The 144,179-nt window shown below is 37.2% G+C and overlaps 4 protein-coding genes, 1 long non-coding RNA gene, 4 other non-coding genes and 1 pseudogene across 9 annotated transcripts; 8 read left to right on the top strand and 2 right to left on the bottom strand.

Moving 5' to 3' along the window:
- Positions 1 to 4,465: 4,465 nt before the first annotated feature.
- On the top strand, positions 4,466 to 4,993 carry LOC107792184 (uncharacterized). Its single transcript, XM_016614378.2, has one exon. The coding sequence runs from the start codon at positions 4,466 to 4,468 to the stop codon at positions 4,991 to 4,993; it is 528 nt and encodes a 175-aa protein (XP_016469864.1).
- A 35,654-nt stretch (positions 4,994 to 40,647) lies between these two features.
- Positions 40,648 to 41,322, top strand: LOC142167804 (protein FAR1-RELATED SEQUENCE 5-like). Its single transcript, XM_075227777.1, has 2 exons — positions 40,648 to 40,720; positions 40,799 to 41,322. The coding sequence occupies exons 1-2, from the start codon at positions 40,648 to 40,650 to the stop codon at positions 41,320 to 41,322; spliced, it is 597 nt and encodes a 198-aa protein (XP_075083878.1).
- A 700-nt stretch (positions 41,323 to 42,022) lies between these two features.
- LOC107792178 (uncharacterized) lies at positions 42,023 to 43,682 on the bottom strand. The gene is made up of 3 exons (XR_001649471.2): positions 43,497 to 43,682; positions 42,918 to 42,988; positions 42,023 to 42,286 (listed from the first exon to the last, which is right to left on the bottom strand). It is a non-coding gene; the product is annotated as an uncharacterized LOC107792178 (long non-coding RNA).
- Positions 43,683 to 50,596: 6,914 nt separating this feature from the next.
- Positions 50,597 to 55,489, top strand: LOC107792185 (mannan endo-1,4-beta-mannosidase 2). The gene is made up of 5 exons (XM_016614379.2): positions 50,597 to 51,618; positions 52,512 to 52,709; positions 53,506 to 53,628; positions 54,570 to 54,781; positions 54,910 to 55,489. The coding sequence occupies exons 1-5, from the start codon at positions 51,238 to 51,240 to the stop codon at positions 55,316 to 55,318; spliced, it is 1,323 nt and encodes a 440-aa protein (XP_016469865.1). The 5' UTR covers positions 50,597 to 51,237; the 3' UTR covers positions 55,319 to 55,489.
- Positions 55,490 to 65,209: 9,720 nt separating this feature from the next.
- Positions 65,210 to 65,356, top strand: LOC142174196 (small nucleolar RNA snoR135). Its single transcript, XR_012703545.1, has one exon. It is a non-coding gene; the product is annotated as a small nucleolar RNA snoR135 (small nucleolar RNA).
- Positions 65,357 to 74,561: 9,205 nt separating this feature from the next.
- Positions 74,562 to 83,677, top strand: LOC107792186 (putative serine/threonine-protein kinase At1g54610; annotated as a pseudogene).
- Positions 79,404 to 79,484, bottom strand: TRNAL-AAG (transfer RNA leucine (anticodon AAG)). Its single transcript has one exon. It is a non-coding gene; the product is annotated as a tRNA-Leu (tRNA).
- A 198-nt stretch (positions 83,678 to 83,875) lies between the features above and the next one.
- TRNAG-GCC (transfer RNA glycine (anticodon GCC)) lies at positions 83,876 to 83,946 on the top strand. Its single transcript has one exon. It is a non-coding gene; the product is annotated as a tRNA-Gly (tRNA).
- A 12-nt stretch (positions 83,947 to 83,958) lies between these two features.
- Positions 83,959 to 84,031, top strand: TRNAF-GAA (transfer RNA phenylalanine (anticodon GAA)). Its single transcript has one exon. It is a non-coding gene; the product is annotated as a tRNA-Phe (tRNA).
- Positions 84,032 to 101,874: 17,843 nt separating this feature from the next.
- On the top strand, positions 101,875 to 103,920 carry LOC142167803 (uncharacterized). The gene is made up of 3 exons (XM_075227770.1): positions 101,875 to 102,538; positions 103,211 to 103,534; positions 103,787 to 103,920. Exons 1-3 carry the CDS (start codon positions 101,875 to 101,877, stop codon positions 103,918 to 103,920), a joined length of 1,122 nt encoding a protein of 373 aa, XP_075083871.1.
- Positions 103,921 to 144,179: the final 40,259 nt, after the last annotated feature.

The following is a 144,179-nucleotide window of genomic DNA, read 5'->3' as shown; positions in this document are numbered from 1 at the left end:
AAATTATTATTCATTAGTCTCTCATCTTTGTCGGAGCAAAGTTACTTTAACTTGATAATAAATGAGACCTAAATATTTGCAAATGAAATTGCACGTAATATAATTCAACTGGGCATAATTGACGTAAGACGGAGAAGGGTGGCCACTAGCGGTATTGGATTTGGCTTCTAGAATCAAAGCGTACTATCACACCATTCCTTGTCATGTCAAAGACTTCCGCTGCGTTTAATGCAAAATTGAGAACAACGTAATCACTATCTTCGTGTAGATCAAATATTTTTTTTTTTGGGTTAAATTTTATAATATGTATACTACTTTTTTACTTTCTAGATTCTTAGAATGGTGAAAGGCAAGAAGGAACAAAATGGGTAATGACAATGACCCATCTCGTGTGGAAGGGGTGGGGAAGGTACATAAAACAAGTAGGGGCAGGTAAAAAAAATTAAGGTGGGTGGTTTAGGAGGACAGTGTGGTGCTGCAGATTTTTCGAGAAAAAAAAAAAAGGCCCAAATCGGAGCTTTTAGTACAAAAGGATACTAGTGAACTACTTGTTTAACGGCAAGGTTAAACATGACCTCACTTTCAAACGGAGGATACAGATAAACCATTTCGAAGCTCACAAGGGCAATTTTGAGCCTTTTTCCGTTAAAAAATGATGTGTTTGAAAGTTGGCTTGCGAAATGCAGCACGAGGAATCTTGGACCACAAACAGACGTGAGAGTTCTCCAAAAGCAAAGGTTTCCAAAAGAGTGACAATGCCACCACTTATCTTTTAATTTTGGACCCCATCTCCAAAACCATGTCTTTTTGCCCATTCCTGCCCTGCCATTTTTTACTCCATTTTACTTCCTCTCTGTGCTGTCCCAGCCCCATCGCCACATCGCCCCATGCACATACCAGTCCCCCACCGTTAAAAACATCAAATATTGGAAACTTTAATTTCAAAATTTTATGTCAGTGTATGTAGTGATGAAGGTAATTAAAGATTTTAAGTTACTAGAGTAAAGCTCACTACACCTGCTATTCTATAAATGAATATTTTACTCCTAATATATACAAAGAGAGAGAACTGAAAGCGTATACAATGACACTAGTTGTGCAAAAATTTTCGTATACAATGGTTATAGATTATTGAGAGCTTAATGGCAGGATTTCTTTTAGTGGAAATTATCAGGTATCCAATAAATTTTTCCTTTGTATCTCTACTTTTTAGACGAACTGGCGTCTACCAAAGCTTTGAGAACATACATTGTTTGCCGCTAAAACAGAATCTTTTAGATGATACTCGTCTAAATATTTTTGAAAATTTAAGTTATATGCATTTGACGATATGAAAAATATTTACGCTATCGTATTATATTAAAAATAATTATAAGTAAATTTTTATGATAAATATTTAATAAAGTGCTAATCTATTATCAACAGTTAAAGATAATATAAATAATATTTACACTATTTAGTGTACTAACGCATTCAATTTTTCGGGGGAAGGTCGTTGCCATGTTTATCTAGGGCACAATAAGCGAGGTTTAGGCATACTCTTGTTAACTATATAATCTACTATTTGACTGTGAATTCTTCTTCTTGAACACGTTGCTTTATTTAGTGCTTAAACTGATAACTTAAGCAAACTATGTCAATCCTTTATTTTGCTCGTTTTAGTTAAGGAGATTTGAATTCCTTGATATCTATTCCAAAGGAGCTGAAAATTATTACAATTAATGGTAAGAAATTTTAACTCCTATAACAAACTATTATACTCTATTTATTATAAATCAAAACTATTTTAAAATATTATTATTTATAACTATCTTTTATATTTTATAGAAAAATAGATATTTATTGTATACCCTACCACATAGGCGTGAAATACGTTATTTATTTTTTTTCTCTCTTTCTTTCAGTTAACATACGTTCTCTCTCAAATCACACCAAGATATTTCTTTTTTCTCTCTCACACACCAAGATTGTAGGAACAAATTTCTTAGAATTGATTCTCAACGTTTTTGCTCCAAAAGTTCGTGGTAATTGGTAAAGCTTTTGGCCGGTTCACGCCAAATTACTCTGCCATTCTTCTTTTTCTCTTCACTTTTTTTTTTTAAAAAAAATTCGCTATTGTTAGGTCACTGTAATTGGCGTGATGCCAAATCAAGAGGTAAATACAGTGTTGCCATTACACGAGGTATACCCACTAAAGCACTCAATTTTGATCGTCGGCGTCATAATCCATTATTGGATCATCCTCTTAAGCGAACAGATCTGGCCATGGCTACGCCGAAGAAGATTTGAAGGCCGGATTTTGTTCGTCTCCACTTTTAATTTTAATACAATGTATACAGTATTTTGCTTGGCCGGAAAAAGTCATCTCCGACGAACTTTCTTCTCTTCTTTGCTTTTTTAGTCACATACAATAGTACAAATACATTGTATTATGTACAAATACACTCAAATACATTGTATTTTTGTATAAATATATTATTTTTTTGCCTATATTTATGTATTTCGAAGGTCTGCATTTTTTTTTTTTTAATATAACCGAATATTATCGTGTTTTGTGATATTTTGTTATTTGAATACAGTCGAATTGAATACGGTGAATTGAATATAATGTATAATAGTGAATAATGAATATATGTGAATTGAATACAATGCATACAGTTGAATAGAATAAAACGGTATACACGTTATTTCTTGATTACGTCATTATATTTGTAAATACAATCACACCAGTACATGGAATACATCACATTAGTAGCGAAATTTATGTAGAATTGATTTTGTTGAGTTAAATTAGGAGTGATACACGCTAATTAATCATCTTTACGTTATTAAACAACTGGATTCACATATTTTTTAGGCGAATTCTGCTACTGTATTCATGAATACAGTAGCACGGATACAACGAATACAGTCGCACGACTGGACTCCCCTAAATTTTAGGCAAATTTTACTACTGTATTCATGAATACAGTAGCATGAATACAACAAATACAGTCGCGTAACAACTAAATAATAGCTACAGAAAATAATTATGTATATGATAACTATAGAAAGTTAATAACCTCTAAACAATAGCGATTTTTGAAAATTTCTCTCTTAATTGTATTAATCTTGGCAAAGTAGTCACTGGGTTAGCCCCATCCTATGATAATAATGTGGGACATAAACTAATAAATTATGATGCCAACTCTAGGAGTCCGTTTGGACATAGGAGTTTTTTCATTTTTTCGATTTCTTTTTAATTTTTTTTCGAAATCAATGTTTGGCCATAAAATTTCTAATTTTTTCTTAAAGATGAAACTTAGAATTTTTCAAAAATTTAAAAAACGCAGATCACTCACAAAACTTAAAAAACAATCCAAAATTATGTGGGCGTTTGGACATAAGAATTGTAAAATTCCAAAAAAAGTGAAATTATTTTTCAAGTGAAAATGGTATTTGAAAATTAGAGTTGTGTTTGGACATGAATATAATTTTGGGTTGTTTTTGAATTTTTGTGAGTAATATGAGTGAAAAGTTTGAAAAACAGTTTTTTGGAGTTTTTCAAATTTTTGAAAAATTCCAAAATTCATTTTCAAGTGAAAATTAAAAATTTTATGGCCAAACACTGATTTCTAAAAAAAAGTAAAATTTTTTCGAAAAAAAGTAAAATTTTTTTTAGGTCCAAACGGACTCTATATATTCATATTCAAACATAACTATAATTTTCATGTACCATTTTTACTTGAAAGAAAAATTCAGTTTCTTTTGGGAATTTTACAATTCCTATGTCCAAACGCACTAGGTTTTGATTGAATTGTAGGTTAGGTTTAAGATTCGATGCCTATATCCACAGGCTAAGTTTGTTTTTATGCATGAAAGATGAGTATATGTATTGAGTAATGTAGTTTCACCGTTTGTGAATTGTTTTTTAGACTTTAGATGTCCGTTGACTGAGAGAGATATCAAACTCTTGTTAACTTTTAATACTATTTTAAACTATCTTCTTTTAGGATTAATTTCATAGCTGAAAAGGTTTTTGTGACCTTATTTTCGTCGGACATTTCTTTTTGATAGCTGGATAACTTAGAAGGTAAAATAGATAATTTTCTTTTCCAATCACCTTTAAACTGACCGGATTTTGAAGTTCAAGAAAAAAACATTTTTATGCTATAGTTAATAAAAATATTTGATTTTGGACACAAAGTTAAAAGGCAAAAATAATTTTGTCACATTTTTCATTTTAGTAAAGAGGGGGTTGCACAATGTAAAAGCAAAAAAAGCTTCCACTGACACCACGCACTATCAAGCGCGTTATGCGTCGTTTGGGTAAAAAAGCATTCTAGTATTATCCCCTTGTTTACCAAACTGTCCACAAAACCAAAACAACACAGAATAGGTAGAAAGTGAAGAAAATAGAAAGCTATAGAGGGAAAAATCAAAGTCAAAAAAAGCCATCAAATCATATACCCAAAATCACCAATCTATGGCAGAAACCAAACAAGAAGAACCTTTACAACAACAAGAAAATCAATCAATAATCTCCTCTATGTTTCTCATAAAAATCATGAGCAAAAGGAGAACATGGGTATTTCTCTTTGTTTCCGTTTACACAATTTTATTATCAATTTCTTGGAATTTTCTTAAAACAGTGCTTTCTTGGTATGAATCCACTATGTCAAATTCCTCAACTTCAGCTTCAGCTGGTTGGCCTGCTTTATATGCATCTGTATTATTAGGTGTAGCTTTTGGGGTTTTGTCTATGGTAGCAGCTTTAGCTGTTGCAGTTCCAGCTACTTTAGTTACTTGGATTACAATTTTGGTTTTGTTGACTTTTGCTGGAAAACCGAGAAGGGATTTGGTTTTAGAAGGCAAGAAATTGACTGCTGATATTACTGGATTTGTTGTTAAGGTTTTGATTAAGGAAGGGAATGTTGTAGCTGCTTTTTGTGCTGTTCTTGGTTATTTTGCTCTTGTTAGAAGGAGTAAAGAAGATCGTGTTGTTGATTATTGACTTGAACTTGAAATTGGGCAATCAGGAACAAAACAGTTTGTAGAATTTTTATTTTTATTTTTGCTTTCTTATTTTTTAAGTTTATTTGGTTAGTTAGGATGTAATGTTCAAGTTATTTGGTTTTGAAGGGTAGCCTCTCCGTGAGACTTATAGATCACGGTTCGAATCGTGAAATCAACTATTGATGTTTGTATGCTTACGTCACATTATTTTAGGGTGCTATCTTTTTTCGAATCCTGTTTTAACACGGAATGATTTATGCACCGAAATGCCTTTTTGGTTAGTTAGGATCTCTTTGAGAAGCTGTATCTTAACAGTAGATTATCATAAATGTCTATGTATCATATAGTCCGTGAACTGGATTCAATTATGCTGCTCGAGTAATTTCTTTTTGTTTTTGGTTATTATTTGTAATGTACTAAAAGAAGAAAGTCTTGTGACCTTCTTTATGGAAGTTGTGGACCAGAGGTCATTGATATTGATTTGTGATTGGCCATTTAAATTTTCAATCTTTTCTTTCTTGGATTCTGGAGTATATCTTTGAGTAAGGATTGGTTGAATGAACAAGCAAGGCATGTGTTAAAAAAGTGCAATATCTGAAGGTATGCCATGTCTTAAATCTTACAACAACCATGTGACCTCAAAATGAGGTACGAGGATAGTAGTCTGTATGCAAATCTTATTCTTATCTTGAAAGGGTAGATAGTATGTTTTCGATAAACCGTCTGCTCAAGAAGGAAAAAAAGAAATAGTATAAACAAGTATTACCAACATGAAGTGCCAAAAAGATAATCACAGTAAACTAAGAGCTAGAAAATAAATGGAAGGAAGTAGTAGCAACAAGCATTAACCACAACAAGAAACTAAGAAACCAACGCAAATGGTAATAGGAAAACATGTAAAATTAGCAATCTAAGAACAAGAAAACACTACCAAACTAACCCTAATTCCCCTGTACGGATCAAGAAGTGCTCGACTCTCTACTAACCTCATATCCTAATTCTCGACTTCCACACTATTCTATCAAGGATCATGTCCTCGGTAAGCTGAAGTCGCGTCATGTCCTGCTTGATTATCTCTCCCCAATATTTCTTTGGCCCCTCTCTACCTCTTCTCATACCTGCCAAAGTCAATCACTCACACCTCCTTACTGGGGGCGTCAGGGCTTCTTCTGTTCACATGCCCGAACAATCTAAGCCTCGCTTCCATCGTCTTGTCTTCCACTGGGGCCACACCCACCTTTACCTAGATATCTTCATTCCTAATCCTATCCAAATTGGTATGTCCGCACATCCATCTCAGTATCCTTATCTCCGCTACTTTCATCTTCTAGGTATAAGAATTCTTGACTGTCCAACATTTTGTCTCATACAACATAGTATGTCTAACCACCACTCTGTAGAGCTTGCCTTTACGTTTTGGTGGCACATTCTTATCACGCAAAACACCAGACGCTAGCCTTCATTTCATCTACCCTGCTCCGATATGGTGTGTGACATCCTCGTCAATATCCCCATTCTTTTGAATAACTAACCCGAGATACTTGTAACTTTCTCTCTTGGGGATGACTTGTTAATCGAGCATCACATTCGTGTCCGCTTCCTCCGCACGTGCTGAACTTGTATTCTAATTATTCAGTCTTAGTTCTGCTCAACTTGAAATCTCTAGACTCTAGGGTTTGTCTTCACACCTACAGCTTGTCGTTAACACCGCTCCACGTCTCGTCGATCAGTACTATGTCATCTGAATAACATACACTATGACACCTCCCCTTGAATGTGGCGCGTCTGTGCATCTATCGCCAAGGCAAATAAAAATGCGCTACGCGCGGATCCCTGGTGTAACCCCATCGCAACCTGAAAATGATCCGAGTCTTCTCCCACTATCCTTACTCACATCTTAGCTTCATCATGCATGTCCTTAATCACTCTAGTGTACGCCACAGGAACACCCTTGGCCTCAAAACATCTCCATAGTACCTCACTTGGGACTTTGTCGTACGCTTTCTTTAAGTCGATAAACACCATATGCAAATCCTTTCTCCTTTCCTTGTACTGTTCCACCAACCTCCTAACAAGGTGAATAACTTCCGAAGTTGAACGTATCGACATGAATTCGAACTGGTTCTCAGAAATAGACACCATTCTCCTAACTTTTACACCACCCTCTCCCAATCTTTCATAGTGCGGCTAAGCAACTTAATACCCATATGGTTGTTGCAATTTTGAACGCCACTTTTATTCTTGTACAATAGAATCATCGTACTCTACCTCCATTCTTCACGCATCTTCTTCATCCTAAAAATAATGTTAAACAACTTAGTGAGCCATTCCAAGTCTGCGCTACCCACGTTCTTCCAAAAATCCACTAGAATTTTATTTGGCCGGGTCGCCCTGCCTCTTCTTATCTTATGCATAGCCGTCTCGACTTCCTAAATTGTAATACGCCTACATTACCCAAAATCATGAATACTCCCCGAATATGCCAAATCACCCAACTCAATGTTCCCGTCCCCCTATTCATTCAAGAGTTTATGAAAATAAGTCTGTCATTTTCGTTTAATTTATGCCTTTTCTATCAGGATTGTGCCCTTCTCGTATTTAATCCACCTCACTTAGTCCAGATCACGTGCCTTCCTTTCTCTCACCTTGGCCAGTCTAAAAAGCTTCGTGTCCCCACCTTTATCCCAAGTTGCTCATACAAACGACTAAAACTGGAGCCTTAGCCTCTATGATCGCTAACTTCACCTCCTTCTCAGCATTCTTATTCCCTTCTTTGTTCTTCCTCTTCTCCTTCTCGTCTAATCTCTCCGCCACCTTCAAATATGTCACTTTCTTGGCTTTCACTTTTCTTTTGACCTCTTCATTCCAACTCCAGTCCCCATAGTGACCACCAGGGTAACACTTCGAGAGCCCTAGAACCTCTCTCGCTGCTTCCCTAATGCATTTTGCTATCGTGTCCCACATACCACTCGCGTCACTACTACTCATCCAGGCTCCCAAAGACATCAACTTCTCCCCCAATTACTGAGCTTTGGCCTTAGTCAAGACTCCCCACCTAATCTTTGTCGACCCCACACCACCCTCTTCCTCATTTTCCTTATGATCCTTAAGTCAATCACTAAGAGCCTATGATGTGTCACGAGATTCTCACTCGAGATAACCTTGCAATCCATGTAGAGGCCTCCGTCACTCTTTCTAAGGAGTAGATAGTCAATTTGGGTCTTAGCCACCACACTTTGGTAGGTGACCAGATGCTCTTCCCTCTTCTGAAAGCTAGAGTTCGTAATCACCAAATCAAAAGCTCTGGCGAAATTCAAAAGTAAAGTCCCTCCACCGTTCCTCTCCCCAAAATCGAAGTCGCCATGCACTTCATCATAACCTCCATCAGTCCTCCCAATGCGGCCATTGAAATCCCCTTCTATGAATATTTTCTCGGTGGGCATAATACCACGCGTAACCTCGTCTAGACCCTCCCAAAAATTCCTTTAACCACCTCGTCCAAGCCCATTTGAGGTGTGTAAGAACTAATAATGTTTAAAGTAAACCCTCAAACAACTATCTTAATAGTCATCCGCCTATCGTTCACCCGCCTAACATCTAGTATTGACTCCCTAAGTTCCCTCTCCATCAGAATACATACTTTGTTCCTACCCCTCACGCCTCTTGAATACCACAATTTATACCCATCTGCATCCCCAACCGTAGTCCCCACCCACTTAGTCTTCTGGACACAAGCTATTTTGACCTTTCTCTTCTGGTGAATTTTTAACAACTCTATAGATTTTCTGTCAAAGTCCCTATGTTCCAAGACCTAATTCTTAGCCTAGCAACACCATTGATCCCCTTACTGCCCTTGCCTCCCGTCCCTTCCTCCCACCCCACCCGAGGACATTGGCCTCACTCTACCACCATAGACCACAACCATAATAATTTACGATAAACTAGGAATCGCTAGCAACAACAACAACAACCTAGTGAAATCCCACAAGTAGGATTTGGGAACGGTAGTGTGTACGCAGACCTTATCTAAACCCCGAGGGAGTAGAGAGGTGGTTTCCGATAGAATCTCGGCTTAAGAAGATGAATACTAGGAATCGCTAGAAAGTGGTAATATGCAAGATAATAAGCTACAACTATAAGAACCTAATCAAGACACCAAATAAGCACACTAGTAATATGCCTAAACTAACACGAAATTTTCTTAACTAAAAAGAGTGAGAGGGAATGGGTCGACAAGTGGGCAGGTGGTACGAACTCCCGCGAAAAAAAAACCTGGAATAAATTGTAGAGTATGTGACTTTGATACGACACTTGATGCGTTAGCTTCCCACTTGCCACTGCCTTGTGACACTAACCTATTCGCCTCACGCTCGTCTCCAAAAGCCATTGCTATGTACCTAAAAAACAAAAAACAACAGCGCGGCCAAATCATAGGGAAATGGGGCAATGTCACCATTACCACTGTTGACAACAGTGTTCTGGGAGTGTGGGATGCAATGAAAAAGAACATTGTAGAAGGGGGGGGACTTCGCTGGACCGGTTCGCCAGCGAGGGCAGCAGAGGGATCGAGTAGGAAAAATATAAGGGAGACGAAAGATGAGGGGAATGAACCGGAAAAAAACATAAGGGGGAAAGAGAAAGGGGGAGGAGGAGAAAGAGCCGAGGGTTCCGTCCGCAGTGCAGTCGCCGCCGGTGATTGCTAGTGCTAGGGTTCCTAGAGGCGAGGGAAGAAGAATAGCATGCGCGGGGGGGGGGGGGGGGAGAGAAGAAAGCGAAACAAGAGAGGAGAGAAGGGAATTAAGAGATGAGAGAAACCCCACCTGGTCGCTGACGGTGGTGGGGGATGATCAGATCTGACTATTAGAGGAGGATAAGAAGAACGAAAAAAGAGAGACTGGCAGGGAGACTGCGCTGGTATTTAATTAATGCAAGTTTATACAATATTTCTATTTCAGAATTGAATATATTATAATTGAAAAAAATATATATTTAAAGAACATGTTCAAGCGTTTAAGATAGAATGTCCAAGTTTTTTCAACATAGTTATTCGATACTTACACTAGTAGAAGGTAAAAGTATTCAGTGAAATAATTGAGTTGCGTCCAAAGTACATTCTTAATTTTACTATTAACGTCTATATTAACACTCTGGAGTCATGAAAATTAATAATTAAGGATCAATCACCATTCTCCACTTGCTTGTTTGACAAACAAGAAAAGAAAAAGAAATTAGAATCCTATTCATCCAATCTTCTCCACTCTCAGCGTTTCCTTGCTTCTCATGCTCTTCATTCTTTGTGTCCAGTGGTGGATCTAGAGCATTATATACAGGTTTTTGGAAATCCAGTGACTTTTGCATAGATTCTGTATTTATATTCAGAAATTCACTAAATATTTATAAATATCTAACGGTGAACCAAGTTATTATTGCATATTAATTTGGGATTAAGGTAGAAGCCTCTAAATATCAAATCCTTGATCCGCTTCTATTCCTGCCCCTTTATGTAACGACTCGACCGGTCGTTTTGCTTTCTAAAACCACGTTTCCCTAAATAAGACTTCCCGTACTTGCTTTTACTGATTTATGACATGCGGGGATGGTTGGTTCGAGATTTAGAAGAGTTTGGTTGAAATCGGAACACTTAGTTCCTTAAGGTTGGCTTGAAATGCCAAGTTTGACTTTGGTCAATATTTTTAGTAAATGACATCGGAATAGGGATTTGACGGTTCCAATAGGTTCGTATGCTGATTTCAGACTTGGGCGTATGTTCGGATCGGGTTTTGGGTGAGCCGAAAGCGTTTCAGCGCATAATAGTGAAAGTTGGTTCTTGAAGTTCTTTCAATTTGGTTTGGAGCGGGTTTTGGTGTTATCGAGGTCCAAATGGGAATCTGAGGCCGAGAATAGTTCCGTAATATCATTTAATACTTGCACGCAAAGTTTGGTGTCATTCCGAGTAGTGTAAGCACGTTTCGGCGCATTGGAAGTAAATTGAAGAACTTGAAGTTCTTAAGTTTGATTCAATTGGTTTTAGAGTGTGATTCTTAGTTTTAATTTTGTTTTTGGCGTTTCGAGAGTTCGAGTGAGTCCGTTTTCTGATTTCAAACTTGTTGGTATGTTCGGACGGGTGCCCGGTGGCCCCGAGTGTCAATCGGACGAGGCTCAGACCAAGTTGGAATTTGAAAGCCAAAGCTGAAGCTTCAGCTGCGGTCATAATCACACCTGCGCTTGGTCAGCCGTAGGTGCGAGCCCATGATCGCAGATGCGTCCCAGCATAGGCTGCCCAGCCATCGCAGAAGCGGAAGAAGGACCGCACCTGCGAAAGCGCATGCGCGAAGGCAGGCATCGCAGGAGCGGGACTGTGTCGCAGATGCGCGTCATTTGTCGCTGATGCGTGGCCGCAAGTGCGATCACTTGGGGGCAAAAGTGAGATGAGGTAGCCCGGCTTTGGTCCGCACCTGCGCGAGTTGTCCACAGAAGCGGAGCCGCAAGTGCGCCAATTTAACGGCAGGTGCGGAAGTCGCTGAAGGGCAGTGTGTTTTAAATCGGACTTTGAGCACTTTTGCTCACTTCTTACTCTTCTTGGGGGCGATTTTGGAGCTGGTTAGAGAGGGGATTTTCATCAACTAGTTGAGGTAAGTAATTCCTATCAAATGTGAGTTACATACATGGTTTATAGGTAGATTATAACATATAAATTAGTAAAAATTTTGGGTTTAGATGAAAAACCTAGGGTTTTTATAAAAATGGGATTTAACCACGAAATTCGTTATGGAATTTAGTAAAAATCATATATTTATATTCCTAAGGTTATGGGTAACAACTTTCTTCAAAGAATTCCGGAATCCGGGCACGTGGTCCCGAGGGTGAATTTTTAGAATCTTGCAATTTAGGTTGGGTAATCACTTAAATGGCGGAATTATGAACTTTTGGGCATAGATTGATTAGTTTATGTAATGCTTGACTAGCTTCGAGTCATTTGTCATCAAATTTGGAGGTTTGAGCGCGTTCTTGAATTGGGAAGTAGGCTTTGAGATGAGGTGAGTCTCCTTTCTAACCTTGCAAGAGGGAATCAACCCCATAGGTAAATTAAATAAATGTTTGTACCTACTTGTGGGGGTCTACGTACGTACGAGATGACGAGAGTCCGTACATAGCTACTATTATGCTATTGTCCGGGTAGTTTAGCACCCGTATTATGCTATACTTGGAATGTTTGTACCCTTACTTGCTAATATAATCACTTAGTCATGATGAAAATTGATAAAAGAACTTTATAAGGTTGAATTCACTTAGTTGAAGGTTTGTATGAAATACTTGATTGTAAATGAGAAACTTGTATTTTCTTACAAATAATTGTTATTTGTGGATCGGGCCGAGTGCCTTGGTAGTAAATAGATGCATCTATGGTTCGCGCCGTTCGACCCTCCAGCAGTGCACAGTTTAAATATTTTGTTGGATCGGGCCATACGACCACGGCATAATTGCGCATGCTAATTATTTGGAAATTTTCTATGATTTATTCTACTTAAATGCCTTGAAATGTAAGTTGCTAAATAGTATTACTGAAATTTATGTTATAATTATGAAAGAAGGACTTATCTCTTCCTGTTGTTGAACTGACAGTATCATTCATGATATCCATGCTTAGCATAGTACTTTAATTATATTATTATTGGCCTAGTAAGTGTCAAGTCGACCCCTCGTCACTACTTCTTCGAGGTTAGGCGGGATGCTTACTGGGTACATATTGTTTATGTACTCATACTACACTTCTGTACTTAATTGTACAGGATCTGAGGCTGGTGCATCTAGTTACCCGCCCGACGCGCATACCTGATCTTGGACCGAGACTTCACGGTGAGCTGCACTCTTCTGAGCCGTTCAGCAGCATGCCGGAGTTTCTCTTTTGTTTTTATTTGTCTATTCTATTTTAGACAGTAGGATATTCATCTTTTGTTTATTCTACTAGTTGCCCACACACTTGTGACATCAGATCTTGGTACGTATTAGTAGATTTTTAGTTTTGGGTTGTAATTCAATAGTTATGACTGCTTTTAAATGTTTTCGTTTGTTTGCCTTAAACATCCTTTATTTATCAAATGTTTTAAATATAAATAAATCTAAATGCTGGAATTTCTTAATAAACAAAAAAAAATAAAAATAAAAATGGGAAATCACTAAGTTGTTCACTGTTAGCTTGTCTAGCCATGGTGCTGGGCGCCATCACCGTCCGACATGGAGTTGGGTCGTGACAACATGGTATCAGAGCTCTAGGTTCACGTAGGTCTCACAAGTTATGGGCAGGTCTAATAGAGTCTTGCGGATCGGTGCGGAGACGTCCGTACTTATCTTCGAGAGTCTATATGATGTTAGAAAACTACTCTTTATTCATCTCCTATCATGAAATTGATGGTACACTAAGTTTCTTTCTTAGATTCTCTCACAGACGATGAGGACGTGTACGGAGGACGTTCCAGACCCGGGAGGAGCTGCTCCCCCCATTGCTAGAGGCTGAGGCAGAGGCCCGGGTAGGGCACCGGCCCGAGGTAGGGGACGAGGGTGTCCCAGAGCTGCCCCAGTAGCACCACCAGCGGATCCAGTAGAGGATCCCATTTTTGAGGAGCAGGGCGAGGTGCTTACCGCAGAGCCAACCACGGTAGATTTCATGACAGCACCGGGCTTTCAGGAGGTCATGGGAAGTATGATGCGGTTCATGGACACCATGACTCAGGTAGGTTTATTTCCACAGACCTAGTCGCATCTCAGGCAGGAAGGGGAGCACAGACCCCTACTTCTCAGGCTTCCGGACACGCAGCTGCGGTATATCAGACTCCGGGTACACTACCCGTGGGCGGAGCCTAGCCAGTTACGGCGGCTACACCTGAGCATAAACGAACTGCGGACGGTGATCCGCAGAAATTAGTGGACATATGGACTAGGTTACACCCTCATGTCTTTGGAGGCGAGCGTCATGAGGATGCCTAGGATTTCATTAATAGGTGCAGGGATAGACTACACAACATGAGGATACTGGAGTCTCATGGGGTTGACTTCACTACTTTCCAGCTGGAGGGCAGGGCCCATAGGTGGTGGAAGTCTTATCTTCTTGGAAGACCAACGGGTTCTCCTCCCATGACTTGGAGCCAGTTCATACAGCTTTTCCTGTATAGGTATATCCCTCCCTCCTAGAGGGAAGAGTTGCGGTATAAGTTTGAGCATCTTGAGCAGGGTCAGATGTCAGTGACCGACTACGAGACGAGGTTTTCTGAGTTGTCTTGCCATGCACTTATGATACTTCCTACGGATGCAGAGAGAGTGCGGAGGTTTGTTGCGGGGCTTCACTCCGATATTAGAGCCAATATGGCCCGAGAGGTTGAGATAGGGACTTCTTATCAGCTGGTAGTGGAGATTGCTTGGAGGATTAAGGGTTACCGTCAGAGAGGGAGAGAGCAGACGCAACATGACAAGAGGGCCCATTTCTCTGGAGAGTTTAGAGGTGGCCCGACTAGGGGTAGAGGACAGTTTGGGAGGGTTCAGCCTAGCAAGCCCCCATATTCATCACCACCACCTCTTCGAGGTGCTCCAGCACGCCCCTATTTCCGTGCCACACCAGAGAGTTCATACCGCCCACCAGCCATCCAGGGTTCTTCTAGTGGGTACTCAGGTCACCAGGGTTCTTCCAGCTCCTATCTCAGTGCCATGCCGGAGAGTTCATTCCACCCACCGGCTATCCAGGCTTCTTCCAGTGGGTCTACAGGCCATCAGGATAAGACATTAGGGTAGCAGATCGCCGCACCAAGGGGCTTTTTCGAGTGCAGAGATCTCGGTCACATGAGGAGATTCTGCCCCAGGCTTTGGGGCAAGGCAGTGCAGTAGGGTCAGCAGCCCATGATTACAACACCGACTGTCCGGCCGCCCAGAGGCGAAGGATAGGCAGGTAGGGGTCGTCCTAGAGGTGGAGGCCAGGCAGGGGGAGGTCAGCCAGCTATTGTTCAGCCAGGTGGAGGTCAGCCGGCCGGCGCTCCAGCTAGATTCTATGCTTTTTTGGCCAGACCAGATGAAGTGGCCTTAGATGCCGTGATCACAAGTATTATTTTTGTATGCAGTAGGGATGCTTTGATATTATTTGATCCAGGGTCTACCTATTATTTCATCTTTATTTTCTCATTTCCTGGTTATTCCTCGTGAGACCTTGGGTACTCCTGTTTATGTGTCCAATCGTGTGGGCGATTCTATGGTTGTGGATCAGATCTACCCTTCCTGTGTGGTTACATTTTGTGGTTACGAGACTAGAGAGGACCTTCTGTTACGTGATATAATCAAATTTAAGGTCATCCTGGGCATAGATTGGCTATCCTCATATCACGCCATCCTTGATTGTTATGCTAAGACTGTTACTTTAGCGATGCCATAGTTGCCGAGATTGGAGTGGAAGGGTTCCTCCGTTAGTACAGTTAGTCAGGTCATCTCTTTTCTGAAGGCTCGACATATGGTCGAGAAGGGTTGTTTTGGCTTATCTAGCTTATGTTCGGGACACCACCGCAGAGTCTCCGACAATTAATTCAGTGCCAGTAGTCCGGGAGTTCGCCGATGTGTTTCCTTCTGACTTTCCAGGCATGCCGCCAGATTGTGATATTGATTTCTGTATTGATTTGTCTCCAGGCACCCAGCCCATATCTATCACACCGTACTGTATGGCTCCGAAATAATTGAAGAAGTTGAAGGAGCAGCTTGAGGAGTTGTTAGCAAAGGGGTTTGTGAGATCAAGTGTATCACCTTGGGGTGCACCAGTGTTATTTGTGAAGAAGAAAGATGAGACTATGCGGATGTGCATTGATTACCGCCAGTTGAACAAGGTTACCATCAAGAACAAGTACCCGTTGCCGCGTATCGATGATTTGTTTGACCAGTTGCAAGGTGCTAGGGTGTTTTCTAAGATCGAGTTGAGATCAGGGTACCATCAGTTGAATATTTGGGACTCAGATGTTTCGAAGACTGCCTTTCGTACCAGATATGGTCATTATGAGTTTCTAGTGATGTCCTTCGGCTTGACTAATGCCCCAAGCGACATTTATGGATTTGATGAACCGGGTGTTCAGGCCTTATATTGATTCCTTCGTTATTGTCTTCATTGATGACATCTTGATTTACTCATGTAGCCTGGGGGAGCACGAGCACCACTTGAGAGTGGTACTTCAGACATTGCGAGAATAGGAGCTATATGCTAAGTTCTCCAAATGTGAGTTTTGGCTAGAGTCTGTGGCATTCTTGGGGCATGTTGTATCAGGAGAGGGTATTAAAGTGGATCCCAAGAAGATTGAAGCGGTTCAGAGTTGGTCTCGTCCCACTTCGGCGACTGAGATTAGGAGTTTCTTGGGGTTAGCATGCTATTATCGCCGGTTTGTGGAGGGCTTTTCATCCATTGCAGCACCTTTGACTAGATTGACCCAGAAGAGTGCTCCGTTCCGTTAGTCCAAGGATTTTGAGGCAAGCTTCCAGAACACCAGTTCTAGTATTGCCTTCCGGCTAGGGGATATATACGGTATATTGCGACGCTTCATGCATTGGCTTGGGTTGTGTATTGATACAGGAGGGGCGAGTTATTGCATATGCTTCGCGTCAGCTGAAGATTCATGAGAAGAATTATCCTCTGCACGATTTGGAGTTAGCCGCGATTGTTCATGCTCTTAAGATATGGAGGCATTATCTGTATGGGGTGTCATATGAGGTTTATACTGATCATCACAGCTTACAAGATTTGTTCAAGCAAAGGGATCTCAATTTGAGGCATTGTAGATGGCTCGAGTTATTGAAGGAATATGACATCACCATTCTTTATCATCCGGGCAAGGCAAATGTGGTCGCGGATACCTTAAGCAGGAAGGCGGAGAGTATGGGTAGCTTGGCATTTATTTCAGCGGAGGAGAGGCCACTAGCTTTGGACATTCAGTCCTTGGCTAACCATCTTGTGAGGTTGGATATTTCAGAGCCCAACCGAGTTCTTGCATGTGTTGTTGCTCAGTCTTCATTATTGGGGCAGATCAAGGCCTGACAGTTTGATGATCCGCATTTGGCAGTTCTCATAGAGACAGTACTACAGAGTGGTGCCAAGGAGGTTTCTATTGGCGAGGATAGTGTTCTGCGACTCCAGGGTCGCCTATGTGTTCCTAGTGTCGATGCTTGAGGGAGAGGATTCTAGAGAAGGCACACAGTTCTCGGTATTCCATTCATCCAGGTGCTACGAAGATGTATCGTGACTTGAGACAGCATTATTGATGGCGGTGGATGAAGAAAGACATAGTTGATTATGTGGCTTGGTGCTTAAATTGCCATCAGGTTAAGTATGAACACCAGAGGCCAGGTGGCCTACTTCAGCAGATGACTATACCTGAGTGGAAATGGGAGCGCATTACTATAGACTTTGTAATCGGATTGCCGCAGACCTTGCGGAAGTTTGATGCAGTTTGGGTCATTGTCGATAGGTTGACCAAGTCGGAACACTTCATTCCGGTTGCGACTACCTATACTTCAGAGAGGTTGGCCCAGATTTATATTCGGGAGATAGTTCGGTGGCACGGTGTGCCTGTTTCCATCATATCCAATAGAGACCCTCGGTTTACTTCGCATTTCTGGAGAGCCGTACAGAGCGAGTTGGGGACCCGTGTAGAGCTCAGCACAACGTTTCATCCACAGTCCGACGGGCAGTCAGAGCGGACAGTTCAGATATTGGAGGACATGCTCAGAGCATGTGTGATTGACTTTGGAGGATAGTGGGACGAGTTCTTGCCATTGGCCGAGTTTGCTAACAACAACAGTTATTAGTCCAGCATCGAGATGGCTCCATTTGAGGCTTTATATGGTTGGCGATGTCGTTCTCCCATCGGGTGGTTTGAGCCCGGCGAAGCTAAGTTATATGGTACTCATTTGGTAAAGGATGCCTTGGAAAAGGTAAAGTTGATCCAGGAGCGACTTCGCACAGCACAGTCCAGATAGAAGAGCTACGCGGATCAGAAGGCGCGTGATGTATCATTTATGGTCGGCGAGAAGGTTCTCTTGAAAGTCTCGCCGATGAAGGGGATTATGAGATTCGGAAAGAAGGGCAAGTTGAGCCCAAGATTTATAGGCCCATTTGAGGTGTTGAGGCGTGTTGGGGAGGTTGTTTATGAGCTTGCTTTACCTCCCAGCCTATAAGGGGTTCATCCAGTTTTACACGTGTCTATGCTCTGGAGGTATCATGTCAATCTGTCATATGTTTTAGACTTCAGAACTATTCGACTTGATGAGAGCTTGGGCTATGAGGAGGAGCCAGTTGCCATTGTCGCTAGAAAGGATCGCTAGTTGAGATCCAAGAGGATTTCCGTGGTAAAGGTTCAGTGGAGGGGCCAACCAGTCCAGGAGGCGAACTGGGAGTCAGAGGAGGACAAGCGGAGCAGATATCCACACTTATTCAGCACATCAGGTATGAATCTAAACCCGTTCAAGGACAAACGTTTGTTTAAGAGGTGGAGAATGTAATGACCCGACCAATAATTTTGCTTTATAGAACCCCGTTTCCCTATATAAGACTTCCCGTACTTGCTTTTACTAATTTATGACTTGCAAGGATGGTTGGTTCGGGATTTAGAAGAGTATGGGTTGAAATCGGAATACTTAGTTCCTTAAGGTTGCCTTGGAAGGCCAAGTTTGACTTTGGTCAACATTTTTAGTAAACGACCTCAAAATCGGGATTTGACGGTTCCAATAGGTTCGTATGATGATTTCGGAGTTGTGCGTATATTCGGATCGGGTTTTGGGTGACCCGGGAGCTTTTCAGCGCATTATAGTGAAAGTTGGTTTTTGAAGGTTTTTGACGTTCTTTAAATTTGGTTTGGAGCGGGTTTTGGTGTTATTGAGGTCCAAACGGGAATCCGAGAATGAGAATAGTTCCGTAATGTCATTTAAGACTTGCACGCAAAGTTTGGTGTCATTCCGAGTAGTGTAAGCACGTTCCGGCGCATTGGAAGTAAATTGAAGAACTTGAAGTTCTTAAGTTTGATTCAATTGGTTTAGAGTGTGATTCTTAGTTTTAATGCTATTTTGGGCGTTCCGAGAGTTCGAGCGAGTCCGTTTTCTGATTTCAAACTTGTTGGTATGTTCAGACGGGACCCCGGGGGTCCAGAGTGTCAATCGGACGAGGCTCAGACCAAGTTGGAATTTGGAAGCCAAAGCTGAAGCTCCAGCTACAGTCATAATCGCACATATTCTTGGTCAGCCGCAGATGCGAGCTTGCAGGTGTGAGCCCACGATCGCAGATGCGTCCCAGCATAGGATGCCTAGCCATCGCAGAAGCGGAAGAAGGACCGCACCTGCGAAAGCGCAAGTGCGAAGGCAGGCATCGCATGCGCAGGTTGTGTTGCAGATGCGCGTCGTTTGTCGCTGATGCGTGGCCGCATGTACGATCACCTAGGCGCAGAAGTGAGACGAGGCAGCCTGGCTTTGGTTCGCACCTGCGCGAGTTGTCCGCAGAAGCGGAGCCGCAGGTGCACCAATTTAACTGTAGGTGCGGAAGTCGCTGAAGGGCAGTGTGTTTTAAATCGATCTTTGAGCACTTTTGCTCACTTCTTACTCTTCTTGGGGGCGATTTTGGAGCTGGTTAGAGATGGGATTTCTATCAACTAGTTGAGGTAATTAATTCCTATCAAATGTGAGTTAAATACATGGTTTATGGGTAGATTATAAGATGTAAATTAGTGAAAATTTTGGGTTTAGATGAAAATCCTAGGTTTTTGATAAAAATGAGATTTAACCACGAAATTCATTATGAAATTTAGTAAAAATCATATATTTATGTTATTAAGGTTATGGGTAACAACTTTCCATAAATTTTTTCGGAATCCAGGCACGTGGGCCCGGGGGTAATTTTTTGGAATCTTGCAATTTAGGTTGGGTAATCACTTAAATGGTGGAATTATAAACTTTTGAGCATAGATTGATTTATTTATATAATGTTCGACTAGCTTCGAGTCGTTTGGCGTCAAAATTGGAGGTTTGAATGCGTTCTTGAATTGGGAAGTAGGCTTTGAGACGAGGTAAGTCTCCTTTCTAACCTTGTAAGAGGGAATCAACCCCATAGGTGAATTAAATAAATGTTTGTACCTACTTGTGGGGGGCTACGTACGTACGAGACGACGAGAGTATGTATGTAGCTACTATTATGCTATTGTCCGGGTAGTTTAGGACCCGTATCATGCTATACTTGGAATGTTTGTGCCCTTACTTGCTAATATAATCACTTAGTCATGATGGAAATTGATAAAAGAACTTTATAGAGTTGAATTCACTTACTTGAAGGTTTGTATGAAATACTTGACTGTAAATGAGAAACTTATTTTTTCTTGAAAATAAATGTTATTTGTGGATCGGGCCGAGCGCATCGGTAGTAAATAGATGCATCTATGGTTATCGCCGTTCGACCCTCCGGCAATGCACAATTTATATATTTTATTGGATCGGGCCGTACGACCTCGGCATAATTGCGCATGCTAATTATTTGGAAATTCTCCATGATTTATTCTGCTTAAACGCCTTGAAATGAAAGCTGTTAAATAGTATTACTGAAATTTATGTTATAATTATGAAAAAAGGAATTATCTCTTCCTGTTGTTGAACTGACAGTATCATTCATGATATCCACGCTTAGCATAGTACTTTAATTATATTATTATTGGCCTAGTAAGTGTCAAGTCGACCCTTCGTCACTACTTATTGGGTACATATTGTTTATGTACTCATACTATACTTTTGTACTTAATTGGGTACATAGGATCTGAGGCTGGTACATCTAGTTACCCGTCCGATGCGCATACCTGATCTTGGACCGAGACTTCACGGTGAGCTGCCCCATTCTGAGCCGTTCAGCAGCATGCCGGAGTTTTACTTTTGTTTTTAGCTGTCTATTCTGTTTCAGACAGTATGATAGTTATCTTTTGTATATTCTACTAGTTGCCCACACATTTGTGACACCAAATCTTGGCACTTATTAGTAGATTTTGATTTTTGGGTTGTAATTCAATAGTTATGACTGCTTTTAAATGTTTTCGTTTGTTTGCCTTAAAAATCCTTTATTTATTAAATATTTTTAATGTAAGTAAAACTAAATATTGAAATTTCTTAATAAACAAAAAAAAGTGAGAAATCACTAAGTTGTTCGTTGTTGACTTGTCCAGCAACAGTGCTGGCCGCCATCACGGCCTGACATAGATTTGGGTCGTGGCACTTTATCACCCTGGCTGAAGTTGTATTGCTGGGAAGTGTGATTGGTCTTTCGGTTAGTACTGTAAAAGCAAAAACTTTATGTGTATTTCGTATTTATATTAAAATAATGAATGCAAGTCACGCCCTATTTTCACTTTAGTATGTCACTAGCTCTTAAGGTTAAAATTTTGGTGTGTAAACATCAAACTCTACCAATTAGTGTTCCTACAAGCTATATATAATTGAGTTAGACCACTATCAAATTGGACATTCTGGGCTTAAGTTTGAAATGTTCACTGTAGAAACGTGTAGACAGTGAACTACCAGACTTGTAACTACTCAAGTTGCTTCAACTTCCCCATATGATACGAGGTAAACATTTGTCCAAAGAGGAGTAGGGGTGAAATCTTGGGCGTGTCCATGTTTTGATGGGCTTTATTGACATGCTTGGCCCACAGGAAATTGCACAAAATGACCTTAAAAATGGAATGTCTTGATTTTTTAACACTCCCCATGAGTATACTTTTAAAATTTAAATTCAAAAGTTAAAAGTGAAGTTTTACCTGTGATGCAAGCAAGGTCAAGAAATCTAGTGGCACAAAGGTGTCATATTGGTGCAAATTACCCCTGGCGTAGCTAGTCCACAAAATCACTGATTATACTGCCAACAATAAATTTCTCTTTCATATAGTAGTAATTGTTAGTATATTAGCATTTTATTATTAAAATAAAATATGTCATAACTCCCACTACTCCATGATGTAGAAAATTGCCATAACTCCTATAACTCTCACTACTCCATGATATAGAAAATGACCATAACTCTTTTATAATTCTTCTCCCATGTTCTACCACTAATTACATACTAATTTAACCATTATCCCATGTTCTCCATGATTTCATAACTTATTACCCCACTTTCTTCCAATTTAATTCGAGGAAGAATTCCTACACCTATAAATAGGAGTCTTTCTTCCATAATGTGGTGTAAAAAATAATTGTAGAGTTTCGATAAAGTGAGGTTAAAGTTGTGGAAAAAAGAAGAAGAGAGATTTTTACTTTTGTTGAAGGAAGGTCTTCATCTTGGTGGAGTTTTGGACTCAACAACTTGTCCAGAGTTTGTTCGAGTCATACAATGTGATCGGGCTGTTGTATCCTGGGGGAGACAAATCAAGAGGATTATTGTTGAACCAATGAAGACTTTTGTAATGACCCAACTGTTTGTTTTGAGTTCTAGCGCATTGTTCGGCAGTTTGAGGCCTTGGGTAGCTTCACTTCATGTATTATGACTTGTACACGTAGTCAGAATTGAATTTCGGGAAGTTCGAAGTTGATTCGGATGGAAAGTTCTCATTTCAGAAGCTTTAAGTATGAAGCATTGACTAAGGTTTAACTTTAGAGTAAACGATCTCGGAATCGGGAATTGAAGGTTCCAATAGGTTCGTATGATGATTTCGGACTTGGGCGTATATTCGGGTTGAGTATCGGGTCGACCGGGAGTATTTCAACGCTTAATGTGGGAAGTTGGCATTTTGAAGGTTTTAGAATTTTCTAAGCTTGGTTTGAAGTGAATTTTGATGTTGTCGATATCCGTTTGGAGTTCCGAGCCTTGGAATAAGTTCGTATCATGATCTGTGACTTGTGCGTAAAGTTTGGCATCATTTTGGAATGTTTAAGTATAATTCGCATGCATTCGGCGAAGTTTGAATGTTTGAAAATTTTAAAAAAGGTTTCGACCGCCGATTCATAATTTTGATGTTGTATGACATGATTTGAGGCTTCGACTAAGTCCGTATCGCGTTTTGGGATGTGTTGGTACATTTGGATGGGGTCCCGGGGGCCTCGAGTTTGAAATGGATTGAAAATGGATTGGAATTCAGATTTGAGGAGATGTTGTTGCTGCTGAAGACTGGTGTAATCGCACCTGAGGAAGGAGTGGCCGCAGGTGCGGTCAGTCGTCGCAGGTGCGATTTTTGTGACGAAGGTCTGGGGGCGCAAGTGCGAGGAAACTTCCGTACCTGTGAAGTTGCAGATGCGGAGAAGGGGTCGCAGAAGCGGTGCTGGGTGAGAGGCTGAGGTTGCGCACGTGCGAGGGAATTTTCGCACCTGCGAGCTCGGAGGTGCGAACTATTGGTCGCAGAAGCGGGAAGAGGCCTTGGGCTGTAGGAGCGTAGAAGCGCAATGGTGGCTCGCACCTGCGTTTGCACAGAAGAGGACATTCTCAGCATATGCGATGGAGCAGTTGGGCAGTGCACTTCGCATAAGTGAGCTTTGCCTCACAAAAGCGAGATCGCAGGTGCGACAAATTCGTCCGCAGGTGCAAAAATCGCTGGGCAGTGGGGTATTTTTAATCCGAGACTTAGCCCATTTCTTTCACATTTTTATTTTGGTTGGGCGACTTTTGGAGGGGAGAATTTCATCATCTATTGTGAGGTAAATTATTCCTACCTATTGTAAGTTAAATACATGGATTCTATAAGAATTTAAACATGGAAATTAGTAGAAATTTGAGATTTTGATAGAAAAACTAGAAATTTATATTTTTGAATTTTGACCACCAAATTGGACATTGAATTTGAAATAAATCATATATTTGAGTTCATGGCGTCATGGGTAAAGTTTATCCTCGAAAATTTTCGAAATCCGGACACGTGGGCTTGAGGGTTGACTTTATTAACTTTTCGAGCAGAGTTGAGAATTGCTATAAATTAATTTATTATAAGCATTGGAGTATATTTTGATTGATTTTCACATCGTTTGACTAGTTTCGGGTTGTTTGGCTATGAGTTGAAGAATTTGAGAGGCATTGGAGCCGGTTATGGAACTTCGGAGCGAAGTAAGTCTCTTGTCTAACTTTGTGAGGGGGAGACTACCCCCTAGGTGATGTAATTGTTATGTGCTATTTGTTGTGGGTGCTACGTACGTACAAGATGACGAGAGTCCGTACTTAGATAAAGCATGATTATGTCCGGGTAGACTTAGGATTTTACCATATAATATTTGAAATATTTGAATTCATTATGCTGGCTTAATTAATTGAAATTTTAATTGAACTTGATTTAGATATATATATATATATATATATATATATATATATATATATATATATATATATATATATATATATATATATATATATAGAGAGAGCTTGAGTTGTTGGCAAGTTATTTGAGAAAAGGTAAAGGCTATACTCACCTTGTGTTCATATACTGTATCGTAAGCTCGTGTCTCGTAATTCGAGAATTCCTTTCCTTTCTTGTGGAGCGGGCCGAATACCTCGGCAGTATTATGTACCACACTGTTATGGGAGCGGGCCGTTCACCTCGGTAATATAATGGGAGTGGGCAGTGTACACTTTATGATGGGATCGGGCTGATCGCCTCGACAGTATCATATTCCTTCTGAGATTTGGTCGTACGACCTCGGCATAATCGTGCGTTATATCGCTAGTAGTCCGAATATTCATGAGATTTTTCTTCCACTAATGCCTTGCATTTTATATGGAAATTTTTATCCGTTTGTTATTGGCACTTGATATATCTGAGCTGTCGAGATAGAATACGAGATTGAGAAATTGATATTGTTAATTTTTTTTTTGATAGATTGTGTTAATTACAGATTTACCTTACTAATATTGTTGTACTCTTATATGTTTATGATTTGCCATATTGATTTATCGGACCACTAGTAAGTATCGATGTCGACCCCTCGTCACTACTTCTCTGGGGTTAGGTTAGATACTTACTTGGTACTCGTTAATTTACGTACTCATGTTGTATTTCTGCACTAAATATGCAGGATCTGACAGGTTTATTTGATGATCATCTTGCGCGTAGGCACAACTGTGAGGAGACTTCATGTGAATTGCATTTTCGGCTACGCATCGCAGTCCACAAAGTCTCCATCGTACTATTTATTTTATCCTATCTTATTTACATTCTGGATAGATGTTGTATTATTATTGTACTCCTTAGTAAATGCTCATGCACTTGTGACACCGAGTTTTGGGGGTACCTACTAGGTGTTCATTATTGTAGTTCGCGTAATTATTATCATTCACCTTATAATATATACCTTATACGAAAAGGAAAAATAAAATCACGGGTTTTCTACGAGTACTAGATTTTACACAACTTATTCAATGAGATTCATGATTTCGAAAATAATAAAATAAGTATCTAAGTTGATTAATCACCGTTGGCTTGACTGATGGCGGCGTTAGGCATCATCACGACTTATAGTGGATTTTGGGTCGTGATAGCTTGGTATCAGAGCTCTAGGTTCACTTGGGTCTCACGAGTCATGAGCAAGTCTAGTAGAGTCTTGCAGATCGGTACAGAGACATATGTACTTATCTTCGAGGGGCTATAGCCGCCTACAGGGCTGTAAGGAGCACTTCCCTTCTTGATTCCTGATCGTTCGATTTGATTCCTTTGAGGCATATGCCTTTATTTCCTTTCTACTCAATCTTATGCGACGTGGGGCGCTTGTTATCAATTGGGCATCGAGGAGTTGTGGTGGTACTACAGACGTGATGCAGGGTATTTTTCCTTGCATATTCGAGTGGGCTATTATCATCACCTTGCGGAAGGGTATTCTGTCATTTCAGCCCAGTATTTGTATTTTCTATGGTTTCGGGGCTATGCACGGATTATTATGAGGTTCATGCATTGTTATTTCACAATGTTGTTGTAATGGTAGGGTATTTGTTTATGTGTCGAGGCGTTGAATGACTTGAAAGGAGGATTTCTCAGTGCACGATTTAGAGGTTCGGCATTTAAATCAAATGGAGGAAAGGCAATCACAGTATGGATGTTCAGGCTTTGGGTAATGGAGTAACGAGACTTGATGTTTTCAAGCGAGGTGAAATTCTCATTTGTGAGGTGGTATCGTCGTCCTTGTTTGAACGTATTAAGGTTTGCCGGTGTTATAGTCTTTTTTAAGTTACCTTCGGGACAAGGTGTTGTGAAATGGTGACTGAGAATCGGTTGTCAGAGATAGCGGTGTGTATCAGTTTCAAAAACGAATTGGTATTTCTAATGTTGATGGCTCGAGAAAGATGATCTTTTAGGAGGTTTAGAGTTGGTAGCAATTTATTATTTCAGGTGCTACAGGTATGGATTTGATTTGAGGCAACATTTGGGCAGCAAAGTACGAGGAAGGACATGACGGGAGGTGTCTCGTGGTGGTTGAATTACTAGCAGGTCAAGTATGAAGAGTAGAGGTCGAGAAGTTGCTTATAGGAGATGGTTTAATCGAAGTGAGAGTGGCAGAGCAACATATGGATTATGTGGTAGGATAGCCACATGCCTTGAGAAAAGTTTAGAGTGATTCAGGAATCGTGGTGGGAAGCGACTAGGTCTACGAATTTTATTTGAGATGGAAGCTATTGCACTGAGGAAGATTGAGTATGGCAAAGAGGAGTTTGCTTGAAATGAATAGGGGTGTGAAAACTTGATTACCATTTTTGGATGCAACGTGACTTCGAGTTTGGAACGTATTGTCGGACTTTCAGTTGATGTCAATGGGGATAGAACATACTTGTACAACTGGTGGACGAGCATGGGCTCAGGAGGGTTTACTGAATGCGTGGTAGCTGTACCTAGTGCATCATCGTTGGAAGATGTCGGCATGGAATTTCACAAGTGGGTTATCTCATGTGAGCAGGTTAGCAGTTGCGTGATATTGGTGAAGCTTATACGAAGAATTCTACTTGCTACCCGGTAAGAGGTCGAATAAGTGATGGTGGCTGATGATTCAGAATGTTCATGAAACGTTTAACAAAATATTTCGAGAAATTTGGCAGGTTAAAGGTGAAAGATCATGTTAATTGAGAAGGAGGAATCCTTATGGGTTCTAGGTTTATGTAATTGTAGCTTAAAGCTAATTGGGGGAGCCCTACCGTCTACGATTGGATCGCGTTGCTGTCTGCTTGTGCGATTTTTGGTTATCGGTGTATTGGTGGGTTATTATGACTAAGGAAAGAAAACATCAGGAATAATTCGAGCGAAGAACTTGATGAATGTGTGCTATACTTCACCTTACCGATTCATGTATAGTTTTGGGAAGACTCGGAATTTATGTTTCTTGTGGATGTGATATACAAAGAAAGGAATTCAGCAATTGCTTCTTTGAAAGGGTGTTCATGTGCTAGAAGAGCATTGAGGTTTGGTTATATCCGGGACCAGGATAGAGTGAGTGACTCTCAATAGTGGTTCTAATGGGTTCAAGGATGTAAGCACGGTGTCTAAGGATTTTGGGTCCGTTTTGTGGTTAAAGATCGAGTTTTTGCAGTGGGTATTGAGACAATGTGATCACGTGATTTGGGTCACTTGGGATGAGTGTTTATCGAGTTTCGTTATGTTTTTGAATGGAGCTATTATTAATTCTAAGACAGGTCAAGAGTAAATCGGAGGAAGTTGGGTCGGTTGGTAATGGTTTGAATCAACGTGATTGAGGCAATGATCAGTTCCTTCAGCGTGTTAATGTTATACAAATGATTTGTGGCGGTATGTGCGGGCTTGACAACCACCATAACTTGATGGATTTGAGAGGTATTTCATTCAAATGGCCTTGTTGTGAAAATGGATTCTGGAGGAGTTATGGCGGTTTAGATCACGACTTGAGGTTTGTATTTTCTGCGATTTGGGAATTCGGTTGCGTGTTGCAATGGTTCTTCTGAAATGAGTTAAGTGCAAGGTTTCTAGCCAATGAAGTGTTTATTCTACTAGTAGTTCATGGGTTATGATGAATTCTTGTACTCTCGTGTAGCGGCTTGATAGGTGCAGTGAGCAGCATGTGAATTGAAAGTTGAGGATCATGGTTGCGATTCGATGTTGACAAGAATATCACGAGCTCGGATGAGCAAAAAATAATTCAGATGTTCAGAGTAAGCTGGTATTTTCTTTAATGTCACATGAGAAGGGTGTCCTGTGTTAGAGACTTTGTGTTTTGATTTGCGGACTCTAGGTTGGCTTTACAGAATTTGTACGGTTGGTGGTGTGGAGATGCAGACTTTGCTACTTGGTGCGGAAGGTCGTGGGAGCATATCCCACGGGAAATTTTGTATAAGTGTGACATGTTAGTCACTTGATTGTTAAGGATTGAAACCAAGTATGAAGATTTTTGGTACTATCATTAATATGAGAGTTTATGCCTGGAAGGCGCTCTATTCCTTGGGTTATGAACTGTGGGAGTTTGTTCTGAATTGGGACGACTGCTTGTGTGTGTCATGAATAGGGCCATTGTGGATCCTCGAAAGGCTATTGGCCCAGTATGGTATAATAAGAATCGGCTTGAGGTCCGTTGATGGGTCAAATTTAAATGTGTGCTCTACGTCAGGTTGGATGCGTTCATTCGGCATAACATTGCTTACGAAGGAGTCTTCGGGCGTTGAATGTTATTCCCGTCATCATGTATTCCATGTAATACTCTATTGTGCCAGGTGGGTTGTGAGACAACTTGATTATTCGCACATGTGTTGTGATCCCGTGTAGATTGTGGTGTTATATGAGCAAGATGTCTCTCGAGATGTAGGTCATTTATTTCACCTTAGTTGTGCTTGGGTTTTGTAGCATGTGGCGCTACCCGTCTCCCTAGGGATTATATTATGCACGTGGCGTGCTTGTGGTCGATATTCGGGCATTTCGTGGGTATGAGCATTCTGGCTTGGTAGGTATTTCCTTATATATTGTTATGTGTGGATGGAGTGGCACGTCGCCACGGGTATATTGTTTGGATCGGGTTGCACGTCGCAATGGTATCATGTGTGGATCGGGTTGCATGCCACAACAATGACATGCTGAGTACGGTTCCCTATATCTATTCTTGTGTATTTTGTTTCTCGTTCTCTAAGAAGGGTTCATAGTATCTGTTCTACCATTTTATTCGCTACGCGGGCTGGGTAGTTCTTTTCCAGAGTTCATTTTTCCTGATGTATCACATTTGAGTTTGTAGCTTGTTGGCGCATTGATGGCGTCATATGAGATTTTGGTAGTGTTTGAGATGGCTTATTGCATGAGCAGCTTGTACTGGGTGAGATGAGATTATTGGACCTGGATCAGTGTGATCAGCTTTATGTAGGGTATATTCAAGAGCAAATATCGTTATTTAGTTTAGAATGAGGTAATGGTTCTTGTCAGGAGGAGAGACTCCATGATTTATATATTTGGCAGGTGGCTATGAGCTTTTACTCGTTGTTTTCATCGTTGCTGTATCGCGAGGGTTGGATCAGGGCTTATGCGCATATGAGGTATACTACGTGCATCAAGTTAGAGAATTTGCAGCTTCTACGGTTGGAGGATGTTATATAGGCAAACGACTTATGTGGTGCATGGTGTGATTTCAGCATAGGTGCATGATCATGTTTGGGTACAATGTGTAATGATTGATGCGGTGTTCGTATGTTAGAATCAGGTCTCGTGGAGAATTTCGGGTGTTGGAATTTGGTTCTAAGGCTTGCTAGCTAAAGTTATAGGGAGGATCTTCAGTTTGGCTCGAGCCAATGTACTCACATGGTTGTGGTGGCACGGGTAGATGCACGAGGTGCTAAACAGTGATTTTAGACAACTCCGGAATAGTTCTTGGGATGTTCGAGGACGAACATATGTTTAAGTTGGGGAGAATATAACGACCTGACTGGTCGTTTTGAGCTCTAGCACGTCATTCGGCGGTTTGAGGCCTTGGGTAGCTTCACTTCATGTATTATGACTTGTACGAGTAGTCGGAATTGAATTTCGGGAAATTCGGAGTTGATTCAGATGGAAAGTTCTCATTTCGGAAGCTTTAAGTTAGAAGAGTTGACTAAGGTTTGAATTTAGAGTAAATGATCTCGGAATCGGGAATTGAAGGTTCCAATAGGTTCGTATGATGATTCCGGACTTGGGCGTATATTCGGGTTGAGTATCGAGCCGACCGAGAGTATTTCAGCGCTTATTGTGGGAAGTTGGCATTTTGAAGGTTTTAGAATTTCCTAAGCTTGGTTTGAAGTGGATTTTGATGTTATCGATATCCGTTTGGAGTTCCTAGCCTTGGAATAGGTTCGTATCATGATCTGTGACTTGTGCGTAAAGTTTGGTTGGCATCAGTACGGAATGTTTAAGTATAATTCGCACGCGTTCGGCGAAGTTTGAATGTTTGAAAATTTTAAAAAAGGTTTTGATCGTCGAATCGTAGTTTTGATATTATTTTGTGTGATTTGAGGCTTCGACTAGGTTTGTATCGTGTTTTGGGATGTGTTGGTATGTTTGGATGGGGTCCCAGGGGCCTCGGGTTTGAAACATATTGAAAACGGATTGGAATTCGGATTTGAGGATGTGTTGTTGATGTTGAAGACTGGTGTAATAGCACCTGCGGAAGGAGTGACCGCAAGTGCGGTCACACAGGTGCGTAGGGGGTCGTCGCAGGTGTGATTTTCGTGAAGAAGGTATGGGGGCACATGTGCGAGGGAAATTCCTCACCTGCAAAGTCGCAGATGCGGAGAAGGGGTCGCAGAAGCGGTGCTGGGTGAGAGGCTGTGGTTGCGCAGATGCAAGAGAATTTTCGCACCTGCGAGCTGTTGGTCGCAGAAGCGGGAAGAGGCCTTGGGCTAAAGGAGCACAGAAGTGAAATGGTGGCGCGTACCTGCGTTTGCGTAGATGCATACATTCTGTCGCAGGTGCGATGGAGCAGCTGGGCAGTGCACTTCGCAGAAGCGAGCTTTGCCTCGCAAAAGCGAGATCGCAGGTTCAACAAATTCGTCTGCATGTGCGAAAGTCGTTGGGCAATGGGGTGTTTTTAGTTCGAGACTTAGCCCATTTCTCTCACATTTTCATTTGGTTGGGCGATTTTTGGAGCTAATGGAGGGGAGAATTTCATCATCTATTGTGAGGTAAGTTATTCCCACCTATTGTAAGTTAAATATATGGATTCTATAAGGATTTAAACATGAAAATTAGTAGAAATTTGGGATTTTGGTAGAAAACCTAGAAATTGATATTTTTGGATTTTGACCACGAAATTGGACATGAAATTTGAAATAAATCATATATTTGAGTTCGTGGCGTCATGGGTAAAGTTTATCTTCAAAATTTTTCGAAATCCGAGCACGTGGGCTTGAGGGTTGACTTATTTGACTTTTCGAGCGGAGTTGAGAATTGCTATAAATTAATTAATTATAAGCATTGGAGTATATTTTGATTGATTTTCACATTGTTTGACTAGTTTCGGGTCGTTTGGCCTTTGAGTTGAAGAATTTGAGAGGCATTGGAGCCAGTTATGGAACTTCGGAGCGAAGTAAGTCTCTTGTCTAACTTTGTGAGAGGGAAACTACCCCCTAGGTGATGTAATTGTTATGTACTATTAGTTGTGGGTTTTACGTACGGACGAGGTGACGAGAGTCCGTACGTAGCTAAAATATGTTTATGTCCGGTTAGACTTAGGACTTTATCATGTAATATTTGAATTCATTATGGTTGCTTAATTAATTGAAATTTTAATTGAACTTGATTTAGATATATATATATATATATATATATATATATATATATATATATATATATTAGGCCGAGCCTTATTACAGTGAGTTGGTGGCAAGTTATTTGAGTAACGGTAAAGGCTATACTCACCTTGTGTTCATATACTGTATCGTAAGCCCGTGTCTCGTAATTCGATAATTTATTTCCTTTCTTGTGGAGCGGGCCGAACTCCTCGATAGGATTATGTACCACACTCTCACGGGAGTGGGCCGTTCGCCTCGGCAATATAATAGATGCATCTATGATTCATGCCGTTTGACCCTCGGCAGTGTACACGTTATGATGGGATCGGGCCGATCGCCTCGACAATATCATATTCCTTCTGAGATCTGGTCGTACGACCTCGGCATAATCGCGCGTTATATCGCTAGCAGTCCGAATATTCGCGAGATTTTTCTTCCAGTGATGCCTTGCATTTTATATGGAAATTTTTATCCATTTGTTATTGGCACTTGATATTTTCGAGCTGTCGAGATAGAATACGAGATTGAAAAATTGATTTTGTTAAAAGAAATTTTGGAAGATTGTGTTAATTACAGATTTACCTCACTACTATTGTTGTACTCTTATCTCTTTATGATTTGCCATATTGATTTATTGGACCACTAGTAAGTGTCGATATCGACCCCTCATCACTACTTCTCCGGGGTTAGCCTAGATACTTATTGGGTACGCGTTGATTTACGTACTCATGCTGCACTAAATATGAGGGATCTGGCAGGTTTATTTGATGATCATCTTGGCGCGTATGCACAACTTTTGAGGAGACTTCATGTGAGCTGCATTCCAAGCTACGCATCGCAGTCCACAGAGTCTCCATCGTACTATTTATTTTATCCTGTTTTACATTCTGGTCGAATGTTGTATTGTTATTTTACTCCTTAGTAAATGCAAATGTACTTGCGACACCAGGTTTTGAGGGCACCTACTGGGTGTTCATTATTTTAGTTCGCGTAATTATAATTATTTCACCTTGTAATTTATACTTTATACGAAAATTGAAAAAATAAAATCACGGGTTTTCTACGAGTACTAGATTTTACACTACTTATTCAATAGGATTTATGATTTCGAAAATAATAAAATGAGTAACTAAGTTGATTAATCAATGTCAGCTTGCCTGACGGCGGAGTTAGGCACCATCACGACCTATAGTGGATTTTGGGTCGTGACAACTTTACTGCAGCGGGGTTGAATCTCCTTAAAGAGAGCGAGATATCTGCGCCTCAGCCTGAAGATATTTTAATTTCTTCATTTTATTTTTCAACTGTAATTGTATTTTCACCAACAATTTTAAGGAGACATTCATTTTTTTATGCAGTTGAAAAAATAGCGAATATCAAAGTAGAAGTTCACTCTCTTTAAGAGATGGAAGGGTAAAATATTTTTCTACTTGCTTAACTCAAGCAGAGGAAAGGTATAAACTTTTTACCTTAGATTTTTCATGAACATGTGATATGTTTTTCATGAAAAAAAAATTTTTATAATTCTAGAAATAATTGGGGTAAAATAAATAAAAACATTTCATTCATGAAAAATTTGAATATTCACGCACGAGAGAAAGTTGATTAAATTAAAAAATGTGATAAATGCATCTATCATGAGTCTTGGAATAATTCACATGTTATTAATTGCCTCTATATTAACAATTTATTAATATTTGGTTAACATGAATGTTATTGAGAAACTAAAAGCATGCTTAGTAGCCATTTTGATATGAAAGATTTGGGTGAGGTAAATTTTATTCTTGGAATAAAAATTACTAGAACATTTGATGGAATTTTTCTTGACCAGTTACATTATGTTGAGAAAATTTTGAAAAAATATAATATTATTGATTGCAAGCATGTTGTAAATCCCTTTGATTCAACCGTTCACTTATTTCCTGTACAAAGTGACAATAATGTGATAAATCAAAAGGAATATGCTAGCTTAATTAGAAGCTTGAGATATGTGACAGATTGCACTCGGCCTAATATTGCATACACAGTAGGAGTATTTAGCAGGTTTACAAGCAATCCAGATAATGAACATTGACATGACGTAACAAGAGTTATGAGGTATTTACTTAGAAAAAAAATCTGTGGCTTGTTTTATAAAAAATATCCTGCTGTACTCGAAGGCTTTTCTGATGCAGATTGAAACACTTTATCTTTAAGAGGTGGTGCTATTGGATTTGGCTCAACTCCTGTACAGTATCTCTCCATTTCCATAAGTGCATGTCTAATTTAGTGACATCTGTCATCTTTCAAATCCAAGGGTCAAAATTTATTTAGACTAAACCATGATTAAACTACATTTTCTTGCAGGATTAGTATTAAAATTGGAAAGAAAAATCAACTATCCAAAAATCTTGCTGGGAATTTCATTTTGACTGGGAAAATATTTTTGGATCAATGAAAACGATTATTTGGCGCGAGAATGAAGAAAAATAAAAGATTAAGCCATTTACAAACTACTACAACAACAACAACACAAATTTTCAAGGAGAAAAACTGTAACGACTCGACCAGCTGTTTTGAGTATTACAACCATGTCCCTCAATTTACTGCTCAATTTATATTTTACAGTTGTTATGTGACTTGTTGGGGTGATTATTTCGGGTTCGGTGAGGTTTTGGAATGAATTGGAATACTTAGTTCCAAGGCTTAAAGTTTAAGTTGAAATAGTGATCAGATGTCGACTTATATGTAAACGACCCCGAAATAGAGTTTTGATGATTCCAATATCTCCGTATGATGATTGTGAATTTTGGAGCGTGTCCGAAAAATTATTTGGAAGTCCGTAGTTAAATTAGGCTTGAAATGGCTAAAATAGAAATTTAAGTTTGGAAGTTTGACCGGGGAGTTGACTTTTTGATATCGGGATTGGAATTCGATTTTGGAAATTGGATTAGCCCTGTTATGTCATTTATGACTTGTGTGCCAAATTTGAAGTCATTCCAGATTCATTTAATATGTTTCGGCACGAGTTTTGTAAATTGAAAAATTTGAAACTCATAAATCCGAATCGAGGTGTGAATGTAATTTCGATATTGCTTGACGTGATTTGAAACCCCGATGTCACGACCCTAAAATCAAACCTGTCGTAATGGCGCCTATCGATGGTACTAGGCCAGCCGACTCCCACAATACTACAACAAGGGTTGAACTCAAAAAATAGAAATGCGGAATGAAAAGCCCCAAACATTGGGGTGTCTCTAAGTCATGAGCAACTACTAAAAACTGATCCGACAACAACAAGACTAACATAGTCTAGGAAAAATCCAAAATACAACTAATGGGAAGATAAAGAAGAAGAAAACAAGGCTGCGACCGCCGGGCAGCTACCTTGCTAACTCCAATGATCAACTACAGGAATATTAACAGCCGCTACCATGACAAAAAATGCCTGGATCTACATAAGGTGCAGGAAGTAACGTGAGTACACCAACTCAGTAAGCAACATAAGTAAATAAAGGCTGAGAAGTAGTGACGAGCTAAATGGAAGTACCGTTCATATCATAAGAATTTAATAAAGTGTGGCATGCTATGCAACCAGAGTTTAAGTCAAATCAGTTTGTTTAAATCAAGTTCAAGTAAGACAATCAGAAATATCTTTCAACAGTTCTCAAACAAGGACTCAAAGCAACTATGAGCATGGATGATGAAATCATGTACTGCCCCTCGGGCTAACATCACTCAGTCCTCCCAATCACTCCGACCTCACAATCACTCAAGCCTCACAATCACTCATGCCTCACAATCACTCATGCCTCACAATCACTCAACACTCGACACTCGCACTCAATAGGTACCTGCACTCACTGGGGGTGTTCAGACTCCGGAGGGGATCCTACAGCCCAAGCGCTATAATTTGCATGGACAACTCACGTGCTATAATATCATATCAGTATCCGCACAGACAAGTCACGTGCTAAGGTACAATACCTCACAAACAGGCCCTCGGCCTCACTCAGTCATAAACCTCTCCAGTCTCTCGGGCTCTCAGAAATCAAAAAAATCAGCCCAAACAACATTAACATGATGCAACAAATAGAATAACAGAGGCTGAGCTATGATGTAAGAATGCATGAACATGACTAAGTACAGGATATCAACTAAAGCAGTGAGAGGACGACAAGAAACGACCTCTAAGGATCCAAACAATACTGGAATAAGGCCTAGACATGGTATCAAGCATGATTTACAGTAAATCTTTCTAAAGCACATAAAGAGCATATAGCTACAACAGGTTGTTCAACTTTACAGTTGCTAAGGGACGGACCAAGTCACAAATCCCCAATGGTGCACGCCCACAAGCCCGTCAACTAGCATGTGCGTCACCTCCAAATAGTCACATGACACAAAAATCCAGATTTTCATACCCTCAGGACTAGATTTACAATTATTACTTACCTCAATCCGAGCAAATCTCTACTTCGCAATGCCCTTGCCTCTCGAATCGGCCTCCGAGCGTCCCGAATCTAGCCACAAGCAGTACAATACCATTAATATATGCTAAAGGAATCAATTCCATAAGAAAACTACTAAATTAGACTCAAAATCTGAAATCGACTCAAATCCGACCCCCGAGACCACGTCTCAAAATCTGACAAAAGTCACAAAACCCAAAAGTTCATTCACTCACGAGTCTAACCATATGAAATTCATCAAAATCCAACATCATTTGGTCCCTCAAATCCTCAAATTACACTTTCCAAAATCCCAAGCCCTAGCCCCCAATATTTACTTCAAAATTCCACTAATTAGATGAGAAATCAACGGGAAAGCACCATAGCTAGGAGTATTAGAGCTCAAGCAACTTACCTCTGTGAAAACCCTTGAATCCCCTTCAAAAATCACCCCAAAAGCTCCAAAGTCCGAGTTAAAAATGGTGGAAATGAGCAAAAATCACGAAGTTCTCAATTTATACATTCTGCCCAGCTCCTCCAATCTCACATTTGCGATCTCCCGCTCACTTCTGCGGGCTCGCACCTGCGATGAGACATCCGCAGGTGCGATTATGACAGCTGAGTTCAACTTCAGCAATTCCTCCAATTTCTAAACTTGTTCCGTTAATCACCCGGAATCACTCTTAAGCCCTCTGGACCTCAACCAAACATACCAACATATCCCACAACATCATAAGAACTTAGACAAATCATCAAATCACTCAAAACACTAAATTACACTCGGATTCAAGCCTAAGGACTTCTAAACTTCTGAATTCCACCAACGATGCCAAAACCCGCTAAACCACGTCCGAATAAAGATGTGCGGACCAAAATCTCCACGAACTATTCCAACTTCCGGAATTCCATTCCGACCCCGATATCAAAATTTCCACTACCGACCAAAATCGCCAAAATTCTAACTTTCGCCAATTCAAGCCCAATTCTACCACGGGCCTCCAAATCTCATTCCGAACGCGCTCCCAAGTCCAAAATCACCTAACGGAGCTAACGAAACCATCAAAATTTAAATCCGAAGTCATTTACATATAAGTCAATGTCCAGTTGACTTTTCCAACTTAAGCTTCTACTTTAGAGACTAAGTGTCTCAATTCACTCTGAAACTACTCCGGACCCGAACTGACTAATCCGGTATAACACAATCTAGATGAGTAATACAAAAAGAAGTAGAAATGGGAGAAATGGGGTTATAATTCTCGAAGCGACCGGCCGAGTCGTTACACCCGAGTAAGTCAGTATTATGTTATAGGGCTTATTGGTATATTTGAATGGGATCCCGAGTGGCTCGAATGAGTTCCGATGTGAGTTTTGAGCGAGTCCGGGCATTTCGGCACTCTGATGATGTTATGGAACAATTGAAGTACGGAGGGCACATTTTAGAGTGCAAAAGAGGTATAGCATTAAATATTTGGACATTTGTATAGAACGTTTTGGGCATTTTACTGAAGCCTGGTAATGCAGTCACTCTGAAGTACGGCCGCACAATTTGGATTGCCGCCGCAGAACTTGGAAATATGCGGACAGCACTTGAAAATGTGCGGACTGCACATTGGGAGATCAGACGTGGTACTATATAACCGAGGGTTAGGGTATTATTTCACATTTGAACGTTGGAAGCTCGGTTTGTGACGATGTTTTGTGGATTTTACAAGAAATTCATCGGGGTAAGTGATTCTAACATAGATTTAGTTAATATACATGAATATATCATTGTTTTCATCATTCAATTAGTATTTTAAGATGAAAATTTGGGGAAAATTGTAGAAAATTCATAAAATTAATTTTGGGGATTTGAATGTCGATTCGAAGTCGGATTTGAGTAAAACTAGTATGGTTGGACTCATAATTGAATGGGTTGTGGGATTTTGTGAGTTTCTTCGGATTTCGAGACATGGGCCCCACGAGCGATTTTTGAGTTAAATTTCGAATTTTTGTGGAAAAATTTATATTTTCATATGGAATTGATTCCTATAATTTGTATTGACTGAAACGAATTAATTGTGGCTCGATACGAGGCTTTCGGAGACCAATTCTCGAGGCAAGGGGATAGCGGAGTAAGAAATTACACAGTTTGAGGTAAGTAACACTTCTAAACTTAGTTCTGAGGGTATAAATCCCCGAATGAGCGTGTGGACGTGAACCATTGAAATTGTGACTTGAATAAATTATGTGAAGCTGTAAAAAATAAAGAATCATGTTATTGTCTAAACATTTCCCACGTGTTAGAGAAATTGAGCTGAGGCTCTTATTGAAGATCACGTTTAGGCTACGTGCTGATATTTTGGGACCCATGGAGTCGTGTTGCTATTAAATTAATTATTTTAAAAATGTACATTTCATACTCAGTCATATTCATCAATTGTGAGGATATTTATGGGATCGAGTTGTGCGTCGCAGCATGCCATATTAGCTTTATATAAATTATTATTATATTGATCGGGGTTGCCCGCCTGCAGCAGGCCTTATAGGCTTTACTATTATATGGATCAGAGTTGTCCGCCTGCAGCATGCCTTATATTCTTTATTATTATTATTATGGGATCGTACTGCATGCCGGAGTAGGCCATATCGGCTTTATATAGCGCTTGGGCGGAAGGAGCCCCTCCGGAGTCTGTACACACCCCCAGTGAGCGTAGATGATTATATATTCGGGATGGACTTCCTAGGGCATGGACTTCCCTTACTTATTTGTATTGTGATAAAGTTTTCCCTGGACATGGATCTTGTCCGTATTATTTGGGGGATGGATTATCCCAGGGCTGGATTGGCCTTATACGGTACTAAGTGACTGACTGTCAGTCGATGTGTATATATATACGGGATAGAATATCCCTGGGCTGATTGACCATAAATAGTACCGAGTGACCAAATAATTTGTGACCAGTATTACATGAGGTCTTTCCACTGAGATGACATATTCCTCATATCATGCAGTATTGATCTATTTCACTTGTATTGAGTTTAAATGTTGAACTTGAAAGCATGCCTACATTTTTGTACTATTATTTATACTAGAATGTACCTGCGAAACTCGTCACTATTTTCAGCCCAGAGGTTAGTCTTGTTACTTATTGAGTTGGTTGTACTGATACTACACTCTGCACCTCGTGTGCAGATCCAGGTGCTTACAGACACGGCGACTGTTAGATATCAGAGTGGTATCAGTTGGAGACTATCAAGGTAGCTGCCTGGAGTCCGCTGACCTTGACTTTCTTTCTTCAGTTATTGTAGTGTTCTTTACTTTCAGACGGTGTTTTATCAGTCAGACTTTGTATTCATATTGGATGTTCATCTACTCGTTGACATTGGATTTTGGGAGTGATTATATCTGTATTTATGAGATTTTTTCCGTTAAATTTAAATATTATGTTATAAAACTTAAAAGATATGGTGAGTTATTTAGATTGTCGGCTTGCCTAGTATTGAGATAGGCATCATCACGACATGTGATACTTTGGGTCGTAACAAACACGAAAGAAGTTGTTGAGCAAAATATTATTGTGGGCAAAGAGCGACGGCAACAAAATAGATTCTTCTTCAATCTTACATCTCTTGTGATTTCTGTAGTGTTAAATTAAACCTCTTGTGATTTTGGTAGTGTCAAATTGCCCGTGTTAAAAAATGTCTACGATGTGCTTGATAATATGTCTCAACTAAACTTTTGAGAATAAAGTAGGAAATCAATATTTAACAATATGAGAAAATGCATTCATTAAACACACATAACAAGTTGAATAATTAAGATTACAAACTGTTTCACAAAATGTTGATCGAGAAGAACATGTTTCTTCCTAGTGGCTATGCCTACTTTCAAACACAAAAGGCAACATGATAGCAGTTTGCTCTATATTTATCACTTGAAAATTAGACTCTATTCAACCTTGTATAGACTTCCAATCTTAGTTTCGAAGTGAAAAAGATTCAAAAAAGTTAAAAGTTATGAATAAGATTGCAGATGACCCCATGTCTTGTAATTCATTATTTGATTTTTTCAAGTTTTTCCAAAATTTAAGAATACAAATTATTTGTCATATTCATATTTTTTATAATGTAGATTTATGGAGATATCTAATGACTCTCAAAGTGGATATAACGTGCCAATAAAACTTGTCATGGAATTTGATTAAGATGAGCATTCATATGATTGTTATAATGAATACGCAGCTGCAATTGATTTTAATGTTAGAAAAGAATATGCAAAGAAAAATAGAGTACTCGGGTATGTGACTTCAAGAAAATTAATATGTTATAAAGAAGGTTACAGAGGTAAAGACAAACGAGATCCTACTGTTCAAACACATATAAAGAAAACTAGAACCGGTTGCTTGGCTCATGTTATTGTTAGCCGTCAATCAAATGGGAGGTTTCGCATAACTTCATTCGAAGAGAAACATAACCATCCTCTTGTTCCTCCATCTTTAGTTCATCTGTTGCAATCACAAATAGATAAAAATGGCTCAAGCATATGAAATTGACTTATTAGACGATTCAGGGATACGTCCTAAAGCTTCATTTGATTATGCTGGTTGTCAAGCCGGAGGATAATATTTTCTAGGCTACAGTAAGAGAAATCATAAGAATTATCTTCGTTACAAAAAAACAGATAGTTTGAAACATGACGTAGCTCGTAGCTTGGTGAATTATTTTGAGAAACGAACTCTAGAGGATCTTGCTTTTCGATTTTCTTTACAATTAGATGATGGAGGTTTGATAACTAATATTTTCTGGGCAGATGGAAAGATGATAAGAGATTTTAAGATTTATGGAGATGTTGTGTCCTTTGATACAACATATAGAACAAATAAAGAATACCGATCATTGGCATTATTTGTTGGTTTGAACAATCATAGGGAAATGGTCATATTTGGTGCAACCCTTCTATATGAAGAATCTGCTGAATCTTTTGAGTGGCTTTTTAATGCATTCTTTAAGAATATGTCTGCAGAGAAACCACAAACATTTATCACAGATCAAGATTTCGTTATATCTTTTGTTGTCTCATTAATAATGCCACAGACATATCATCGCTTGTGTATATGGCACTTGGAAAAGAATGCATTCAAGCATTTAAATCATGTCTTTAGAGCCCATGCATCATTTTCAGGAGATTTTAGCAAATTGCTTTAGGATTATGAGTATGAAGAGGATTTTTTAAGTGCATGGCAGGAAATGCTAGAGAAATATGACCTTGGGATAATAGTTGGTTGAAAAATACATTTGCTATAAGGGAGGAATGGGTCATGACATATGGAAGAAATACATTCTCAGCAGGTATGCGCATCACACAATTGAGTGAGAGTTTCAATGGATCTTTAAGGGGATATTCGAAATCTAATCTAGATATTGTATAATTATTTAAGCATTTTCAAAGATCAGTTGATGATAAGCGTGCCAATGAGAATAAACCAAATTTTGTATGACTTAAAGAATATCTATTTTAAAGGTTAAATTTCCTTTATTGGTTCATGCTAGGGAAGTATATACCCCAACTATATTTGATACGTTTTAAAATGAGTGGGAAAGATCCTTGTTTATATAAAAGCTCCAATGATGAAGGGGAATTGTGTACATATAATATTAGCACTCATGGAAGTGTTAAGGAGCACATAATAACTGTTAAGCGATCATTAACTGGAGTTTCTTGCAGCTGCAAACTGTTTGAGTTTATGAGTATACTATGTAGACATGCCTTAAAGATCTTGGACATACTAAATGTAAAGGATATGATTCTTGAACTGTTACGTTCCAAACTACCTCTTAGACGTGACTGGCACCCAACTAATACCACCCGCTAGGCGAATCATACTTTCATACCTTAGCCATTGATTTACAATATTTGATTAATTAAATAAGTATCCACATAATCTGATAACCATTACGAACAATTAATATCTCGAAATATAATACTGAAACTCTAACCCAAATCCTACACTAGACCATGGAGCATCTAAGAGAATTGCGAAAGACATCATGTGAATAAATAATAAAGACTCTTTTGGCAGCCTCCACGAACAATGCGACGGCTCACCTCAATTACTGAATCAACTCTAGCGAACTTGTCAGTTACTAGCTCCGTCTTCACCAATAGTATCTGCATAGACATGCAGGTAAGGAGTGAGTTATACGTAAATATAACCCAGTAAGATCCTTGTCCCGCCACTTTAAATACCCCTGGAACAAGTGTTAGAAAATACAAACACACAACGAGCACTGAAATTCTTTCACCATATAATTACTCTATAAGGCCCAAATAATTATTCAACAACAACATTATATATATCTCAACTCAATCTACACTAAGGACTTGTCATTAATGGCAGTGTAGGAAATTAACCAAACACTCTAACGAGTCCACGACATCATACACAATGCCCCAAATCTATCACAGCGGCATACACAATGCCCCAATATATTACGGCGGCATACACAATGCCCCAAATTTATCACGGCGGCATACACAATGCTCCAAATATATTACGGTAGAGAAGAAATAAATTCTAACGCCCCAATGCCATAGCACGAGGCTACGCCACATCACACCATATCATAAATCACTTATTAAATAGTTTTAGCTTTTTACAAAATAATATATATATGCGGCCGGTCAAAAACCACCGATTCTGCCAAGCGCAAGCTCGTCCTAACACATGGACCAGACAGACAAAATATTTTTCAAAACAGGTTTTGAAAAAGCAAGCATCAAAGTTTAAAGTCTCACTTACCTCGCTAACGGGAAGTTCCCCAACCTTGCAACGCCTAGAACACCAACCAAACGGCCTCCAATGGCCTCAATCTATTTAAAATATTGAATAACACGTCCTAATTAGTCTAGGTGAAATATTTTCATAATTTTAGAACAAATCAAAATCAAAGTCTAACCCCCGATCAAATTACTAAAAATCTGTACAAATTAGCAAACGCAGAACATGAATGCCGCAGCAGTGCAGTTGTAGAATGCATGACAATGCCTTAATCCACCCAATCTCATTATAAACCATTCTAATTATTGAATCATCATTACTTTATTTATAAATTATGGGCTAATCATTACTTAATCACTGAAAGTCCAATCTAGTACCGTAAAAATCGGGACTTTGTAGCTGTAGAAGTCAGTAATTCTTTTCCTCAAAAACTATACAATGAAACATATCCTTAATCCCTTAATTATTATAATAATTACAATATAATCATTACCTAATAATTACTTTCAATTATGGCATCTTAATTAACTTCTACACTATATTTCTCCATAATTACTTGCCAACATTTAATTAAAAGTACATACAACATAGCATCTGTACCTGAACCATATAAAGCTATGAAGAATCTTCACAAATAGCAGCTCTCTGATGTGCTTCAACCACCCAATGTGTTTGTTTATGTGTTTGTGAACCAAGAACGTGTTTGTGAACCAAGAACGTGAGCAGCAATTTGGAACAATGCTCTCTTACTCCACTGCCCTAATACTCTCTAAAACGAGAGCAACAATTTGGGGTGGCTGGGCCCAGAATTATCCAACTATCCCTCTATAATATTAATTGGCCCACTAATAAATTAACTAATACACTATTTTATATATTAATAATAAATTTCTCCCACTAAGTTAATAGTTGACCCAATAGCTATGAATAAACATTAATTCTCTAATCTCATAATTAATAAGTATATAAAAAAAATTCGGGTTATTACATGAACAATATATACTAAAGATGTGGACAAAAGAGGCTACAAACTTGAATAAGATGGATGTCATTTTGGTAGCAAAGGAAACTGTATAAGGTCGAAATCGGGCATGTCAGATTTCATAGGCACGAGGAGCTGCCTCGAGAGAAAGCTCGTAATAGACCAGGCTCGAGCTCAATGGCAGAGTATGGAGCATGAAGATCGAAATGCTCGCTGAAGATCGAGACCGAGCATGACCGACTTCGAGTAAAGCATAATAACGGAATGGCGAAATATTAGCAACCGACTGAAGATCTCGGCGGAAATCCCGGAACAGATCGAATCAAGCGGTTATTAACGCCAATCATAGGATTTGTTTCCGTTATTAGAATTGTACCTTATTTAGGATTCATCTACTATATAAATAGGGATCCCACTCATTTGTAAGGGGGATTGATTCACTGAAAAACATATACAAAAATATTGCTCTCTATTTCTCTCTATCTATTACTGTTCATCATTGTTTATTTTTTGTTCTTTACTGTTCTTCTTACTCAACCTCAAGACCATCCCGAATCGAGGTCGAAAGCACTGCTAAAACACTGGTTTGATTTATTTTACTATTCAGATTATCTACTCAGTTCCTTATTTATCAATTGGTATTGGATTAAATCATGTATCCTTAAAATCACTAAATAAGTTTAATTGTTACTCGAATTTTAGGGTAAACAGAAACTGATCCAAAAGTTGAAGTTACTGCGAGGTATAAACATATATGCCAAACTTTTGTTCAGATTTCAAATGAAGCTTCAGAATCTATCGAAGGATATTGGTTGCAAATTATGCGAATGAGATAATTGCAAAGTTAAAGGATGTAAAAAAGAGAAAAGAATCTCAAAAGTCAATTCCAAGCAATGTTATTCAAAATGAGCCAAATGAGATAGTATTTGTTGATAATACAAATATCACGAAGGTGACTGGGTTAAAAAGAAAGCAACCAACTCGTCGTTCTAATATTAGACTAAAGAGTTTTATGGAAAAAGCCAAGAGGAAAAATCAGACTTCATTTCCAAATTCTCCTCAATGCCAAATTGATCAGCAAGTAGACTATGATATCAAAATTCAAATGTGGGCTTCATTATAATTGTTATTTTCTGATATTATAACTTGATTTGTTTGATAGGTTGTACGCAATAAAAAAGCGGAACCAAGCGCCAGAAGTATTGTTTAAGGCAGTTTGGTAGCACATGATATTAAGGCTCAAAGGAGCTTAGAAAAGTTTGGCATTCTCCGCTGTGAATTGAGCTTTTATTTTTGCATCAAGGCTGTAAGCCTGTAACACACATATGTTGGAATTTGTATGTCCAGTACTATGGAGTTTAGAGTCGCTCCATAGTCATTTTTATTAGTGTCATGAATATTTTTTTATTGATATAAACTTGCGATTCGTATTAGACTTTTTTATCGTATTTTTGGAGTTAGAGTTAGTATTATTGTGTTGGAAATACTTCGTTGATGAGAATTATAATTCGTTTTGGTGATATTGGTTGATCGTGTTGTTGATTCTAAGACAGGTTTATTTTGGATGGTCCTAAAATAGGGAAAACTCTGTCCGATTTTCCCGTAAAATATTGATGAGGCTTACTTAGGGGTACTTGCTCCTAAGTGCCGGTCATAATCCTAAATTAGATCGTGACATTACAATAATTTAGTACCAGCTTGCTATTATAAATTATTATGTTGACCATTTCTAATTGGTACGATGTTGTTAGTTCCTTTAAGCAATAATAGAGAAACTATCTTTTTCATCCAGATATGTAATATGATTCAATATTAACCTTATTGAAATATTTTTGTATTCAAGTTTCCTCTTCTGAATTAACAATTTGCCTTTTTCGTTATTTCTTCTTCACATTAACTTCAATCAAAAAAATTTATCAATGCAACCAATTGCCTGCTACAAAAAAAAAATCTATTTATTTGGTTTCTAAGAAACAAAAAAGGTGGAAGAACACAAATGAAATTGTCCCTGTGAAAATAAAAAAGTTACGATGCCTAAGAAAATAATATCTCATTTGAAGGAATTTAGAATTTGGGGAGAAAAAAGTTTAACAATTTGGAGATTTGATTCATGAAAGAATAGTAAAAATAAAAAATCCATGAAAGGATTTGATTTGCTGATACCGTATCCCACTATCCCTGTAAATAGGGGTGTAAGAAGAAACCGATAAACTGCACCAAACCGATAATCCGAGTCAAACTGGAATAAAAAATCGATGTGGTTTGGTATTGGAAAATAAAACCCGACCATAATTGTTGTGGTTTGGTTTTAACTAAAAAAAAGTCAAACCGAAACAAAACCAACCCGATAGTATATTTATATAAATTTTAAAAATATTTTATACATATAAATATTTATTGTAATGTAATTTATAAATATTTCTTAAACTTTTTTACAGTTTTATCTTTTAATGTATTATTTCAAGTTTTGACTTAACATTCTTGAATGATAAATAAATTTTAAAGCCCATAATGTAGTAACTCAAACAAAGTTCAAATCAATACTAATGCTAACAAAAGAAATTCAATTCAATACTATGAATGACGATAGTGTCGGATAATTATTTTAGTTTTATATTGGTTTATAATAAAAATGCATAACTAAGTTTATCTTTTTCTTTAGTGCTTAGTTATGTAATTAATATTAGTACTTATTAGCTATATTTATTTTAGCATGACCTATATAGTATTTTTAGATTATGTTAATTTTTATTATGGCTTATTAATTAACAATATTTATTTTATGTAATTTTATTATTTTATCTTTGTTATTGAATATTTTAGTATAATGCTATGACTTATCTCATATTATTGTGTTAGTTTCTTGGAAAATACATTATATAGTTGTATTTTACTAGGACTTAAGAAATATTTGGAGCACAAGTTACATATTTTATGCTATGAAAACTTAACCGAAAAAAATTCGAAAAACCCGAGATTGAAAAACCCGACTTTGTTGGTTTGGTTTGGTTTATAAATTTAAAAATCCGACACATTGGTTTGGTTTGATAATTAAAAAATTCGAACCAATCCGACCTATGTATACCCCTACATGTAAGTAAAGGATTTTAGATTTAAGGAAAGGCTAAATTATAGGAATATTTAATTTTAACCCTAGTTTAGAGATTGATTTCTTGGCCTTTAGATTTGAAAAATGACATATGTCATTAAATTAGGCTGAAATTAGAGAGATTCTATACAGGAGCGGAGCCGGAGCCGGATCCGGTGCTATTTGTTGGAAATTAAAAAAAAAATTCCTAACTCTATCACGGAGTCGAACTGAGCCATTTTGATCACTCGATTGACCTCCTAAGGAAAGAACAAAATGGAAAAGAATGTGCAAGAGGGGGAATAATGCAAAGGAGAAAAGAGCCAAATGATAGAGCCAGGGTTGCTTGTTTGGATTATGCGGCTCGTTTCTACTCTCTAATTATTTAGATAAAGTAGATTAAAAATATCTTTAGACCTTTATTTTTTGTACGTAATTAAATCAGACTGAGCAATTGAGCAGTTGCTTGATAATTACTGCTTTACTGTCGGTGCCTTTTTCTTTTCTTGTCACAAAAAATACTAGCATGCTACAAGAAAGTTGCCATCCCTTATTTCGGCGTCAAATTTTATGTTAATGAATTTCGTGCACGACTTTTTGCCCCATTATATGTTTTCCAAGCCATATTTCATAACTGAATTAGATCCTCTTATTTTCTGATCGTCTCAAATATTTCGATTTTTTTTGTCAATTGTGAAAATTTTCTTTTTCAATAATCAAACAGCACTTTGTGTATGTTGTTCAAATTATATTTGACTTCTTTCCAAATAGTATTCACTCTATTCTTAAAATTATTCTTATTTTCACTACTAGCGAGTCAAAGTATAAAGTAGTATTGGCTAATATCTAGTTATTTAAATATGAAAAAAGTCACAAGCTTTAGCACTAACTACTTAAAACTTTTATTTTTTTAAAAAAAAAAAAATCGATATACAATTAACTTTTCATACAAATAAATCGATATGAAAAAATCACAATCTGAAATTAATAATTGAGCACAATTTTTCGTTTTTGAAGTTCATAAGAAATGAGGCTAATTAAAAAATGGTAAGGTGGTCTTTGTGGTCAAAATTGTCATATATTTCAAAGCATGATGAAGAAAAGAACAACGTGATTGACTCTTCATATCTAGATTCTAAACTTTATTTGCAATATAAAGAAATGTTCTACACTCACATTTGTTGACCACAACGAAAGAAAAGAAAAAGGGGAAAGAAAAGAGGAACAGTCAATTAGGCACATCATAATCAAAGAATTAAAATAAAGAGGTAAAGTCAGATTCTATTACCAACATTTATTGCCTAAGCTTTAATTTAACAATATCAGACGACATTTCTGCTGCCATGGAATTATTATAATGAAATTGTTGTCGGAGAGTGATGATACTTGAGGTAGCAAGTTGGAGAATAATTAAGCTTTTGTTTGGAAATTGTTTTGAGGTTTTTATATTATAAGTAGTATACTACTTTTAGAAAAGTATATCATTATGTGAAAATCTGGCCAAAAAGGCTAGTAATTTGTGCATTAATTAATGCTGCCCCACATAAAAAAGAGGGAAAAAATAATTAATATTTTTAGGGAATATTATTAACCTTGAGTTAAAAGAACCGATAATGATCAAGCTATGATTAATCCATTTGAACCATAGACAACGTTTGACTACTATGACTGAGGAACCTATTAATTAAGGAATAATCAATTACTTAATTGAGTGTGTTCAAAGTGGAATGAATAACCTTGTGCCAAACTGTTGTTCGAAATCGTTATTTTCCAATTTTTAGTTTAGAGTCTTAGAGACACATTATTTGATTGTTTAGAGTCCGACGGCATTTATATATAGTTGGTAAAATATCCACATTTTGTTCCTTATTGTTCATAATTTGGATTTAGGATAGTGTTTTGACATGTTTAGCTTGGGAAAAACTTCTCACACTCAGTATTTATATCAATTACGTTAATATTATTATTCTTTCAACATTAAGAACAAGTTTGAAGTGAGAATGTGTATTAAGTAATTGTGGTTAAGTAATACATAATATTTTATGTAAAGATACATATTTTGTATTTGTTGAATTGGTATACACACAGAATGTGAATACGCTTTTTCCAGTCCTAACTCATTTCTCATTTAAATTCATTCGTTCTTAAAATAAAAATGAAAGGTAAGAAAGAGGAAGAAGAAAAAGACTTTACACTTGTTGTTTTCTAATTATAACCTACAGATTTTGAAGGAATTAAAGAAGAGCTTTAAAGTTAGGATTCCAATAAAAAAAATTCTTAACTTCTTTTCTCCACTATTCATGGACCATTCCGTCCAACTTTTTTTAATTCAAAGTAATAAAAATATCATAAAAGGGTTACTTGAATTGATATCAAATTTCCATAAGACACGCCTAGAAGATGGGCTTGATTGGTGTTAAATGGACGGAACATTCAAATATTAATTTGCTTAATTCGTTGACTACCAACAGCGAAAATGTCTTTGTAAGTACTTTCCTCAATTAACGTAAACAAAATTTATTACGCATATTATAGATCTCGAATATTATACGCTAATAACTAATAAGTCATATTTATTAAAGTACGGAGGCAAAGCAAACTAACGCGGAGAGAAAGCAGTATGTGCTAGTATGGAGCATGTTATTTCACTTTGGCTCTTCTCAGTATTGTTTGTCAGTCTGTGACAATATATCAAAGAAGAAATATATATGTCTTAGATAATCATAAAATTATTATTAGCTGTATTATTATGTAACTTGTCGGTAAAAAACTCGTTACTATTTTGAATAATTTAATCTTTTACTAATTTAAAGTAGTAAATGAAATGTCCCCTAAATTTGGAGGAATTTCTGTTACAGTAAACATAAACATATAGAGTGGATCTACTCCGTACTTTAAATAACTCTACCACTTCTATTATTGCGTAAAATTGATCTAATATTGTCAGTTGCCCCCCAAAAGGTTGATCAATGCACTGAGTTGAATATTTAGTTATTTATCCAAAAGAACTTGGATATTTCCACTAAATATTTTTTTCTCGCTTTTTCAGTGGTGCACCCATATTTTAGAAATCTTACATCCTTCTCTGAGTCCGTCTACTGTAATAAGCCTCACTCTGTTTTATTTTTTTTGTTGTGGACAGAATTGTGTGATATTTGTGCCTGGTAAAAAATAATAAATAACTGTAAAATTAGTTAAAATGTACTCAAGCTATCTATAGCACCAGAATTATAGAAAAAAAACTAAATGAATTAGCTTCATATAATCTTGTGCAGGTCTAATGTAGATTGAAGCTTCGCTAGTTGGAATTTGGCAAGAGAAGGAGTGTAAAAAGAGGAAAGAAAGTACATGAATGATGGAATCAATCATGTGGATTAAAAATGACGAAACTACAAAAAGGATACCCAGTACTCACGTGGGCAATGACAATTTGGAAATCTTAGAAGCCATTTTTGTCAGTTAATTTATCAAAAGTCCAGCAAATAATATGCTAAAGAAAATCTTTAAAAAGTCATACTACTAATTACTGCACAGTATTTTGGTTCTAGTGAAGCTAACCAGTGGAGTAGGCACATGACCAAAGGGGACACCTTATTTTTTTTTATATATATATATATAAAAAAATGAAATTAACATAAAGATGAAAGGCTTAAATCAACAATGGCCCAAAGTTTGGAGTTTTGGTATGACTTGCTCCTTACAATTTTAATATTCAAGAAAAAATAAAAGCCATGAAATCAAGATTTCAGATCTAATTAAGCAAACCACTTTGCATTTTTTTTGAAACCAACATTCCACCTCACTGCCATCTTGTTCTTCTTCATATCATCATTTCCCTTAAGTTTTCTCAATTCTCATGATGTTTTTGACAGGTTTTTGATAGGTTACATTGTTAGGTATACTTTCTTACTTTTTTCTAAATCTATAAATGCCATCACGAGAAATCATTAGAACACATTCAGTTCAACTCCCCCATTCTTGGAACCAAAAAAGGTCCCATTTTTGCAATTCTTGGACTTTGGCTAATCTTGAAGTTATCTCTTTGGTATATTTCCAAAAGGGGATCTGATTATTGTTTGAAATCATTTTTCCCATGTGGGGTTCCTAAAGATTGGGGAGTTAAAGAGATCTAAGGTATAAAGATCACATTTTTACATTCTATTTTCATCAAATACCTAGATTTGGAGTTCAAAGTTAGCACCTTTGGGGTTTTGTTTTCACTATCACTAGTTACTGTCGGCAGTGTGGTAATTTTTTTCCTGTTAACTGTAATGGTTAAATCATCTATGAGCAGAATGTTAGCAGGAAATGGCTTGTTTTATCCAATAATTGGCTTTGCATCATTTATTGCTTTCCTATATTTGTCCTTTGGGGACTTGTGGGTAAATTACAGTAAAGAAATAAATCTCAGTTTTGTGGAGAGGAATGGGACTCAGTTCTATGTTGATGGTAAAGCTTTTTATGTAAATGGATGGAATTCTTACTGGTTAATGGATCATGCTGCTGATTATAGTACTAGACCAAGAATTAGAACTATGCTTCAAGCTAGTGCAAAGATGGGTCTTACTGTTTGTAGAACTTGGGCTTTCAATGATGGTGGTTACAATGCTCTCCAGATTTCCCCTGGAAAATTTGATGAAAAAGTGTTCAGGGTAAGTAAAATCTTGTTTTTTTGTCTCATTTGGATAGTTATGTACTTCTACTTTAGTGCTAAGCCTTTTTTAGAGCAATTATTACATAATTGTTAGTCAATAATGATCTCTTGTATATATATAGTATGGGCTCTAATTATGACTTATTATTAAATTAAATTCTACAATATGATGTCTTGTAAACTATTGTTCTATGTTGCTCGGACTCTCAAAAAAGTGCCGCTAGGTGCATGTCGGATATTAAAAAAATAGTGCATTTTTGGAGGATCCAACAGGGGTGCGGCAATATTTTGAAGAGTCCGTGCAACATAGCTATATTTAGTTACATATATCTGAAGTCACCTAATCAAAACAAAGATGCCTATACGAATTCAATTCATTATTCTACAATGTTATAGAAAAAAATGTAGAAAGGGCTCTTGCCTCTTCGATAAGAAACAAAACCGCATGTTTTCTTTTTTTTTGGACAAAATATTTCTTTTTTTCTTCGCCCTTTGCATTGAATGAGCGGAACAATTTAGCCTTAAAAGAAAAAAAGTGGGGTGGAATTTAAGTTTCTATTGAATTGAGTAAGATCCTTTTGAATAGAAGATGCCCATGAAAAAGAATTTTTTAGAGGAAGATATTACCAACACGGAAACTGCATCCAATCCGTCGTTTTCCAGTTTCCTTTTGGTTCATCCCCAAACCATTGCCTCCACAAGTCTTCTACTTAATCTAGTAGATTTCATGATTGTACATCTCTTCAGCAATTTTTTCTGGTCCATAGACTGTTGTTAATTTCTGGATCTACTACCTCTCAAGTAGCTTACTCCTAGCGCATGTTGTAAAAATTATCCATACATTTTATCCCTCTGGCTTCTTTTATTTAATATAGAAATCTGTTGCTGCAGGCATTGGATCATGTTATTGCAGAAGCCAGAAGAAATGGGATCAGGCTGATACTCAGCTTGGTTAACAATCTACAAGCTTACGGTGGGAAGACTCAGTATGTAAAGTGGGCATGGGAAGAAGGTGTTGCTTTAAGCTCTTCAAATGATTCGTTCTTCTATGATCCATCCATCCGCCGTTATTTCAAAAATTATGTCAAGGTAATTTTCCCTTGAAATGGGTTTTCCATCGATAACCTTGTGCTTTGCGCTGTGGGTATTTCCAAATGTGGCAATGTTTGTATTTCGTGTGAACACGACACATTACATCCATCTAAAACTTGATCTTTTTCTGTATTAGTCAGCAATAGCCTTTGCCTAAGTTGGAAAAATTATTTATTTCATGAGTTTGAACTGATGTTTCCTATTCGAGACAATATTACAAAGGCCTTAAAAAGCTATTTATTCCATGAGCTTGTACGTCTATTTTCTATTCAAGACATTATTATAGAGACTGTCTATTTATTTGCTTTTGTTTCAAGTAACTCCTGTACTAGGATTTCCAAATTTTGAGTATCTAACTTGAGATAGAGACCTTAAATGAAATAGCTCATATGTAAGATACAAACCTTTTCTTCCCCCCCTCCACTTATTCTGAAGTGGTGAGGTATGGGGATTGAGAAGGCCGTGGAGCTCCTCTGTTTTAGTTTCCTAGGCTGAATAAACATCCAGCACTTTGAAGAAATGTTTATCTTGTGAAAGAAATGAGTTATATCAGTTTTCTGAATTTTATCATCTGCTTTGTTCGTCCCCAGAATGACGCATTTGCTTTCTGATCTAGTATAACACTTGTAATATGTTTTAAGGATTACAAACTAGTTCAAATATTAGACCTTGCCATGAGCTGAGCTTTTTTAGCTCTTTTCTGCACTCACATGCAACATCCTGGCATTGATATCAAAGTTACTCTCTATGCTAAAGTACTGACCTAAATCATCATTCCATTTCATCTTCCCAGACAGTGCTAACAAGGAGGAACATATACACCGGTATAGAGTACAGGGATGATCCGACCATTTTCGCGTGGGAGCTAATTAATGAACCTCGCTGCATGACCGATCCTTCTGGTGATACGCTCCAGGTAACTTCTGCACTTGACCTCATATCAATATTTGAATGTCTGAACAAGAGAGCAGTCTATCACTTAGTGAGAATGTTGTCCGGTTTATCAAGCAACAATTGGTTTTTCGTTGGTCCAATGTCTGCAGTTCAGTAAGATTTTGGTTTAGAACAAGTCATTCAATTATGTCATGACTGAGCTCAAGTACTTCTTGTCCTGAGCTTTTGGGGCCTAATGTTGTTGTTCGTAAATTAGTTACCCCTTCCGTCCCAAGAAGATTGATACCTTTTTGTATTTGGAAATTATTTAATTTAACAAAATCCCCTTACTAATATGACTTATTATGACCCCACTTGATATAAAAACTGATGGTTTATTAGGTGAGAGAAATGTGAAGGGACATGTGGAACTCTTACCATCTCATTTAATTGTTTGTAGTTTTGGTACTCTAAATATAACTAGCATATGTGTCAAAAATGTTCAGTTGTTGCTTGAACTCCATGTCCATTCAAACACTTTATCCAAGATGGGATGAGGGAGTATTTATTACTGTTTATTGGTATACGAATCGTTATTAGTCCGTGGGTCCTCGATGTGTATGAAGGACGTAATTCATTTGGCATTTCTTGTACACTACCTGCATTTCTGATTGCCATCTTAAATATTAGCACACATTTGATTTAATAAAGGAAAAGATTAGTAGCATGACTGCATTATCTTAATCGGTTGTAACGCTTACTGGATTCATTCCCTTTTGGATTTGTTTTAATGGCATGTTGAATTCGGAACATCTGAACATTGCTTCTTCATATTTCATAATTGCATACCATGTAAATTTTCTTCTTTCCTTTTTTCTGTTAAGTAAAAAATGCAGCAAACCAATCTTTGAAAAGTAGACTCCTCTGCTTGCTTACACATTTACGCACGTTGGTATGAATTAATTGCATTATGCCAATTTACAGGACTGGATAGAAGAGATGTCAACATTTGTGAAATCAATTGACAGGAAACATCTGCTCACCGTGGGGCTCGAAGGATTCTATGGTCCTAAAAGTCCCAAAAAATCAATTGCCAATCCAGAAGTTTGGGCTGCTGATCTTGGATCTGATTTTATCCGAAACTCTATACTTTCAACAGTTGATTTTGCCTCCGTACACGTGTATCCAGACCATTGGTAAGCTTTACATTATGCTTAATTTTGTGAATTAGTGATAAATAAGAGAAGAAAAAGGGATAAGGCGTTCAAGTCGTTGAAAAAGGATATATATCATCAAACTTAAAGCCAAGAAAATTTTTCTGTAGGTTTCACCACAAAAATTTTGAAGAGATGTTGAAATTTGCTGCCAAATGGATGCTTTCTCACATAGAAGACGGTGACAGGGAACTGAAAAAGCCAGTCCTGTTTACTGAATTTGGTTTGTCAAATGATAACGAGGATTTTGAACCAGCTCAACGGGATAGATTCCTCAAAATGGTTCTTGATGTTATATACAAGTCTGCAAAGAGAAACAGGTCCGGGGCAGGATCATTCTTCTGGCAATTCCTTGTTGAAAGAATGGAACGGTTCAATGACGAATATGGAATTGTTCCATGGGAGAATCCATCAACATATCGATTAATTACAGATCAATCGTGTAGGCTGGCCAAAGTTCAGGGACTACTGTCAACACAAGTTGAGCATTTAAAGAATTTTTGTGCGGCGAGGAACTAATAAACTTTGTTTTTGTTTTGGAAAAAGAAAGTTTACATATTATTATGAAAATACTCCAGCATTTTTCTTCTGAAATTCGTTCTAAGGTAGGACATGGGTTTATTCATTGTATTTCTCACGTTATAGATATGTACAATTTTCATCAAATGAAACACATGCAGATTGTTCTCACACTGCTACATATATCTGTACTTGAAATGCTGCAAGTCCCCATCACTAAAATCTTTGATGGAAAAAAGAAAAAGGTGCAACAGTAAGAACTAATTCACACTCATGTTTATATCAAATCAATGTGTTAGCGCATAAACTTATGTCACTTAATTATGGTTAACTAATATGTATTCTTATCCCATTAAACCATTTATTTAATAATGAAAAGTTGATGTGATTTAGGGTGTGTTTGGTATGACGAAAAATATTTTTCAGAAAATGTTTTCCCATTTTTCATTGTTTGGTTGCACAAAATAGTTTGAAAAATGTTTTACTAGATATCACATTTTCTTTAAATTGGACGAAAATGACTTCCCTAGAAAAAGTTAGTAAAATATTTTTCAAAAACTCCACCTACTCTCACATCTAACCCCAACCCCTCCCCATTCTCTCGCCTACCCCGCCCCTCCTCTCCAAAAAGGTTTTTTTTTTTCAGATTTTTTTTTTTTTTCGTCACCGCCCACCCGCCCCCTACTCTCACATCTAACTCCAATAGTCCGATGGTGTCGCCAAAACTGGCTACTCAAGACTTCATTTAAGATAGGTAGAAAATTGTTTGAATGGGATATACTGGTCTAAAAGCATAAATATTATTGGAGTACCCACTATGAAAACCATTTCCTTGTACATCCACCAAAAGCTACAAACTTTGACTACTTCGACTTGATGATTATGAGATAGGCGAAGGTCCAAATATACCCTTATATTTTTGAAAATGGTCTAAAAATATCTCTCGTTATACTATTGGGTTATTTATACTTCTGTAGTCATACTTTGGGTTCAAATATACCCCTCATTTAAACAGAGGGACACGTGTCATCGTCATGTTGGCTAATTCTAAATATCTCCTAATTAATTAAAAAAATTTATTACCTATACCCAAAAAATAATTTTTTAAAGCAATTTTTTTTGGTAAAAACTGGAAAAAACTGATTTTTTTTTTTTACTAAAAACTGAAAAAAACGAAAATATTTTTTTTCCAGTGTTTACAAAAAATCTGCTTTAAAAAAACTGAATTTTGTAAAAACTGGAAGAAAAAAAACTGAAAAGCAATTTTCTAAAGCAATATTTTTGTAAAAACTTGAAAAAACTGAATGTTTTTTTACTAAAAACTGAGAAAATCAAAAATATTTTTTTCTAGTTTTTAGAAAAATATTGCTTTAAAAAAACTAAAAAATAATTTTTAAAGCAATTGTTTTTGTAAAAACTAAAAAATAAAACTGAAAAGTAATTTTCTAAAGCAATATTTTTGTAAAAACTGAAAAAACAAATATTTTCTTTTTTTTCAATTTTTAGTTAAAAAAATCAGTTTTTTCCGGTTTTTAATTGCTTTAGAAAATTATTTTTCAGTTTTTTTTCTGGTTTTTACAAAAACATTGTTTTAGAAAATATTTTTCAGTTTTTTTAAAGGAAAAAAAAATATTTTCGTTGTTTTCAGTTTTTAGTAAAAAAAAAAATTGCTTTAGAAAATTGCTTTTCGGGTATGGGTAATGGGTCATTTTAATTAATTAGGAGATATTTAGAATTGGCCAACAGGACGATGACACGTGTCCCTTCGTTTAAATGAGGGGTATATTTGAACCCAAAGTATGACTGCAGGGGTATAAATAATCCAATAGTATAACGAGGGGTATTTTTAAATCATTTTCGAAAGTACAGAGTATATTTGGACCTTCGCGGTTTTGAGATTTATTCAGTTTTAAAAAGGAAACAGAATAAAGTTTAGTTGTGAACTTCTTGATCACACTATAAGCACCATTAGTTGCGTGTAATTGTTTAATTCAATGGGCTTTTGCTTGCTGCACTTCTCTGGTAAAGCTCTAGAATTTGTGAGACTTTTGATGTGTTTGGTAGGGAGAAAAATATTTTGGGAAAATTATGCGACCATTCAAATATTTATACTGTATTTTCAGTAAATTTATCATTCGTAATTGTATTTGAATTTTATGAAAAATTCATGAAAGAAGAGAATAATTCTTTTGAATTGAAACAAGAGAACAACAAACTCTCATAGCTCAATTGGTTAGAGCCTTTGCTTAGCTAGAATTGTCTTGAGTTCAAATCTCAACAAGAACATATTATTTTCATATACTTTACTTTAGTTGTATTCATTGCACGAACAAATAATACTGATTGTATCCTTTATATATACCCTTATATAGTAGCTACAAATGTTAATTATGCAAATTGTAGTTATTAGACTCTAAACTATAGTGATTTTTCAATTTTTCCATATATAATTGGCTTAAATATTTTTAAAAATATTTTCTTCATACCAAACACCCCCTTTATTGTCCTAGTAGTCCATTCTTCTCATATTCATTCAATGTTGTTTTATACAATGAGGTGATAATCGGGCTTGTGAATTGCTTGCTCAATGAAGCCTCTAACAAAAGGAATTCTCTTCTCGAGAGCAAACAAATGTATACATAGGTCGAGTTGGTTCCAATTTTTCAATTACCAAATCAATTATGTTGGGTTTTTAAATCTTTAAACCAAATCAAACCAACAAAAATCGAGATTTTCAATCTCGGTTTTGCTCGAATTTTTTCGGTTTTCTCGAGGTTTTCAGATTTTTTTCCATTAAAATCTTCATAATATAAAATATATAACTTGTACTCCAATATTTCGTTGGTCCTAGTAGTATAAAACTATATAAGATGTTAATCAAGAAAATAACATAAAAATAATGTGAGATGAGTCATGACATTATACTAAAATAGTCAACAATTCGTAGCTATATTTGAATTTTATGGAAAATTAATGAAATAAGAGAACAATTCTTTTGAACTGAAATAAGAGAGCAACAAGCTCTCATAAGTCAATTGGTTAGAGCCTTTGCTTAGCTAGCAAAGGTCTTGAGTTCAAATCTCAACAAGAACATTTTATTTTCCTGTATTTTTATATTTCGCCTTAGTTGTATTCGTTGCGCGAACAAATACAAGTCGATACATGGGGGTGATTGAAGACTGAAGACAACTATTTCATTTGTCACCAGGAAGAATAATGCTCATAAAGATGTGATAAATGATCTTCTCCCGGTAGCATTCAATAGAGAATATTCATAGTATTAAGAGCAGTTACCCATTACAAGGAATTTGACATTTATGTTCACTGTTACATCTTCATCAATTCCCCTCATAATTAACACTAAAGAAGGGCACGACCCTAGGACCTTCTTCATTGCTATAAATAGTGAGCTTAGTTGTCATTGTAAGGGACAAGACTTTTTTTTGGCAAACTTACACTATATTTTATACAAAGCTCAATCCAATCTTAACTTATGATTTCTCGATTCTTTTGTTGTGCCCGGAAATCTTATTCCCGAAATTGTTGCTTCTGCTATTTTGTCTATATCTTAAGGCTAAGTATTGCGTAACTCTTCAATTATTTATTTATTTCAGAATCAAATTAATTAACTTATCTAGAAATTATGTATAAATTCAACTGTATCATTTTACATGTAAACAGTTTGGCACCCGTCGTGGGGACTAGATAGTCGTGTAATTAAATTGATTGCCTTTTTTACTAACGTGTTTTGATCGTTTTTGTCTTAGAAAAATCATAAGAAATGGCAGATAACACTGTTAACGACATGTTCAACCCCGAGATTCGATGGGATCATCCTCATTCTAAGGACTCAATCAGCGACAACCATAACGAAGGGAGTGACTGATCTCGTCCAAGTCACACCTCTACTTGAGGTTATGAAATGGTCGATACAATAGTAATACCCAATAGAGAGTCGGGGTCGAATTCCACAGGGAACTATATGAATGAGATTTAGAAGTATATATTATGGTGAATGAGCTTGAACTATCTTAAATTACACTTTCACAAGATTTGGTTGATTCTAGATCTAGTTTAAACTAAGATTGCAAGATAAATAATTAAAACTAAGAAATTATTTTTATTGTTGCTTTCAAATAGTGTAAAAGGTCTAGGACTATGACCTTCACCTAGGTGTTTGCCTAATGGGTTGTAAACTGTAAAGCTTGTTTCGTTGGTCGGGGTGTATTATAGCTATCAACACTCAAGTACCCACTTAATACCTCTCGGTAAGATAGTGATTTTTGACAATTTGACTTTCAAGTCCAAATGAGTATTGAACAAAATAATTGATAAAATGCTCAAATCGGATTTTACTATCTCTAGGTTCAACCCTTTAATTGGGACTATCAATCTCTTGATTTTATCTCAAACTCTTGTTAGTCAAGTTTTCCTAAACTAAGTCTTTCTTTCTCAAGAACAGACCAAGTCAAATAGGAATGAACTAATGTTTGCAACCATTAGTTCTACAATCAAAAGTAAGAACAAGGCTAAATAATAAACTCTCAACCATAAACAAGCCATAAATAAAATACCCATTAGGTTTACACACTAGGGTTGGGTCACAACCCTAGTTAGAAATCTAGCTACTCATAATGGGTATAGAAGAAAATAAAGAAGAAAAGATGATAAAACTTATATTGCAAGATTAAAAGATAAAAATCCAATGTTAAATCACTAAAGTAAGCTAAAGTTGCCTAAAGAGGCAAGTAAAAATGACTATAGGACTTTCAATATCCAAAACTTGCCCTAATTTCGTGAAAGTAGTCTATTCATATAAAGCTGGAATTTTCGGATAAAATTGCCCTTTCGGAGGTTCTGCGGCTGCACAATTATATGTGCGGTCCGCACTTCTCTTCAGATCTTGACAAGATTTGACTCTGCGACCGCACAATTCTAGATTGCGACCTCATCTCTCATATTCTGCGGTCCGTACAATTCTGAGTGCGGCCGCACTGGGCTCTTCTGCGGACCGCACATTTCCTGAGTGCGGTCACATAGCTGTTTCTGCGGTCGCACAATTATTGTGCGGTCCGCATTTCTTCTTGAGCTTGAAATGAAACTCTATGAACGTTGGCCCTTACGTAGCTTCTGTGGCTGCACAATAATTGTGTGGTCCGCACTTTGCACTAGGGCTCTGTTGATTTTCCTTCACATTCTGCGGCCGCATATAGAAATATGCGGTCCGCACTTCAGCTTTTGTGCCTGATTTTTGTCCTTGTTCAGATCACTCCTCCTTGAGTTGGATTTCATCGTAGTGGCTCATTTTTCAATACTCCTGCAGGTATGCATATTTCATCAGTTTTCGGGAATACAATTAGACACTTTTGGACTAAAACGAAATCTAAAATGCGCTAATAAGTAGTCAAAATTCGCACTTATCAGTGACGCTATACTAGTGCATGACAGACAGTATCCTCGATATGTTCGGGGGACCACTCTCGATGACGTTGATGAAGAGCATGTCGTCGACGCAATAAGGGTCTTGCAAGATCAAGAAGCAATCATTCTAGGCCACAAGTTATGACAGAGTTGAAGCAGGCGCTGTCAGGAGCTTCAAATAATGCAAACATACGAGATTCGATCCCTCCCAGGATTCCCACGAATCTAACAATGCGGAGGATCGACACTTCATCATTTTTATTCTTCAAGTCCAATGCACCAAAGGGTGTCACACTCACAACTTCAAACGGGCCACTCCATTTAGACTTCAACTTTTTCGGAAACATTCGTAACCGAGAATTAAACAATAACACAAGATCAACTTCTTTAAACTCCTTGTTCCGAATGTACTTGTCATGGAGGTGCTTCATCTTCTCCTTGTATAAGGATGAACTTGTATATGCATGGTACCGAAATTCATCTAGCTCATTCAATTGTGCCACCCTTAAGTTGGAGGCGACATCCCACTCAAGATTTAGCTTCTTCAAAGCCCACATGGCTTTGTGCTCAAGTTCCACCGGAAGGTGACAAGCTTTTCCAAACACTAACCGGTATAGAGACATCCCAATCGGTGTTTTGTAAGCCTTCCTATAAGCCCATAAAGCATCATCAAATTTCTTTGACCAATCCGTCCGGTTGGCATTCACTGTTTTTGACAAAATACTCTTGATCTCCCGGTTGGAGACTTCCACTTGTCCGCTTTCTTGAGGGTGATAGGGGGTCGTGACTTTGTGAGTGACACCATACTTTTCTAAGTAAGGTATCAAAAGCTTTGTTGCAAAATGCGACCCCCATCGCTTATAATGGCTCGCGGAGTACCAAACCTTGTGAAGATGTTCTTTTTCAAAAATGCCACCACACTTCTAGCTTCGTTGTTGGATAGAGCAACAACCTCAACCCATTTTGACACATAATTCACAGCTACCAAAATGTAGGTATTCCCACAAGAGCTTACAAATGGTCCCATGAAATCAATACCCCTCACATAAAAAATATCAATTTCCAAGATGGTGGTGAGGGGCATCTCATTTTTCTTTGAAATCCCACCGGCCATTTGACATTCATCACAACGCTTGACTAGATCACTTGCGTCCTTATCGAGAGTAGGCTAATAAAATCTACAACTCAACACTTTGGCTGCCGTTCTTTCTCCCCCATTGTGACCACTGTAGGATGAATAATAACAAGCCCCAAGGATTTCAACTTGTTCCTCCTCCGGCACATATCTTCTAATCACGCCATCGGTACAAATCCGAAAGAGGTACGGTTCATCCCAATAATAGTTTTGACAATCCCGTCTGAGCTTCTTCCTTTGATTTGAAGATAACTCATCAGGGATGATACCACTCACAAGAAAATTTGCTAGATCCGTGAACCATGGAACCTCTTTCATTGAAATGGCTAAGAGTTTCTCATCGGGGAAGGAGTCATTGATTTCAAGGCTATCATGCAACCTCCCCTCCTCCTCCAAGCGAGACAAGTGGTCCGCCACTTGGTTTTCACTGCCTTTGCGGTCTTGGATGTCTAGATCGAACTCTTGCAATAAAAGCACCCATCTCATTAACTGAGCCTTTGAATCTTTCTTGCTCATAAGGTATCGAAGTGCCGCATGATCCGTGTGGACAATCACCTTTGTACCCATCAAGTATGGGCAAAACTTCTCCATAGCAAAAATAATAGCAAGGAGCTCTTTTTCGGTCACAGTGTAATTGACTTGGGCATCATTCATGGTCTTACTAGCATAGTAGACCGGATGAAAGATCTTGTTGACACGTTTCCCCAAAACTACTCTGACTGCCACATCAGTAGCGTCACACATGAGTTCAAAAGGCAAGCTCCAATTCGGGGCGGTGATAATATAAGTAGTTGTCAGTTTGAACTTGAGCAATTCAAATGCCTTCATGCAATCCTCATTGAAATGGAATTTGGCATCTTTCTCCAAAATCTTACACAAGGGGTTCACCGCTTTGGAAAAATCCTTGATAAAACGTCGGTAGAACCCCGCATGACCCAAGAAACTCCTCACTCCCTTCACGGATGTTGGAGGTGGAAGTTTAGAAATCACCTTTATTTTTGCCTTGTCGACCTCAATGCCATTCTTTGAAATTTTGTGGCTAAGGACAATGCCTTCCTCAACCATGAAATGACAATTCTCCCAATTCAACACCAAGTTCGTCTCTTCATATCTTACCAAGACCTTATCCAAATTTTTCAAGCAATCATCAAAAGAATTCCCGACCACCGAAAAGTCATCCATGAATATTTCAAGGAAATTATCCACCATGTCCGTGAAGATAGCCATCATACATCTTTAAAAAGTCGTCGGTGCATTGCATAACCCAAATAACATTCACGAGAATGCGAAAGTACCATAAGGACATGTGAAAGTAGTCTTCTTTTGATCCTCCGGGGCAATAAGAATTTGATTATAGTCGGAATACCCATCAAGGAAACAATAGAAAACACGGCCGGCCAAATTATCAAGCATTTGATCTAGGAAGGGATGTGGGAAATGATACTTCCTTGTGACTTTGTTGAGCTTGCGATAGTCCATATACACTCTCCACCCGGTCACTATTCTTGTAGGAATCAACTCGTTCTTGTCATTGGTAACCACCGCCATGCCCCTTTTCTTTGGGACACATTGCACCAGAGAGGTCCACGAACTATCAAAAATGGGAGCCTTCAGAGGAAATTATAGTAATTCTCGCCAAAAGAGTGTTTCTACCAACTTTCCGGTAACACAAAGTTATGTCACCGAAAAGCAGGGGGACTATCTGTATTGGGTAAAATATGTTATGACACATAGTCGTCCGAGAAAGGGATACGTGAAACCCAAGACAAAGGGATGACTGAAAACAACTGTTTCGTTTGTCACCGAGAAGAATAATGCTCATAAAGATGTGGTAAATGCTCTTCTGCCGATAGCATCTAATAGAGAATATTCATAGCATTAAGGGCAGTTACCTGTTATAAGAAATCTGATATTTATGTTCACCGTTACATCTTCATTAGTGCCCCTCATAATTGACATTAACTAAGGGCACGACCCTAGGACCTTCTTCATAGCTATAAATAGTGAGCTCAGTTGTCATTGTAAGGGACACGAATTTTCTGGCAAACTTACACTATATTTTATACAAAACTCAATCCAACCTTATCTTCTGATTTCTCGATTCTTTTGTTGTTGTACCCGGAAACCTTGTTCCCGAAAATATTGTTCCCAAAATTGTTGCTTCTCCTGTTTCGTATATATGTTAAGGCTATGTATTGCGTAACTCTTCAATTATTTATTTATTTCAGATCAAATTAATTCACTTATCTATAAGCCACGTATAAATTCAACTGTACTGTTTTACAGGTAATATTCGTTGCGCGTTTGAATACAAGTTATGCAAATTATAAATTTTTCTCCCGTTAATCTTCATAATATAAAATATATAACTTGTATTCCAATATTTCGTTGGTCCTAGTAGGATAAAACTATATACGATGTTAACCAAGAAAATAACACAAAAATAATGTGAGATAAGTCATGACATTATATTAAAATATTCAACAATAAAGAAAATAAAATCGCATAAGATAAATATTGCAAATTAATAAATCATAATGAAAATAAACATTATCTAAAAGTACGAAATCATGCTAAAACAAATATGACTAATAAGTATTACTAATTATTAATTATATAACTAAACAAGAAAAAAATAAGTTATGCATTTTTACTGTCTAAACCAATGCAAAACTTTAGAATTAATTTTCAACACTTGTCATTCATAGTTTGAATTGAATTTTTTTTGTGATATAAAATATATTTGACCATTCAAAAATTATAAGTACAAGCTTGAAATAATACGTTAAAAAAGAGAACTATAAAAAGATTAAAAAATATTTATAAATTATACTACAATAAATATTTTTAAAATTTATATACATGTAATATCAGGTTGATTTGATTTTAATTTAATTTTTGTAAGTTAATATCAAATCAAATCAAATCAAACCAAACCAATTATGATCATATTTTTTACCAACACCAAATCAAATTATGAAATAACGATCAATATTTTAAAAGACATTTTCGGGGTGATGGTGTGGGGCGAAAGTCTCAGGCTTACGACCAACAATTCGGCTGTTTTTAATCACCACGGCTTTACATTATAATTGGAAGGGTAATTTGGTAATAGTACATTGTGGTTGAGCGCTAAAACCCTAATCCCTTTCCTTCCCTTCGCTATATAAACATGCTTTACCCCCTTTCTCTCAAGCCAGTACTTCATTTCTCCGAATATCGTCAATGCTCTTGAGATTTGAGGGATTTGTGAAAAAAGCCTCAGTTAATTGCATTATTGTTTTATTTTCTTAATTTTTTCTTCTTCTTTATAAATTTTTAGATTTAATTGGAAAAAAGCAGGGATTGTGTGTATCGACGTTGTGCTAAGAATAATGCACTTTGATCGAAAGTGTTCTCTGCAACATTTATTATGGGGAAGATGGGCAGTTGTGTTTCATCTATTTCACTGGAAATTTTCAACAATCATTTTCCCCACATTTTTGTTTTCAATTTTCTTCATTTCTGTATTTCATTTATTTTCTTTTCTATCAAAAATCTAGCATTAGCAATATTGAAATATCCTTTTGGAGAGTCCTGTCATGGTAAAACGAGGGCTAAAATGGTTACTCATCAGTAAAGGTAGATGTAGTGTGTATTAGGGGTTCAATTTTGAAATAAATTACATTTAAACCGATAATTATATAACAGGTTAAATGACAAAATCTAAAAAATTGAGTTGATCAAATTAAAATTCCGGATCTGTCTTTGTACCTTAGGCCTTGAGTATGAGGACGGATCACTCATAAGCCTTTATGTTTGTTAAATGAGGTTACTTTTGATATTAGAGTTTCCTTTTAGTCCAAACCGGAGCTAAAATTTAACGGAATGACCAACCCACTTGAAAAGAAAAGGAAAAAGGAATGACCATCCCACTTGCAGCTTGGTCAAGCACACACCCTTCGTATTTTATACCGTATATATAAGTTAAATATTAGTACTTTATATGATTTCTTTTTTAATCTAATTTTTTTAATAAAATAACTCTTTAAACTTAAAATTTATGTAGAAATAAACAATTAATCTAAAAGTAATTTTTTAACAATTAGTCAAGCTCTACAAAAATATCTTCAGCAAAAATTCTCTACAAACTACAAATCATTTATTAGTAAAATTTCTAATGTTGTTTTTTCGTTATTTTATTTTTGATTTATAAAATTATAGTTTTATTATAATTTTTTTAATTGTTTAGTTAAATATTGTGTAATTTTATTTAAAAATTTTGGTACACCACCATTCATCGACAACAAAAATTATTGATTTATTTAAAGTTTGAATAACCTTGACGGAATTCTTGGTCATGCCACTGACTTCCCACTGTATTGGGTCCGGAGAAGGGCCGGACCACAAAGATTATTTTTGCAAAAGATTATTTCTACTGCTTGAATGTGTGATCATGTGATAGCAATTTTATCAGTTATGCCAAAATTTCGTTTCTTTTAAATTCGAAAATGAAATACAACATATTTCTTAGATCTTATGCACCTTGTCATGGAACACCGGTTTATTAAAAGTTTTTACTAAATATATATAGAAAAAATAAAGATATTGAAGATAAATATAAAAAAATACTATTATTTGTTTATTTCTTTAAATTGTGATACCGCTTATAAAATATATAAGTTTATGCGTTCCTTTAGTTTTTCCTAAAACTTTAGAGATTTTTTCTACAACTATAGAGATCAGAGTCTATTAAAAACCTCCCTCAAGCTAATGACACCATGACAACCTCCCTCAAGCTAATGACACCATGACAGACATCAATTTTTTGGCACAAAATGGTCAAAAATACCCTTAAACTATTTAAAATAACTCAAAAATATACTTCGCTTATTTTTTGTACCAATATATCCCTCCGTCTATGATTTGGACCACAAATGTGCTTCTGAAACTAAGGAATGTCCATTGAATGTGACATAGCGGTCCAACTGAGTTACTTTTACTTAAATGGTCATCCACCTAAGCAATCCAGCATGACAAAAATATATTTTTAGTTTTTTTTTTATTAAAATACAAAATCAACACTTATTTCGCAAAAAGTAAAACAATTCCGAAACAATTATAATTTACACAAATGATCAATTTTGTTATGTTAGTTAGATAATTATATATTATAGTTTAAAAGTATTTAAAGTGATGGTATCTTAACGAATACTTCTTTGTAGACAGTATTTTTTTGTGTATATTTCCACCTAATGTGTTGGTTGCTTTGCCTTAACCAGAACTCTTGTTGTAGATCTTTATATCCTTTTTTGAAAGTGCAACATACAGTTGTTCGTGCAAAAAAAAAATATTGCGGTAATATAGTCCAATATTTAGAATGTTTGTCCTTATACTTTATTTATTATATTTGCAAAACATAAACATACAAAAAATTATTTTCACACAAATTTAAAAGGACAATCCTTAGTTTCGGAAGACGAAAGTTGAATTCAGGAATAAGAATATACTTAGAAGCACATTAACCAGTATCATAATTTTTGCATGTATGACGTTATTGTCAAAACTTCTATATACCATATGTGTGCTGTTAATAAGCTATTCGACGTATCTAAGTTTTTCAGTAGCATGAGAGGTATATTTTTCTTTAAAATTAACCTATATACAATGGAAGATTAATTTTAACTTAGTCTACTATATATACGGTGACACTAACATAAGTAAGAAATAAGAAACATCACAACAAACATGTATGGTAGAAGGCCATTTGGTATTTAAAGTATTTAAGTATTTTTCTTGGCAGTAATTATTAGTATCATTTTCCGCTGAGTCAAAAACTAAAAAATATTTTGTTTTTACTATAAAATTTTGCAATCAACCTTTTATTTAGTTGATCAACATATTCATTTTTGCTAGCTAAGATATCTTTTTAATTCTATCATGCGTTTTGCACAAATTGCGTTTTAATCTAATGATAGAAATATTTCTTTTATTAAATGCACTACTATTACCATTGAGATTGATAACTAAGTATTCGGGAAGAACCAAATCATCTTTTATTAAATGCTCTTCTTCGTTTCTGACACGAATCAAGAAGACAGTGAATATTGAATATGTTCTTACTTTATATTTCTTGTCAGTTGAATTTTTTTCGTTGAAGCGAGAAGTATAACTTTGGTAAGCTAGCTTTTACACTCTCTGTTTTTGTCGATTTTGGAACCACTGGTAGTATTTGACATAAATCACCTCCCAAACCATTAATTTTTTCATGAGACAGTTCATTAATATCCAATATATCTCTAGAATTCCGAGTAATTATTTCGATCATTTGACACTTAGTCATAAGTGCTTCATCCCATATTATCAATTTTGATTTTCTTATAAATTTAGCATCATTGCTATGCTTTAATATATTTGTGATGGTTATTTAAGTTGTTTGAAGAGGTATATCAAATCTAAAGTGGGTGGTCTCACAATAAAATCGTTATTTGTACACCACTTGCTATTATTGCTAACAGTGTCATGCCTCTTGATATGATATTTGCAAGTAATGCATGACATAGAAATATTATTTCGTTTCCGCCGGAGGCATCTAGAGTCGACTCTTTATAATATAGTCTTGAAAACTTGTTCTTGTTTAGGATTTAGCTTTGATTGTGCTTACTCATACACTTGTATAGCATTTTGATTCTTAATAATATACTATCTTTTTACTTTGTGTTCTAGCGCTCTTTTTATGGAAAACATTTATGTACCGTGAGATTTTTTTTTAACTTAAAAAAGAATTTTACTCATATGATGAATTTAAAAAATAATTGAATTGGATTCTCTTGCTAAATAATTAATTAAAAGATTTAATTATTTAGTTTTAACATAAAAAATAATTTATTCTATGTTGATTCAGATCTTAATATTAGTTTATCTCTTGTTTTGAATAATTAATCTTAATTATAATTTTATCTACCATAAATTTTATTTTCAAAGAGTAAAAGATTGATATGACATTTCACTTTTAGATTTTTATGTTTGTAGAATCATTAGTGGTATTGACTCTTAAGACTATTTTTTTTCCCTCTTTCTCACAAATTTATATTCTTAATTATTTTATTAGTTGTTGTTTAATAATTGGGTATTTTACACAAAAAATTGATAATTCTTTTTTATTTGAGTAGGAAAATAGTTCAAATATAATATAAAAATATATTATTGTGGTGGTATTTTTTTCCTCTCCATTTTAACTCTTTATGCATTCTATTTAATATTACTTTTATTTTTTCTTCGTATTGGACATTATGTAGTAGTAATGTATTGCCAATATGGAGGATTTTTATGAAAATGATTTTGTTAAACCTTCATACATATTTAAAATAAGAATTTAATAGACAAAATTTTATTAATTTTAAATTTTTATGTATTATAAATTAGCATAGAAGATATTGTAGTCCAAAAAATAGGTTATTGCAGTAATATCCTTTCCCTATGAGTTCTTCCGTTTAATATTTTAGGGCAATTTTGATATATTAATATTGTATTTATGCGTTTATAATAATATAGGCTCTCATTTTTCTAAATGGATTTGGACAATATAATACAATCTCAAATTAAATTAGTAATAGAACATTATAATACGTTTTCAAATTAAATTGATAATATGATTTTTAATAAGTATATCCTAAAAATAATATGATTACATGACTAAATATATTTACTTGTTCAATTTTATATGGATTAGACAACCCGAAAATAATTATACTAATAAGATTCTTAAAGGTAATAATGTAGGAATCCTTAACATGTAGTATTATGTCCTAAAACTAATAGGATTATAAAGTTAATATCTAGAATTCCGATTTTGTTCTTTTATTATGAGTTATTATACTTAAAATTATAAGGTTATTTTTGTAAACCCACATTGTATTCATGCTTTTATAATAATATAGATACGAGTTATTATATTTAAAATTATAAGGTTATTTTTGTAAACCGACATTGTATTCATGCTTTTATAATAATATAGATAGATAACTTGATTATGTTAAAAATATTTTTACACTTTTCTGTGCATAAATTTAAACTTTTTTAAAAAAAAATTCTCCTCAATCATGGAACATGGAAGAAAAAGAACACAACTTTCTAAATTATCTTCTATCCTAATCCAACTCTAACTCTAGGAGAAAAACATTCTTATCCTGAAACCTTATTAAACGATTTTGTGCCGATCCCCAACAGTTTCAAATTCTTTTGAAAAGGACTCCTAGCCAAAATTGATTATCCAAAGTAACAAAATGCCAATAAACACACCACTCTGAAAATGAAAAATATACAACATGTATTTTTATTGGACCGTCAAACATCTCTATAATAGTTGTGTTTGTTCTGATATTTTTCTGATGCTATACTGAAATATTGTTATAGAAGACATATATTATAACAACATAAAAATTAGTCCTGATTTTTTTTGACTTTAATATTTAGCGATTGTTATATATGAATGCTGTTATAGACATGTTTATTTGTCGCATGAAAAATTTAAAATTAACACTACATTGTAGTTTAATACAGGTTAGCTCTTGCATGAAAAATACGAAATTGACACTACCATGAAAAAACATGTATTACTTGTTTAGCAACTTCAAAAGTTATTTAATTACAAAAAACTTTGATACCCATCCGTTTGTATTATCTTTCTATAATACGTTACAACTTACAAAAAAGCCGTCACCTCATTCCACTAATTTGTCGATAAAAGAAAAATACAAAGTCAAAGATACATTTTGTATTGTTTTTAAAGCAGAGTAAGACCTAAGCATACTGATTCTGCAAGAAAGATTACTTTGATTGAATAAGCAATGCAAGTTTCTATCTATAGTTATTTATGTGCAATAAAAGTGAGATTTTCTATAAATATATAGCAAATATAGAAGACCAAGTCATCCACTCATCTGACATAACCTTTTGGTTTACTATTTGTTTCTTAGTTATGTCCGTACTCCATTATAAAAAAATGTCGTTTAATGAACCTAAAATAAGTGTCCATAAAGATTGTCTAAATTCTCGTGTCTAGTTTCAAAAATCCGCCGGCATTTTTCTTTTTTCGTACTTTCTCCTGTTCACATTAATTAATTTTTTTTTGCCTTTTTTTATAGTTAACAAATATCAAAGTATCTTGTCATATTTTTTATGAACAAACTAAAAATATAATAAAGATTAATATAGCTAATTTTATTATTAATTACTAGTGTTTAAAGATGAATTCTTTAATATATATAAAAATAAAATAAAATTCAATTAATATAAACCGGAGGGAATATTATATTTTTACCAAAATTAAATATCTATATTTGAGAGCCCTACGTATTGAGTTTCTCGTCAAAAGTAGGACAATGCTACCTGAAAATGGATTTTTTCAAAAGTTTTAATTTTCTAGATAGGCTATTTTAGCTTTCAGTCCACAAAGATCCACTTGATATTATGGCCATTATCTCCTAATATATTTAGTTCTTATCGATTCTTTTGTTGTATTAATTTAAAAATAAAAAGAGCTTTGTCTTGCTTTCACTAGTCAACAATTAGTTATGGTGTGAAAACTATTTTCCCTTCCAACTTTATTTTAAAAGTCAAACACCTCTCTCAACTTTGAATAATAGATATTCTTCCCCTCCTATTCTATGCAATCTAATCAAAATAGTAAAAATCAACATCCGGCCATCAATAAATGAAAACTCAAAGAAGCTTCTTTCTGTTTGTATAGCAGTAAAAAGTCTTTATTTTCTCACACACAAAAAATAAGAGAAAATAATATGCATTATATTATCGTAGAACGACAACAAAGAAAATTTAGAATAAGGGTTCTTGTTTTACTCCTAAATAATGAGGTATTTATCAACAGCAGATTTAATGAAAAGCTATTGTTATTCTAAATTAAGATTGTGTTCATAGGTTTAGGGTGTGTTTGGTATAACGGAAAATGTTTTCTTGGAAAATAAGTAGTAATCTTACTCATTTTTCGGTGTTTGGTACGCAAATTAAGGAAAATAACTTTTCAAGATTATTCATAAATAATTTAGATACAATAAAAATTAAGCCATAAACTTTCGAACCAACAACCTTCCGGACTCCAAAATTTCATAAACTTCTGAACCGCTAAACTTTCGAACAACTCTATAGCGAGGGGTTGGGGTGCGTGGATGGCGCAGAAAAACGAAAAAATAGAAAATGGAAAATTGAAAATACAAAAAAAAGAGTAAAATAATAATAATTTTTTTGCAGGGGTGGGTTCAGAAAAACAAAAAACACAGGAAATTGAAAATACAAAAAAAAAAATAATTTCCGGGGGTGGGGTTGACGGGGTTGGGATGGGTGGGTAGCGCAGAAAAACGAAAAAAACAGAAAATTAAAGTTGGAGGGGGTTGGGGTTAGATGTTAGGGTAAGTGGAGTTTTTTGGAAAATGTTTTCCTAACTTTTTCTAGGGAATTCATTTTCCTCCAATTTCAGGAAAATGTGATATATAGAAAAATATTTTCCAAACTATTTTGTGCAACCAAATAGTGAAAAATGGAAAAATATTTCCTATTTTCCAAACACACCCTTAGTATACTTCCGAATTCGATACATAGTGAGAGCTTGATGTACCGATTAAATTCAAACCGAAATTATCTTGAAAGTTGGCTTATAAGTATTATTAACTACAGTGTACAGTTATATGAAAAAGTCTCACTCTCTAACGACTTATTCATATACCTTATTTAATTTATCACTTTCGAAGTTTCGATGAAGATTAGTATCATAATTATTAGCTGAAAGATTTTAGTTCGCCACAATCACTGTATACTAGTATTTTTTAATGTAACAAGCTGTTGTTCATGCATAAGTATGATTAATGGATATTCTCCTCTTATATTAATCTATAAAATCCCATCCAAATAATTAAAACTCCCAATAAAACATAAAAGTCAAAGAAGCTTCTTATAAATAGGAATCCTTAAATTCAATATATAAGATCAGTACTTAATTATGTGCTTGAGAATTTGTTGTTAACTGATTTCCTGAGAAGTGCCAGATTTAAAACAACTTAAGTTGTCATAATAATTTAAATGATCAGTTGGACTATTATTATTAATTCCTATTGATTTTTGGCTAAGAGAGTGATTGTGATCAAATGACCAGATAGATTTTTTATTTATATATATATATATATATATATATATATATATATATATATATATATATATATATATATATATATATATATATATATATTGTTTACTTAAACAAGCTACTTTTCATGTATGAATATTAATCATTGGAGATTCTTTAATTGTATTATTTAAAATATTTCGTGTCAAAAGAAAAACTCCCAATGAATTTTCAAAGTTAAGATTTGATCGTGAAAATTGTGTGATAGAATTAATTAAAATTACTTTTTTTTACATTATTAATCATAAATAAGAGAAACCAACTGATCATTTTGAACTCGTGATACTACAACAGTACAATTTAAATTGTGACTTCTTGTTTAGTGTTCACTATAAGCTATTTTTGCATGGACCGCCTAGAATTACTTATTTTCCTTAAATTTGGTGTTAGAAAATGCACGTCTCAAACTTAAGCTATTATTCAATTATAAATATAATTTAATGATTCTCTACTTCTATAAGTTGCAAAAGTCAAAGAAACTTCTTTTTCCATTGCCACCTAAACTGTCTAAATAATAACATCAAGAAAACCGAACAAGAGTAGGACCAAGTCTTCATTACAAGAATTATATCAATAGAACCCACAAACAGAGACTAGTTTACGAGGTCTAAAAAATATCATAGCTGCAATCTCAATTTTTTAAATGAAAAGATATACTATTATTTTACTGCAACTTTTGCATAAAGGAAAAAACCACAAACGAGGTTAGAATTACTCCTAAAATTTAGTAGTTACAGTTTCTTCGTATTGGCAGAATCAGAAATTCATTAAAAAAAAACCAACATATCATACTTGGGATTGAACTATAACCTCAAGTAACTTGTGAATTGTCTTTATCACTATACTAAAATCTCAAGACGATTCAACAACTTTTATATATACACATATACAATTGTTTTTATTTTATTTGCCAAATATAATTTTTCATTGAAAATGATCAACTAGACACCTCAATGCAACCTAAGCTCATGCTCTACTTGTATAATTCAGTATATAAGTATATAATTTCATTCTCTTATAAAAGCCCTCACCTTTTCAAGCTTCTCTCCCCTTAATATTACAGGTCTACTCCACGTATAAATATATAATCTAGTTATAGCGATAAAATTTTTAGATACAATAAGTGTGAGCGCAATTCTATTTCCTATCTTCCTTCCTTTACTTCCATGTACTAGAAATTCTTTTTGAGAAAAAAGAAAGAAAGAAAAAACAGCCAATCTTCATTCCTTCTCTATATTAAAACTTAGATATACGACTATTTCTCTCTTTTGCTAAAATTAAATGCTTTTACTTTTCTCTCTCCAGCATACAACACAACATTATATAACTCGTGTTTGGCTCCAACTGCAACTATTTTTATAGTAACAGTAAAAAATAACATGTTCATATAACCCAAAAAAAGAAAGAAAAAAAAAGGTAGCGGTCGTAGCATTCCAAAGAGTACGCCAAAGACTGCTCTTCAGTCAGTCTCTTCCCTTTAAAGCCTTCAACTAGAAAAAAAAAGTGTCTTTTGACCACAACAAGTGTTAGTGTTACAGTTATAGAAAGAGAAAAGTTCTGTGCTTTTGCCGGCCCCTCTTTCTCTCTCCCTGTCTATCTGTTTCTTGATTTTTTTATATAATTTTAAAATTCTGTTGTTTTTATTCTTATCTTCAGCTTATTTTCACATAATAAGCGTGTTGAACAGTCAACTGCAGCCTAGCAGCTTTAAATTTCTTTTAAAAAGGCAAAGGCCATATTTTGATGGTTTTCTCAGAAGCTGCCTACAGAAATTGTAAAGATCAAGGCCGTCTGATCAGCTGTTGAGGGGTTTTGGGTTTTTCATTCTTTTTTGGTTCTGTACAAGGTATTATAGAATCTTGATTATCAAAATTGAATTGTTAGAAAAGTTGGGTTTATAATTATTGAATTGTGTAGAAAGTTGGAGTTTTTATGGTTCTTTAGTTATTATATGAAGTATTTATAAAGAGTGGATTCTTGGTATTTGATAGTTCTTTTATGGAGTTGTAATTTTTGCAAAAAGTTGGAGTCTTTTGGTGTTGTAGTTACTGATCAAGAATTTATAAGGATTGGGTTTATTGGGTATTTGATAGTAGCTTTTATGGAGTTGTAATTTGTGCAACAAGTTGGAGTCTTTTGGTGTTGTTGTTACTGAACAAGCATTTAAAAGAATTGGGTTTTATGGGAATTTGATAGTTTTATATGGAGTTGTAGCTTGTGCAAAAAGTTGGAGTCTTTTGGTGGTGTTGTTACTGATCAAGAATTTATAAGAATTGGGTTTATGGGTATTTGACAGTTTTTTTAGGGAGTTGTAGTTTTTACAAGTTTTAGATTGGAACTTTGGAATTATATTTGAGTAGCTGTTCTACTGATTGATATTTTCGAGCTTTGGTTCCATGGTTCTTGGGGAAAGATCGAATTTTGCAAAGCCTAGTCTCTGGGGTTGGTAATTTGCAACTGCAGAGGAAGGTTTTTGGTTGGGTTTTCATTGGTTGATTATGGGTTGTGTTTGTGGAAAATCTTCCCCAGCTGCCAAAGATAGGCGGGATGGACAAAAGAAGAGAGATTTTACCAAAGGGGCAAACGTGGCATCACACGTGCCACGAGTTGTCTCTTCAAAGAGAGAGGAGAGTTTCCGGATGAAAGACATGTTGGAAAATGGTGACGTGAAGCTTGGTTTAATAGATAGGAGGAATAATGGATCAAGAAAGGTGAGGGATGATCATTATGAGCAGATAAAGGAAAAGCTTGGACTCATTGTGAACGGTCATCCTGGATATGGAGTTGTCCCAAAAGCGTTGGAAGGGGAACTGGTTGCTGTCGGATGGCCTTCTTGGCTTGCTGCAGTTGCCGGTGAAGCTATTAATGGATGGCTTCCTCGTAAGGCCGATACATTCGAGAAATTAGACAAGGTACAATTCTGTAGACATTCTTTATGACTGTTTAATTGTCAATTAGATTGGATGGCAACCAAAATCGTGTTTAATTGGCATAAATTATTAGACAGTCGTAATATTTAATACTCTCTCCTTCCCATTTTATATGGTGGTGTTTGATTGGGGTCACAGTTTAAAATTTTAAATTGACTTATGTGTTATATTAGTGACAATAGGAAAATATATTCAAATAACATAGTTTGATTGAGAAAACATCCAATTGAAAGTTTAAAATTTGACCTGTTAAAGAAAGCTATACCGAATAAATATATAGTTCAGCATTCTTGTGCTAGCACTCTAGCTCAGAAGCACAAAAGTGCTATACACACTTTATAAGTTTTGAAAGTTGTAAAAGTTATATGGAATAATATTAATAGTGGAATCATGTCAACATTTTAGGATGTCCCAAAAAAGTGTCCAATAAATTAGGATGGATGAAAAAAAATTGCAATATAAGAAGTTGATTTTGTTTCGAGGAGGGGCTGCAAATCTATTTATGCCTCTGGGTGACTAATGATATAGAAGAATCAAGAATAGAAGCCTGGTTCGTTATAAAAACGAATAGAAGCCTGGCTACATTGAAATTACTAAAGATAAGAATGGGCCATTTCACATTTTAATGTTCCTTTTTTCTAGAAGAGATTTTATAGGATAAACTACAAGATGGGATAAGCTAGTATAAATGTCTGTAATCATCTATCTAATTGTTAAACAAATGACTTACTAAGTGTAAAACCAAACTTACTTTAGATATCCTCACTTCTGATTGCACCCCATTTTTTGTCCTTCATTTTCCCAATGTATAACCTCATGCTTTTGCCGCTTTGTTCCCCACTTTCATCAAGGGAGAATGGGATGGTTCTTTGTATTACCTCAACTAAAGAAGGCCATAGGAAAACTGAAACATAATAGCTCATCAGTAGTATGCCTACAGTGGAAATTAATGGATCACTTCCTACCAATAATAGAATAGACATGATAACTACAATGTATTGGTGTAGGGTCTCTTCTTTTTGGTATACGACTTGTATACGGGGTTCCCCCAATTATTAACAAAATTATTTACCTTATCAAAAAAAAAAAAAAACTACAATGCCTTGCTTTAGATGGTTTAAAATTCATTAATTTATTTGTAATGCCTTTTGAAATACCTCCCTCCCTTTTCTATTTCCTTTAAGATAGTTTCCTTTCCAAATGTGTTTAAAAGTTGTTGTTTGAGTTTTTTGGTTTATTGTGTGACAGCTTCTTGTTCTTGCAGATTGGCCAAGGGACATATAGTAGCGTATACAAGGCTCGTGACCTAGTTAATGATAAAGTAGTTGCACTGAAACGAGTGAGGTTTGATAATATGGATCCTGAAAGTGTCAAATTTATGGCAAGAGAGATAGTAATTTTGCGTAGGCTTGATCATCCGAATATTATCAAATTGGAAGGTTTGGTTACATCAAGATCATCTTGCAGTTTGTACCTTGTCTTTGAGTACATGGAACATGATCTCACTGGACTGGCATCTGTTCCTGATATCAAATTTACAGAACCACAGGTGCTTTTCCAGGGATCCTTGATTATGCTTTATTCCGTAATTTAACACGAATGAATTAGCTATCTCAACTTGAAAATCTAGAAAACTAGTTTCTGACTATATTTTTCTTTTATAGATGAAATGCTATATGCGGCAACTTCTTAGTGGACTTGATCATTGCCATAGTCGGGGTGTTTTGCATCGGGACATCAAAGGTTCAAATCTTCTAATTGACAATCACGGCATCTTGAAGATTGCAGATTTTGGCTTAGCAACCTTCTTTGATCATAAGCAAATTGTTCCATTGACAAGCCGCGTTGTGACTCTTTGGTATCGACCACCCGAGCTCTTACTTGGAGCAAGTCATTATGGAGTCGCTGTAGATTTATGGAGTAGTGGTTGCATACTTGGAGAATTATATGCCGGCAAGCCCATCATGCCTGGTAGAACAGAGGTATATGCTAAATTATTAATATATTTTCTTTTTCTTATATTTACTTGTGCATGATACTCGCTCTACCTTCTTGTTTATGCCTCCATTTTGGAAATGTTACTGCAATTTGTAAAGTAAATAAGCATTTAGGTATTTAAAATGAAGTAGGTGGGGGCCACAAGCGGGACGCAAGACTGATCTCAGTACTAAATTTTAGGTCATACCTGGTTTGTCTATCGTGCCTAGTGAACTTGTGATTTTCCTATTAAATTAAAAAGGTTTAAATTGACCTTTGCGGAGTTACTGATTTGTTATTTAGCTCTAATGACGTTTCTTTTTTCAAAAGCAAAAATGGATCCAAATTAAAGAGTTTGGGGGTGCTGAAAATGAAAAGGCTGTAATTCAGAATTGAGCACCACTTCCTAAAATAATACCTGTATAAAACAACTCATAACCTATTATTAGATTGGCCAGTATGATTGAGTCTTCTATTTCATTTTATATTTCTCTTCTCTGTTTTCATGTTGATTTTGCCGAAAAGGGGCTGTAAGAGTCACAGTATGTGTTAGCATCTTTAAGGTTGTTCCTCACTGTGTATTAAATTTTCTTGTGTTTTGGTGATTGACAGTGGGGCTTCGAGAGAGCTTTTGAAGCTGCAATTTTGACATTTCTCTATGCGTAATAACCTAAATTTCATGATGTATTTTGCAATTTAGGTTCTTAAATGCTCTTCTTAATCCACTGAGAATTTGTCTCATTTCCTTCTTAAGTGACTTATGCCTGATTAATTTACCCGTGTGTTTCTGTTGCGTTAGGACATTATGTTTTACATCTTAGATACATGAATTGCTTCCTTCTTGTAGGTAGAGCAGCTGCATAAGATTTTTAAGCTTTGTGGTTCACCATCTGAGGATTACTGGAAAAAAAGAAAAATTACATCATTCAACAGCATTTAAACCGATACATCCTTACAGACGGCGTATTGGGGAAACATTTAAGGATCTTCCTCCATCTGCCGTGAGGTTACTGGACATATTACTTTCTATAGATCCTGAACTTAGGGGAACAGCTGGAGGTGCTCTTGAGAGCGAGGTATTTTTATCCTTCCTCCCTGATGTTTCTTTGTCCCTCTGTTTATACCATCAATCGTAGTTTGGTGATCTGTAGTTTAGTCTATCTACAATATTCTATCAAAAGTGAAGACTGAATCCTGCATGCTTATTGTCCAATGGCATGCAGGTTTTTGTCCTAATTGTTAGAAACATCAAAGAGAAAGAATTGAGGCCAATTTGTTTCTAGGAGTATGAATGTGATTTTTCCGTGATATCTATTCTATAAAGCACAATATAATATTCGTGATGATGAGTTGCTTTCAAATTTTTTTGAGACTATTTACCAGCATTGAACCCTTGAACCTAGTAGTCTGGAGAGAACTCCCCAACCACTGTGAAAACACGATATTTGTTGAGAGTGGGATTTGAACCCACGCCCTTTCGGACCAGAACCTTAATCTGGCGCCTTAGACCAACTCGGCCATCTCAACTTGTGCAAGTTGCTTTCAAAATTGTAATCTGATGAGGATGCACTAGGTGATATCTCAAACATATCTGTGTATGTGTATAAACAATTACTCCATACGTCTCATTTTATGTGAAGTGTTAGACGGGACATGGAGTTTAAGAAATAAAGGAACACTTTTGACATACAAGCTAAATATATGCAAATTAATTATTGAGAGTTGGTAATAGTTCCAAGTGTTCATCTTTCTCTGTCATAGTAAAAGATCAGCTTTTATATCAAATGGAGTTTCCAACCAGTCTTGTTAGTAAGGGTAAAATAATAGGGATAGCATGATTAAATGTTTCCAAAATAGGGGGCAGCCCGGTGCACTAAGCTCCCGCTATGCGCGGGGTCCGGGGAAGAGCCGGACCACAAGGTTTCCAAAATAGAAAAATGTCAATTTTTGTGCGGACTAAACAAGGAGTGTCACGTAAAATGGGGCGCGTGGAGTAAATAATACATTTAGAAATAAAATAATAAATTTTGATTTAAGCAATGGTCGACCTTACTGAAGAGTATTAATGAGCATTGCTCAACTGATTACTAAGTCCCAGTTTTTGGACCTAGAGAAACACGTAAAAAAAGAACCTTTTTTTTCTCTTTCTGCAATAACTTGTTGCTCCGTGATCCATGTCAATTAGCTTATTGATTCCACTTCACTGACTATCTCTTTCTTCTCACCTTTGCTTCTTTTTTTTTTTTTTTGATAGTTGATTTCTAAGATATGTGTACTTGTATATTTTGGCATATTGGTTCATACTAGCAAGTTTGGTGGAGTGGCGGATATCATCAGTTAATAAAATGTTTCCATCTTTAGAAAGCTATCTTTATGTATTGGATAACCTTTAATATTTTTAAATCTACACAAGTATCCTTAGCCGTAAACTTTGTGAGGTCATGTCGTAAAACTGAAATTTACCTATAAAAAAAATGAAATTTGAAATAAGTAGTGATATAGCTCCTGGTAGCTGGAGGCATATTGTTTCATTTTAAGTGATGCTCAGCAATAATTGTTTCATTTTGTCCGTTGAAGTCGTTCAATGTGCATATCAATTCTTCAAGGTGCATCTCATTAATTGTGGCGTAATAAAGTTGCACAACTGTTTTTCCTGATTAACAAAGTTGTCCTCGTACAGTTCTTCACCACAAAGCCAATGCCTTGTGATCCTTCAAGTTTGCCGAAGTACCCTCCCAGTAAGGAAATTGATGCAAAACTGCGGGAAGAGGAAGCTCGAAGGTAAATAATTTTAAGATACCTTTCCTGTTGAGGAACTAGAACTGTCTTTGTTTTACATAACTTTGGCCTTCTTATTGTGCACGAAAAATGTATTTCAATTCCATCAGGAAGCTTCTTCGTTGTTTGAACGATCTTTATATGTCTAATACGGTCGTATTGTCTAGTGGCACTTCTGTAGTTGCTTACATAGCTTGCTTGCACTGAGAAACTTTAGTTTGTTTATCCAATTACGTTATCTCTCTCTCTCTCTCTCTCTCTCTCTCTCTCTCTCTCTCTCTCTCTCTCTCTCTCTCTCTCTCTCTCTTAAATGCGTATATCCAATTAAGTTATTCTTAGAGATTTACTCCCCCCGTCCCACTTTATGTGACGGTGTTTGGATTTTGGGAGTCACACAGATTTTTCTTTGGTCATGATTTTTTCATAGGCCTTTTAAAAAAATTGAATTGGTAATTATTGTTTCTTATAGTACTTTTTACATAATTTTTAAATATGTATTTTATTTTAAAAAATATAAAGATTTTATATCCGAATTCATGGTCAAAAGTAACTCGTTTGACTCTCGAAATCCGCAAACTACCATATAAATTGGGATGGAGGGAGTAACATTTGTATGACACAACATTTTCCTTTTTCAAGTATTATAGGATATGTTATAATAATTGTCTGAATTGTTTCTGCAGGCAAGGAGCTGCAGGAGTGAAGAGCCAAGTTGGCGATGGGCATACAAGAGGATCGAAAGAAGTTCGAGTTGTTCCAGCACCTGATGTTAATGCCGAGTTGGCTAGGTCAATGCAGGTATTTAAATATGGCTTAATTGTTTAATATTCAACTTGATAAATATTTATTACTTAATACAAGATGCTAAAGACCAAAGGAAACCAGATAATCACAATTCTTTAATATGTCATCTCGTAACTCCAAGAGTTTAGTTAAATGGTAATGTGTCTGCCGTGAATTAGGAAGTTTTGAGATAAAATCTCATTCCTCTCAACACCTGAAAGCCGAGCGTAAAAATCACCAAGGAAATTTGGCGCAGAATGAATATTGAGGATTCATACCGCGGACTCCAATTAGCGTAGATTTGAGCCATGGCAATTGTTGTTGTGGAAGATGAAATGCACAAAAATGAAACTTTATTTGTTCTACTAGTTTTATTTCAGCCAAAAGTTTCGAAATATCTAATTTGTGGCAGTTGTTTCAGAGCCTACTAAGTTTTCTTCTGGTGGAAACTTGATGTCATTAATGTGAAATTAATTTAGATATTAACTTCACCAATACATTTGCAATGCATTTTTTAAACTTCTTTTTAAACTTTATCCTACCTTTTTTAAATAAATAAAAAATTAAGCATCTTTATCTCACCTTTCTATCTTGTTTTCATTGCTTCAAAGAAATAGGTTATTTCCATTTGGATTCTTTTTAGTATTTTAGGTGTCGGTCGTGTAAACTTAAAAATGAATGAATATGATCCCCCTTCACTAATATTTTTAAGGCATTTGACATGTGATGACTCTTTTGCTTTAAAGCTTAACCTTCCCTTCAGAAAGAATGCACCGATGGCCATTCTTGTGTGCAAGTATGGTTTTACTCGAGTTGTCAATCTATATGATTCAGACACTATTTGGTTCATGTCAAGTAATACTCGTACCTTGAAACAGAGGAGGCAGAGCAGTTCAAATCCTAAGAGCCAATCTGAGCAGTTCAATCGCCATAAGGGAGCTGCTTCTGGTTTTCCAAGCAATCCATATAGACCATCACAACCAAGCGAAGAAAAAGGCAGAGATCACTTGGAGAATCTTTCGGAGAGATTTTCTCATTCCGGACCTCTAGCTCCAGGATTTGGGTGGGCGAAATCTGGGAAGAAATATGATCATGATATTTCTGTTGGTTCCAATAGACCCGACTTATCAAAGTTATCCAGTTTAGTAGCATCTCGGTCAGTTGTGGCCGCTGATGTTCGAGATCGATTTGCTGTTTCACATCTGGAATCTTCCCATCAAATAGAAAGGCCAGTACGCTTGCTCGATGAACATCCAAGGAAGCAGGATCAGAAGCGTCACATGCAAAACCCTGCTGGTTCTCGTCAATTTGACAATGGAAGGGCCAGCGTCAAAGAATCAAATCTGGTAAGTCTTATAAGCATCATAACTTGTTAAAAAAGGAGGTCGTAAAACTTTAATGACCTTAAAGGACTTGAATTCTGAGTGCGTAGACAGGAATTGAGATAATCTTTTATCGCCATATTCTGTTACAAAGTGATTTAAAACGTGCTGAAACGTCAACATTCTCAAGTATAGTTAAACTTATATATTCTACGATGAAATTAAAAATGCTTGCATACATAAATCCCTTTACATTGTGATAGTTAACAATTATAAAGTCGTTTCTTCACTTGGATCCGTATTCTTGAGCCGTGGGTCTATCGGAAACAACCTCTCTACCCCGGGGTAGGGGTAAGGTCTGCGTACACACTACCCTCCCCAGACCGGGATTGTTGTTGTTGTTCACTTGGATCTGTCATCTAATGCAACAGCCCTGCAGTCAGTAAATAGCTTTTTGGTTTCTTTCTTGTAGTATGAATTTACTCTAGTATGATGGGATTCTTATCTAATTCTTTTTGTTTTATGAAGCATGGACATGGTCACAAGGCAAACCAAATCCATTTTTCTGGTCCACTACTTGTTCAACCTAATAAAGTGGATCAGATGCTGAAAGAGCACGATCGTCGTATCCAGGAAGCTGCACGACGAGCAAGGCTCGAGAAGGCAAGAGCAGGTAAAGGTCAAGCTCAAGGAATGCAGAGAACAAACAATTCTATTTATGTCACTAGTGTGGGATCGCGGTAGACTGGGAAAAATTATATATAGTTCTTTGTACAGTTCTTCTGGAAATAATTGTTATTAATAGGAAAATCAATCAAGAAGAATATAGACGATAAATTTATGTGGTCTGCTAGAGTAGGTAAAATTGTTTATGTGCACAATTTTTTTTACGGTCATTGCCTCAATTAAATCAACCCAAAGTTATTCTTCAGTGGTAGGAAATTTAATAAATCATATCATTAAAGAACATTAATTGACGAAACCAACATTGTGGAAACGTAAAGGTATTATACAGGGTACATTATATAACAAGAAGCACCAGTGGTCTAGTGGTAGAATAGTACCCTGCCACGGTACAGACCCGGGTTCGATTCCCGGCTGGTGCAAATCATTCCTTTGCGGGGATAGCTCAGTTGGGAGAGCGTCAGACTGAAGATCTGAAGGTCGCGTGTTCGATCCACGCTCACCGCAGTTCTTTTTCCTTTCTTTTATATAGTTCCTAGTTTGTTTACTTATAATGGAACTTTTACGTTTTTTCACCATTATTATTAATGATACTAGTTTTAGACCCCGCGCGGGATGTGCGGATAATTTGAAAAGAATATTAATATTATAAAATTATGATCTGATATATCATATTATTTTAATAAATTTTAGTTGCTATTTTATTTTTTTTAATGCAGTGTACAAAAATATAACAAAATCTATATAAAATTAATGGATACACGTCATAGGTAAACAAATAAATTATCTGTTCCTTTTATTCTTTATTAAGTTATCATGTATACATTTGAAAGAAAAGCAACTTGGACAAAAAAAGAAGTGACTTGGACAAAAAGAAACGAAGTGGCTTAGACAAATCTTTTTTGTCGATAACCTCAAACCAATCAATCGAATATTGATTAATACGTAATCGATCGAACACTACTTGAAAACGGCTCTTCTGCTCCGAAACGGACTGTTCCAAATGTTCCTGGAAATTCTTGCTCCCATTGGACCATTTGTGTCGTTGTATTAAGTTATCAAGCACTTAATACTATACATTTACTATTGTGACTTTTTATTAACTTATCAATTGGCTTATAAAATATTAATTAAATTAAATTGTGATCGAGCTTGTTTGAACATTAGATCGTATTGCTTTAATAAGTTTCAATTATCATCTTATTTGTCAATACAATATACCCAATAATAAAATCTCTATTAAATTAAAGGGACTTATATAGTCATCGAATAACTTTTTTGTTATGTATTTTTTATTATATTATCCAATATTTAGTATTATTACATTGTTAATAGAAATTTTTATTAGCGTATTACTTTGTATTATATTTGGTCGTATATTTTATTACTCTTGAAATATATTTTTTATTTTGAAGTTTATTTTATTGTTCTCAATAATATTGTCTGAATTTTAATGAATAAAATCTCTATTAAATTGAAGGGACTTATATAGTCATTGAATAACGTTTTTGTTATGTATATTTCTCTATTATATTATCTAATTTTTAGTATTAATACATTGTTAATAAAAATATTTATTAGCATATTACTTTGTTTAAAATTTTTGTCTGCTACTTTCTTTTTGTAATATAATAGAAGATACATATTTTATTACTCTTAAAATATATTCTTTTATTTTAAATTTTATTATATTGTTCTCAATAATATTGTATGAATTTTAATGAATAAATAAACTTTTTATGTATAAAGAAAAAACGAAAATGATTTAAACAAAAGAAACAAAAAAATTAACTAACCTAAACCAACACTCACCCATGCTTGAGTGGTTAATTTTAGGTAGTTAATTTCTTTTTAAGTCTTTTTTTTTTTTAATTTTGTTTTCTTTTTTTAAAATAATTTTTGAATAACCAGATTTGTAGGGGGTTTGTCCTAAAATGTGACATTTATTAAATTTTTGTTGTTACACTTGGCATCATCACATTGATTTGCTTCTCCTATTTTATATAGGTATTTTTTTATTTTAAAATTTATTCTATTGTTCTCAATAATATTGCCTGAAATTTAATGAATAAATACACTTTGTATTTAAAAGAAAGAAAGAAACTGATTTAATCAAAAGAAACAAAGAAATTAACTAACCTAAACCAACACTCACCCATGTTTGAGTAGTTAATTTTAGGTAGTTAATTTCTTTATGTATTTTGTTTTATAAATAATTTTTAAATCTTCAAATTTGTGGGAGGGTTGTCCTAAAATATGACAATTATTAAATTTTTATTGTTACACTTGGCATCGTCACATTGATTTGCTTCTCCTATTCTATATAGATATTATTTTTATTTTAAATTTTATTCTATTGTTCTCAATAATATTGTCTGAATTTTAATGAATAAATACACTTTTATTTTGAAAAAAAAAGAGAACATGATTTAAACAAAAGAAACAAAGAAGTTAACTAACCTAAACCAACACTCACCCATGTTTGAGTAGCTAATTTTAGGTAGTTAATTTCTTTATGTATTTTATTTTATAAATAAATTTTGAATCTCCAAATTTGTAGGAGGGTTGTCCTAAAATGTGACAATTATTAAATTTTTATTATTACACATGGCATCATCACATTGATTTGCTTCTCATATTCTATATAGATATTTTTTTATTTTAAATTTTATTCTATTATTTTCAATAATATTGTCTGAATTTTAATGAATAAATACACTTTTTATTTTTTAAAAAACGAAAATGATTTAAACAAAAAAAAACAAAGAAATTAACTAACCCAAGCCAACATTCACCCATGTTTGAGTAGTTAATTTTAGGTAGTTAATTTATTTATGTCTTTTTTTTGTTTTAAATAATTTTTGAATCTCCAAAATTATACGAGGTTTGTCCTAAAATGTGACAATTATTAAATGTATATTGTTAAACTTGGCATCATCATATTGATTTGCTTCTCATATTCTATATAGAAGATAGATATATAGATAGATATTGATATGGATATAGACTATCATATTAGGAAGAAAATACTCCCAAATTTGAATTGAAAGTTTTTTATTTTTTTATTTTAAAATAATTTTAAAACTCCAACTTTGTTGGAGCTTTGTCCTAAAAAATCTATACTTGTCATCGTATGGTTATGCCACTTGATATCATATAATTATTTTACTTCTCTAATATATATATATATATATATATATATATATATATATATATATATATATATATATATATATATATAGAGAGAGAGAGAGAGAGAGAGAGAGAGAGAGAGAGAGAGAGAGAGAGAGAGAGAGGAAGAAGCTACCCAATTTGAATTGGTAGTTTTTTAATTTTTCTTATTTTTGAATTTTAGAGATATTTAAATTCAAAAATAATAACCAATAACAAATTTTTAACTACATAACTAATTATGCCATGTGGTTTTTTTCTAGGCTGCCACATGATTTAATGTGGTGCCTTTTTCTTTGAATTTTAATACTACTATATAGAAGATTCAACCAATCATCTACAAGTTTTCGAAGTTTTGAAGGGGTTCTAATCTTTGGTTAGCCTCTTAGATCGAAAATGTGAATTTTAATAATTTCAAGGGCAACAAATTAAATGGAGTAAGATTTCATAAACTGGATGAATCTCAAGGAATCTCTATAAAGGCGAAAAAAGTTATATTCTTAAACTTCATTATACTTTTTATACGTAATAAAGATAAGATCTAAGTGTTTTCCACTCAGTATTAGTTACCTAATCCTAATTAACAAGCCTTTGATAATCCAAACTGGTACTTAGACCACTTAGCAAACGATTGATTAGTATGTCATAATGGCAATGCTATTAGCCTTTCTGGTGTAAAGAGTTCAAAAAGGAGTAGATAATTCAAGAGAAAAAGTACATTTACCCAACAAAATATTTTATCATATGGTAAAGGTCTAACACATAATGTAAATAATTTTTATAGTATAAGCGTTTTAATCAGTTATAACATGCTATTTACTACATTTCGTTTTACCAAATTAAGATAACTTAAATAATTACTTATTGTTTTTTGTTATCTTAACTTGATAGTGTAGAAAAAAGTACATTGCACATAAGCTAAACTCATTTCCTAATGTTATTGAGGTAATATGACTGGCGTTCATCATAGGGAAACCTTATCTGGCTTCAATAATGTCGACATAATGAGGCTACACATAGACTTAGAGCGACAAATATAATTAAATTTGTTCCATTGCATCTTATCCCACATGTACGGAGCTAGGGTGACGGAAGAGGATTCCAATGAACTCCTTCGCCCGAAAAGTTATACCGTATATACAAGGACAGCATTATTAGTTATGCATAAATAGTAAATATTGAATTCTCTTGACTTGTTTGTGTGTAACTTTTTAATATTACTAATTCCCTTAGTAAAAATTCTGGCTCGCCACTGTTATCCCGCCTACTTTGCCTCTATGATGGTTGATGATCTAAAGCCATTAATGGGTCCTTATTTGTTTTAAATCTTGCAACTTGTTTCCACCTTTTGTTTTTTTCACGTAATCCATAAAGGTTCCTGATCCCTTAGGCCTGACATCAGATCAGAAAAAAAGAAACATAAAAAGAAAGTGTCATATTAATTAAGAAAGTGCCATTTGTGTAATAACATTAGGTGGAAAGTTCACAGTTAATTATCTCATACTAATTGGAACACTTTTTGACTAACATCCACATATGTAACTTATTCTTCTTCTCCAAATTCTAAGTTCACAATTAAGACATTCTTTGAAACTTAAGACTCATGAGTCGAAAATTAATTCTAAAGCAGTTAAATTTATAAAAGTTTAAAAATTTCGCTTATGTTTTAAATAGCGCCCCTCAAAGTGACTATTGATACAGTTCCCCCGAAATTGTTCCTGGTTATAGATTTTTGCATTTCGTGTGGCCGGAAGACTTGTGGCCTATCCAATTTTAGGTTATTGGTTGAAATATTCGTGTTTGTTTACTCATATATACATGTGATAACTTGTCCCAGTTGAAAACTGTTCACTTGAAAAAGAGAGACAGAGGAAGATCAAGCCGTTCTTATTATGATGAACTTCACCTTTGAAGTCTATTAAACAGTATCGAGAAAGGAGTCAATTGAGGTCGACCAGGAGATGACAAAGCCCGTGGTCGAGGTGCAGAAAATGGTCGATGTCAAGCGCAGTAATCAGAACTGTAACGGCTAGTTTATTGGGGCAGGATATTAAAGAGAATATTCTGTTGGATATTCTTTGTACCTGTACTGTTAGGATTTATTGGAGGTATGACCCATATAAACAGGGAAAAAAGGTAATGAATACGGGCATGTGATATTCATTGTGAGAAGAGCAGACTTTACAAAATATTCCCTTCCTCTTGAAAAGATACAAAGAACACATTTTTATCAATATTCTTGTTTACATTATCCTGCACTTTTCCATCAGATCCGAGAATATTTCGAATGTTCTAGGATCTGTCCGTCATTCATCATTGTCAGGAAGAATAATCACCAAGCTTATTATTTATTGGTTGAATCACTCCTCCTATTTACTCAAATGCCATATACTGCTATTTATTATCAGCCCTTCTTCCATTATTGCTTATATTTTATGACTATTTAACGCTTGTTGTTGTCAACCCTCTGCTGAATCTGTCCCACCTCATACACGCTTTCAAGATTCACCTCTAGAGATATTATCATTAACTAGATTTAACCCTTTATTATATAAATATAATAGTTTTATCCGAAAGTTATACTTTTTGGTCAAACAATTTGACGCCGTCTGTGGGGATTTCCAAGTTAAACTTTTAGTTTCCTCTAGATCTACAACTAACACGGATTGCTAACGTAAAAAAAAGAAGACCAAGAACAAGATTCCCTTTCTTTATATACACATATCTAATATGGCAGGTAACAGAGAAGAAAGAGTGAGAATAGTGAGCGACCTCCCAACCAACCTCATGAGCATCATCAATGAGAGCTTTGAAGCAGTAGACGAAGATGCAACGCCTAATGCCTCCCCCAGGTGAGGCGGGTCACCCCCTCCTCACTGTAGCATCACAAAATCTCTTGGTAAGGGAGCCTCCACATCCGTGATGGAAGAGACGCCACCAGCAATAAAAAAGCTCCTAGTGGCCTGGCTAACTGATACGCTAACCAGCATCTTCCATAAGCCCACTCGGGACGCGGCTACAGATAACGCAAGAACTTGCGTTATACCCCCGGCGGACGAGCAACATGGTCAACTCCCCCTCCTCCGACGGCAGGTATTACTCACAATGTCGTTAACAATGTAGGTGACGACACTCTTACAACCATTTTGAAAAGAATGGAGGAAATAGAAAATGAGAACAAAACACTTCAAGATCAAATGAGAGAACATGAAGAGAGGGTCGATAAGATACCGGGCGCCCCTAAGCTCTTGCCGAAGAAAGATGCTAGATGTTTCGTCGAGCAGCCGTACAGTGATGATGCCGCTCCAAATGCCATACCAAAGACCTTTAAGATGCTGCCTTATCTGAAAATATATGATGGCACGACCGACCCCGAAGACCATGTGACCCACTACGTCACCGCCGTGAAAGGCAATGACCTCGCCAAGGAACATGTATCCTCCACTTTGTTGAAACAATTTGGCGAGACCCTCAATGGAGAATCATTAACATGGTATTCACAGCTGCCCGCACGTTCCATTAAAACATTCGAAGAAATGACCGACAAGTTCATAACGGCCCATACTGAGGACAAGAAGGCAGAGGCGAGAGTAAACGACATATTTGCTATTAAACAGTCTCCGGGAGAAGGATTGAGGGACTTCCTCGCCCGATTCAACCGGGTAAGAATGACCTTGCCGAATGTATCGGAAGGGATGACGGTCGCAGCTTTTCAAAATGGGTTGAGCAGAAACGGTTCGAGGGCAACAAGAAAACTACTGAGTCGGCTTATGAAGTACTCCCCAACTACTTGGGATGAGATACACAATGCATATTGTGCCGAAGTCCGAGAAGACGAGAATGACCTCAATGGGCCGACCTATCGACTGACCTCGGTGCAAGTAGAATCCAGGAAAGTTCGAAGAAATGATATCAGAAGAGATCTCGCGGACTCGCGACCCAATCGGGAATGGCATCTCCCATATGTAAAAACCACCGTTGCGTCCCCATCCCGCCATGAAGAGGGCCCACCTCGATCAAGAACAGGGACTCACTGGGATGAGAGAGGTATGCCCCCTTTATTATCCACTCATAATTTTTGTGTGTCACCTACAGAAATATTCTACGCCTTGGAGAAGCTCGGACCGAAGGTGAAGTGTCCGCAAACGATGAGGTCAGACCCGAATACTAGAAAATCAGACGCCCTCTGCGAGTTCCATCAAGAGCGAGGACACAAAATCGAAGATTGCATCACCCTAAGACAAGAGGTCATAAATATGCTATGACAGGAACACCTCAAAGAATTGCTGAGCGATCGGGGAAGGACCAACTTTGCCAGAGGACGTGAACAACATCAAGGGCTGCCGAAACCACCCTCGCCGGCCTGCACCATCCACATGATCATTGGTGGAGGGGATGGCGCTTCCATCAACCGTGTGAAGTTCACCACAACCTATAAGCTCAAACGGTTGATCACCCACGAACGGTATGACGAACTCGAAGAAAGTATCATCTTCGATAAGTCAGATACCAACGGTTTGGTTCTCCCTCACTATGATGCTCTTGTTATCACTTTATGAATTTTAGATATCGATGTGAGGCGCATTATGGTAGATGATGGGAGCAACACATGCATTATCCACCCTCAAGTGCTTGCACAAATGAAACTCGAGGATAAGATAGTGCCACATTGCATCACACTAACGGGTTTTAACAATGCAGTTGAGCGAACATCCGGTAAAATCACACTCCCAGTCCTGGCCGGTGGCATTACTTTGGAAACCACGTTCCATATCATGGACCAAGACACACCATACAATGCCATAATAGGGTGACCATGGATACACAACATGAGATCCATCCCTTCTAGCTTGTACCAAGTCATCAAGTTCCCAACTCCGTGGGGAATATTCAATATACGCAGGGAACAACGCACGTCCCGGGAATGCTACCACATTGCCTTGTATAGCACGACCACCCAGCAGAAAAAAAGACAAAGAAAAAGAGGCATAACAATCAACAGGGTCGAGGTCGAAGCAAGAAGAGACCGGGGATGTCATCAAAGATCCCGACATGGTTGAGGCTGTAGGATCAACCATAGAGGACCTCGACCCCGTTCAGTTAGATAGCAACGACCACAGCAAGAAAGCTTACATCGGCTGCAAACTTTAGGAACCGGGTAAGTTTCGTGAATTTTAAACTGCTAACACATACTTGTTCGCTTTTAGCCATGCAGATATGCCAGGTATCCCAAAGGACACACAAAAATTGAACGTCGATCCATTCCACCCCCGGTGAGGCAGGTTAGGCGTAAGTTCAACTCCATAATTAATGACGCAGTACGCGAAAAAGTGGAAAAATTATTGGAAAATGGCTCCGTCAGGGAGTCAAAGTACCCCCAATGGGTCGCCAACATAGTCATGGTGAAAAAGAAGTACGACAAATGGCGGATGTGCGTAGATTTCACTGACCCGAACAAAGCTTGTCCTAAGGATTCATTTGCATTACCTCATATTGACCAACTCATCGACGCAACAGCCGGACACGAACTACTAAGCTTCTTGGACGACTACTCGGGATATAATCAGATCCTCATGGAGGAAGAGGATCAGGAAAAAACCACTTTCATCACCCACCAGGGGACGTACTGCTACAGGGTCATGCCCTTTGGGCTAAAAAATGTAGGGGCAACTTATCAAAGGTTGGTGACGAAGATGTTCAAAGACCAACTCGGTAAAACGATGGAAGTCTATATAGATGATATGCTGGTCAAATCCAAAAGAAAAGAAGATCACATCGACTATTTAAGAGAAACCTTCGACATACTCAGGCAATACATAATGAAACTGAACCCCGAAAAATATGCGTTCGGCGGGGCCTCAGGAAAATTCTTGGGTTTCCTAGTGTCACACAGAGGTATCGAGGTAAATCCTGACCAAATCAAGGCCATCGAAAAGATATCAGAGCAGTTGACCCCCAAAAAACAAGTTCAGAGGTTGACTGGCCGTATCGCCGCCCTTTCAAGGTTCATTTTGCTATCCTATGATAGTTTCCATAAGTTCTTCGGCATACTCAAAAAGGATAACAACCTCTAATGGACCCCTGAGTGCGTCCAAGCCCTGAAGGAGTTAAAGGTGTACTTGTCATCGCCACTGTTGCTTTCGAAACCAGAACCGGGATAACCTCTCCTCGTATATCTCACTGTGTCCGAAGTAGTTGTGAGCGTGGTCCTGGTCTGAGAAAATAAAGGTACAAAATCTACCATCTATTACATTAGCAAAATACTAGTCGATGCCGAAACAAGATACCCCCATCTCAAAAAACTGGCTTTGGCCGTAGTTTTAGCTTTACGAAAGCTTAGACCATATTTCCAATGCCACCACATCTCGGTCGTCATGACTTTTCCCTTAAGAAGCATTTTGCATAAACCCGAGCTATCGGGCAGGTTTGCCAAATGGACCATCAAATTGAGTGAGCACGATATCAGATATCGGCCGCGAACGACGATAAAGTCACATGTCCTCGCAGACTTTGTCGCCGACTTCAGTGCAAAAATAATGCCCGAAGTTGAAAAAGAAGCCGTCCACGCTCCTCTCCAAATATAGGACCCCTGGGTCCTGTACACTGATGGCGCGTCTAACGCGTTAGGGTCTGGGCTGGGACTCGTACTCGAAGTTCCAACATGCGAATTGATTCACCAGTCCATAAGATGCCCAGACATGACTAACAACGAGGCCAAGTATGAGGCCGTAATTACAAGATTAAGACTAGCACTCAAATACGGGGCGAAGCAGCTAAGACTGCGTTGCGATTCTCAACTCGCGGCCAACCAAGTCACATGGACTTTCCAAATCAAGGAACAAAGGTTGTAAAAGTACCAGACCGAAATTTGCAAGCTGCTACCCGAGTTCGACGAATGTCAACTCGACCAGATCCCCCTAGCACAAAATACCGAGGCGGACGGTCTCGCCAAATTAGCGGGAACCACTAAAAGCATTACAATCGGAGAAAGAAAAAATTTCAACCTCCTCAACTCATCGATAGATCAAATCGAGGTAAGAACCATAAACCAGAATTGAAACTGGCGCAACCGTATTGTTACATATTTGCAGGATGGCATACTCCCAGATGATAAAAAAGAGGCCAAACAACTGCGAATGGAAGCAGCCAGATACAACATCATTCATAAAGACATGTACAAGAGGACGTATGGCGGCCCTCTGGCGAAATGCTTAGGCCCAAATCATACGCGGTGCATCCTTGAAGAAGTACATGAAGGCCACTATGGAGCTCACTCTGGCAATCGAGCTTTGGTCAGATGCCTCATACAGGCAGGGTATTACTGGCCCACCATGAAAAAGGAGGCCGCGAATTTCGTGAAAAAATGCGAGCAATGCCAGAAGTATGCCCCAATGATTCACCAAGCAGGCGAACACCTACACTTAGTGACTTCCTCCTGACCGTTCATCAAATGGGGAATGGACATCGTGGGCCTCCTCCCGGCAGGACAAGGTAACGTACGATTTCTTTTGGTTTTAACTGACTATTTCTCTAAATGGGTAGAAGTAGGAGCATTTGCCCAAATACGCGAACAAGAAGTGATCGCCTTCATATGGAAAAAAATCGTATTCCGTTTCGGCCTCCCCAAAGAGATCAGTTGTGACAACGGACCCCAATTTACGGGGAAAAAGGGTTTCTGAGTTTTTTGAAAAATGGCATATCAAAAGAATACTCTTAACACCATACCACCCCGCGGGCAACGGGAAAGCGGAATCCTCCAATAAATTGATACTGAATATCATGAAGAAGAAGCTCGAAGACGCCAAAGGTTGTGGCCGAAAATATTACCAGAAGTACTCTAGACCTACCAAACAACGCCAAAGACGAGCACATGAGAGACTCCATACTCACTAGTCTATGGGACTGATGCAGTAATACCGGTCGAGGTCGGAGAGCCCAGCCTAAGATACTCCCATGAAAGCGGACCCCAGAATGATGACAGCAGAAGGCAAGAGCTCGACGAAGTTGAGGAACGAAGAGATATGGCCTACGTAAGAATGGTCGCCCAAAAGCAACAAGAAGAACGCTATTATAAAAAAAAGGCAAAGATCAGGTCACTCAAAGTCGGGGACTACGTGCTTAAAGCTAAAACACAAGCAAGCAAAGACCCACGGGAAGGCAAACTAGGAACAAATTGGGACGACTCGTACAAAATCACGGCAACGGCGAACAAAGGGTTATTCTAACTAGAAACAATGGAAGATAGCAACTACCAAACAACTAGAATATTACATACCTCAAGTACTTCAACTTTTAAAAGATGAAGCGTCCCCAAAGTCGTACTCTTTTTTCCCTCACTTGAGTTTTGTCCCAATTGGTTTTTCTCGAGGGATTTTTTAACGAGGCGATGAAGGGGAAACTCCAGGATTGAAGTGCGCACAGGACAACTAATTTATCTCTCGACCTCTCAATACTTATCCAGGTCGACCAATGAAGGAACTAGATAGACTGGGACTGGAACTGGGACTGAAATGCCAGCCAACGCCCGAAATGTAAATTTCTCCAAGTGTATGAACAAAGCTCAAATGCATGAAGTTTATTTCTATTTTCTCCAAATGTAAAACCAAAGAAACGTTGCCCTAAAATCATACCGCCGTCAAATGCTGCATCTAGAATCACACCTAACCGGCCCCGGGCCATAATCAAGCATAGGTGATATTTGACCTCGTTCGAATCAATACCTAACTGGCCCTCGGACATAATCAAGCATAGGTTATATTCGACCTCATTCGAATTAACACCTAACCGGCCCTCGGCCATAATCAAGCATAGGTTATATTCGACCTCGTTTGAATCAACACCAAACCGGCCCTTGCCCATAATTAAGCATAGGTTATATTCTACCTCGTTCGAATCAACACCTAACCGGCCCCCGGTCATAATCAAGCATAAGTGATATTCGATCTCGTTCGAATCAACACCTAATCGGCCCTCGACCATAATCAAGCATATGTGATATTCGACCTCATTCAAATCAACACCTAATCGTCCCTTAGCCATAATCAAGCATAGGTTATATTCGACCTCATTCGAATCAACATCTAATCGGCCCTCAGCTCTAACTGAGTATAGGTTATATTCGACCTCGTTCGAATCGACAGCTAATCGGCCCTCAGCCATAGATAAACATACGATATGTTCGACCTTGTTCGAACTAACATCTACTGGCCCTAGGCCATGATCAAACTTAGGTTTTGTTTCGACCTCGTTCGACCCTACTCGAGCTAAGTTATTACGACTAGGGAAACCAAGGCAACCAAATAACAAAATAAAAAAGCATACAAATTCAAATAGAAGAATAAAGAACCAGGTACAAATAATAAAATTGGTATTTCATACTTAGAATATTTTTTACAAAGGCTCGAAAAGACGCTCACTAAAAATGCAGAAGTCTACGGCAAAACAAAAGGAGGAAAAAAAAGCTACTAATCGCCGCCTAGCCCAGCAGCGCCATCGGCCTGATTGCCTAGGCCATCCCCATCTGCCCCTTGACCAGCACCATCGCCATCAGGATACTCATTCTCATACCAGGAATCCTCGTCAATCCGATCCACGCCTGTATCCTCCTCATCATCACCGGCCTCCAGTGTAGCAGGATCGTAGCCACAAGCGACTCGAGCTCTACGTGCCTTAACATGAGCATCCTAGAAGACAATTTATAAAACGGTTCCCTCCCTCATCATATCTCTAAATATATCCATCTGGGCCTCGACATGAATCCATTCCTCGTACAAATCTCGAGGAACATCAAGGAAACTAGAAGTGCGGGAAGATGATGGTCGAGCCAGTAATTGAGCCTTCTCGTCCTCGAGGGCAGCGACTCGATCATAAAGGCCAGAAGCCTCTTTCTCTAATTATCTAATCCATTCATCAAGCTGCTCTTCTTTGAGCCTGGCCGTCTCCAAGGCACTCTCTTGCTCGAAACGAAGAACATGGATTACGATCTCCAAAGCCTCTGCCTTCCTCATAGCCCCCGACCGATCTAACTCCGCCTTCTCGAGATCCGCTGCCTTCTCGACGACCTCGCCACGTAAACCATTCGCTTTGAGTTCACACTACTCGATCCCGATGCACAACAAGACCATCTGGGCTTGGAGATGACCGCACTGGGCTTCGACCCCCTTCTAACCTCAAGATCCTCTTCTTTATCTCTTAGCGCCCCCTTAAGAACGCTGCATTTTTCAATGACCCTCACCAGCTCGCCATCCTTTTCCTTCAGCTCGTCTCGGAGAGCCTAGTAATTTTCACTCTCACCAAAATGCCTACAAATCTCGCGCTGCTTCCCATGGTTCTCGCGGTATTTTTGCTCCATCTTCAGAAAAATAGCCTTACGCCTCTTCTCTTTTCGGGTGCTTTCAATCTCCCAAATCACAGTCTGAAAGAGAAAGACAAGGAAAACGGAGAGTAAGGACGAAGCCTAAACGTTGAATTTGACAAACAAAAAATGGAAGAAGTCGAGAAGCTTACCCTGAGAGTGAGACTGGCTATGCTCCTTGATAAGGTAGCTTCATCCAGCTTTTCAAGGGTTTTACCCTCCACGTCAGAACAAAGGGGACCAAGGGAAGGAACCACATTCTTTGTATTTACCAACAAATCTCTATCCATAGGGATCACAATGGTCCGCGTGGACCCCTCCAGTCTTACTTCAAGTCGGGTAAAACCCTCCCCCATCATCCTCACCTTATCAGCATCAATATCAGATCCCGTGTTGTAGTCATCCTCAACAACGTTTTTTGCTTTCCTGTCAACTAGCGAAGAAGGACTATCAACTGGTCGCGAGGCCGATGGCTCATCTTGCCGTGAAATATCACAGACTTTCGCAGACAGCCCTTCAGCTTCCATCGTGACATCGGGAAGGGACGCGCCCTCTACGGTCTCAGCCGATGAAGGAATCTCAGGTGGTGACTCGATGTCATCTTCGAGCACTATTGTCGCCGTCTCACAGATGACGAAGTCGGCCCCTTACTGAATCCACAGCCCGGGCGACCCCATCACTAACGTCCACCGATCTTCTCTTACGGGGAACTAAATTCCCACCGCTCGGCGACGACTCTTCCTCATCCACTAAATGATACAAAGGGGAAGCCAAAAACTCTGCTGCCGATATGTCCGCAGGCAGAGAAGAAACTGATGTTGAGGTAGCAGTAGGTGGGGCCGATTGTAAAGCCCGTAAGTTCTTTTAGTTAATTCCTACTAATTTTGAGCTGGAAAATACAATGTAATTAAATCTGAGCTACATGATTATTCGAGTGGAACAAAGTTATTGGAATGCTTAGGGATAATGTTGATAGTTAATTATTTAATTAGTGAAGGTTACAAGGTCATCAAATGCATTTGGAGTATATCAAGTTACTATGTCATAAGTGCTGAAATTTTGAGAATTCAATGGTATGTAACCAACTTGAAGAGTTAGAATTTAATAAGAAAACAAGGATTTAAAATCCCAGCCTTCAGTTGGCAACGAGAAAGGATTTAGAAAACTAGGAAAGTTGTTGGCCAACAAAGAGACAAATGGGACAAGGATATGGGGGGGGGGGGGGGGAGAGATAAGGAAATTAATTAAATATCAAAGATAAGGGAGTAATAGAAGTAATTATGAAAGACAAAAAGCAAGCATATTAAGTTGGAAAATGGAATGATTAAAGTTTAAGACCAAAATGTTGCTTGAGTGATGGAATAAATTGGAACCCAGCGTGAGACAGTGAAGTGCAGCAAAGGCATGCAACTCAGCATCCGAAATTTAAAACCCACAGCTGAAGTTTTTATAGGCATTTCCTAGAGAGAAAAATTATATTATTTTGGACTTGGTCTTGGGGATTTTAGAGAAGGAGGAGCTCTTTAACATGAATACATCTTCAAGGTAAGAATTAAATGCCTTTCTTTGATAGATTTGGTTCATTTATTACATCTCTTAACCCTCCAACATCGTGGGATTCACTAAGGACATTTCATGAAACTCAAATCTTGAAACTTTTAGGGTTTGACAAAGAGGTAATTTCTTCACTCCAATCTTATGTACTATACTCCATGGGCGTAGTAGAGTATATTTATGAAGTTAGATTTGTATTTAAAAATCTATTCATAAAATCCTAGAAGCTAGTCTTAAAATTGAAGAGTTGGTTGGTAAAGATGATGAATAGTGTTGGGTCTTGTTTGAACGATGTTATTTTGAGTTTCTAGTGGAACGACTAGATCCCATAACAAGTTTAATGAATGAGTTGGAATTAAAATTCAAGGATTGAACTTCAAATGATGAAATTAGGATTTTTGTTAAACTTATGAAATTGGACTTAAGTGTTAGACGCTTAGTTGGTTTAGTTGGTATCGTTGTGATGCGTTCTTGAATTAAGTGAGTTCGTATATGTAGATTGTGACTCGTTGGCATTATTGGATCATTTGGGGATAAGGTTGGATGCAATTTGAGGTACGTTGAAACTTACTACCATCAGAACTTTTCTCCATACTCATATCGAAACACGATTAAATTTGTACCATTCTTGCATCATAAAAGATTTAAGTGCTATGAATATTATTTTCTTGAAATGTTTTATCTTAATTTTTAAAAAACTAAATAAATAGGGAATAACACTTGTAGTATTTTTTTGAAATGGAAATACATGAGTTGTGAAATATCTTGAATTTAACTATTCTCAAATAGTTGATTTGGCTATAATATCATCATTGATAAATGTAAAGGTTTTGGGAGTTACTTAAATTCATCGAGATTGACCTTGGATACTTTTCCTCATTAGGTCATGAAACTATACGTGCCGGTGTAGGCGTAGAACCTACCTTACGGTTGGGAACTATGGCAGAGTACTTCCCTTTAGGGGTACTATTGTGCTACTTTATTAGCATGACTGAGTCGATTCGTGCGGCACAACGATGGGACGACCTGAGCAGGTAGGGTATATGATACTTGCCGCTAGGTACATAACCTAGTTGACCTTCTTTCGTATCGGTGATGGTATAGGGCTCCCGGTAAATGAAAAATCTAAGATGATTTTGCAAAGAACAATGCTAAAGGAAGACTTTGAAATATGTTTTACCATATTATTTTATTTTACTTTCTAAATTGTTAATTGATATGAAGGCTTCTTTCTTGATATCAATTGTTATTGCATATCTTATATCTTCTTAAATCATGTCCTATTTTCTTTTGGGGAATGGTTCATGATTCGTACTAGGCATGTGGATCTTAGGCCTTTCGGCCACATTTCCATTTCTATTTTCAGGTACTGGACCAGAGCAGCTTGGGCCGCGTGGATAGGACAACTCTACATTTCCCGTTGACGTTATTTGGTGAGACTCCACGCTAGTATTCGTGGAGTACTTTATTATATTTCTATGCTGTTGAGCCACAAGGTTATGCCTTGCTTGACTATTCCATTCAGTGTCATAGAGATTCCATAGACAATAGTAGTATTCATTTTGGGTTGTAATCCTATGGTTACTTACATGGCATGCATGAATGAAACTTTCTTTTATCTTTATGAAGCTTTGCCTTCAAAGGAAAAATATTTACTTAAAGATATTATTCATGTTTTGTCGTATATCTTAAAATGATTGTAATTGAAGAGGCTTTCGCATCCTCCTATTAGGCATATAGATGTGTATTAATCTATGGGATGGTTCACTCGGGTCTGGTAGAGTACCGGTTGCCGGTCACATAGTTTTTGGGCATGACAAACTTGGTATCAGAGCCCTAGGTTCTAATTCGAGGCCTAGGAAGTCTACGGAATCATGTTTGGTAGAGTTCTCTTTATTGGTGTGTCGTGCACCACACTTATATCGAGAAGGCTATATGGACATATAAGAATACTTTACTCTTTTTTCTTATTCTAGAATCGTGCAATAGATCTAAGAAATATTTCCTAACTCATGCGCTATATTAATTGGCATTAGATGGTGAACACGCGTGGCGGTAATATGAATTGGGAAGCTATTGCTGTACCTGATGCGGCTTCGGGAGGAGTACCCGCTAGACCTAGGGGCCGACCTCCGAAGGCTGCAAGAGCACAGACTCTGCCAGTTCCAATGGCTCCAAGGATGGTCCAGGAGCTCGAGGAAGAAGTTGATGAGGCACATGCTCCACCTCCAGAAACAATCACTTGGAAAAGACCCTCACTGATATTAGAAAGGCTATGGATACTTTTGCTGACCTCATGGCTATGCAGACCCAACAGAACCTTCAAGTGGGTATTCAGGCACTCCAACATGGAGGGATGGGAGCACTAGTGGTTGAGGACATGGCACAGTTGGCCATGAAATTTGTGAGACTTGAGCCGCTAGTTTTCACTGGTACAGATCCCAGTGCAGACCCTCAGGACTTCTTGGAGGAAGTTAAGAAAGCTACTACTTTGCTGGGAGTTAAAGACTACCAGGTGGTTCGATTGGCATCCTACCAGTTGAAAGACATTGTTGACCTCTGGTTCAAAGGGGTAGAGAAAAGTCGACCGGAGGATGCACCTCCAATGATTTGGGCAGAATTTAAGAAGATCTTCATTAAGAAGTGGTTACCACCAGGAGTGAGAGTCGCCCTTGCGATATTGTTTGAGACCTTAAAGTAGGATACCATGACCGTCCTTGAGTATAGCATCAAATTCGAGAAGTTATCCCGTTATGCTCCCCACCTCATCCCCACCGAGGATGAGAATATTGATCGCTTTGCTCGTGGCTTGATTTTGGGCATCAGAAAAGATACGGCTAGTGGGAGAAGAAACACTACCTTTACTGACTTTGTAGATCTAGCAATGGATCTCGAGAGGATTCATCAGGAGGAGAGGGCCAACAGGGAGCAGAATAAAAAGGCTTGGAATTTTGGCACTTTCAGTGCAATGCATAGTTCGGGCAAGGGGCAGAACAACAGAAGATCATCTGGCCCATCGCAGTCTAGGATGCAGACATCTTTCAGTAGCCCTCCAGTGGAATACAGTTCCGGACAAGGAGGCCAGTCTAGGTCTGTTCAGAGTGAGCACCGTACTGCATTGCAGGGTCAGAGTAGTGTGGGTTCTTATCAGCGTCAACCTAGTGTTACCAGGGGACCCCGTGGTCCGTACTATGGTTGCGGGTTGACGGGTCATATCTGAAAGTTTTTACCTAATGGGAAACAAGGTTCGAGAGCTCACTTGACACCTTCTATGGCTACTACTTCAGCTACACCGCCCCTACCTAGGGGTAATACGGCCCACAACGGGCGCAATGCAGGAAATGTGCCACAGACAGCTGCTACTTCTCATCCTATTGAAGAGGCTTCAGATGCTGTTATCACAGGTATACTTAGAGTTTTTTCTCTACATGCGTATGCTCTTATGGATCCTGGATCTACTTTTTCCTATGTTACTCCGTACTTTGCTTTGGATTTTGGGATAGAGCCAGAACAACTACTTGAACCATTTTCTGTGTCGACTCCGGTGGGAGATTCTGTTATTGCCTCCCGCGTTTATAGGGGTTGTGTGGTTATAATTCAAGATCGAGAGACTATAACAGACCCCATTGAGCTAGAAATGGTTGACTTTGATGTGATTATGGGGATGGATTGGTTATACAAGTGTTACGCCATTCTTGATTGTCGTATTAAAGTGGTCAAGTTTGAGTTTCCTAATAAGCCAGTTCGTGAGTGGAAAGGCAATATTGTTGAGCCTCGAGGTAAATTTATTTCATACCTTAAGGTGAAGAAGATGATCACGAAGGGATGTATTTGTCATTTAGTTAGAGTCATTGACACAACTGCGGAGGTAACAAGCATTCAGTTTGTGCCAATTGTTAACGAGTTTCCTGATGTTTTTCCCGATGAGCTTCCGGGTATTCCACCAGATCGGATTATCGACTTTGGGATAGATGTGGTGCCATATACATAACCGATATCTATTCCCCCGTACCGAATGGCTCCAGCCGAGTTAAAAGAATTGAAGGAGCAATTGAAAGATTTACTGGATAAAGGGTTTATTAGACCTAGTGTATCACCTTGGAGTGTGCCAGTGTTGTTTGTGAAAAAGAAAGATGGTTCTTTGAGGATGTGTATTGTCTACAGGCAACTTAACAAAGTGACCATCAAGAATAGGTATCCATTACCTCGAATAGATGACTTGTTTGACTAGTTACAAGGGGTGAAATTCTTCTCGAAGATTGATTTAAGGTCGAGGTATGATCAGTTGAAAATTCGAGAGAAGGATATTCCCAAAATGGCTTTTCGGACCCGCTACGAGCATTATGAATTTTTGGTGATGTCATTTGGGCTAACAAATACACCCGCAGCATTTATGGATCTAATGAATCGGGTTTTCAAACCAGACAGATTCGTGATTGTTTTCATTGAAGACATATTAGTCTATTCGCGAAGTCAAGAGGAGCATGCGAATCATTTGAGAATAGTGTTGCAGAATCTTTTGGAGAATGATTTATATGCCAAATTCTCTAAGTGTAAATTTTGGCTTGAATCCGTGGCATTCTTGGGTCATGTGGTATCTCGTGAAGGTACTAAGGTTGATCCTCAAAAGATTGAAGCGGTTAAGAGTTGGCCTAGACCAACTACACCGACAGAGATCCATAGTTTCTTGGGATTAGCGGGTTACTATCGGCGGTTTGTTGAACATTTTTCTACTCTTGCATCTCCATTAACCAAGTTGACTCAGAAAGCTGCGAAGTTTCAGTGGTTGGATGCTTGCAAGAGAAGTTTTCAACAGTTGAAAGCTAGATTGACTACGACGTCGGTATTGATGATGCCAACATGTTTGGGTGACTTTATGGTTTACTGTGATGCCTCTAGAGTTAGGTTGGGTTATGTCTTGATGCACAAAGGTAAGGTTATCGCTTATGCTTCTAGACAATTGAAGATCCATGAGAAGAACTATCCGACCCATGACTTGGAACTTGCCGCTGTTGTATTTGCTTTGAAAATTTGGTGGAATTACTTGTACGGTGAGCACTGTGAAGTATACACCGACTATAAAAGCTTGCAATATATATTCAAGCAGAGGGAATTAAACCTGAGGCAAAGGATATGCTTAGAACTATTGAAGGATTATGACTTAAGCATTCATTACCATCCAGAAAAGGCGAATGTGGTAGCCGACGCGCTAAGCCGAAAGTTAGGAGGTACTTTGGTGCATTTACCGATAGATAAAGAGATTTATGTTTGTGCCATAGCATGTTCCTCTCTTATTGAGCATGTCAAGGCTAAATAATTTGAAGATCCAAATTTGGTGGATATTCGAAATGGTGTACAATCTAAAGATATCCTCGCTTTTTATCTTGACGATGATGGGGTGTTGAGGATGAACGATCGCTTGTGCGTGCCAGATATTGATCGACTTCGTAATGAAATTATGGCTGAGGCACACAACTCGAAATATTCTATACATCCAGGGTCCACAAAAATATATAAGGACGTGAGAGATCTATTAGTGGAATCGAATGAAGGAAAATGTTTCAGACTTCGTGGCTAGATGTTTAAATTGCCAACAAGTAAAAGCCGAGCATCAAAGACCTGGTGGGTTGTCTCAAAATATTGAGATTCCACTTTGGAAGTGGGAGATGATTAATATGGACTTTGTAGTGGGTTTGCCTCGCACCCACTTGAAACATGACTCTATTTGGGTGATTGTAGACCGACTTACATAGTCGGCGCATTTCTTACCGGTAAAGATGACTGAAACGGCACCACAGTATGCTAAGTTGTACTTGAAAGAAATTGTCAGACTTTACGGTATTCCAGCTTCCATTATATCTGATAGAGGGGCCCGATTTACTGCTCATTTTTGGCAGTGCTTTCAAGAGGGATTGGGTACAAGTGTCAATTTGAGTACCGCTTTTCATCCACAGACTGAAGGACAAGCTGAGAGAACTATTCAGACGCTTGAGGATATGTTGCAGGCTTGTGTCCTTGATTTTGGTAGTAATTGGGATGAACACTTACCCCTGATCAAATTTGCCTACAATAATAACTATCATGCTAGTATCTAGATGGCTCCATATGAGGCTTTATACGGACGACGTTGTAGATCACCTATTGGATGGTTTGAGCCGACCGAGGTAGGACTACTTGGTCCCGATCTTGTACATGATGCCTTAGAGAAGGTGTCTTTGATTCAACAATGGCTTAAGACTACTTAGAGTCGACAAAAAAGCTATACAGATGTACATCGACGTAAGTTGGAGTTTAAAGAGGGCGATCAAATGTTCTTGAAAGTATCGCCAATAAAGGGCGTTATGAGATTTGGGAAGAAGGGAAAGCTAGGTCCTAGATTTATTGGTCCATATCGTATCTTGAAAAGGATTGGGTAAGTAGCCTACAAGCTGGAGTTACCTATATCGATGACTTTGGTTCATCTTGTTTTTCATGTATCGATGCTACGGGGGTATGTGCCTGATCCTGCTCACATCGTCTCACCGGAGGTAGTAGAAATAAATGACGGCTTAACTTATGACGAAGAACCTGTTGAGATTCTTGATAGGCAAGTCCGTAGGTTGAGGACTAAGGACATAGCTTCAGTTAAAGTGTTATGGCGTAATCATGACGTCGAGGAGGCTACTTGGGAGGCCGAGGAAGATATGAAAATCCGATGTCCACACTTATTTACGACTTCAGGTATGACTATTTGTTTTTAGAAATTTTGAGTTTAGAGTTTATCATAATTTACTTCCATGGGGCAAGTCATTGATTGATTTATCTATTGCACATGGTTGTTAGACTTGTCTTATGGTAATAAATTTTATTGTTGTGATGTTGGGAGAGGCTATGTACTGGTGTCTGGAGATATATGAAGTCGCGGATGCATTCATTGAGGTAGTTGTGATGAGTAGAGCCACGTGGGGCCATTTATATTGTATTCTTATGGCTCGTTGTGAGGTTGAAATTTTGGGATAAGCCTAAACGAAGGAAACTCTGCCGAACTTTTTAAAAATTTGGAGAGTTAGTCAAATTTCGAAGCCTTAAAGAGTTAAGGAGTAAGTAAAAGGCTTGGAGATTATGCTTTCAGACTTTAACACGACCAAGAATTTACATTCGAGGACGAATATTTCTAAGTGGGGGAGAATGTAAAGCCCCGTAAATTCTTTTAGTTAATTCCTACTAATTTTGAGTTTGAGAGTGCAATGTAATTAAATCTGAGCTACATGATTATTCGAGTGGAACAAAGTTATTGGGATGCTTAGGGATAATGTCGGTAGTTAATCATTAAATTAGTGGAGATTAAAAGGTCATCAAATGCATTTGGAGTATATCAAGTTTCTATGTCATAAGTGCTGAAATTTTGAGAATTCAATGGTATGTAACCAACTTGAAGAGTTGGAATTTAATAAGAAAACAAGGATTTAAAATCCTAGCCTTCAGTTGGCAACGAGAAAGGATTTAGAAAACTAGGAAAGTTGTTGGCCAACAAAGAGACAAAGAGGACAAAGATATAAAAAAAAGTGGGGGGGACAAGGAAATTAATTAAATATCAAAGATCAGGGAATCATAGAAGTAATTATAAAAGACAAAAAGAAAGCATATTACGTTGAGAAATAGAATGATTAAAGTTGAAAACCAAAATGTTGCTTGAGTGATGGAATAAATTGGAACCCAGCGTGAGACAGTGAAGTGCAGCGAAACAAGGAAATTAATTAAATATCAAAGATCAAGGAATCATAGAAGTAATTATGAAAGACAAAAAGCAAGCATATTACGTTGAGAAATAGAATGATTAAAGTTGAAGACCAAAATGTTGCTTGAGTGATGGAATAAATTGGAACCCAGCGTGTGACAGTGAAGTGCAGCGAAGGCATGCAACTCAGCACCCGAAATTTAAAACCCACAGCTGAAGTTTTTATAGGCATTTCGTAGAGAGAGAAATTATTTTATTTTGGACTTAGTCTTGGGGATTAGAGAGAAGGAGGAGCTCTTTACCATGAATACATCTTCAAGGTAAGAATTAAATGCCTTTCTTTGATAGATTTAGTTCATTTATTACATCTCTTAACCCTCCAACATCATGGAATTCACTCAAGGACATTTCAAGAAACTCAAATCTTGAAACTTTTAGGGTTTGACAAAGAGGTAATTTCTTCAATCCAATCTTATGTACTATACTCCATGGGCGTAGTAGAGTATATTTATGAAGTTAGATTTGTATTTAAACATCTATTCATAAAATCCTAGAAGCTAGTCTTAAAATTGAAGAGTTGGTTGGTAAAGATGATGAATAGTGTTGGGTCTTGTTTGAACGATGTTATTTTGAGTTTCTAGTGGAACGACTAGATCCCATAACAAGTTTAATGAATGATTTGGAATTAAAATTCAAGGATTGTCCTTCAAATGATGAAATTAGGATTTTTATTAAACTTATGAAATTGGACTTAAGTGTTAGACACTTAGTTGGTTTAGTTGGTATCGTTGTGATGCGTTCTTGAATTATGTGAGTTTGTATATATAGATTGTGACTCGTCGACATTATTGGATCATTTGGGGGTAAGGTTGGATGCAATTTGAGGTACGTTGAAACTTACTACCCTCGGAACTTTTCTCCATACTCATATCGAAACACAATTAAATTGAGTTTCTAAATGTGAGTCCTAGCTTGTAGGGACGAGCGGGTTGGGATTGTACCATTCTTGCTGTAAGGACCGGTAAAAATTTAAATCAAAAACTTAGGGTTTCGTGGTGCCAAGTTGGATTAAACAGTACCCTACGGACTGAGAGGAAAATATTTCACAGAAGAACATATTTCTGCGGCCCATTATACGGCCGCATAATGGCCGCAGAGTGAAGCAGTAAGTTTGGCCAACTTGAGGTCATTTTTGCGGTCGATTATGCGACCGTATAATTGATATGTGGACCGCATATCGATCGCATAATCCCTCTTGAGTTTTTGCGGAGGGAGTTCTGCGGTGCATTATGCGACCGCAGAATGAGTATGCAGACCGCATACTGGTCGCATACCTGGGCCATAAGTTCAGGCCCTTGAGGGACATTTATGCGGTCACTTTGCGGACCGCATAACCATTATGCGGTCACATATGTGACCGCAGACCTGTATTGGGGCACCATTTTTTAAAATTTAAAACCCGACCCCCATTCCGTTATAACACCCCATTTAGTCTATTTTGAGCTAATTTCTGATATTTCTAGTGTGAGAGAGAGAGGGTACTAGAGGGAGGAACTAATTTTCATCAATAAATCTTCATCCATCACTCAAAGCTTGGAAATACTCAAGTAGAGCACTCAATTTCTTCATCCAAAAAGGTAAGACTTCACTTCAGCTCTTAATTTCAAACATAGCTATAATGGGGTATTAATAAGATGGTCCATGGGTGTGAGGGATGTTTACCTTGCATGCATGTGATAAAGAGTGTGGGAAAAATAAGAAGTGAACTAGAACCATAAATGTTTTCCTAATTTTGGGTTTAATTTGTATATTGCTTAAATAGATTGAGGTTGCTAAGGGTTCCGAAAAATTGTAGAGTCTAAAGAAGCGCAATTGAGGTATGTATGGCTAACTCTTTTCTTCCTAGAATCGAACTCCTGGTGTCCGAATGATTGGTGTAAGTTCCGACTTGATCTTACTAGAATTGTTTGCCTTAGTGTGTTGGGTTGAAAGATTTATGTTCCCTCATGATTTTTGTTAATTACCATGTCATTATGCTATTTGAGGACGTATCTATGATTTTCCAAGTTCCTTCCCTTATGTGTGCAATGCCTTATATGATGGTACTTATCGACACGAATGATGACGTTATTTGATTGAATAAAAAGGGAAAGACTTGAATGGTAAAATATGCCCAAGTGCCAAGAACTATTTAATAAATGAGGCTATTTGTGTCATGTAATGAAAGATGGGAAAGAGATGTGAATTGAGTGAACAATTGGAAGAGGTTATGTGTCAAGTGAGATGGCTTAGCCGATCGGGCCGAGATCGAATGCCATGCCATACACATGGTGGCATTTGTGTTGGAAGTATTGATTTACATTGTGGATATGGATATGTCTCACTTGGGATGGCTTAGCCGGTCGGGCCGAGACCGGATCCCGTGTAAAAATACGGTGACATTATGAGTTGTGGCTTTGGAACTAAAGATTATTATCCTAAAAAGATGAAAATATTGAATTGGGAATTGTGTGATCCTTAGTTGGTGTTTTCTTGTATTTTCATGAAGTACTTATTGATTATTGTGACTGCCTTCTCTTTGTTTCACTATTCATTCTACTGAGATTGGTGTTTGCCTTACATACTTGTACTATTCGACAATACTAACGTCCCTTTTGCCGGGGGCGCTACATCTTTTAATGGATGTAGGTGGTTCTATCGCAGATAGCGCTGATCGCAGATAGTGGTGTTCTCCCTCACACTCATCACAGCAGCCTTGGTGAGTCCCATTTCTTCCTGGGGTCATATAGTCCTTCTTTGTATAAGTTTTCATATTTTGAGGTATAGTCGGGGCCTTATTGCCGGTATTGTTATGTTGCTCTTTTGTACCCTTAGAGGCTCCGTAGACGTTTATGTGGGTCATGTACGTATGTTGGGGTTTCGTTGGATCGAGTTGTATTTTGGGAACTTAACTACGACATAACATATATAATGAAAAATGAACTAGCAACGTTTATATAACTGATCTCTCCCCTGTTTTACAAATGGTGACGCGTTCCCTTTTTGGATCATGAATGAGCCGGGTAGGAAAGGTTTACTAGGCTTGCTCGACCGGGTTCACTCGGTTGAGCGCCGATCGCGCTCCTCGAGGTTGGGGCGTGATAAACTTGGTATCAGAGCCTAAGGTTTTAAAGTGTCCTAGGATGTCTCGGAGCCGTGTCTAGTAGAGCCCTTCTTATCGGTGTGTTGTCGACCACATATATATTTAGGGGGCTACTTGGACATTTAAGAATGATACCCTTCATTGTTGTTCTATATCGTGCGATAGAGCGGAACATGAGGTTGTTTTCCCCTAACTGGTGCATTATTCTAACTTTCAGTAAATGGCACCTAAGAAGAGAGCGAGATAATGCGGGTGAGGATAATCCCCCTACTATCACACTGCCTGATTCGTCTACTCCAGAACAGACTACCCCAGTTCCTACACCCGCGGAGGATGCTACAATCCCTCCCGTCGGTATACCTATTCCGCCTCCAGCCCCAGCTCCTGGTCCTGGTATTTTCGATGGGGATCTTAGGGGAGCTATTCAGATGCTGACTCAGTTAGTAGCTTCCCAGGCTCAGAGGTCAAATGCTGTACCCACCTCATTTAGCTTGCAAGGAGATTCTTCCGATTCCAGGGTTAACAGGTTCCTTCAGTTAGACCCTCCAGTGTTCACTGGTACTGATCCCGCGGCAGACCCTCAGGAGTTTATTGATGAGATGCATAAGACTCTCCGAGTTATGCGTGCTATGGAGACAGAGGGAGTAGAGTTGGCCTCCTATCGTCTGAAAGGGATAGCATATTCCTGGTTTGAGACGTGAGAGGATTCCCGTGAGGAGGGGAGCCCTCCGGCGGGATAGAGTGAGTTTGCGGATGCCTTCATAGACTATTTCTTGCCTGCCGAGACTAAGGTAGCCTGTGCTGTAGAGTTTGAGACCCTTAAACAGGGTAGTAAGAGTGTGTGGGAATATCACATGGAGTTTGTGCGCCTGTCAAAGTATGCTGCTCATATGATGCCGACTATGGAGACTAGGGTGCGTCGATTTATGCAGGGCCTTAGCCCTTTAGTTATTAATAAGGCTGCCACAACTGCTCTAAATTCTGACATGAACTATGGAAAGATGGTGGCATTTTCCCAAGCTACGGAGGCTCGAAAGTTAAAGTTCAGGATGGAACGGGAAAGTAGTAGTAGGGCCCGATCAGCGGGCAACCTTGGGGATGCATTCGGAGGTGGGAGATTAGCCTTTCGGGGAGGATCATCAGGGCCATCCCAGTCTTATGCTCAATCTTCAGCTAGTGCCTTGCCATCAGGGCACGGTCAGCAGCGGGGGAGTCGCTTTAGGCCCTGTCAGGGAAGCAGAGGGTCCCACCATTAGGGCCGATCAGGAGAGAGATTCCAGTAGCAGCAGAGGGTCCCATGCCCTATGTGTGGGAGGATACATTCGGGAGTCTGCTACCTGGACATGCAAGTATGTTACAGATGCGAAATGAGAGGCCATATTCAGATAGAGTGTCGTGCATCCCGTCAGGGTGCAGTCAGGGGCACAACTCAGTCATCCAGTCCTACAGCTGCCACATCTTCAGCACACCCTCCAGCTCGAGGCTCTCCAGCACCCACAGGGCGTGGTGCAACTAGGGGTGGTGCACAGAGTTCGGGAGGACCCAGCCGATTCTATGCTATGAGTGGATGACAGAGTGCAGAGGCTTCACCGGATGTCGTCACAGGTATATTAATTATTCAATCTCATGATGTGTATGCCCTTATTGATCCCGGATCTTCTTTGTCCTATGTTACTCCTTATGTTGCTACAAGCTTCGGAATAAAATCGAAACAGCTTCATGAGCCGTTCTCTGTATCTACTCTGATTGGCGAGTCTATTATGGCCGCACGAGTTTATAGGGATTGTGTTGTCACGGTGCGTGGTCGAGATACCATGGCCGATCTTATTGAACTAGGGATGATTGATTTTGACGTAATAATGGGAATGGATTGGCTTTATTCATGTTTTGCCAAACTCGATTGCCGAGCCAGAATCATGAGGCTTGAGTTTCCTAACGAGCCAGCTGTTGAGTGGGAGGGGAATAATGTTATGCCAAAAGGTAGGTTTATTTCTCACCTTAAGGCTACGAAGATGATCAGGAAGAGGTGTATTTATCATTTTGTCCGAGTTACGGACACTACTCCTGAGGTGCCTACCCTTGAATTTGTATCAATCGTGAATGAATTCCCCGATGTATTTCCGGATGAGCTCCCTGAAATTTCTCCAGATAGGGAGATTGATTTTGGGATTGATGTGATGCCGGGCATACAGCCTATATCCATTCCACCTTATAGAATGGCGCCGGCGGAATTAAAAGAGCTAAAGGAACAACTAAGGGATTTTCTAGAGAAAGATTTCATCCGACCGAGTGTGTCACCTTGGGGCGCACCGGTTCTCTTTGTCAGAAAGAAAGATGGATCGTTGAGGATGTGTATTGATTACCGGCAACTCAACAAAGTCACAATCAAAAACAAATACCCATTTCCTAGAATAGATGATTTGTTTGATCAATTACAAGGTGCTAAGTTCTTCTCCAAAATTGATTTGCGGTCCGGGTACTATCAATTGAAGGTAAGAGAGCAGGATATTCCAAAAATAGCTTTTAGAACCCGGTATGGGCACTTTGAATTTTTGGTAATGTCTTTCGGGCTAACAAATGCCCCGACAGCTTTCATGGATCTTATGAATCGAGTCTTCAAGCCGTTCCTCAACTCCTTTATGATATTATTCATTGACGACATCCTTTTGTATTCACGAAGTCGAGAGGATCACGTCGATCACCTCAGGGCAGTTCTGCAAACTCTTTATCAATACCAATTGTATGCAAAGTTCTCGAAATGTGAATTTTGGCTTGAATCTGTTACATTCCTGGGTCATGTCGTCTTCGAAGAAGGAATTAAGGTTGATCCTCAAAAGATTGCAGCGGTGAAAGATTGGCCTAGACCTACTACTCCAATAGAGATTCGCAGTTTCTTGGGTTTGGCCGGGTATTATAGGAGGTTCGTGGAGGGGTTCTCCACTCTTGCCTCCCCATTGACGCAGAAGACGGTTAAGTTCCAGTGGTCCGACGCTTGTGAAAGGAGCTTCCAGGAATTGAAGTCAAGATTGACTTCAGCGCCGGTATTGATCTTGCCAGAGGGTACCGATGGGTTTGTGGTATATTACGATACTTCAAGGATCGGTCTTGGGTGTGTATTAATGTAACATGGTAAGGTAATAACATATGCTTCAAGGTAACTTAAGGATCATGAAAAGAACTATCCAACTCATGACTTAGAGCTTGCGGCGGTGGTTTTTGCATTAAAAATTTGGCGTCATTATTTGTATGGAGTCCATGTAGATGTATTCACAGACCACAAGAGTCTTCAATACATTTTCAAGCAGAAGGAATTGAACTTAAGGCAGAGAAGGTGGCTCGAATTGCTCAAAGATTATGACATCGACATTTTGTATCATCCGGGGAAAGCTAATGTGGTGGCGGATGCTCTTAGTCGGAAGTCTATGGGTAGTTTGGTTCACTTAGAGGCATGTCAAAGGCCCTTGGCCCGGGAGGTTCACCAGTTGGCCAGTTTGGGAGTTCGTCTTGTGGACTCTAATAAAGGGGGAGTGATTGTGCGGAATAGGGCAGAATCATCGCTTGTGACGGAGGTCAAGGAGAAGCAATACAATGATCCAATGTTGGTGCAACTGAAGGAGGGGATTAATAAACACAGGACTACAGCTTTTTCTCTTGGCATGGATGACGGTACATTACGGTACCAAGAACGACTATGTATTCCAAACGTAGATGGTCTTCGGGAAAGAATCATGGCAGAAGCTCATACTTCTAGATATTCCATGCACCCAGGTTCTACAAAAATGTATCATGATCTCAAGGAAGTTTACTGGTGGAATGGCATGAAGAGGGGTATGGCGGACTTTGTGGCACAATGTTCAAACTGTCAACAAGTGAAGGCCGAGCATCAAAGGCCCGGTGGGTTAGCACAGAGTATGGAAATTCCAATGTGGAAATGGAAAATGATCAATATGGATTTTGTGGTAGGGTTACCACGCACTCCACGTAAGTTTGACTCAATTTGGGTGATCGTGGATCGACTCACGAAATCAGCACACTTCTTGCCAGTTAAATCCACCGACACTGCGGAACAATATGCTCAATTGTATATCAAAGAAATAGTCAGGCTTCATGGCACTCCAGTTTCCATCATTTCCGATCGAGGGGCCCAGTTCATAGCTAATTTCTTGAAGAAATTTCAGCAAGGTTTGGGTACGCAGGTAAATCTTAGCATGGCTTTCCATCCTCAAACTGACAGGCAAGCAGAGCGGACTATTCAGATGCTTGAGGACATGTTGCGTATGGTGTGCTTGACTTCAAGGGTAGCTGGGATGATCATTCCGCTCATAGAATTTATTTATAACAACAACTTCCATGCCAGTATTCAAATGGCGCCATTTGAGGCATTGTATGGTAGAAGATATAGATCGCCGGTTGGGTGGTTCGAGGTTGGAGAAGTTGAACTAATAGGACCAGACCTTGTACATCAGGCTATGGAAAAGGTTAAGATCATAAAAGAGCAGTTGAAAACTGCTCAGAGTCGTCAAAAATCCTATTCGGATGTTCGTCGCAGAGACTTAGAATTCAAGGAAGATGATTTGGTGTTCTTGAAGATATCTCCCATGAAGGGGATCATGCGGTTTGGAAAGAAAGGAAAATTAAGTCCGAGGTATGTCGGGCCGTATAAAATCATTCAAAGGATAGGTCAGGTGGTGTACAAGCTTGAGCTACCACCTGAGCTGTCATTAGTGCACCCGGTATTCCATGTGTCCATGTTGAAGAAGGTAGTTGGAGATCCGTCCACTATTGTGCCGGTTGAGACCATCGAGATCAGTGAAGAACTGTCATATAAAGAGATTCCGATTGCTATCCTTGATAGACAGGTTCGGAAGTTGAGGAACAAAGAAATTGCATCCGTAAATGTATTATGGCGAAACCAGCAAGTCGAAAAAGCTACTTGGGAAGCCAAGAATGAAATGAAAAAGAAGTACCCTCATTTATTTGAATAGCCATGTAATAGCTCTATAAAGTTGTTCCCCTTAAGTTTTGTATCACTTGTTCGGCTAATATAAAGACACTCCTTTCTAGTTATATGTCCCCAATGAGGCTTCCGTTGAGGTTATTTTGCATTCTACTGTGTCATTTAAATTCTATATATGTTGCTAAGGTATGTTTCGGGGGCTCTCTGACAGGTGGATAGGCCTAAATACAAAGGAAACTCTGGCAAAATTTTCAGAAAGTTAGAAAGTTAGGCAAATCTGGGGCTGATGCTATGTGGTGCAACTGAAACTGTGTTAAGCAAACCTTGATCCTCATTCGAGGACGAATGATCTTAAGTGGGGGAGGATGTAAGGACCCGTAAAAATTTAAATAAAAAACTTGGGGTTTCGTGGTGCCAAGTTAGATTCCTGCGTTACTATAGTAGAAGAGGAAAATATTTCGCAAAAGAACGCATTTCTGTGGCCCATTATGCGGCCGCATAATCACTCTGCAGACCGCATAATGGCCGCAGAGTGAAGCAGTAAGTTTGGCCAACTTGAGGTCATTTTTGCGGTCGATTATGCGATCGCATAATTGATATGCGTACCGCATATCGATCGCATAATCCCTCTTGAGTTTTTGCGGAGGGAGTTCTGCGGTGAATTATGCGACCGCAGAACGAGTATGCAGACCGCATACTGGTCGCATACATAGGCCGTAAGTTCAGGCCCCTGAGGGCCATTTATGCGGTCATTTTGCGGACCGCATAACCATTATGCGGTCGCATATGCGACCGTAGACCTATGTCGGGGCACCATTTTTCTTAATTTAAAACCCGACCCCCATTCCATTAAAACACCCTATTTAGTCTATTTTGAGCTCATTTCTGATATTTCTAGTGTGAGAAAGAGAGAGGGTTCTAGAAGGAGGAACTAATTTTCATCAATCAATCTTCATCCATCACTCAAGGCTTGGAAATACTCAAGTAGAGCACTCAATTTCTTCATCCAAAAAGGTAAGACTTCATCACCCCAGCTCTTAATTTCAAACATAGCTATAATGGGGTATTAATAAGATGGTCCATGGGTGTGAGGTTTGTTTACCTTGCATGCATGTGATAAAGAGTGTGGGAAAAATAAGAAGTGAACTAGAACCATAAATATTTTCCTAATTTTGGGTTCAATTTGTATATTGCTTAAATAGATTGAGGTTGCTAAGGGTTTCGGAAAATTGTAGAGTCAAAAGAAGCGCAATTGAGGTATGTATGGCTAACTCTTTTCTTCCTAGAATCGAACTCCTGGTGTCCGAATGATTGGTGTAAGTTCCGACTTGATCTTACTAGAATTGTTTGCCTTAGTGTGTTGGGTTGAAAGATTTATGTTCCCTCATGGTTTTAGATAATTACCATGTCATTATGCTATTTGAGGACGTATCTATGATTTTCCAAGTTCCTTCCCTTATATGTGCAATGCCTTATATGATGGTACTTATCGACACGAATGATGACGTTATTTGATTGAATAAAAATGGAAAGACTTGAATTGTAAAATGTGCCCAAGTGCCAAGAACTATTTAATAAATGAGGATGTTTGTGCCATGTAATGAAAGATGGGAAAGAGATGTAAATTAAGTGAACAATTGGAAGAGGTTATGTCTCAAGTGAGATGGCTTAGCCGATCAGGCCGAGATCGAATGCCATGCCGTACACATGGTGGCATTTGTGTTGGAACTATTGATTTACATTGTAGATATGGATATGTCTTACTTGGGATGGCTTAGCCGGTTGGACCGAGACCGGACTCCGTGTAAAAACACGGTGGCATTATGAGTTGTGGCTTTGGAACTAAAGATTATTAACCTAAAAATATGAAAAGATTGAATTGGGAATTGTGTGATCCTTATTTGGTATTTTCTTGTATTTTCATGAAGTACTTATTGATTATTGTGACTGCCTTCTCTTTGTTTCATCGTTCATTCTACTGAGATTGGTGTTTGCCTTACATACTTGTACTATTCGACAATACTAACGTCCCTTTTGCCGGGGGCGCTACATCTTTTAATGGATGTAGGTGGTTCTATCGCAGATAGCGCTGATCGCAGATAGTGGTGTTCTCCCTCACACTCATCACAGCAGCCTTGGTGAGCCCCATTTCTTCCTGGGGTCATGTAGTCCTTCTTTGTATAAGTTTTCATATTTTGAGGTATAGCCGGGGCCTTGTTGCCGGTATTGTCATGTTGCTCTTTTGTACCCTTAGAGGCTCTGTAGACGTTTATGTGTGTCATGTACGTATGTTGGGGTGTCGTTGGATCGAGTTGTATTTTGGGAACTTAACTACGACATAATGTATATAATAAAAAAATGAACTAGCAACGTTTATATAACTGATCTCTCCCCTGTTTTACAAATGGTGATGCGTTCCCTTTTTGGATCATGAATGAGCCGGGTAGGAAAGGTTTGCTAGGCTTGCTCGACCGGGTTCACTCGGTTGAGCGCCGGTCACGCTCCCCGAGGTTGGGGCGTGACACTTACATCATAAAAGATTTAAGTACTATGAATATTATTTTCTTGAAATGTTTTAGCTTAATTTTTAATAAACTAAATTAATAGGGAATAGCACTTGTAGTATTTTTTTGAAATGGAAATACATGAGTTGTGAAATATCTTGGATTTAACTATTCTCAAATAGTTGATTTGGCTATAAATATCATCATTGATAAATGTAAAGGTTTAGGAGTTACTTAAATTCACCAAGATTGAACTTGGATATTTTTCCTCATTAGGTCATGAAACTACACGTGCCGGTGTAGGTGTAGAACCTATCTTACGGTTGGGAACTATGGCAGAGTACTTCCCATTAGGGGTACTACTGTGATACTTTATTAGCATGACTGGTTCGATTTGTGCAGCACAACGATGAGATGACCTGAGCAAGTAGGGTATATGATACTTGCCGCTAGGTACATAACCTAGTTGACCTTCTTTCGTGTCGGTGATGGTATAGTTCTCCCGGTAAATGAAAAATCTAACATGATTTTGCAAAGATCAATGCTAAAGGAAGACTTTGAAATATGTTTTACCATATTATTTTATTTGACTTTCTAAATTGTTAATTGATATGAAGGCTTCTTTCTTGATATCAATTGTTATTGAATATCTTATATCTTCTTAAATCTTGTCCTATTTTCTTTTGGGAAGATCATTATTCGTACTAGGCATGTGGAGCTTAGGCCTTTCGGCCACATTTCTATTTCTATTTTCAGGGACTGGACCTGAGCAGCTTGGGCCGCGTGGATAGGACAACTCTATATTTTCTGTTGACGTTATTTGGTGAGACTCCATGCTAGTATTCATGGAGGACTTTATTATATTACTATCCTTTTGAGCCACCAGGTTATGCCTTGGTTGACTATTCCATTCCGTGTCATAGAGATTCCATAGACAATAGTGGTATTCATTTTGGGTTGTAATCATATGGTTACTTACATGGCGTGCATGAATGAAACTTTCTTTTATCTTTTATGAAGCTTTGCCTTCAAAGGAAAAATATTTACTTAAAGACATTATTCATGTTTTGTCGTATATCTTAAAATGATTATAATTGAAGAGGCTTTTGCATCCTCCTATTAGGCATATAGATGTGTATTAATCTATGGGATGGTTCACTCGGGTCTGTTAGAGTACCAGATGCCGGTCACGTAGTTTTAGGGCGTGACTCCGATGACCGAGCAGACCTGGCCGCGGTGGAAGAAGGAACATAAGTAGATGACCGGGAAGGCCTAGCCGCTGTCACGATGGGAACAGACTCCGCAGAAGAATCAGCCCTACTCTTACGAAACATGGGAGGAGGAGCCATCGGCCTCCTCGAAGATCTTCGAACTGAAAAAGAATGAAGGTTATCACTACCAAGAATAAACTGTAACAAGTAAGAGACCATGGGGTCGAGATAACAAAAATTTGTACAGATGAACTCATTGGCCAGGGAAGAAGCAGGCCTGAACTTCTTAAGAAAGCCCCTCCATTCCCGAATCCCCATAATGTGAGGCAGAACCCGGCCAACCCAGTTCGAAATATCCCTAACCAAAGGAGGGGTGTAGTCTTGGCTGTACGGAGAAGGGACGGAATGCCAGAATCGACAACCAAAACAAATCAAGTGCTTTAGCAAAAGAAAAGAAAGAAATATATATATAGATACTTACGAGTGTAATTCCAAGTCTCAGGGAAGCCGCTCGCATTGGTCACCAAGTCTTCGGTTCTGACAAAAAAGTAGTTAAGCCAGAACTGCCGATTTGCCTTGTCGTCCATCTTCGCCACCAGGCATTTACTTCCTCTATGACGAAGGTGCAACATTGTCCCCCTGTAGAAGCTAGGGGCGAAGAGATGCATCAGATGGCGGAGTGAGACCTCGACCTCGGCCAATTTCGCAAATTTTGTGAGCATCCTGATAAGCTTGTAGATGTATGGGGAGTTGGATCGGGCAAACACCATAGTAGCGGTAAAATTTCTCCTCCAACGGGAGAAGGGGAAGAGTATAGCCAACATGGAAAGGGTCTGCATAGAACGTGCAAAACCCGGGGCGGTGAATTTGTACCATATCGCGTCCTGCTGGGACTAGATCGACGTGGGCAGGAATGTTGAATTTGTACCAAAGAACATCTTTTTATCAAGATTCTTATTTACATTATCCCGCACTTTTCCATCAGATCTGAGAATATTTCGAATGTTCTAGGATCTGTCCGTCATTCATCATTATCAGGAGAAATAATCACCTAGCTCATTATTTATTGGTTAAATCACTCCTACTTACTCAAATATCATTTACTGCTATTTATTATCAGCCCTTCTTCCATTATTGCTTATATTTTATGACTATTTAATGCTTGTTGTTGTCAACCCTCTGCTGAATATGTCCCACCTCACACACGCTTTCAAGATTCACCTCTAGAGATATTAACTAGGTTTAACCCCTTATTATATAAATATAATAGTTGTATCCGAAAGTTATATTTTTTGGTCATACACTTAGATGAACTTCATCTTTGAAGTCTATTGTACGAAAAATGTGACTAATATTTCATTTATGGTGTTTGTCTATGGTTCAAAAAATGTGACCGGTATTTGGTTTATACTGTTTATCTTTTATGAACTAATATTATATAAAAAAAAAATTATACTGTCAAATCACATTAAAAGTAGTAAGAATTATTTGTAGCTATTCATAAAATCAAGATTAGTACCACGTTAATTGCTACAGCAGAGACTAAAATACACCTCTACCAATAGGAAAAAGCAGGAGGAAAGGGAGCTTGTTGGTAAAGGTCATTACTGATTGGCCCATAAGAATATGCCAAAAGCATGTATAGGACAAACTACGTACGACCTAGGAAAAACTAGACATGACAACGAGTTGATGCTTTCAAGATACCAGCATCATACTAATTACAGTAGATTAAGTCAAGTCAAACAAAGGCACATAAATTGAAATAGAATAAGTAGTGATTATTTGTAATTGTCCATAAAATCACGTTACATGATACATGATAGACTAAAATACACCTCTACCAATAAGAAAAAACAGGAGGAAGGAAAGGTCATCACATCACTGATTGGACCATAAGAATATGCCAAAAGTATTTTATAGGACAAATTACAACCTAGGAAAAACTAGACATGATACCAGTATCATACTAATTACACTGCTCCGAAACCTAGCTAGTACGATGAATTAATATACAGTGCCAACTGTTGTATGATATGAAGCCAATTAGTCTAATTAATTTATCGGACAAGTTATGATTGCACAATTAACAAAAATCATAAATAAGTACTAGTGATTGCATTCTGCAAAAAACAATAGCGGAAAATATATTTGGCCACTCTAATAATGGTCAAAATGTCCAGAATGGGGGCATTATGATAACTTCGCACGAATTTTGAAGGCATAATGGATAATTGTGCATTTTTGTTTTCCATCTCTACCCTTTAAAATATTTTTTATTTTAATTCAATTTTTTCAAACAACTCTCATTATTTTAATTGTATTACATTCCCAAGACTTCTTTCACATATATACATGCATGGCTACATCATTTTCTATAAAGCACTCAATGCACATATACACATATTATAGCAAACGAAATACATTGAAATATACACATAGTATACTAGAGGAAATACGTATACATTTAAACTACTGCACTCATCTTGCATTGGTCACTTTCTAACCCTAAACTCTTAAATATGTAGTGCTTCACCTAAGAAGCTTTTTCAGCCCCCATTTTCCTATCTTTATTTTCTCCTTCTTCATCTTTTATCTTTCTTTTAGAGTTAGGGGTTAAACTAAGGAATGGGGGACGAGAAGAGGAATAATGCTTCGAAAGTCTATGTTGTATTTCGTGGTAAGAGGCCTGGATTATACAACTCTTGGCGTCAGTGTGATCCTATGGTTACTGGTGTCAAGGGTAGCATCTTCAAGACTTTCAACTCGTATGACGGTCAATAAGTTCAGAAAAAGTTGTCAAGCTGATAATATATCGGCATCGAAGGTGTATGTTGTATTTCGTGGTAAAAGGCCCAGATTATACAACTCTTGGTGTGAGTGTGCTCCTATGGTTATAGGTTTCAAAGGAAGCATCTTCCAGTCTTACAAATCTTATGATGAAGCCATAGCAACATTCAATGAATTCCAAGAAGAAAATGCTGACAGTGAAGAATCATCTTCAAGTTCGTTTGTAGATGAAAGTGGTGTAGGGGTTGAAGGTGACAATGGAACAAATGTTATTTCATTTGTGTTGTTAGTTGGAATGTTTGTAAGGATGAAGATATCAGAAAATTGTTCAGTTTGATTATTAATAAAACTATTTTTCCCATTATGAACTCAATATTTTGCCTATATTGTTGGATCTTAATTGAAAAGTTTGCTTCATAAGTACTTCTTCTATCCTCAACTATCTTCAAGTTTATTACATATTTCTTGACAATACATTTTCCTACTGTCCAAGGTTGGTGCCATAAGTTCAATGTACTATCTTAATTTAGAAAACAATTGACCACCTTTAGAGGACTTAATTAATCTTTACAAATGCTACTCTTAGTTCTTTTATTGCATTAGACATCAAACGAACAGTTGCACTTTTGAAGACAATTGAACTATTTTGTTAACTGGCATCAAACGATCATTTAAGTAAAAACAAATGATTCAAAGACATAATATAATGATTCAAAGACCCTATACAACCATTACACTTCCCAGTAGCCACCTCCACTCCTCCATGCGGACATTACATTTCCCAGCAACCACTTTCACTCCTCCATGCATCCATTATACTTTCCAGTAGCCCCTTCCACTTCTCCATACAACCAGTACACTTTCCAGTAGTCAATTTCACTCCTCCATGCATCATTACACTCCTCCAGCAACAATTACTCTCCTTGTCACGACCCAGAATCCAACTAGTCGTGATGACACCTAATCCAACCCGTTAGGTAAGCCAATTACTAATTATTCTATTTTATTAATAATTATTAAATCAATTTAAGTGAAGAAAAATCTTAATCTTATACATTCCCCAAGAACTGGTAGTACAAATCATGAGCTTCTAAGAATAGAATTTACAAAAAAAATTGGTAAGAAATAAATACATCATCTGTTCGAAATATACATGAACAGAGTTTTATGAATCTAAGGCTATCATGAACAAGAGGCATCTACAACCAGAATGCAGGTACATCCTCAAATCCGGCAACTATCGAGCACAGCAACAACAACAACCAATATCTGCATGCAATGTGCAGAAGTGTAGTATCAGTACAATCAACCCCATGTACTGAGTAAGTAACAAACGTAACCTTAGGTTGAAAGAAGTGACGAGCTTTTACCAAGGTCGGGTCCAAACCAATAGTCCACAACAGTCCATAACATCGTAAAGCAATAAAACAAGAAGTAATTCAGAGATAAAATGCTCAACTAAATCATGATTTCAAAAACAAAATAGTTCTTCCTTTCAAGTACATCAGTGAAAACCCAAATCGTTTATCGAAGTTGCCAAAAATATGAATAAGTTTGAAAACAATAATTTTCCCAAAATTTCTTTCAATAATAAATGAGATATTTCATTTTCTTTTCGGATAACCCGTGTAAAATAAATGTATCACTATGCCCATCTATCAACATATGTGAGAAATCATAAATGATGTGATATTGTACAGTATGAGAAAAATACATCTCGATGCCTGTATGTCATGTGTGCATGTCAATGCAATATATCTCAGAGATGAACTCATGTACTCACATTCTGAGAGTACTAAATCTCACTTTCTCACATATTCTACTCATCATGCCCAATCACTCGGTAATGTATATGGCCAATCCGGCCCAAGGAAGATCCATCCCGGAATATACACATCAACTGATCATCAGTCACTCAGTACTGAATAGGGCCAATCTAGCCCGTGGAGAAGATCCATCTCCGTATATAGTGCTTCGGACAAGATCCATGTCCAGGGAAGATCCATCCCTCAATAATATCAACCACGCTCATTGGGGGTGTACAAACTCCGGAGGGGCTCCTTCAACCCAAGCGCTATAATCTGCACGGACAACTCACGTACTGCACGGACAACTCACATGCTATAGTATCAATATCTGTACCTGCACGGACAACTCACGTGCTATAATAAAGCCTATAAGGCCTGCTGCATGCGGGCAGCCCCAATTCATATAATAATCCTCACAATCAGGCCCTCAGCCTCACTCAGTCATCAATCTCTCCAGTCTCTCTCTCTCATGGGCTCACAATGTCATGAAAATAGCCCAAAAATGATGATATGATGTATCAAGAAATAATAACAGAGACTGAGATATGATATGTAATGACATGAATATGACTAAGTATGAATTTTCAATTTAAAATAAATAATTCATAGCAATATGACCTCTGTGGGTCCCAAAATACTGGCTCATAGCCTCAACATAATTTTTAATATGATTCTCAGCTCAATTCCTTTAACACATAAAACTACATGGAAAATGCCAAGATTATTTAACTATAAAATTCCATGAAAACAATTATGTCGCAATTTCTATAGTGCACGGTCACACGCCCATCACCTAGCATGTGCGTCACCTCCCAACAATTCACATAATACATATATTCAATGTTCATGCCCTCAGCTCCAAGATTAGAAGAGTTACTTACCTCGAACAAGCCAAATCCAATGTCGAGCAAGCTAAACAATGCTCCAGAAATTCCATTTTGTGCGTAACAACTTCCGAACGGCTCGAATCTAGTCACAATAAATTTGATTCAGTCCATGAAATTATAGGAATTAATTCCATATCAAAATACTAATATTTTCCACAAAATCCGAAATTACGCCCCAAAAAATTATCTGTGGGGCCCACTTCTCGAAATCCGGTGAAACTCACAAAATACGACAACCCATCCAATTACAAGTTCAACCATACTAATTTCACTCAAATCCGACTTCGAATCTGTATTCAAAATTCGAAAAATTCATTTTGTGACATTAAAGAAATTTCCTTCTATTTCTCTTGAAGATTTGATAATCTTACACCAAAAATGAAGATTAATTCATGAAATATAACCACAAGGGAGTCAAGAACACTTACCCCAAGTTGTGTGGAAACATTCCTCTCCAAAATCGCCCAAACCGAGCTCCAAAATTGGAAAAATGGGTAAAAATCACGAAACCCCGAATTTAGGCTTCTGCCACAATGATTTCCGCATCCGCGGACAAAAGGTCGCACCTGCGACCCCCGCATCTGCGGTAAAACTTCGCTTCTGCGAAAATAGCCTTCCCCAAAAATTCCCGCACATGCGGATGTTAAATCCCGCTTCTGCGAAGCCTTAGGCACCTGCGATTCTGAGTCCCGCATCTGCGCGCACGCAGGTGTGCTACAAAAATCCGCTCCTGCGGTCTTCCTCACCCAGCTTCTTCTCGCTTCTGTGCCAAAAATCATCGCACCTGTGCAAACCAGCCGCAGGTGCGGTCATACCAGAACCAGAAACCTTCAGCAATGCAACATGGATGAAAATGATCCGGACTTTGTCCGAAACTCACCCGAGCCACTCGGGACCTCGTCCAGATATACCAACAAGTCCCATAACATAACACGGACCTATTCGAGGCCTCAAAACACACATAACAATATCAAAACGACGAATCACACCTCAATTCGAAATCATTAAACTTTGAAATATCAAATTCTATATCTTATACCGAAACACATCAAATCACGTCCGATTGACCTCAAATTTTGCACACGTCATATTTCACACTACGGACCTATTCCAATTTCCAGAATCGGATTTTGACCCCGATATCAAAAAGTCAACCCCCGGTCAAACTTCCCAAAAATTCAACTTTCGGCATTTCAAGCCTAATTTCACTACGTACCTCCAAATAATTTTTTGGACACGCTCCCAAGTCAAAAATTACCATACGAAACTATTGAAATCATCAAAACTCCATTACGAGGTCGTTTACATATAAGTTGATATCCGGTCACTATGTTAACTTAAGTTTTAAACCTTGGGACTAAGTGTTCCAATTCATTCCAAAACCTCACCTGACCCGAACCATTTACCCCGGTAATTCACACAACAACTCTAAAGTTCAATTTGAGCAGTAAATGAGAAAACATGGTTGTAATACTCAAAACGACTGACCGGGTCGTTACACCTACATGACTATAATTAATTATCGAAGCTTGTCTTTATCCATCCGCCTATACATATTTTGGATAAATTTTATTTTTAACTTCTGCCATATAGTGGCAGTGCCCTTCATAGATTTTATCTCATAGTCTTAACCTTAGATTTATCAGACTTGAGTAAACCATGTAAAGAATACTTATTTGACCCTTGTTTAGGTTTAGGTTTAGGTTTAGGTTTAGGTTTTGGTTCTCTTTTGGTTTAGGTTCGTTTAGGTTTAGGTTTAGGTTTTGGTGGTTGAATTCTAATTAATAACGGATCGGTCTCCAAAATTTTTTATTGGTAAATATAATTTTTGATTTTTCATGTTGATTTTTTCACTTCTCTATGAGCAAATTAATGTCGATTTTCAGACTTTATTTTTAAAGATAAGCTTCCCAATCTTGTTCTTGGTGTAAAAGGATAGAAAAGACGAGGTGGACTTGGCCTAAAAATATTAAATGTAGTTCCACTTTAGTCTTTTTTGCACTAAATATATTAAATAATTTCTAGTTTAAATAGACTTTTTTTAATCGAGTAGTCTTCTTAAAATAAATAAATATAACAATAATCATTGGAAAAAAACACAGACAATATTATAAGAAAGAATTATATTAATCCAGAAATATGTTCTTACAATACTACTTTGATCCATTTGAAGTCACTATATATAACTAAAAGCACATATGACAAGCTAAGCATTAGGTGTTCCTTGCACTTCAACAAAGAAGATCACAATCCCTGATGTAGCCCCAACTAGTTCAAAGAGAAGAATACTCCCTTTCTTCAGATTATTGTCGACAATAAATTGTTAGTATTCTCCGAATACCACTTGTGAGAGTCGCAACCCACTACTTCCTATTAAATAGAAGAATTGTTTTAACTGAAATAGGAGGAAGATAGTCACAGATGCTCTTTGGAAGAAACTGCAAAAACATAATGTAAAGATAGGGTTCATGGTTCATTGCTAGTTGGGATAATCAATAGAAATCATATCATGAAAATTAAAAAAATTTTTACAAGATCATCACGCTTAATGTACGATCTGGGCAGTTCATCCTAAACCATGGATAGAAATCATCTTCAATCCATCTGTTAGCATTCATATTTAGAGTATCTATTTTGTTTGGAGAGTTGAAAATGTTGTTTAACACTTTAACTTGTGTTTAAGAGATATATAAAGGGTCAAAACTTTTAACTTCCCTCCAATCATTTTTTTACTTTTCCCTTTGTTTCCCTCCGAAAAGTTTATTTGAAATTTTAGTCCAAAAATGTCATCTTGTTTTTCCTCCTAATAAAGAAGCTAGAATACATTTTAGTCCTTAAATTTAATCATGTTTTCCCTTTTATTATAATTAAGATTAACCAATAAAAATTTATAAAATTATATATTGACTATTTTATAAACAGTCAATATGACCTTAATGAATGAAATTATATATTGGCTATGTATAACATAGGCCATATGACTATAACCTTAGGCAATGGACTTATGAATAACTATAGGCCGATACGTATGACCTTAATGAATGAAATTATATATTGGCCATTATATAAATGGTCAATATAATGATAAATCACAACGATGTAATTAGCATACGCCATATGAATAAAACCTTAGTCAATGGACTTATATGGTTGCTATGAATAACTAGTGGCCGATACGTATGACCTTAATAAATGAAAATTATATATTGGCTATTATATAAACGATCAATATAACTATGAATCACAACGATGTAATTAGCATAGGCCATATGAATAAAACCTTAGTAAATGGACTTATATGGTTGCTATGAATATTTAGTGGCCGATACATATGACCTTAATGAATGAAATTATATATTAGATATTATATAAATGGTCAATATAACTATGAATCACAACGATGTAATTAGCATAGGCCACATGAATAAAACCTTAGTCAATGGACTTATATGGTTGCTATGAATAACTAGTAGCCGATACGTATGACCTTAATGAATGAAATTATTATAAATTGGCTATTATATAAACGATCAATATAACTATGAATCACGACGATGTAATTAGCATAGGCCATATGACTATAACCTTAGTCAATGGACTTATATGGTTGCTATGAATAACTAGTGGCCGATACGTATGACCTTAATGAATGAAATTATTAATTGGCTATTATTATAAACTGTCAATATAAGTATGAAGCACAACGATGTAATTAGCATAGGCCATATGAAAAAAAACCTTAGTCAATGAACTTATATGGTTGCTATGAATAACAAGTGGCCGATACGTATGACCTTGATGAATGAAATTATATATTGGGTAGTATATAAACGGTCAATATAACTATGAATCACAACGATGTAATTAGCATAGGACATATGATTATAACCTTAGTCAATGGACTTATATGGTTGCTATGAATAACTAGTGGCCGATACGTATAACCTTAATGAATGATATTATATATTGGATATTATATAAACAACCAATATAACTATGAATCACAACAATATAATTAACATAGGCCATATGAATAAAACCTTAGTCAATGGACTTATATGGTTGCTATGAATAACTAGTGGCCGATACGTATGACCTTAATGAATGAAATTATAAATTGGCTATTATATAAACGGTCAATATAACTATGAATCACAACGATGCAATTAGCATAGGCCATATGACTATAACCTTTGTCAATGGACTTATATTGTTGCTATGAATAACTAGTGGCCGATACGTATGACCTTAATGAATGAAATTATATATTAGCTATTATATAAAAGGTTAATATAACTATGAATTACAATGATGTAATTAGTATAGGCCATATGACTATAACCTTAGTCAATGGACTTATATGTTTGCTACGAATAACTAGTGGATGATACGTATGACCTTAATGAATGAAATTATATATTGGCTATTATATAAACAGTCAATATAACTATGAATCACAAGTATGTAATTAGCATAGGCCATATGACTATAACCTTGGTCAATGGACTTATATGGTTGCTATGAATAACTAGTATTGTCACGACCCGAAATTCCCACCTTCGGGACCGTGATGGAGCCTAACATTTCACTTGTTAGGCAAGCCAACGTTAGAATAATTTTAACCATTTTTAACAATTAATCTTAATTAAATAGTAAAGAAACCCACAGCTGGAATAATATCTAAATTTAAATAAACAAACCAAAATAATAACGATGTCTAAATACCATCCCAGAACTGGAGTCACAAGTGCACGGGCTTATAGAATAATACAAACAAGGGTCTGAATAAAATAAAGCTGTCTGAAAGAAAACACACAGCTAAGATAAAGTAGAAGGGGACCTCAGAGCTGCGAACGTTGTGCAGCTATACCTCAAGTATCCTCTGATAGCTAAATCCGAGCAAATCTACAGTACGCCGCTGGGACCAACTTTGGTATCTGCACAAGAGGTGCAGAGTGTAGTGTGAGTACAACCGACCCCATGTACTCTGTAAGTGCCGAGCCTAACCTCGACGAAGTAGTGACGAGGCTAAGGCAGGTCACTTACATTAACCTGTATGCAATAATAATAATAATAATAATAATAATAATAATAATAATAATAATAATAATAATAATAATAATAATAATAATAATAACAGGAATAGAGGTAAGACAGTTAAATCATATCAATAACTGAAATCAATTCAGCAGTCATAGCCAATTATTTTCTTTTTATCATTCCGTTGCGGCGTGCAACCTGTTCCCACAATATTTACTTCAATTAATTTCCGTTGCGGCGTGCAACTCGATCCAATAATATAACCTTTCAATTAAATTCCATTGCAGCGTGCAACCCGCTCCAACAAATAAACATAAAATAAAATCCGTTGCGGCGTGCAACCTGATCCAACAATATAATCTTTCAATTAAATTCTGTTGCATCGTGCTACCCTCTCCAACAATATAAATTTAAATTAAATTTTCTTGCGGCGTACAACCCGCTCCAACAATATAAACTTAACAACACTTAAATGTAAAACTACTCCAATAAATATCACATTTAATAAGAAATTATTAGGCAACAAAGTATACAATAATTATAATTTATTTAGGAAACAAGTAATGACAAGTAGAAATTAATTGTGAAAATCAGGGAGAAAATAGGCAATGTAATATTTAATATGTTAAATGTCAAGTAGTAATTAAGACACATAAGTCAAATAAGCATGTAGCAATTATAGCATGAATTCAAGACATAATATTGGACAAGGAATATGAGATAAATAATTAATACAATAATTAATTCATGATTTAAAATAATTTATGATTTTCAGATAAATATGCAAACAATCAATTTGACGACGTATAGGCACTCGTCACCTCGCCTATACGTCGTTACACATGAAATTCACATAGCAAATAATTCAAGGGTTCTATTCCCTCAAGTCAAGGTTAACCACGACACATACCTTGTTTTGCAATTTCAATTGATCACTTGACCACGACTTTTCCTTTTGAATTATTCTCCAAACCAATCAAACCTAACGAACTATTTACCAACGATTCAATTTGAGCTTTAGAAATTATTCACAATTCAAAAGAGACTTAATTTAAGTTATTTTCTAAAAAGTCAATGTGGGGCTCACTTTTTGGAACCCGATGAAAAATTACGGAATCAATACACCCGTTCCGATACGAGTTCAACCATACTAAAATTATCGAATTCCGACATCGGATTATCTTTCAAATCCTAAATTTTTGTTTTTGGAAAGTTTTACAAAATCTCCAATTTCTTCCATCTAATTTCGAAATAAATGATGAATATAAACATGTATTTATGAAATATAATTACTTTCGGATATAGAACACTTACCCAAGTTGAAGTCGTGAAAATCCCTTTGGAATCGCCCAAATCCGAGACTCAAAACTCAAAAATGAGCAAAATTGACTAACAACTGATTTTTATGTATTCTGTCCAGCATTTTCGCATCTGCGGATAAATTTTCGCATCTGCGGACTCGCATTGCAGAACAGGTCAGCCAAGCAGAGGACCGCATCTACGGACCTTAACGTCGCAGAAGCGACTGCGCAGATGCACGAAGGGAACCGCAGAAGTGCGAAAGATCGCCTCTGCGATCATGGCACCGCATAAGCGGGCATCGCACCTACGTCCCAAGCTTCGCAGAAGTGAAGCTTCTCCCCCGGCCTCAAAGTCGCAGAAGCGACGCTGCGTCCGCATAAGCGATCTCGCACCTGCGGCCAAAATTGCGCAGGTGCGGCACACCAAAAATAGACCTGTGTTCTTGAACAAAAATGGTCTGAAACTTATCTGAAACTCACCTGAGCCCTCGGAACCTCGTTCGAATATTCCAACAAGTCTCGTAACATAATACGGACTTACTCGGGGTCACAAATCACGTGAAATAACATCAAAATTACAATTCACACCTCCATTCAGACTTATGAGTTTATGAAATTTTCACTTTACAAAACTCGTGTTGAAACGTATTAAATGAAACCGGAATGATTTCAAATTTGGCGCACAAGTCATAAGTGACACAATAGAGCTATTCCATTTCTCGGAATCTCAATCCGAGTCCGATATCGATAAAGTAAAATTCACGGTCAAACTTGGGAATCTTTAAGCTTCCAAACTTCTAATTTTCAATAAATGGCGATAACTCAAGCTAGGGACCTCCGAATAAAATTCCGGGCATACGGCCAAGTCCCAAATTAAGATACAGACATACCGAAACTGTCAAAATTTTGATCCGGGTCTGTTTGCTCAAAATGTTGACCGAAGTCAATTTAAGTGAGTTTTAAAGCATAAATTCACATTTTTATCAATTTTTTTTTACATAAAAGCTTCCCGAAAAATTATATGGACTGCACACGCAAGTCAAAGAAAGATGAATGGTTCTATTTGAGGTCTCAGAATATAAAAGTGAATATTAAATTTAAATATGACCTATCGGGTCATCACAAGTATTCGATACGTATGACCTTAATGAATCAAATTATATATTGGCTATTATATAAAATGTCAATATAACTATGAATCACAACGATGTAATTAGCATAGGCCATATGACTATAACCTTAGTCAATGGACTTATATGGTTGCTATGAATAACTAGTGGCCAATAAGTATGATCTTAATGAATAAAAATATATATAGGATATTATATAAACGGTCAATATAACTATGAATCACAACGATGTAATTAGCATAGGCCATACGAATAAAACCTTAGTCAATGGACTTATATAGTTGTTATGAATAACTAGTGGCCAATACGTATGACCTTGATGAATGAAATTATATATTGGCTATTATATGAATAGTCAATATAACTATGAATCACAATGATGTAATTAGCATAGGCCATATGACTATAACCTTAGTCAATAGACTTATATGGTTGCTATGAATAACTAGTGGCCGATACGTATAACCTTAATGAATGATATTATATATTGGATATTATATAAACAACCAATATAACTATGAATCACAACAATATAATTAACATAGGCCATATGAATAAAACCTTAGTCAATGGACTTATATGGTTGCTATGAATAACTAGTGGCCGATACGTATGACCTTAATGAATGAAATTATAAATTTGCTATTATATGAACGGTCAATATAACTATGAATCACAACGATGTAATTAGCATAGGCCATATGACTATAACCTTAGTCAATGAACTTATATGGTTGCTATGAATAACTAGTGGCCGATATGTATGACCTTAATGAATGAAATTATAAATCTGCTATTATATAAAAGGTCAATATAACTATGAATTACAATGATGTAACTAGCATAGGCCATATGACTATAACCTTAGTCAATGGACTTATATGGTTGCCGTGAATAACTAGTGGCCGATACGTATGACCTTACTGAATAAAATTATTAATTGACTATTTTATAAACTGTCAATATAAGTATGAAGCACAACGATGTAATTAGCATATGCCATATGAACAAAACCTTAGTCAATGGACTTATATGGTTGCTATGAATAACTAGTGGCCGATACGTATGACCTTAATGAATGAAATTATATATTGGCTATTATATAAATGGTCAATATAATTATGATCACAACGATGTAATTAGCATAGGCCATATGACTATAACCTTAGTCAATAGACTTATATGGTTGCTATGAATAACTAGTGGCCGATACGTATAACCTTAATGAATGATATTATATATTGGATATTATATAAACAACCAATATAACTATGAATCACAACAATATAATTAACATAGGCCATATGAATAAAACCTTAGTCATTGGACTTATATGATTGCTATGAATAACTAGTGGCCGATACGTATGACCTTAATGAATGAAATTATAAATCTGCTATTATATAAATGATCAATATAACTATAAATCACAACGATGTAATTAGCATAGGCCATATGACTATAACCTTAGTCAATGGACTTATATGGTTGCTATGAATAACTAGTGGCCGATACGTATGACCTTAATGAATGAAATTATATATTGGCTATTATATAAATGGTTAATATAACTATGAATCACAACGATGTAATTAGCATAGGCCATATGACTATAACCTTAGTCAATGGACTTATATGGTTGTTATGAATAACTAGTGGCCGATACGTATGAACTTAATGAATGAAATTATATATTGGCTATTATATAAACGGTCAATATAACTATGAATCACAAGTATGTAATTAGCATAGGCCATATGACTATAACCTTGGTCAATGGACTTATATGGTTGCTATGAATAACTAGTGGCCGATACGTATGACCTTAATGAATAAAAATTATATATTGGCTATTATATAAATGGTCAATATAACTATGAATCACAACGATGTAATTAGCATAGGCCATATGACTATAACCTTTGTCAATGGACTAATTATATGGTTGCTATTAATAACTAGTGGCAGATACTACGACATTAATGAATGAAATTATTAATTGGATATTATATAAACGGTCAATATAACTATGAATCACAACGATGTAATTAACATATTGTAACGACCCGACTAGTCAATTTGAGTATTTACGTTCCTTTCAACTATTTGAAGTCTTGAATAGCTTTATATGATGTATTATGACCAATGTGTATTGTCAAATTTGGTTTTCAGGTATTTCAGAGTTAGTTTGAAAGAATGAAATTCAAAGTTTAAAGCTTAAGTTGAAAGGTTGACCGGATGTTGACTTATGTGTAAACGATCTTGGAATAGAGTTTTGATGATTCCAATAGCTCCGTATGGTGATTTTTGACTTAGGAGTGTGTACGAAAAATTATTTGGATGTCCGTAGTTAAATTAGGCTTGAAATGGCGAAAATATAAAGTTTAATTTTGGAAGTTTGACCGGTGCGTTGACTTTTTGATATCGGGGTCGGAATCCGATTCTGAAAATTGGAATAGGTCTATTATGTCGTTTATGACTTGTGTGCAAAATTTGAGGTCAACCGGACTTGATTTGATAGGTTTCGGCATCGAATGTAGAAGTTGGAATTTCTTAACTTTATTAAGTTTGAATTGAGGTGCGATTCGTCATTTCGATGTTGTTATATGTGATTAGAGGCCTCGAGTAGGTCCGTAATATGTTTTGAAACTTGTTGGTATACTTGGACGGGTCCTGAGGGGCTCGGGTGAGTTTCGGGGTGGTTTCAGACCATTTCTAGGCCATTTTTAATTGCTGGTTATTGGCCACAGAGGTGTGCATCGCGATCGCGAACATTTGGTGGAATTCGCGCAGAGCAAACAACAGTTTGGGGGCTTGTGAATCGCGATCGCGGAAGCTGTTTCGCAATCGCAATGAACAAAATCTCTGCTGCACTAATCCCATTTTGGAAGCTTATATCTCGCAATTTATAAGGAATTTGGAGATGATGCAAAAATGAAAGTTATAGACCCTGATATTTAGTTTTCAGATAGTCAAACCATTTGTCATTTGGAGTTTTGTACAAAACGGTATGACCGTTATACTAGAGGCTATCTGGAAGAGTTGACGAGATTGTGCTTCGCTATCGCGATTGACTTTCCGTGATCGCGAAGGGAAAATTTTGAGCTGGAAAATTTTGTGCTTTGCGATCGCGAAGAATTTTCCGCGATCGCCAAGAGTAAATGCCTGGACATAAGCTATATTTCGAGGTTTCGGCCATTTTAAAACATTTGGAGTTATGGATCTCGGATTGAAGCGATTTTTGAGGCGATTTTCACCATATGGATTATGGTAAGTGATTCTATCTCGGTTTTGGTTAAATTACACGAATATATTATTGTTTTTATCAATAAATTAGTATTTTAGGTTGAAAATAGTAGAAAATTTCATAGACTTTAATTGAGGATTTGAAGGTCGAGTTGTGGTTGAATTTGAGTAATCTTGGTATTGTTGGACTCGTGGTTGAATGGGGGTTCGGATTTTGTAATTTTTGTCGGATTCTGAGACGTGGGCCCCACTGACAATTTTTGAGTGCAATTTCGGATTTTAATTGGAAATTTTAGTATTTTCATATAGAATTGGTTTCTATAATTCGTATTGAGTATATTGAATTGTTTGTGACTAGATTTGAACCATTCAGACAATAATTCGCGAGGCAAAGGTGTATTAGAATCTTGAGTTGGTTACAAATCGAGGTAAGTGTCATGCTTAACCTTGACTTGAGGGAGTAGGATTTGTTTGTCTATTTGCTACGTGATTGAATGTGCGGGTACAACGTATATGTGAGGTGACGAGTACTTATGCATTGTGGTTGAGTCAAAGCCCGCGGGAGGAATTTGCTCATTGTGATTAATTGCCTATTTAATTAACATATTCCATCTTAAGTTTATTATTGATTATTTGATCATTATTCATAAAATTATTATTGATTTAATTATTTTTGAATATTGTGGAAGAGTGTAAAAGCACGAAGGGTGATGTCGTACCATTTATATTATTTATATTATCCTTATCATGGTAAGAAAGAGTGTAAAAGCACGAAGGGTAAAGCCGTGCCATTTTCAAAGAGTGTAAAATCACGAAGGGTGATGTCGTGCCATTTTCAAAGAGAGTTAAAGCATGAAGGGTGATGCCGTGTCAGAAGAGAGTTAAAGCACGAAGGGTGATACCGTGCCAATTATTATTATTTATTTATTAATTTATGGGAAGAATGAGAGCTAAAGCACGTAGGGTGATGCTGTGCCAATCTTATTATTTATTTATTTATCAATTTATGGAAAGAATGAGAGCAAAAGCACGAAGAGTGGTGCCTTGACATTTTCATATTATCAGCTGCTCATTTTATTGTTGATGAATTAATTGGCTGCTACGTGACACTTCTCCTGCTGAAATTATTATATCATCCCCCTTCGCATGTTTCCTCTCAAATTTATAATTTGTTATTTATTGTGTTATTGTTGCTTCATATTTGTATATACTTGTACAAGTTATTTACGTACGTGTCTTGTCATAACCTCGTCACTACTTCATCGAGGTTAGGCTCGACACTCATTGAGTACATGGGGTTGGTTGTACTCATACTTCACTTCTGCACCTTGCGTGCCGATTTCGGATGCTGATGTAGCTGCGTACGACGAGAGCTGGATCTGAAGATGTACCTGTGTTCCAGTCATTGCTACCTCTAGTTCATGGTAGCTTGAGAATTTTAAATCTGTTCATGTATATTTCAGACAGAAGACGCATTTTTTATTTCATACCAGTTTTGTAAATTCTAATCTTAGAAGCTCATGATTTGTACTACCAGTTCTTGTGGAGTGTATTAAAGTCAGTTAAATATTAATTGAATCGGATTGTTGTTATTTGGTTTACCTAGCGGGTGAGGTTAGGTGACATCACGGCTAGTTGGATTTTGGGTCATAATAAGTTGGTATCAGAGCTCTAGATTCATAGGTTCAAAAGGTCATGAGCAAGTGTCTAGTAGAGTCTTGCGGATCGGTATGATGACATCCATACTTATCTTCGAGAGGATACGGGGCATTTAGGATAATCGCCATTCCTTCTTTACTTATCATGTGGAATTGATTCAGCTTAAAATATAACTCTTTGAATTCCTTCCACGCATTCGTTTGCACATGTGATGCTCGATATCAGCTGCGCATTGCCGGCTTGTGATTCCATGAACTAGGTTCGAGATGAGTATTTTGTGTTATGGTGATGGGCCAGTCTGGAGGACTTGAGGCCAGGGTTAGACCGCAACTTAGGCTAGGTAGTCTCAGTTGTGAGAACTTGTACGTTTGGACTTATGCATCCGGTAGTGTCCCTATGAGTGAAATTTGTGGCTCGATGAGCGGTGGAATGACTATGTGATGGTTTGAATGTGACGAGAAGAGTTTCTCGAGATGTAAAAAGGGCCATCGGGTGCTTGATGTCCGTCTTGATTTGACGTATAGTCTCGAGTATGAATGTGTTGAAGGATCTTTCACGTTGTTAAATTGTGGGACAAATTAAATTCTTATGCCTTATTAATAAGTTTGGACTCAGGATGATTAAGTGATTGCGTAGTAATTGTGGTTGCGAAAGGATATAGCAAGATGCCAATTTGAGACTATGCAGGTGGATTATCTCCTGCGGAGTAATCTACGTAGGTGTGTTCCTTATAATATTGAGTTTGGATTGGTTGAGAAAGTTGACTTGACCGTTACGAGGATGAAGGCGAGCTTAGCAGATGATTTGACGTATTTTTTTTTGTTTGTGTTACCTGAGCTTGTGAAGAATTTTCGTTGAATTGAATGCGGGATTATGCCAATAGTAGAGTATGGGTATGGTGAGTTATCAGATGTTTTGTTATATGGCTTGAGCCAAGTGGGGGAGCCTACTATTGACAATTCAATTTTATGGTTATATGTTAAATTTTAATTTTGGTATGAGACATACTTGTGGATTTGTTATGACTTGCAGAGGTTGAGATCGAGGATGGCTCGAGTAAGAAAATTCCTGGTTACGGGTTATGTTGCACTTTATGAGTATATGAAAATCATAGGGAGGAGTGAGTTGTTATTTGTGAAGGGTGTAGTGTGCATGGAGTACGAATTCGATCGGTAGTGTTAAAGCAGGGTTACTTCTTTGAGTGTTGTTGTGCTAATGCGGCACGTGTCTTTCGGCCCATTTGTACGGTACAAATTAGATTTGAGCAGAGTGGATGACTCCTGAGAGGGTTCTAATGGATTCAAAATGTATATGTGGCAATTGAAAATTTTTCGGAATTTGTATATCGCCAGAATCGGTTATTTACACTGGATGGTTCCGGGACTTGCGGTAATTCTGTATGACTATGGATTCTACATTTTAGTATAAGAAAGGTAAAAAGAACAATTTTAAATTTACATAAGATATTTTCAGAGTGAGTGTTTCAGTTGTGGTATTTATGGGGGCTAATTATGATGTGGTGAGGGTTTACAGATGTTTTGTGGCAATACTCTCGGGTTTGGCAATCTGTGTGGCTTGGTCGAGTTAGAGGAATTAAGTTCTGATAGCTTGGTTATGTGCAAATGGGTTTAGAAAAGTTCTTGATGGTTTCTACCATGGTTTGAGCCGAATATTTTCTACCGGTGTAGGGAACGGGTTGTGTATTGTGATTTCCTCATGGAAGGAAGAAAGTGGAAGGTTTCTAACTAACCGGGTATGTAATTTGCTGGTTACTTAGAGTTGATGATGAGATTCTCATGCTTTTCGCATGATGGCATGATAGATGTGGGGTGTTGTGTGGGAGTAAGATTTATATGCACAAGGTGGCAGATCAGTCTTGAATGGAAGGTCACGAATCTTGGACAACATGGTCAGCTTCAGATATTTAGATTAATGTTATAACTGCTCAGTAATTTCTGAGAAGGGTGCGCATTTCAGAAGGCGCATTGTGTTTTGACTTACGGATGTTTATTGGTTTTGCGGTACTCACCTGGTTGATAGACTGATGATATTCAAATTATTGCTCTGTGGCATAGAAGAATTTTAGAAGTATTCCTAGTGGGAGGATCGTGCATGAAAGATGTGTTAGTCATTCGAGTGCTAAAGTTGGGACCAGTTATGGTGATTCATGTGTTCTAGGAATTTGGGGACTGGGAGTTCTTAGAAGCATATTGTTTCAGGGTTGCGACCTGTTTGAGGTGAGTATTTTATTTAACTCAATGGAGGCACTAGTTGCGTTAATTAATTGTGATAGATACGCGCTATGAGTGTGCATATATGTGAGGTTTGAGCCCATGTGCGGGCATCAGGGCAAGTATTCATACTCGGAAGAGTACTTAGGCTATGATATGCCTAGAGTTGACTGTTAAGCGTAAAGTTATAACGTTTCTCGTATTTGTACCTTTGTTGAGAACTATCTGGGCTATACTTAAGGTTACAAAGAGGCTAATTCCCTGAGTAAACTTGGTAGTTACTATTTCTGCGCTAACTTGCTTATTTGAGTTGTGATATCAGACTTTGCACATGCCTACACTATGGCGTGTTATTTATACCAGTCCAGGAGCATGAGAATCTTATTTCATTATCATATACATGTGTACTTGTTTAATTGCTCATGTATAATATGCTGGGACTAGAGGCCTATGACCATGCCAGATTTATATTATTGGCACGTGAGTTGTCCGTGCAGATCTACATATTGGTATCATTGACACGTGAGTTATCCGTGTCGCACGTGAGTTGTCCGTGCAATGTGTGGAAATTTTATTTCTTTGATAATTTATCTGATTTTATTGCTTTCTTTCCTCTACGATAAAAAAATTACTTGAACAACGTCTTTGAGGAATTGCGTACATGCACCTACGATTATCCTCTTCACAAAATTTGAGGAGTTGGTTGTAAATATTAGGTTGTGGTGGTGCTAGCTGAACTTGCGAGACGATTCTCTTCTTTGAGATATTTTCCATTTTTGAGTGCACGGATTGCACAGTTTTTGGCTTGAGATATATTGGTGTGGCGTGTATGTGAAATAGTCGTGTTTGATAATATAAGGTCATCAGACCTAGAATATGTACTATCGGATTTGATTATGGTATATTTGGGAGGATGATATCGAAAGTCGGCTTAGAAAGTGATTATGGTTCTGGTTGGGACAAGAGAGCTCCATGACTAGTTGATCTGATAAGGGGTCATGAGATTCCGCGTGTTTCTTTCATTATCAATAGTGTACGAAGGTTTTGGAACGAGGTGTTGTTTGATATGTGGTTAATACTAGTACCAGGTTGGTTTTGAGTAGTTACTGTGATCGAAAATAGTGCTGCGAGTATGTTGTGTGGTATATCATGTGATTACATATTGAGTTATGGCTATGGCTTGATACAATTTGATCAGATATATACAGGGTGTAGATGTGAGATGGGTCTTGAAAAGAAATTCTGAATGTTGGAAATTGAATTCCAAGGTTCACAGGCCAAGGTTAAATTAATGACCTTCATTTATATTGTGTCGCCAGGCCTATATAAAATAGGGTGGCATGGGATCACCCCCGGGTATGTGCGTGATAAGGTGGAATAGTGATTTGATGGCTTGGAAACAACTCTTGGCACGTTCGAGGATGAACGTATGTTTAAGTGGGGGAGAATGTAATGACCCGACCAGTCAATTTGAGTATTTATGCTCCTTTTAATTATTTGAAGTCTTGAATAGTTTCATATGATGTATTATGAACAATGTGTATTGTCGGATTTGGTTTTCGGGTATTTCGGAGTTAGTTTGGAAGAATGAAATTCAAGGTTTAAAGCTTAAGTGAAAGGTTGACCGGATGTTGACTTATGTGTAAACGACCCCGGAATAGAGTTTTGATAATTCCAATAGCCCCGTATGGTGATTTTGGACTTAGGAGTGTGTACGAAAAAATTATTTGAAAGCCCGTAGTTAAATTAGGCTTGAAATGGCAAAAATATAAAGTTTAAGTTTGGAAGTTTGACCAGGGAGTTAACTTTTTGATATCGAGGTCGGAATCCGATTCTAAAAATTGGTATAGGTCTGTTATGTCATTTATGGCTTGTGTGCAAAATTTGAGGTCAATCGGACTTGATTTGATAGGTTTCGGCATCGAATGTGGAAGTTGAAATTTTTTAGTTTCATTAAGTTTAAATTGAGGTGCGATTCGTCGTTTCGATGTTGTTATATGTGATTTGAGGCCTCGAGTAGGTCCGTAATATGTTTTGGAACTTGTTGGTATAGTTGGACGGGGTCCCGAGGGGCTCGTGTGAGTTTTGGGGTGGTTTCAGACCATTTCTAAGCCATTTTTAATTGCTGGTTATTGGCTACAGAGGTGTGCATCACGATCGCGAACATTTAGTCGCATTCGCACAGAGCAAACAGCAGTTTGGGGGCTTGTGAATCGCGATCGCGGAAGCTGTTTCGTGATGAACAAAATCTCCGCTGCACTGACCCGACTTTGGAAGCTTATATCTCGTAATTTATAAGGAATTTGGAGATGATCCAAAAATGAAAGTTGTAGACCCTGATATTTAGTTTTCAGAAAGTCAAACCATTTGTCATTTGGAGTTTTGTACAAAACGGTATGACCATTAAACTAGAGACTGTCTGGAAAAGTTGGGGAGATTGTGCTTCGCGATCGCGGTTGACTTTCCGCGATCGCGAAGAGCAAATTTTGAGCTGGAAAATTTTGTGCTTCGCGATCGCGAAGAGTAAATGCCTAGACATAAGATATATTTCGAGGTTTCGGCCATTTTCACACATTTGGAGCTATGGAGCTCGGAATAAAACGATATTTGAGGCGATTTTCACCATATGGATTGGGGTAAGTGATTCTAACTCGGTTTTGGTTAAATTACATGAATATTTTATTGTTTTTATCAACAAATTAGTGTTTTGGGTTGCAAATGTCACGACTCAATTTCACCTATAGGTCGTGATGGCGCCCAACACTACAGCTAGGCAAGCCAACTAATAAATTAAACGTATATTGATTAAACTTTTAATCCAAGAAAAATAATAAAATACCAAATTCTACCAATGTGTGTGCCAAGATCTGGTGTCACAAGTGTATGAGCATCTAGTAGATTATACAAAACCTCAAATACTGTCTGAAATAAAAATAGACAGAATGAAAAAAAATACAAGGAAGGGCACTGGTAGCTGCAGAACGGCTCAGAAAGGTAGCTCACCACTATACCCCTGGATAACGTGGTTTAAGACGGTAGGTCCCCCACTAGTACTTGCCTCAGGTCCTGCACAAAAAGTGCAGCAAGTGTAGCATGAGTACGTAAACAACGTGTACCTAGTAAGTATCAAGCCTAATCTCGAAGTGGTGGAGACGAGATAACCGACTTTGACACTTACTAAGGGTCAACAATAATAAATGGAATAAATTATAATTATTCAAATCAGCATGATTCACAGAGTTAACAATAATTGTATTCAATTAGAAGAAATAATAAAAATCCTTCAAATGCAACAATTTCCAATCTATTAATTAAATCCTTCAATTTTAATAAAAATTCCAATTTATCAAATAGCTTTACAAGCTGCAATAAACTGTCAAAGTATCTTGTAATTATTATTATTACTAAGCACGATTTCTGCCGAGGTCGTATGGCCCGATCCAGAGTTTCGTGTATACTGCCGAGGGACGTGCGGCACGATCCATAAATGCATCTATCTTGCCGAGGCGTTCGGCCCACTCCACAAGAAAGGATGATATTTTTTTATGTACCTCCGGAATGAGAGTATTTATAGTAAAATTTATTCGACAGGATAACAATTTATTTCAATAATTAATTAATCTAAACAAAAATTAAGCATATGAAAATTTCATCTTTTGCTACCTTTCATAACAATTCACAATATATACATCAAATATTTTAATTAATAAAGAATACAATTTACATAAGTAATTCATACTTTGAGTCCTAAACTACCCGGACTTTAGCATTAATAGTAGCTACGCATGGACTCTCGTCACCTCGTGCGTACGTAGCCCCCGCAATTTAGCAATAATTATTTAATTTAATCACCTATGGGATGAATTTTCCCCTCACAAGATTAGACAAAAGACTTACCTCAATTTGCTCCAATTTAATCCACTAGAAGGCCCTTTCCTCGATTATCCAATTTTAATTGGCTCGAATCTAACCAACAATAATTCGATACAATCACTAAAATTTATAGGAATCACTTCTATAAGAAAATACTATATTTTCATTAAAATCCCGAAATTAATTAAAAATTCATCTGTGGGGCCCACATCTCGGAATCCGACAAAGGTTATGAAATCCGACAACCCATTCAATTACGAGTCCAACCATATCAGTTTCACTCAAATCCGACTCCGAATCGATACAGAAATCTCAAAATTTCGTTTCTATGAGATTTCTAAAATTTTCCCAAATTTCAATCTCAAAACACTAATTAAATGGTGAAAACAATGATATATTTGTGTTTATAGACCAAATCCAAGTTAGAATCACTTACTCCAATGTCTTTTCCTTTAAAATTTATCAAAGATCGCTTCTACATAAGCTTCAATTTGTGGAAAATGGTGAATGGGACGAATGCTCTCTTTTATAATTCTGCCCAAGCAGCCCTTGATCCTGGCCTCGATCATGGCCTCGATTGTGGGTTCGATCATGGCCTCGATCCTCGGCCTCGATCATGGCCTCGATCGTGGCTTCGATCATGGCCTCGATCCTCAGCCTCGATCGTGGCTTCGATCTTGGGTCTCGATCTTGGGCCTCAATCTTAGGCTCGATCTTGGGCTCGATCTTGGCCCAGAATTTCCCGCAAAAAGGAAAAATTGCAGCAGCTTTCTATGTCCAATTGTTTATCCGTTAACCATTCGAAACTCACCCGAGACCCTCGGGACCTCAACCAAATATACCAACAAGTCCTAAAATATCATACGAACTTATTTGGAACCTCAAATCACATAAAACGACGCTAAAAACACGAATTATGCTCCAATTCAAGCTTAATGAAACTTAAAATTTCCAACTTCTACATTCGATGTCGAAATCTATCAAATCAACTCCGATTGACCTCATATTTTGCACACAAGTCATAAATGACATATTGGAGCTATAAAAAATTTTGGAACTGTATTCCGACTCCGGTATCAATAAGTCAACTCCCCGGTCAAACTTCCAAACTTAAATTCTTATGTTTAGCCATTTCAAGCCTAATTTAACTACGGACTTCCAAATAAAATTCCGAACACGCTCCTAAGTCTAAAATCACCATACGGAGCTGTTGGAATCATCAAAATTCTATTCCGGGGTCGTTTGTACATAACTCGACATCCGATCACTATTTAAACTTAAATTGTTTTTAATTGTTTTATCAAAATTCCATATCTCGGGCTAGGGACCTTGGAATTTGATTCCGGGCATACGCCCAAGTACCAAATCACAATACGGACCTACCGAAACTGTCAAAATACTGATCTGAATCCGTTTGCTCAGTTGACCAAAGTCAAACTTAGCATTTTAAAGCCAACTTAAGGAACCAAGTGTTCCGATTTCAACCCTAACACTTCCAAATGGTTCTTCAACCCTAACACTTCCAAATGCTGAACCAACCATCCCCGCAAGTCATAAATCATTAAAGCACATACGGGAAGTTTTATTTAGGGGAACGGGGTTCTTAAAGTCAAAACGACCGGTTGGGTCATTACATTCTCTCCCACTTAAATATACGTTCATCCTCGAACGTGCTAAGGAGTGTTCCGGAGTTATCCAAATCACTGTTTAACATCTCGTGCACCTATCCGTGCTACCACACCCAATTGAGCACATTAACTCGAGCCAATCTGAAAATTCTCCCCTTTATTTAGGCAAATAAGCCTTAGAGCCCAATTCTAACATCCATAATTCTTCACCATGCATGTTTCCAACCTATGAATGTCGTATCAATCATTACATGATGCACCAATACAGGATTGCATACCTTTGTTGAATTTAGACCATGCACCGCATCATTCACATGACTATAATAACATCCTCCGATAACAATCGCCAAAATTCCACGAATCTGATATTCACTACACACCTCATGATACATATAAGTCCTGTTCCAACTCTTGAAATGCTTCCACGATGCAAGAAATGTGTAGAAATTCAT

Source organism: Nicotiana tabacum, chromosome 2, assembly GCF_000715075.1.
Source record: "Nicotiana tabacum cultivar K326 chromosome 2, ASM71507v2, whole genome shotgun sequence".
NCBI lineage: Eukaryota > Viridiplantae > Streptophyta > Magnoliopsida > Solanales > Solanaceae > Nicotiana > Nicotiana tabacum.
The sequence above is the reverse complement of the archived record's forward strand: the minus strand, read 5'-3'. Positions and strand labels throughout refer to the sequence as shown.

What these genes read in the sequence shown, in the direction of transcription:
- LOC107792184 (XM_016614378.2), top strand. Translation starts at nt 4,466, where the DNA reads ATGGCAGAAACCAAACAAGAAGAACCTTTACAACAACAAGAAAATCAA.
- LOC142167804 (XM_075227777.1), top strand. Translation starts at nt 40,648, where the DNA reads ATGGCTCAAGCATATGAAATTGACTTATTAGACGATTCAGGGATACGT. An exon ending in AGCTTCATTTGATTATGCTG is followed by an intron (nt 40,721 to 40,798) that starts GTTGTCAAGCCG and finishes ACAAAAAAACAG; the next exon opens with ATAGTTTGAAACATGACGTA.
- LOC142167803 (XM_075227770.1), top strand. Translation starts at nt 101,875, where the DNA reads ATGGCTACTACTTCAGCTACACCGCCCCTACCTAGGGGTAATACGGCC. An exon ending in TTTTCCCGATGAGCTTCCGG is followed by an intron (nt 102,539 to 103,210) that starts GTATTCCACCAG and finishes TATCTCGTGAAG; the next exon opens with GTACTAAGGTTGATCCTCAA. An exon ending in TTATGTCTTGATGCACAAAG is followed by an intron (nt 103,535 to 103,786) that starts GTAAGGTTATCG and finishes ATTACCATCCAG; the next exon opens with AAAAGGCGAATGTGGTAGCC.
- LOC107792185 (XM_016614379.2), top strand. Translation starts at nt 51,238, where the DNA reads ATGGTTAAATCATCTATGAGCAGAATGTTAGCAGGAAATGGCTTGTTT. An exon ending in ATTTCAAAAATTATGTCAAG is followed by an intron (nt 52,710 to 53,505) that starts GTAATTTTCCCT and finishes TCATCTTCCCAG; the next exon opens with ACAGTGCTAACAAGGAGGAA. An exon ending in CACGTGTATCCAGACCATTG is followed by an intron (nt 54,782 to 54,909) that starts GTAAGCTTTACA and finishes ATTTTTCTGTAG; the next exon opens with GTTTCACCACAAAAATTTTG.